This window comes from Megalobrama amblycephala, linkage group LG1 (genome assembly GCF_018812025.1).
Source record: "Megalobrama amblycephala isolate DHTTF-2021 linkage group LG1, ASM1881202v1, whole genome shotgun sequence".
NCBI classification, from domain to species: Eukaryota; Metazoa; Chordata; class Actinopteri; order Cypriniformes; family Xenocyprididae; genus Megalobrama; species Megalobrama amblycephala.
The window spans coordinates 27,646,660-27,790,838 of record NC_063044.1 but is presented as its reverse complement, the minus strand read 5'-3'; the positions used below and the strand labels follow the sequence as shown (position 1 = coordinate 27,790,838).

At 37.1% G+C, this 144,179-nt stretch overlaps 2 protein-coding genes across 3 annotated transcripts in view; both read right to left on the bottom strand.

The window, feature by feature from the left end:
- Positions 1–25,667, bottom strand: part of LOC125266467 (retinoic acid-induced protein 1) — a 64,115-nt gene extending 38,448 nt beyond the window's left edge. The window contains exon 1 of the mRNA XM_048187161.1: positions 24,506–25,667. The gene's annotated coding sequence lies outside the window, so the exon portion shown is untranslated. The remainder of the gene's footprint in view (positions 1–24,505) is intronic.
- A 12,029-nt stretch (positions 25,668–37,696) lies between these two features.
- fam20ca (FAM20C golgi associated secretory pathway kinase a) lies at positions 37,697–113,919 on the bottom strand. 2 transcript variants are annotated; one of them, XR_007184499.1, is made up of 11 exons: positions 112,786–113,919; positions 108,405–108,586; positions 103,827–103,905; positions 63,920–64,012; positions 55,168–55,283; positions 51,140–51,320; positions 50,769–50,878; positions 46,911–46,992; positions 44,959–45,018; positions 39,940–42,285; positions 37,697–39,739 (listed from the first exon to the last, which is right to left on the bottom strand). XR_007184499.1 is itself a non-coding variant. In XM_048187173.1 (10 exons), the coding sequence occupies exons 1-10, from the start codon at positions 113,337–113,339 to the stop codon at positions 42,021–42,023; spliced, it is 1,722 nt and encodes a 573-aa protein (XP_048043130.1). In that variant the 5' UTR covers positions 113,340–113,919; the 3' UTR covers positions 37,697–42,020. The 2 variants fall into 2 exon arrangements, 1 of the variants encoding a protein (XP_048043130.1); XM_048187173.1 differs by having other exon boundaries at positions 37,697–42,285.
- Positions 113,920–144,179: the final 30,260 nt, after the last annotated feature.

The window sequence follows — 144,179 nt, the reverse complement described above, 5'->3', positions numbered from 1 at the left end:
TCGGCCATCACTATATAAGTCGTTATTTTGTTTTTTTGCACACCAAAAATATTCTCATCGCTTTATAATATTAATATTGAACGACTGTACTCACATGAACTGATTTAAATATGTTTTTAGTACATTAATGGATCTTGAGAGAGGAAATGTCATTACTCCCTATGGAGGCCTCACTGAGCCATCGAATTTCAACAAAAATATCTTAATATGCTTTCTGAAGATTAACGAAGGTCTTACGGTGTGGAATGGCATGAGGGTGAGTAATAAATGACATTATTTTCATTTTTGGGTGAACTAACCCTTTAACCCTTAAATGCATGACTGTTTCGCCAATCATTCTTACATATTCGGGTCTTTATCGACCCGGATCTATATCTAACACGGAAGGATCTCTACCTGTCGCGATAATATAAAACTCCTCTGATATTAGAGTAACAATTACAGAAGAATAAAATAAAGCATATTTTGTTACCTTTTGGAGCTTGAAAGGGGTTTGAGCAGATGTTTTATGCCATCATCACTGTCCTCGTCAGAGCTCATTTCCCAGTACATTCAGCAAATAATGGGCTAGTTTTATGTTTGAGTTCACGAATATGAGCCCATTCGCGATCTCAAATGTATTCTCAAAACTATATAATTTTCAACATCTTCAAAATCAATATTTCGATTGCTAACAGCTTCACCAGATTCATCCTGTAACAGTTACAGTCATATTTGATTGCGTTCAGTACTTGTTCTGCAGTAAATTGCTGAGCCATTTCTTGTTTTTCTTATTATTTTGTTTTCTGTCTGAAAGAGTCGTCACATCAGCATTGTGTATCAGACATTGCCACCTTGTGGAATAAAGGTGAATTGCACTTATTCCGTCATCGAAAATAGATTCAATTATTGTTGTGCAGAAAAAATATATGTAGGCTACACTCATAAACACCTTGGGTCGTTTGCGACCCTATACGATTTTTACACAAAATGAACGCAAAAATAGGCATTCTTTTATAATTGTATGATTTTTTCCTTGTTATATTCTTTATAATGAATTGATTGAGGAATACCAAGAAGGTTGATGTCTAACTTTAAAAAATGAACGAGGAGAAGGGTAGTGAATGACGTCCCGGGTCACTAAAGACCCGAGGTATGCATTTAAGGGTTAACTGCTGTTTTCGAGAAAGAACTTCACTGTGAGAAAATCGGAGCCTTGAATCACGTTTAGTCTCTTGTGCGCTATATGTGCACAAGTTCGAGCACGATCAATAAGTTGCTGGCTGCAGTTCACTTAACGGCCATCGGTGTCACTAATAACAAGGTTTCTGAATTCTACATAAATCCCCTTTAAACTTGATTTTGAGCCTGTCCACATAGAGACGTGTCGTTGTTTCGTTCAGGCAGATCCGGCATTTTGGGAGCTTGAAACCGCTATTTTTTGAAACCGGGTCCCGGAGTGGATACATCTAAAAATGACACCCTTGCATTTTCATGTGTACAGCCAATCCGTATATTTTGTGAAACATTGATGTCATTACCCCACGTCACGACTAGTCAGACACCGCTACGTCACGTAACAGCAACAACAACAACAATAGCGGATTACATGCTTGTGTTCATGCTGCAGAAGCTACTATCTACTTCCATACTGTGCATACCTTTTAAAAATAACAACTTCTGAAACAACCTCTCAAAACAATGTTGTTCTGAAATCCTCCCCAAAAAACAACCACTCTTATGGTGCATAGTAAAACTTCACTAGACCAGTCGTTATATTGTGAAACTAGGCTACTCACACACACCCTACAATTACACATACTTCAGTCCCACTCTCACACACATATACTTCTCCACCTGAGGCTGCTTGAGTGTTAATCTGTGTGCAATTATCCACTAACTCTTACAGACACCCTACCTACACATACTGCCTCACACAAATGTCATCAAGATACTAGCGAAGATACTTTAACTGAAGTGACTTAAAGGTGCAATAGGTGATTCTCTACAGAAACATTTTTTGAAAGTCTCCTCATATCCTGATAGCAATCACTATGTTAAACGGTCTAAATGTATTTTTTATAAATATATATATTCTGTGGAAGGTGAAGGACCATAAAATATTCATCCAATCTTTATATTTGTTCCAAATGAAATAATACGATGTCCTACCTACCTGTCAACGTATGGTTTTACATACCCTTTTGCACCCTGTTCACGCAGACATCATACGTCTTCAGCCAGTTTTATGCCAGAGTTTATGTAGACAGACGTCAGTCACGGAGCACCACAAACAAACAGCAGCCACCTTTTACAGTTTCTCCAAAACAACGAGTTTATGCTGTGCCATACCATAACTATCGCAATTAAGAGATGGCAACTCTAACCGGAGGTGTTCACGTCCTCAGACTCAGAATTATGTGTTACCATGTCAACGGTATCAACACCAAAATGAATCTGCAGCAGTCAGGAACAAGCTCTCCAAGTTGCTTAGGTTCATTATTATTGTAATGTTTTGTGCTTTCAGACATGAGGTAGTTTAACACCATCTCTCGTGACGCTTTGCTGAGAGCAGCTGTATGTGTGTGTTTGCCTTTATGTGTTTTGGAGAAGGCATGGCTTTGTAGATGCTCTGAGAGTGGGATCTTATGATTTGAAAGCTAATTTGCTATTGCTAGCCTCTCTGAAAATGACGAAAATGTGCACATTTTACCTCTCATAGAGCAAGATATTCCACATCCGTTACTGTGTTTATGCTTACTTATATGTGCGACATCTTTGCATCCATAAAACATAAATAGAAGATTAGATACAATATATTAAATGTACATATGGCGCATATGTACAACAATTCACCATAAATACCCCAACAGATATCTGATGTGCAAAATAACTGTGTGTGTGTGTGTGTGGCGTGATCATTTCTGATTTTGTTGCAAGATAGAAGAGCAGTGATGGATCCTGTGACATTGGTCTCTCAGCGGCACAGAGACTGGATTGATCAAGGTGGGAGGATGGAGAGATTAAAACAGCGCGTGAATGAGTGGAGGTGGGGTTCAGTCTTGGCTCTGGGAATTGGTCGCATTGAAAATGGGGGGTGGACAGAACGCTAATGGCTGCGAGACGCAGCTGGCTATAGACAGTAAAGGACAGAGAGAGACCTAGAAAATGACATTATCCTTTTGTTTTGTGCTGCTTTTAGCTGCTGATTTGCTTGTGAGAGTGGAGTGTGTGGAGGCGCATGTTAATGTCAGATCGTAGAGGAAGAAAGGTTTGAACGCTACTGCTCTTAAGTGACATAATTAAAGACAAAGTCAGAGTATAACGAAGCGTGAAATCCTGAAATCCTAATGAGAGCAATGAGATTGAGCTGTCTCTCTCTCTGTCTCACACACACACACACACACACACACAGTATTTTGAAGGTTTTTTGTTAACACAATGAAGCCAACTGGTAACCCATCCTCTGCTGTATTTATACTTATATTATCTATGATGTGCTTTTATACACTAAATAATTTATCTGTGCCCATCATCATTATTTATGTATTTATTTATTTATTTTAAAATTCATGTGCCTTTAATCAAAATAACTCCCCCTCCCTCTTGCAGCTCATCTCTTCTCTGATGATGTGTTTACTGGTGTGAGGGCGGGGCAACCTGTCACTCACATGAGATCCACCAATAGCAAACCACAACCATCCAAACCATTCCACATGGACAAAATCAAGTCCCGCCCTACATTTGTTCTTGTTCAGAAAGCGGTTTCACTCGGATATATGTATCCGAGTGAATATAATTTCCGTTTCATGCTGACTTTAAGCAAAGCTGCTGAATGAAAACAACGCAATGCTGCAGTATGCTGCATTTTCCTCTGCTATGCTATAACTGATAATAATCCTGGTTCTGGTTCATAGTTATAATAGTTATTAAAACTATTAAAAATCATTTTCAGTAATTAAAATAAAGCTGAAATAAAATATAAATATTAGATGAAAAACCTAAAACAAAATTAGAAATATTGCCTCAAACTGAAATAAAAATAAAGAATTCAAAAATTCATAAAAATGAAAAAAGCACATAAAAACCTACAAAACTACACTAAAATTACAATGAAAATACAAAAATAAAAGCTAAACATTAATACATGTTTTAAATACTGTCTAATCACATCTAACATAAAAGTTTGTAAATATATATATATATATGTGGGTCATTGACGAATAAGGTTTTTAAAAGTGTAAAAAAACATAATGGAGATATGATTAATTTTGAAGTTTTATTAAGTGTTAACAATGAGATGATGTGGTTTTTATAATCAATTAACACTGCTTTTGTCATTTTTTACAATGTGGACAAAATTTGTCACCAAAAAAGTCATTCAGTTTATCCAAAATTTCGGTTTTACCGAATGACACTTTTGGTTATACCGAATGACGATATTTTCAAAAAATGCTAACAGGCTGATATCTTGCTAGTTAGCAAAAGGACAATAAAATATTTTATATTCAGTACAAGTTTTTAAAATATTAAAACAATTTCCATGTTTTATAGCAGTTGTACCGAATGACCTGATATTTCGGGACATGCGTATGAGCAAGAGAAAACATGAATTTTTCAAATAGTTAAAAGAGAGTTAACTACTTTGCTTCATGACCATGTGGTCCTGTGCAGGTGTCTGAATGATGTCACATCCTGTCACATGATTCTGACCGCATGACTTGATCCAAAATGGTCTCTTTATATTGGTTACTCCGAATGACATCAATGAAATTCTTTTTTCTAGACATTCTTCCTCATAACAAAGCAACGACTTCTACACATAATTTTAATACCATTTTGCACTATGTTGATATATGATGTTATACAATCATGCCAGAATAAAAAATATATACATTTATTACATTTTAAGATGTTTTAATCACAAATGAAATGGCCGGTTTGAAATGGCCTTTGGACGGTTAAACCGAATGACCTTTTGACACTTTAAAATCTTTAAAATACCTTTATATGTAGCAAAATATAATTAAAACCTTTTGGATTCGATAAAAGAGATCTAGTTGTACTACCTTACATACTTTGGATGTCATAGCTTTGTTTTTTAATATTATTATGGCCTTTGAACAAAAAAAATGACCCGTCATGTCATTGACCCATATATATATATATATATATATATATATATATATATATATATATATATATATATATATATATATATATGCGGTTAGATCTTACAGATTTATGAATGAACCGCTCATTTTTAAATCTTCTCGGTCTACTGACATTTATGACATCAAACATTACAATGCTCATGATAACTTTCGTTAACTCTACAATAAGTAAATCCACTTCAGCAGCTAATCACTCTTCGACAGCGAAGCCATAGAAATATACAGAGCTACTGCTGGCTGTGCGCTTGTTTCTCTGGCACATAAGGTCTATCAAAACGATGACAGAATTTACATTTTTGCGTGAACCTTACTTTTAACAGCTGCCCTGAGATCAGCTGCCGATACTATACTGATCATAAAAAAAGGTTCCATTTCCATGTTATACATAGAGAAAATGTCAGTCTTTTGTTGTTTGGAGCTGCCCTGAGATCAGCTGCTTTGTGTTGAAGCTGCAGCGGTCCTTTATTCACATCAGCCACCTCTGCTCTGAGACCAGCGCGTGCTTCTCAGCATAACACAGAATAAATTATTGTGCCGTATTGGGGTGATAGGGTTTCAGAGCCACATTTAGAACGGAGAGATAGTGACAAGTGCAAGAGGAAGAGAGGAATGAATCAGAGAGAAGGATGGTGCGGCGCATGCACATGAGAGATGCTTAGTGTTAAAATTGGCAGCTAGACGAGAGAACGAGAGCGGGAGAGAGTGAGACAGGGTCATAGAGAGAGCACAAGAGAGAAAGAGAGAGAGACAGGGAACGTGAGAGAAATTGTTATCGCAAAAATAGATAGAAATGGGGAAAATGAGATGAAGAAAGAGAAAGTGGGAGATGGAGACAAAAGGGTCAAATAGAGAGTGAGCGAGAGGCAGAGGGTGAAAGGGAAGATGTGTGGTTTTAAAATAGACAGACGTGGAGGGAAGGCAGAGGTGCTGTTTTCTGCTGTATTAGTGTGTGTTTGAGTGTGAGTGTGTGTGCCCTCTCTCTCAGCAACATCCCTTTTCATTACACACACACAATCGCACTCTCAAAGACATCTGACAGATTCACTTTCTCAAAGATTTTCTTCTTTCTCTTTAAATTGCTGGGAGGCTGCCGAGCTCACGTTGACCGCGCTGTAGCCCAGTGCACAAGCGTCAGACTGAGCTGTGTGTGAACACGGCAAATAAAATCAACACACAACATATAATGCTTTCAGTGCTTTTTGTCTCTTACGCTCACCAAGACTGTGTTTACTCAATCAAAAAATATAGGAAAAATATGGTTATACAGTAATATTGTGAAATATTATTACAGTTTAAAATAACTGTTTTCTATGTGAAAATATTTAAAAAAAAATGTAATTCATTCCTGTGATCAAAGCTGAATTTTCAGCATTATTACTATTATTATATATTATTACTATTACTGATAGGATGATTTGATGCTCAAGAAATATTTATTATTATTATCAATGTTTTAATATTTCTGTGGAAACTGTGATACATTTTGTCAGGATTTATTTGATGTAGAAATTTTGTCTTTATGTCTTTACTGTCACTTTTTTTTTTTTTTTTTTTATCAATTTAATGCATCCTTGCTGAATAAAAGCTTTTTGAAGGTTATGTATATAAGTTTGTGTAATAATAATAATATCTGTTCTTTTCTAAATGTTTAAGTACTAAAATTACTAAAAAAAAAACTTAGAAAAATTAGAAATATTGCCTCAAACTGAAATAAAAATAAAGAATTCAAAAATTCATAAAAATGACAAAAACACATAAAAACCTACAAAAATCTACACTAAAATTACAATGAAAATACAAAAATAAAAACTAAATATTAATATATGTTTTAAATACTGTTGCATCTAACATAAAAGTTTGTAAATATATATATATATATATATATATATATATATATATATATATATATATATATATATATATATATATATATATATATATATATATATATATGTGGGTCATTGATGAATAAGTGTAAAAAAACATAATGGAGATATGATTAATTTTGAAGTTTTATTAAGTGTTAACAATGAGATTATGTGGTTTTTATAATCAATTAACACTGCTTTTGTCATTTTTTACAATTTGTCCACAATTTTAGTAAAATTTCTAAAAAAACTTAAACTGAAATTAAAGTTTAATAGTACGGAAGAGGATTAGGGCCAAGCAATAATAAAAAAATAAAACATCTCGAGATTAAAGTTGTTAAATTTCGAGAAAAAAATCGTTAAATTTAGAGAAAAAAGTCGAAATAAAATGTTGAGAATAAAGTCATTAAATTACGAGAAAAAACTCGTTACATTTCAAGAAAAAAGTCTAAATAAAATGTTGAGAATAAACTCGTTAAATTACGAGAAAAAACTCGTTCAATTTCGAGAAAAAAGTCGAGATAAAATGTTGAGAAAAAAGTCGTTAAATTACGAGAACAAATTTGTTAAATTATGAGAAAAAAGTCGTTAAATTATGAGAACAAATTCGTAATTTAACGACCTTTTTCTCATAATTTAATGAGTTTATTCTCAACATTTTATCTCGACTTTTTTCTCGAAATGTAACTATTTTTTTCTCATAATTTAACGAATTTGTTCTCGTAATTTAACGTCTTTTTTCTTGGAATTTAATGACTTTATTCTCAACATTTTATCTCGACTTTTTTCTTGAAATTTAATTATTTTTTTCTCGTAATTTAACGAGTTTATTCTCAACATTTTATTTCGACTTTTTTCTCAAAATTTAACAACTTTAATCTCGAGATGGTTTTATTTTTTTATTATTGCTTGGCCCTAATCCTCTTCCGTATAATAGAGATATTAAAATAAATAACAAGAAAAAGACAAAAACACATTTAAGCAAAATGACTAAAACTAAAATTAAAAATAAAAGCTAATTCAAAATATATAGGCTAGGTATATTAAAAAATATATATTTTATCCAAAATATATTCACTAAAATCATTCAGTCATCATTTACTCACCCTCATACTTGTACTATTCTAATTACACATTATTTATTTGAACAATGATGTTACACATGCAGTTGTTGGTTGCTGGGCATTTATTTGTGGTTGCTAAGGTACTCTGAGTGGTTGCTAAGCATGCTGCTATGCAGTATGGTTCCTCTTAGAATGAAAAAGGATTTTACAGAGAGCTTTTTATTCTCAGGTGTTTTAAAGTACAAACCGATACACATATCTAAAGCACATACAGCATAGGAAACTTAGAATAATAAAGTTGTTTGTGGAACCTGAGAACTTATTTTAACAGTGTGTGTTTATATGGGTGCATATGAGTGTGAAGAACATGATGTTTGTGTTGATTATTATAGCACTGATTTGTGTGGCTTCAGTATGACTCACAGCAGCCATGGTAATGCTGTCTGCCTCTCCACACACACACATGACCGCACACACACTTACACTAATCATTTAGACCCCCCATCTGTCTGCCTCCCTCTCGCAGCATTAGAGATCTACACACACACACTTCATTTAGCCCGACACACCTCTCTCCCATCACACCTCTCTACCACACACACACACACGTACAGGCACAAACACAGGAGGGATCTATCAACAGAGCACATCCTCTTCACATAATCACACACAGACACACACTCATCCATCCGTCCGCTTTCTCTTCCTCCCCCCGCCCCTACAGCTGTCTGTAGTGTGTGTGTGTGTGTGTGTGTGAATATGAATGCGCGTCTCTGTAAATTGCCCTATGTGTGAATGCATATGCATGGCAGGATGCGCTTAAACTCTGTAGATGTATTTGTGTGTGTGTTTGTGATATATACAGTCTTTCTGAGTGTGTGTGCACTTAACATCTTGCCATATGAAAATAGGCATATGAAAACCCACACACACTATGGCATACTCTCATCTGTCCTATACAAAGGTGTGTGTGTAGAGAGAGAGAGAGACGCTGTGATTAATCACAGTCACTACCTACAACATACATGTGTGCGACTGCTCTTGCTTGTCTACGGCTATGTTTTGAACAGAATACTGCTGTATTTATTTTAAATAGTATGCATTATGCAGCACTAAACAGTTCAAACAGCAGTATGTTATTATTGTCGCATGTTGCATGCTTAATTTAATGAAAGGTGTCTCATCTTGGAAATAAAATGGGTCTTTGCATACTGCAGAAATAATAGTAGTATGTTAGTATGCAATACCAAACATAGCCACAATGTGCTCTGCTGTATACTAAACATTTCAGTGAATGTAGTAGGTCATTCTGGTATTCCATGCATACAAACTCCCTTCATGCACAATGTACATACTGCAGAAATAATACGAGTAGTATGCTAATATGTTATTCTAAACATAGCCATTGTGTGCTCTGCTGTATACTACGCATTTTGGCAAATGTAGCAGGCCATCTAGGTGTTTCTTGCATAAAGAAAATTGATAATAAACATACTGCAGAAGTATTAGTATGCTATTTTAGCTGTGCCCCCTTTTATTTTACACATTTTGACGAATGTTGTAGGTTATTTGGTATTCCATGCATACAGCCTCTCTTCATGCACAGTATACATACTGCAAAAAATAATAAGAGTAATGTTAGTATGCGATTCCGAACATATTTACAGTGTGCTCTATTGTATATTATAAAAATACTTGGCAAATACGTCATTCTATTCCATGCATACAAAATCCCTTCATGCACAAAATATATACACTGCATACTACAATAATAATAAGAGTAGTAGGCCTGTGTTAGTATGCAATTCCAAACATATTTACAATGTGCTTTGTTGTATATTATACAAATACTTGACAAATAGGTCATTCTGGTATTTCATGCATACAAAATCCCTTCATGCACAATATAGTGTACATACTGCAGAAATAGTGAGAGTAGTATGTTAGTATGGTACACTAAAAACAGCCAGTGTGCTCAGTTGTATACTGCACATTTTGGCAAATGTAGTAGGTTATTTGGGTATTCCAAACTCTGGCCATGCATAATAAGCTTACTGCTGCAAATAGTATGAGTAGTATGGTAGGAAGCTATTTTGGAGCATAACCTACTTCTCCTCACAAAAGCATAGAGACAGACTGCGTTTGTGTTGCAGGCTGTGCAGTGCTCTAGCCTGATTGCCTGTAGCAGGACGCGGGTGTTAGCAGTCTAGAGGCAAGCCGAGACGCAGAGGAAACGGCCGAGAGAAAATAAAACGCACTCTTTGCATGTCTTTGTGTGTGCGTGGATGAGTCCAGACAGGCTAACTGCACCGCGAGTGTGTCCGGAGTATGACTGACATTAATAATGGAAGTGCGGCTAGTTAGTGTCACACGGCCGAGAGCAGTCTGCGGTGTGACAGTGTGCTCTGGCCAGCTAGCGTGCCTGTGCATGCGAGTGTTTTTGTGGAGGAGGGGTGTGTTTTGTCACTCCAGCTTTTGTGGTGTCCGCTTTGACGAGCCCTCCCAGGCGATGGAAGCACTACAGCCTACGCGCACTCATAATTACACACACAGCCGCAGACGCACACATCAGACAGACAGGCAGTGGGTTGGGCATCTCTGCGTCCCTTCATCTGCAGTGTTCTCCCGTTCGGTCTCTCTTTCACTCTGTTTTGACGTAGCTTGCGCGTGCCAGCAGCGTGCCTGCGCCATTATCAGTGCCGGCGGCGCGGGGTGCCCATTGTCTTTGCCGACAGTGAAGTGCCGCTGGCGGTGGACTGTGTATCCACACACAGCAAAGTTCAGAAGTGACGTGCTCCCTCTGATTTTGTTAGCCAAGTGGATATCAGGTACAGTAGGTCTTAATGGAAAAGTTTTCTTTGAAATGACTTCCCTTGTGAAAAAGAAGTAGACCTACACTTCAGCATACTTTTTAAGAGGAGTAGCCTACTTATAAAGTGAGGTGAACGTAATGTTTTAGGACACTTAACTGCATGCTATTTCCAATGAAAGGGTTCACCCAAAAATTAAAATGTTGGCATTTCTTACTCACCCTCGTGTCGTTCCACACCTGTAAGAGCTTTGTTCAGCTTCGGAACACAAATTAAGATATTTTTGATGAAATCCGAGAGCTGTCTGACTACTCCATAGACAGCAATTTAACCACCACTTTCAAGGGCCAGAAAGGTACTAAAGACATAGTTAAAATAGTCCATGTGACTGCAGTGGTTCAACCTTAATATTATGAAGAGATGAGAATACTTTTTTTGTGCTTCCAGGTTCTACGTCGGAACACCGGCTCAGTATTGGCCAACGCTGTTCATGTGAGCAGCACGAAGCATGCAAAAAGTATTCTCATTGGTTCATAAAATTAAGGTTGAACACTGTAGTCACGTCGACAGTTTAACGACGTCTTTTGTACCTTTCTGGACCTTGAAAGTGGTGGTTAAATTGCTGTCTATGGAAGAGTCAAATATATCTTAATTTGTGTTCTGAAGATGAACAAAGGTCTTACGGGTTTGGAACGACATGAGGGTGAGTAATAAGGGGCTTTCGCACCGGAGGAACCTTTTCATAGTTCCTAGAACTATTGGCTGAAGTACCCGGATTTTGCCATGTTCGCACCGCAAGGAACTAGGAACGATTTTAGTTCTAGGAACTCCTTTTGGGGGGACTAAATTAACTCCTACTTCAGAGTAGGGTCTAAATCAGCTCTATAGGAACTATCAGTGACATAAGTGTATGCTGATTGGTCAATGCATGTCAAACACCGGCACCGGGCATTTTTAAAAAACTTTGTAAACATATTTACTTCATAAACATGGAAAACAGCAATAACAGAATTTTCCGGTTGTGTTCTTTTTTTCTGCCTAGATACTTTAAGTTTTCATTGGAGATTTCGTCTCTCAGCCCCACTTTTTCTCTTTCAGCCGCATAGATTACGCGTTTACATTCCATCTCCGTTAAAACCCAGGACACACAACAAACACAGCATCCTCCGTTCACCATTTTTTAGCGTTTATAAATGCCGTGCTTAAAGATGCTGCTGTCGGCCGCTTCAGAGTTCCTATTTCCAGTGCGTATGCAACCAGGAATATGGCCGGGGGATAAATTAGTTCTTGGGGATCTATCCCTTTAAGAAAAAATGTATTAAATTGATATTAAATCCAATTATTCTATTGTCTTTGAAATATGGTTAAATTGTACTGCTGAATGTTCTGGCAAGCATAAAACATATTTGTAATTACACATTTGTAATGATGAAGTTGCAATGTGGTACATTTAAAATATTTAATATTTTAAGTTTAATTGTACTAAATTGAATAACACTATATACAGTTCAAATAATAATCAAGTACTTTTGTGCTTTAGTATGTTAGTCAGCACATCAAAATAAGTGTACTTCTTTAAATCGTGATGAAAGATTATTAAAACATAATGATTTAAAATGTACTTTAAAGTAAAGCTTTGACTTTGTTAGGCCTATAAAGTGCACTTCTTAAAAGTGTGCTTAAAGGGTTAGTTCACCCAAAAAATGAAAATTCTGTCATTAATCACTCACCCTCATGTCGTTCTACACCCGTAAGACCTTCGTTCATCTTCGGAACACAAATTAAGATGTTGTTGAAATCCGATGGCTCAGTGAGGCCTCTATTGACAGCAATGTTACTGCACCTCTCAAGATGCATAAAGGTACTAAAAACATATTTAAAACAGTTCATGTGACTTCAGTGGTTCTACCTTAATATTATCAAGTGATAAGAATACTTTTTGTGCGCCAAAAAAACAAAATCTATCTATATAGTATCTATATAAATTTTATAATCTATATAGATTTTGGCCTAATCTATATAGGCCAATTTCAAAACACTGCTTCATGAAGCTTCTGAGCTTTATGAATCTTTTGTTTCGAATCAGTGATTCGGATCTCCTATCAAATGGCTAAACTGCTGAAATCACATGACTTTGGCGCTCCGATTCACTGATTCGATTCGTAAAGCTCTGAAGCAGTGTTTTGAAATCGTCCATCACTAGATATTGTTGAAAAGTCTTTTTTTTTTTTTTTTTTTTTTTTTTTGCCTCACAAAAAGTATTCTTGTCGCTTTATAATATTAACACTGAACCACTGAAATATGTTTCAAATATGTTTTTAGTACCTTTATGGATCTTGAGAGGTGCAGTAACATTGCTGGCAATAGAGTCCTCACTGAGCCATCGTATTTTATCAGCAATATCTTAATTTGTGTTCTGAAGATGAACGAAGGTCTTACGGGTGTAGAACGACATGAGGGTGAGTAATAAATTACATTATTTTCATTTTTGGGTGAACTAACCCTTTAAGTGTGTTTAGAAACACAGTCATGAAAGTGTACTCTTTTTTAAGTGCACTTAAGTGGCCTTTTATTTCATTAATATTATATTATCTGCAAGTAAAGCTTTTTTAAAAAAATACTTTTAAGATTTGAAGTTCACAAGTATATATTTATACGGAAGAGGATTAGGGCCAAGCAATAATAAAAAAATAAAACCATCTCGAGATTAAAGTTGTTAAATTTCAAGAAAAAAGTCGAGATAAAATGTAGAGAATAAACTCGTAATTTAACGAGTTTTTTCTCGTAATTTATCAAGTTTATTCTCAACATTTTATTTTGACTTTTTTCTTGAAATTTAACAACTTTAATCTCGAGATGTTTTTTTTTTTTTATTATTGCTTGGCCCTAATCCTCTTCCGTACATTTACAAATACAATTAAGTGCACTTCTTTTTCACAAGGAGTTCCTTGTCTTCCGATGTCTCTTAGGCTGCACCTGCTAATCATAAGCTAAATAGCTATTTAGACACTGTTTATCAAATTCACATCTTATCTGGCTCCCTCTGGCTTTATTATGAGAAAAGTTTTGAAGTAAAGTTTTTTTTTTCCTTTGGTCATGTCTTATGTTTTATAGGGCAGCAAGTGAGGCACAACTGCCAATTTTTTCTCTCTTCCTCAATTTCTGGTTTTGCTGCCTACAGTAAACCTTTTATACAGCTTTAATTGTATATTTTTTTATTGTAATGGTAGATGGATACAGTGTGGTTGCCATGAGGACAACACATAGAGCCAAACAAAATAGAGAGTAAGGTGGAAAATAGCACTACAGTTAATTTTGTCATGGATGTATCATTCCTTGACATAAACAGTACAAATAAATGCAGATATCCAATTTCTAATTATTCTTTCATTGCAAGTTTCTGCAATTTCTAATTATTCTTTCATTGCGAACCATTTGATTCATTAGTAGGCAAATACTATATTTTTGTGTTGTTTATGAGTAAAAATATCTAAACATCCTGAAATCAAGTTTAATTCATTTAAAAAGCAAGTGGGAAATATGTTATATATAATATAAAATATGTTATACAAATTTGTTTATATAATAATTTAAATAAATAAATATGTATTACTCTAAAAAGTGATTCAATTACTAAAGATCACTATAAGAAATTGCTATACTACCTTAATAAATCACTTAAAGGCTATGTAGAATTCAGAAACCCTTGTTATTAGTGACACCGGTGGCCATTAAGTGAACCGCTGCCAGTAACTTACTGCTCGTGCTCGCACTTAAGAGATTAAACATGATTCAATGCCTCAATATACTCAGTGAAATTATTTTTCACTTTATTACTCATTTCTAGAAATATAAACTACAAATATTATTCATTTTCAATATTCTTTAAAAAACAAAACAGTTCAGAGTAAGTTGAAAACAAATAGCAGTTGCACACAAGGAGTACATTTTGAAATTGTTATTTTGTGCATTTTGTTTACGTTGAGTTTTACAGTGAACTCAATTTGATTTATCATGGTAGTTATTCATACTTGTTGTTTTACTTAATTCATAAGGTATATTTCAATTATTTTACAGCTTTAAAATGTACTTTAAATTTGTTTTAAAAATGATTCACCAAAATGGAATTTAGTGCAATTTAGAAAATGATTATTGCAGTTTACAGCAAGGATAAGACAGAGACATTATAAATTTTGTGCTATTCAGGAGGCTTAACAGCATTTTTCAAATCTAAGATGGAGATGTGTGGTCATGGCCCACTTTACTGCACTGTCCCAATACACGCCGTCCCCCAAGAGATCGTCTCTGTCCTTCCCTAACCCCGACACACACACACACACACACAGAGAGAGAGAGAGAACACCAGCCAACCACAAACACATACGCAAACACAAAGACGCAAGCAACTCAACACGCACCTCCACTAGGTGAAGGGAGTTTGATGCAGCAATCCTTATAGACAGTGAGCTAATCGTGGCTGCTAGTGAAGACAAGCTATGATATCTTCTCAAATCAAACCAACGCAGTTGTCAGCTTTTGTAGTGCTATGAAAGGATTAGTTTTTGGTTCATTTTCAAAAGCAGACCCCTTTTTGAGTATAGTACCTTGTTGTGTGGTCCTTGACGCTAACATGAGGCTAAGCGCCGTCACCTCCCTCCTTCTAATGGTTATATAATTCAAACGGCTGTTTGAAGCTGCAGAACTTTTCGAATGCTTTTGTGCTGCTCTGATCATGGCAAGAAAAAAAATCATCTGCAACAGCACGGCTTAAAATCACACCCCCCCTCTCATCTGTTGCTGGCCCCTGAGAGTCATTAAAAATCCCACGCAATCCCCCTCATTGCTCTGTGGAGTCCGAAAGCATCCTTCTCAGAGATCGACCAACGCCACTGGAAGTCTCACACCAGCAGCTACCTGTAGGTGCCCTTGATAGTGTCACACACTCGTAGCCTGGGATGTGCTGATGCTAGGTGGTAAATTGGTCTGTGCAGCTGGTCTCTCCTGAGGGGATGTGGTATGGATCATATACAGTCAGAATTAGGACGCAAATAAATCACATGCAAATGCTTTCGCTCGGTCTCTGCGGGGGCTTGAACCTGCAGCTCTCTGCATGCCACCTGAAAATTAGCTTTCAGCTTTGCCATATATGCAAAGATTTCTATGCCTTTTTTTCCACTTATTACTGTCCTTGGTAAAGCAAGCATGGCTATAATTGTTGCTCATACTTAGCGTTAGGGGTTTGTTCTAAACCATTAACCCCAAATATTAAACCTCTGGCCCTAACGGCTTATTGTTTGTGCCATGGAGATGAATGAACCTCAAATCGTGTGGCTTGTTGAGGAAGGTGTGCTGTTATTTTAACTCTCTAAGACCTGCATTGGAGGAAGGACTTTAAGCAAGTATTAGAATATATCACAGAGACTTGGGAGTGGCGAATTTTAAGTAACCCTATGGCGCTTTTTCACTGCGTAGTACGACTCAGCTTGGCATGGCGCGGCTCGGCTTGCTTTACTTGCAGTTTGCTTTTCCACTGCAGTTTAGTACCGCTTCAAAGTGGGTGGGATGTAATCTAATCTGATATAACTGATCGTTATAGTTGTGCCACATCTACTGCTGTGAATCCGCTCCTTTGCTACCAACGAGTCTGCACCTCGTCTACTGACCACGATACAGCCTTTCCTTTTTGTCAAGTTGTGTGCGACGGTCGTTTATATCACATCGTTTAAAAAAGTTGTACGAACAAAATGATACTGCATTGGCTGTTACTGACTATTTAAATCTACCGGGTTTGGTGTCTTGTGTTTCAAATCCAATGACGCTGGTTGTGACGATTCTCTCTGACCAATCGGTGATCTGCAGTGTATATCACATTTTAGTATCGGTACGGCTCGCTTGGAACCTCGACCAAAGTGGTACTATTTAAGCAAGCCATACCGTGCCGTACCGTACCGAGCCGACCCCATGCAGTGGAAAAGCGTCTCTAGTATAATGGAGGCCAGCTAGAAAGTGCTGTGCAGGTAAACCTCACTTCCCTGGCCTCAAGAGATTTAGCGTTCTTGTTAGTGTGCGCAGCTCCCATACTGGATATGCTGGTTTAAATCCCACTCAAGTGCGAGCAGAACTGGAGGGGTTACATTGGCTGCGGTCTTTAGAGTCCTTGTTAGCGCACCCGTCTTCTATGCTGGAAATGCTGGTTTGAATCCCGCTCGAAGTGGTGCGAGTAGAATTGGAGGGGTTGCATTGGTGCCGTGACCCAGATAGGAGTGTGTTTTAAGGGGGTGAGTGTCCAGATAGTAAGAGGCGCACTGGCGACTGATGTTAAGGTGATGATACACGGGGCAACTTTTTGAGCAATGTTGCCGGGCAATGTTGCTGAGCAATGTTGCTTGGGCACTTTCCCACTGAGAATGAGCAACAAATATATATTTGGGGCAATTTTTTGAGATCCTCCAATCAGAATGTTAGCAGCCGATCACGTGACCGGTTCGGAGATTTCAGAAAAAATTCAAACAAGATGGCGGCCTCTCATCAGCGGCAGTGGAGCGGAGAAAAGGAGTGTGAATTTTTATCTCTTTTACGCTAGTAAGTTGTCATGAAGCTATTGAATGATTTCAGTTAAATACTAAAAAGATGGGATTTTTTAACGTCTCTAGTAGCGTAGGCTGTAGGGCGTTTGACATATGAATAGCTTTTGATGTGATCGACGCGGGCTCGAATCCGCCTTTTGCCGAACTCGCTCTTCTCCCTTTTTCTGTCACAAATCAGATCGGAAAGGCATTTATTTTTAATAAAAATGAATAAAATATTTGAAAAGTTGAAATAAAGTGCCTAACAAGTGTTTACAATAAAGTATTTATTGAGTTGGCAATAGATTTGCTCCTCTCTGATTAGTTGCTGCCAACTGTCTGTTGCCCTAATTAGTTGCCCTGTGTCTCATCAGGTTGCCCATTGACGGCAACATTGCCCAGCAACATTGCTCAAAAAGTTGCCCCGTGTATCATCACCTTTAGAGGCTGTGGTCTTTATTGAATCCCGCTCGAAGCAGTGCGGGTAGAATTGGAGGGGTTACATTGGTGCCGTGACCCGAATGGTAGTGAGTTTTAGGGGGGCGAGTCTAATGGAGGCCAGATAATAAGAGGCACACTGGCGAGTGACATTTGAGGCTGTGGTCTTTAGAGTCCTTGTTAGCGCACCCGTCTCCTATGCCGGAAACGCTGGTTTGAAACCCGCTCGAAGTGGTGCGAGTAGAATTGGAGGGGTTACATTGGTGCCATGACCCGGATAGGAGTGTGTTTTAAGGGGGTGAGAGGCGCACTGGCGACTGATGTTAGGCTGTGGTCTTTAGCGTCCTTGTTAGCGCACCAGCCTCCCATGCCGGAAATGCCGGATTGAATCTCACTCGAAGTGGTGCGAGTAGAACCGGAGGGGTTACGTTGGTGCCATGACCCGGATAGGAGTGTGTTTTAAGGGGGTGAGTGTAAGGGTGAGTGTAACGGAGGCCAGATAATAAGAGGCACACTGGTGACTGATGTTAGGCTGTGGTCTTTAGAGTCCTTGTTAGCGCACCCGTCTCCTATGCCGGAAATGCCGGATTGAATCCCGCTCGAAGCGGTGCAAGTAGAACTGGAGGGGTTACGTTGGTGGCGTGACCCGAATAGGAGGGAGTTTTAGGTGGGTGAGTGTAACGGAGGCCAGATAGTAACCTTAGAGGCTGCGGTCTTTAGCGTCCTTGTTAGAGCGCCAGCCTCCCAAACGCTGGTTTGAATCCTGCTTTGGAGCGGTGCAAGTAGAACCGCGGAGGGGTTACACTAGCATCCGCCCAGAATTCCCTAGTAACTAGATAGAACGAGTCAGTTTTGAATTTTTTTTTTTCTACTTTTCAGTTTGTATTTTGAGTGTTTAGTTTTTGTTTTAGTTTAGTTTTATCCCCCCCTCCCCCCAGATTTTTCTAGTTTCAGTTTATTTGCACATTTTTGTTAAATTATTTTAAGATTTTATTTTAAAGTTAACTAGTTCAATTTAAAATGTTTACCAGCTTTAAATTTATCATCACAGTCTAGAATTTTTGCTATTTAGTGGCATTTAATAATAATAATAATAATAATGTTTAATGCAGGCAAGCTGTAAAGATTTAAAGTTTCAAAATATACCATGTATCCAAAACTGAAACTAAATTTAATTTTATTATTTCCTTTTATTTAGTTTTGAAATATTTGTCACAAGATGTATTTTCCCCTGTTTTTTCCCCCAGTTTTTTATTTCAATAACACATTTTCATTTCATGTTTGTTAATTCATGTATGTAGTTTTATTGTTAAAACTGTTATAATTATTAAAATTGTTTTATTTATTTAATTACGGCTGCCAATGTTAACTGGTATCATTTAAAATTAAATTAACAGCATTAAATTCTCATCACAGTCTGGTGTTATTGCTATCTAGTGGCATTTTTATGTTTAATGGAAAGTTTTACAATATACATTATATTTTCTAAAAATTAAAAATTTATATAATAATAATTATAATAAATAATTTTATTTTACTTAGCTCTGAAATCATAAAAATGTATTTTAGTTTTTGTTTCAGTTTACACAGTTAAATTAGTTTTTATTTTAAAATATTAAAAAAATATTTAGTTACTGATAGTTCCTAGAACACCCTAGAAACCACCCTATCATCGTGCCGGCAGGCAAGCATCAATCACAATGTCAAAAGAGAGGGAAACGAGAACATGCACTGGACTCAAACACGCATTGCCCACATGAGTGCTGTGAACCACTAAGCCATGGAAAGCTCTGGAAAGGTAATTGCTTAATAACAAATTAAGCAAAGCTCAAAATAAATGCCTCTTTTTTTTTTCTTTTTTTTTTTAATTAAATAAAGACTCATTTCTCAGCAATCAGTTTGTCAGTGAGGTGTGGAAGAAAGCAGGAGTGTTTGTGTGCGCATGCGTGTGTGCACTAGCGTTCTGGGCCAGTGGACTGGTAAATACAGCGGCTGTGGAGTGGAAATGAAGGCTGGATCTATTTGGAGAAACGCTAGATGACCTTCCACTGAGCTGGATGACATCCAAGCGATTTCAATGCAGCATACCACCAACGCCATGCGTCAAACGCTCCCGACCGCACACAGATGTGTATGTTCAGACACACGTGGAAATGAGGGGCGTAAACGCACACACAAACATAAACAACAGGCCATCGAGTTCATTAAGCACAGCCACACACATACAGTTACACAAACATACACACACACAATTATTGGCACTCAAGCCTACCTCAGAAATGTATTTAATTTAATTGATCTTTTATTAACTTTAAGAATGATAACTATACGATAACTAGATTAGCATCCACACCAGCGGACGATATAATTCTGTTTATTATAATTGTGCGCTGCAGTTTTGTCATCTAGCACTTTAAATGCTCGAGCCTTTTAAAGCAGGATGGATTCTGATTGGCTGCCAATGTTTTTATCGTTCATCAGCTGGAAAAAATTGTTCTTCTGAAAGTGATTTCAGTAATATTGTTTCCCTGTGCCGTTATCGTTATTTTTGTTATATACAATTTTTAGCACTATATCTTTATCGTTATCATTACAGTTATCGTCTTTGGTGTGAACGGGCCAATATTTTATCATTTTTACTTTTGATTACCCTTACAAATCACGTCATATATTACATAAAATCATGTAAGTTGTGCACATTGACCAACCGATGCTGTGAGTTGAGGGCGGGACTGTCTGTTTGATTGGCCAATGGCAGATGCGGGGAGTGTTCAGGAAACCCGTTAGGAAACAGTTATTATTTTTCACACTGCCACGACTGAAGCAGAAATCACACACTTCAACTTCAAACAGATCACTATTTTTGTCTGTAAATTTCGTGAAACATGGGCTGTTTTGCAGACATAAATGTTGTGCATGAATGCATCTGAGCCTGGTGCATTCATGAAACGTTTCTGTGGTGTCGAATCATTACGGTGTCACATATCTGACCCCCTGACCGTCAAGTTTGTTGTTTATTTCTTCTCTCCATCCATTAATTTCCTGTTCTCCGCTCTTTCGGAGAAAGACTGCTGAGCCTAGTGCTGCAGAGACAGCAGCATCTGGAGATAAATAATTCCTCCATCGCTCCTCTCCTCTCTTCCTCCCTCGCGCGCTCTGCCCCGTCCTGACCTTATGGATCTGTTTTGAGCCGTGCCAGATTGTTGCTCAGGACTCTCGCACCTAGAAAACAGCGGAAGGGGGAGGGGTGCTGGCTTTCCTCTCTCCACCTCATATCCGTCTGTCTCTCTCTGTCTACTCTTTCTTTCTGCTACTATCTAATTTCTTTCCTATCACCTTCTATTCTTGAAAGAGCCGATGGTTTCCGCCTCTCTCCCTCTCTCTCTCTGGTTCTGTTTTTCATGGTTGTTTTCTGACTGACCCTCAGGTGTGTGACAGTTTCAGTGGATTGCATCAGCCTCCATGCTATAGTCACTGACAAAATACAATATAGCACCATGTAGGGCTGGGCGGTGTGATGGTACATCACAGATGGTAGAAACTATCAGCTTCTACAGATTTTTCCTGAGCGTGGTAACTGTATTTGAGTGGGCAGGACTGCGTTACGTTATTTACACATGAGAGCAAAATATGGAATACTGCACAAATACAGAGTGAGACATGTCCAAGTCAAGATGGCCAAGAACTTGTTATTAAGAGCAGTAACATGAAGCAGTGTTTAGATGTTTATGGTTGTCAGGCAACATCACAACTTGCCGCATTATTATAGAATTCAAGTGTTTTTATCTGCTATTTTAAAACAGCTTTGATGTGGCTCATCCAATCAGAATTCAGAGCCGTTATTATGTTACTTTCAGCTTTGTGTTGTGTTTATTTGTGAAGATTAACCAGACGTATTATTCATTTATGATAATCTGATCTTTTGATTTGCATCATCAAGTTTTTATTAGTTGGATTTTATTCATTTGATTATCTAAAAATAGGCACTGCAATGAAAAATAATTTTCTTAATTGTTATTTTTAATAATAATAATAATAATAATAATAATAATACTAATATATATTTCTTTTTTTTTTTTTTACTGGAAAACAAGGAAAAAATAATGATTAAGAAAATTATTTTTCATTCTATTTTTAGATAATCAAATGAATAAAATCCAGCAAATAAAATCTTTATATTTTTTACCTTATGACTTATGCTTTACCTTATGATTTATGATATATATATATATATATATATATATATATATATATATATATATATATATATATATATATATATATATATATATATATATATATATATATATATATATATTATGTGTCTATATAAAATTTTATTTAAGATTAGATTGTTATTGGAGTAAGAAAAATGTTGTAAAACTTAATTAATTAATTAAATAGTTTTACGGATTAATTAATTTCAGCTATATTTATTTATTTAAATTATTTTATTTTATTAAGCATAAATCTAACAAAAATAGTAAGGTTTGTGTTAAGAAAATGTATGTCATTTGAGTAGGAAAGATAAGATATTCTCTGAAATGTTAGAATATTTTGCTTCTCATTTAAATATATTAAATATTTAATTTAATATTATTTAGATAATAGTTAAATATTTTATTGGAAAATAAAAAAAAGGTAATTATATGTAAATATCAAAATATTTTTTATTGGCAGTTTACTGTTATATTTTGGTTTGCATTCATCACGTTCTAATTACAAAAAGAAAATAATCAAATAAGATGAAGTACATTTTATTCATGAAATGTTTAATTTACTAGATCGTCCAAAAATAGTCAGTGATATAATATGATATAGTCTTATGTAATATATATATATATATATATATATATATATATATATATATATATATATATATATATAATAGTAAATAATATTAAATATTAATATAACATTAAATAATAATATAAAATGTTACAAATATTATATTATAAATAAATTCCAGTAAAAATATGTCGCTATATTACCATGATATAAAATGACTCATACTGCGATAGAAGATTGTGATCATAGCGCCCGCCCCCAGCAAGTGTGTTTATGCGTTTGGCACATGATTTAGTCTGCTGATGTCTTGGGTTATTTTACATGCAGAGTGACGCTCTTAACCTTGGGAATACAGTTGCGACCTTTTTTTTTTTTTTCGTCTAGTATGTTATTGCAGATGTTGGTATCAGTTTTTCCTCCTCTGTATTTCACTCGCATATTCATGTCATCCTTCCATTTTTCTCGTCGCCTTCCTATTCCTCTCACCTCTCTCTCCGCTCCGTATCTGTCCATCTCACACATACCAACACACACATAGCGCTCCCTGCCTGTCAGTCACACTCCCTCTGCGCGCACACACACACACACACACACACACACACACACACACACACACACACACACGTCTCTAAATGGATTCTTGCGGAGAGGGGCCGTCCAGAGCATCAATATCAGTCAGCTGTGACACTGCAGTCTCAGTGCAGCGTTTAATAGGTTAGAGCAGTTTTACCCCTGAGTTTCCCTGATCAAGGGCATGGTGCATACAAAGTAACACACACAGAAAACACAATGAATTCACCTGAAACACATGTAAACAAACCAATACGAGTGATACAATGCTTCCCGGATTGTCTCTATCACAAAATCATCACATAAACGCAGGTTTTTGTATAAAACGCAACACGCGCTGCATATGCATAATGGGTCTTCAACATAAACACAAGAGCATGTCGAGTCTGACATAGATGCAGAAGTTTTGTGTTGTTTTTGATTTCGGCTCCAAATATAGCACACATTTCATCTGAGGATCCATGCACTTTGAGCGATACGATGCTTTCCAGAAAGTCTCAATCACAAAATCTTCCTCATAGCATCACACAAACACATTTGCACATAAAGCGCAACACACACTTCATATACATAATGCGTCTTCAATATAAACACAAGAGCATGACATAGTTTTGTGCTGTTTTTGATTTTGGCTCCAAATATCGCTCGCATTTCAGTGCACAAACACAGTTAGCACATGATTCAAGTTTAGATTGAATATTACAAATGCATTTCTATATATATATAAATACTCACATACATTCTTAAAAGTAAAGGTTCCTAATTGGAATCGATGGTTCCATGAAGAACCTTGGACATCCATGGAATAGTTTCAGTGCACAAATGGTTCTTTATAGTAGAAAAAGATTCTTTGGATTATTAAAATGTTCTTCACACTATGAAAAAGATTTTTTTGGAAACTGTGTATGAGCTCGTACTACATACCGAGTACAGTTTTGACGCGAACGCAACATGCAAACATGGCCCTCCTGTACAGCATCTGTTGCTAGTAAAAGTTGCCAGATTTGAGATCAGTGCCGTGGTTTATCTTGCAATAATTCAGAATTGGATTTGTACTGGAGTAAACTGAACTCAGACCAGACTGTGAGCGCAACGGCAAACACATGTGCAGCCTGTTATCCAACACGCCCCCCTGTCCCCATGCATGCGGCTCTGGAGACGCACAGCAGCGCTCTGTCCCCCACTCATCCGTCCATCCGCTCACACTGACATTAAGCCCCTTAAATGCAGAGAAACATGCGTCTCTACCTGCGGCGGTGCCTGTGCCTGGATCCTGGTCCTCTGGATCAGGGCTGCAGCCTCCTGCAACGCGGAAAATGGCAGATATTCCCTGTCAGTGGCAGACTCGTCTCACTCGCTCTCTCTCTAGTCTCTCTCGCTCTATTTCACTTTCCTCCTTCCCTTTGCTGCCATGTTCGGAGCGGGGCGGGGGCTGGGGGTGGGCCGTACTGGGTTGGGGGTGCTGTTTGGAGGAGAAGAGACGAGCGTAAAGGAGAGAAAGGGGGCTCAGGGGGATAAGAAAGCAATTAGAGGGCAGTCCTCTCTTACTTCCAGACGGAATGTATAATGGAATTAGCTCAGGGGGGCTCGCAGCCCGTCCGCAAGCCAGCGAATGTATGTGTGAATGCTGATTTGTGAAGGGGGGAGTCGACTGGAGACCACCTGCTCTAGCTGGGAGAGAGGACAGAGATGGAGGGGAAAGATGTCAGCTTCAAAGGCTGTCTCACGAGTTAGCGGTCTCTCATCAGGGCGTACGTGTGTGCGCGTCAAGAGAAAGAGTGTGGTGTGGATGAGCCAGGGGTTGAAAGAGTTCACTCAGATGACTTAGATCTCTTGAATATTTCAATTATTTTTTTCTAGACAGCACTGAGATTGGATAGAGGACAAATGGAAACCCCGTGAAATGTAAATGGGAGTTTTGTGGTCATTTATATGCTAGTGTAGCCGATGACTCATCCTGCACTCGTAGGCGTATGCAAATTTTTGCCCAATCAGATACTCTCTAGAGGGAGAATGTCCTCCCCTTTTTGTCACCTGCATTTGATTAGCAAAAGTAAGCAAAACATGGTTCAAGGCTGTAGCTTAAACAAAAAGATTGTTGGCTATTTAAAAAGGGATGACCTCTTCATAATCTCTGCCCCAACTTCCTGTTTAAAAAGGAAATGCATCAACACAAATAAAAAAGCTGCCATTTTCAAGCCATTTCATGTTATCTTTAGCCTGATCTCACGTTTCTCCCGCAGTTTCAAAACATTAATAATGTCTCAAACTGTTCTTAGATAAGTGTGCTTAATTGTATTACATTGTAGTGAACTTCAAACCTTACAAGGATATTTAAAAAAAAAAAAAAAAAATTCTTGACACACTTTTAAATGGGCAACATTTTAAGTACATTTAAAATCATTGTTTTAATAATTTTTTTTTTCATGCTTTATAGAAGTACTTATTTTGATGTGTTGACTAACAAAAAGCACATGTAAATTACTTGATTATAATTTTAACTGTAGTGTTACTCTATATTATATTTAAAGTTAATATATTTTAAATGTGCTATATTTGTAACTTCATATTATAAATATACTGCACTCTATGTATTTCTATATGAAATACTTTTAATAAAATTCACATGGGAAAGCAAATTATCAGAGCTATGTTATTCACATAAAAAACCCCTCTATATTCTTACTAAATGTCAACAGATCTCATTTGGGTCTATTTTTACTAATAAGGCATTTGAGGATAAACATCTGAGATAAATTTAATACTTGAAAGATACATAACTGAGATTGCCTGAGCTATTTTCCTCTGGGGAGAAACACTGAGGCTGTAGGGGGAGGCTGGAGAGATTTTTATGATGCAGAGGCTCGTGCCAGTGACTATGACTATGAAAGTGTGTGTGTGTGTGTGTGTGTGCTCACTGACAAGATAAGGAGTGGTGCGCGGGTCACAGATTGTGCCATGAATAAAAATAAGCCGAGCATACTAATACCTTTCTGCCTGTAATTGGAAGTCCACTTCTTTGTACTCTGTCTACCAAGAATCAAATCAGAATCCAGAATGCAGTCATCAATATCACTGTACAACAACCTTCATTTCTTATTCATCTCAGTCGTAAGTGCAACAATCACACTAAACAACCAGTCTGTATTAAACGACTACATTGCTGCATTTCTGATCATGCTCTGACACTGCCTGACAGTATTTCTCTCTGGAAGTTTACCGTCAGTGCCCAGCAGAGTAACCGATTGATTTGGGATTTCATTTCTCTCCAGACATGCGCCACTGTGCGACCTTGACAGTGCAAGACTAGACTGATATTTTACATGCGGATTTTTAATCTAGAATAAAAAGTGTTAAAATACTTTGAATGAGTCTACTCTTCACTCTTCACTAAAAAAATGCCTACTAAAATTTTAAAAATTCACAGTAAATATGGACAAATTAAATCCATACAGGCACTGGGATAAATACTAGGATGCAGCCTTAAATATTCTCTAGTGGAGTCAACACATATATATTTTTTTTATTATTATTATTATTAAAATATCTGATTTACAGAGGACAATCATTCCTGTTACTGATCATGTTAATTTTAAATTATCAAAGGAATAGTTCACCCAGAAATTAAAATTCGGTCATTATTCACTCACCCTCATGTTATTCAAATCCTTTATGAGTTTATTTTCTTTCGTTGAACACACACACACACACACACACACACACACACACACACACAAAAAGATATATAGCAGTTCCTCTTTTTCCAGCGGTGACTTCACTGGGGCTGTCACACTCATAAAATAAACAAATAAACAAATAAATAAATAAGTAAATTTTTAAAAAAAAAGTAAATAAATGAATGCCGTTATGACTCTATATTCTCTATATTCCTCTATGCATTATGAAACGCAGACAGACAGATAGATAGATAGATAGATAGATAGATAGATAGATAGATAGATAGACAATGCAGACAGACAGATATACAGGTGGATAGAAGGACAGACAGACAGATATATAGATAGATAAATAGATATATATAGATAGGCAGACAGACAGACAGTCAGTCATATATGGATAGATAGGAAGACAGATATATATATATATATATATATATATATATATATATATATATATATATATATATATATATATATATATATAAGACAGACAGATAGGCAGACAGACACATATAATATATATATATATATATATATATATATATATATATATAAAGACAGATAGATAGATAGCAGACAGATAGCAGACAGACAGATATAGATAGATAGATAGACAGACAGACAGACATATATGGATAGATAGGAAGACAGACATATATATAAAGACAGACAGATAGGCAGACAGACATATATATATATATATATATATATATATATATATATATCAGATAGGCAGACAGATAGATAGATTATAACCCCTACTCGCCCCGCGATATGCGGGCCTTGAACCTGGGTCTCCGGCGTGGGAGTTGGACGCTCTAACAAGGAGGCTAAAGGCTGCAACCTCTATCATCATCAGTCGCTGAAGCATCTCTTGAGATCAGAGGACTGAGGTTTACTTGCACAGCAACTACTAGCTGGCCTCCGTTACAGATAGATAGATAGATAGACAGTCATATATGGATAGATAGGCAGGTAGTCAGACATACAGACAGACATAGATAGAAAGATAGATAGGCAGACAGACAGACAGACAGACATATAGATAGATAAGCAGACAGACATATATATAGACAGACAGTCAAATATAGATAGATAGATAGACAGACAGACAGACAGTCGGACGGATGGACGGCCAGATAGATAGTAATGCAATGGTGCAGGTAGACACAGATTCATTACTGGCTTGTTTTTTTGTCACATGCTCGTCTCTGCTTGGGACACACTAATGAGGCCACCACGCAGCAATTAATGAATGTCTGTTTCTTTCTTCTTCTCCATTTACTTGTTCTTTTTAACGGTGAATGGATGCCTGGCACAGAGGAATCATGTTAATGAGCGCTGGGTGAGGAGAGAGAGGGATCTTTGGGTCAGATGCTCTCATGAGCACATGAGCCTCATGATCAATGGAGAGGAAAGGTGTGTGTGTGTGTTGGGGGAGAGGGTGTCTCACTGTTACCATAGAGACGAGAGGACAGTGGTCTTGAACATCACTATTGGGCAGGAGGGATGCTCATACAAGCTGTGGAAAAGGTTATAAACGCTGGTGTGCATGAAAATAAGATATGGGGTTCAGACGAGCCAGAAGACATGGTTGTACTGAGGTAGAGCTAAATCTGATCTATTACTAGTGCAGTAGGAAGGCTAATCTAAACAATTCAACCACAGGAATTTTGGTTTCCTTTGTACTGCAGTAACTTTAAAAGGCTCAATGTCATGCTCAGAGAGTCAAATTAATGTAATTTTTTTTTTTTTTTTCTGACATGTTTATTACAATCGTTCATGATATTGTCATTCATTCGGCAGATGTAGAAGAATATGTTTACTACACCGCCAGCTCAAGTAAACAGCTGAATTGATACAACAATAACAGAAGCGCTGCCATCTAGCGGTGACACAGTGATACAACTCTTCTGAGTCAAACTGTATTTAAAGTTGAAGAAGGTATTGATGAAACTCTGGACCCGTCCTGGAGCTGACAGGACAACAAATCAAAAAGACTGATTTGGATTAAATTTATATGAAATTAGTCTTAAATTAGTAAAACTCTTACCAGGTCGCGGTGAAACTTGATGTGAGGCTTCTGGTCTCATTTGTTATTCCTCCAGTCCTTTTCTGTGATTATGTGGGCACTTCCGATGCAAAGTTCCCACACAGTTACAGAAAATGATACGGTAATTAGACGATACCAGTCTGTTGACTTCTTGTCTTTCATTGATTTCTGTCGCCATCTAGTGGATATACACGGCAAGTGCTAAAAATCACAAAAATATTGTTTATTTTAGTGACAGTACGTTAGGGTATGGATACTGTCTTTTAAAATTATTATTACTGTTTTAATATTTAGCCAATTAAAAACTTAAGTAAAAAACAAACAAACAAAACCCCTCTGCTTCATTATTATTATTATTTTTTTTTTTAATCTCACAGTAGACTCCAGGTTCTGTAAAGATGTGAAATAAACGTTAAAGTCAACAAAATAAAAGTGTAAATGTTATGGCTCATATTCATTATCATACAGCAGGCTGTTTATATTAGCCTATACAAGTTTTCTATTTTGCAACAAATTTGAAATTGTGTCAGAAAGGATCTTTGTAGTTTCAGTCAACTCGTTCAACAGAGGTCCTCTTTTCAATTATTTACCATTACTTTTCTCCAAATCTCAAGAAAGAACATTCAGTGTGAGGTGAAAAAAATAGGTATATGGATATATAACATAATAATAATATACAGTGTTATTGAATATAATTCATTTTTCGAAGATCTGGTAATCTGTGAGAGTCATCTTGAGCCTCATCATTATCTCTCAAGGAGGTCAGATGCTCATCCTCTGAAAATCACACCTCAAATCAGACCAGACCTGCTGTCACTGAACTGACTTCTTGCAGATCATACAAAATGTTGTGAGATTTTTACTTAAATGCAAAGAAATGTCATGCAAATTGACGGAAAAATATATAAAAACCCTGATAGGATGTTTTGCATGACTTTTGATTACAGATGCCAATATAATACACAACAGCAAACACACTGTAAGTATTGGGGCTTTTGCACCGAATAGTTCTAGGAACTATCTGATAGTTCTCTGGGAACTAATTTCTCCCCCGGTTCCTGTTCCTGGTTGCATTTGCACCAGCAATAGGAACTCTGAAGTGCCCGACAGCGGTGTATTTTACAAACGCTAGGCAGAAAAACCGGTGAATAGAGGATGCCGTGATCGGTTTTGTGAGTTTCGTGATAACGGAGATGGAATGTAAACACATAATTTATGCCACTGAAAGAGCAAAAAGTGGGGCTAAGAGACAAAATCTCCTATGACAACTTTCAATATTATATATCATCGAGGTGGAGAAAAGAACACTATCCTGCAGCAGTTTTCCTTGTTTGTAAAGTAAATATGTTTACAATATGTTGGCTTTTTAAAAATGCTGGGTGCCGGTGTTTGACATGCATTTGACCAATCAACGTATACTTGCGTCACTGATAGTTCCTATAGTGCTGGTTTAGATGCTACTCTGAAGTAGGAGGTTATTTAAAAAGGAGTTCCTAGAACTAAAATCGTTCCTAGTTCCTGCGGTGCAAACACGGCAAAATCCGGGTATTTCAGCCAATAGTTCTGGGAACTGTGGAAAGGTTCCTCCGGTGCGAAAGCCCCTTATTTTTGTAGTTCTATTTTTTTATTCATGCAATTCCTCCATGGAGATTTAATTTATTCTCAAAAAGAGATCTAAGCTTTGAACCAAACCATCCAGCTCAACACTACAAACTGATTTGAAACAAAAACAAATCAAGGAAACAAAAAAAAGACAAAAGGTAAAAGACTGCATGCTTAATGTCTTTTATGAGGGAATAAACTAATCCCACGAGACATTGAGAATCAAGTTGTTGGATCATAAATGGGAAAGTCTTTGATTAAGTATAAAAGCAATGTTTTGAGTTTAATGTAAAATATGTAGGTGTACAATTATATAAGTAGTTTGTCATTGAAGCAATAACCTAAGGTACAAAAGTGAAAATATGCACTTTTGAAATTACTAATATGTACCATTTAGGGGTAAGTAAGGTACAAAGATGTACCTTTTCACTTTTGTACCTTAGGGTACTGCCCCGTGACAGTGCAGTACTTTTTTTCCTGAGAGTGTAGGAAGACGTCATTCACAATGCTTTATAGACCCTTTTCAGCGCAGCGCTCGTTGTTAGCATTCGCAAATTTTTTTTTGAAAAGTTCAAAACCAAACTTGTAAAGATGGAGGAGCCCTTGTTTCTCTGGTGCATAAGGTCTAAAGGAGTTTCCAAGTTAACTGACAATTCTGATTGGTGGATATCACTTTAGGATTATGGGTACTGTAGTTCTTCACAGAGAATTTGGCTATTAAACACTTTTTTGATCATAAAACGTTTATACATTAACATTCACTTCTTTAATTTGTCTATGTGTCAAACAGTCAAGCTAATCACACAACACAAGCTAGCAATCATTAGCAACAATAGCCTTATATTTAAAGATCTGAGCTGCAAGTTCAAACCGCAAATGGGTTTCTTTGCGTCCTCGATCAAGGCAACCTCCGGCTACTCTAAGGCAACTGAACTTTTAATTAGTGTACTGTAAAATGCATTTAAGCATTAAGTAATTGACTAATTAGTCATGATTAATTATGGTTTTGAGAATCTCAAACATGTCAGTTATTAGCCATAAATGATTTTGAATAATTAGGCACAGCTAAATTTGTTTCTTTTAGTCTGGAATTCAAGTAGTAACCTTAAATTAATAATGTAGCCAGTATTGTATATAATAACTGGCTAAATTGGGCAAACGCATGTGTTCTTAAAGTCAGCATGACAAAGTAAAAGTAGATAGTGTTTTTTCAACTATTGTGATGTATATCCAATTGAAAAGGCTTCTCGAACAAGAACAAATATAGGGTGGGGCTTGATTTTATCAATAGGGAAATGATTGGATGGTTGTGACTTGCTATTGGTGGATCTCATGATGTTAGTGACAGGTTGCCCCGTCCTCACGTCATCAGAGAAGAGGGAAAGAGGTTATTTTGATTAAAGATTATGAGGCACATGAATTAAAAGATAATATTGATGTGTGCTGATAAATAATTTATAATAAAATAATAAAATTTTCAATTTTGATTTCATAGTGACTATAATACGGAAGAGGATTAGGGCCAAATCTCGAGATTAAAGTTGTTAAATTTCAAGAAAAAACTCGTTAAATTTCGAGAAAAAGGTCGAGATAAAATGTTGAGAATAAAGATAAAATGTTATTCTCAACATTTTATCTCGACTTTTTTCTCGAAATTTAATGAGTTTTTTCTCATAATTTAACGAATTTGTTCTCGTAATTTAACGACTTTTTTCTCGTAATTTAATGACTTTATTCTCAACTTTTTACCTCGACTTTTTTTCTCGAAATTTAACGAGTTTTTTCTCGTAATTTAACGAGTTTATTCTCAACGATTTATCTCGACTTTTTTCTCGAAATTTAACGATTTTTTTCTCATAATTTAACGAATTTGTTCTCGTAATTTAACGACTTTTTTCTCATAATTTAATGACTTTATTCTCTACTTTTTACCTCGACTTTTTTTCTCGTAATTTAACGAGTTTATTCTCAACATTTTATCTCGACTTTTTTCTTGAAATTTAACGAGTTTTTCTCGTAATTTAACGAGTTTATTCTCAACATTTTATTTCGACTTTTTTCTCGAAATTAAAAATTTTTTTCTCGAAATTTAACAACTTTAATCTCGAGATGGTTTTATTTTTTTATTATTGCTTGGCCCTAATCCTCTTCCGTACTATAAATACTTATGAATTACTCATTTGGGCATTATAAATCCTAATCAAAAGTGTGACTTCTACCAAAGAAAGAAAAATATGCAGTTCTTGGATTTGAATAAATAGAACTATAATTTTTCAATTGGTTGCAATTTCACCCTCAGGGCTGATGACACATGTAAATGTAGCTCATAAGTAATATTAATCAAAAACTACACAATCAAGCCACCTGTCTGTCTGATGAATATGCATGACCTGTTTACATGATTTGTATATTAATTTGTCACTGTCACAGCATGTGCGCTCCAAATCAGACCCTTGAAAACTCATTCAAACTAAATTCACTAAACTCTTAAAAAAAAAAAAACACTCTGTGAGAAAGTTAATCTGTACTAGACAGGGAAATTCACTGCCCTGCAAAAGTAATTTAGATCTTATATTGGAAAATGCAATTATAGGGGGAGCAGGGCCGCATATTGCTAATGACCTTTATGAATGACATGTAGATAGAGACATTTCAATTTCAATCTTAAATGGCTAAGTCGAAAGCACGGAGAGATCTAATGCAAGTCTCTTTCAGTACACCCTTCTGTGTGAAATATCAGCTTTGAGAATCTGGATATTGCAGGTAGAGCTTTTTAATTTCAGTGAAAAGGTGAAAAAGGCTTTTTCCCCTTTGAAATGCAACCTGCTGTTTAGCAATAGGGGATGAAAACGACATCGACATCTCAGTTTTGTTTACATGTGAGATATTGCCTCACCGTGAGCCACAAGCTGTTGCCTGGAGACAGCAGTTGGCCCCTCCGTCATCTAATCCGTTCGGCGGGACGCAGGTTTAGAGGGGTCCATTTCAGGACATGAAACGCCTCCTTCTGTACTCCTCACATGAAAGGCTGAGGATGATTTGGCTTTGTGAAGGAACAACTAAGCCGAAACAACAGCATCTGCGGGTGCTTTGAAAATTTAAAGCACAGAAAAAGCCTATCATTTTCCATATGGCATCCTATAGCATTGTGGATAATGGTGTGCTACGGTAAAACAGCACATTTCAGGGCCTTTTTTTGGTAAAACATTGCTTGGCAGTGGACTGCCATCCAGTGGTCAAGTAATAAATTGCACGTCCTGCTGCTTCTGATACACTTATATTTAGGGTCCGAGCACCGATGGTGTGAGGTGTGAATTGCTCAGTTTATTAGAGGTTGAAATGAAAGTTTATGTATTTGAATGGGAAATTTGTCAGTCATGCATAAATGAAGCGGGTAAGATTTCTGTAATAGTACTGATAAACTGAGTGTGTTTTAAATAGACAGTAACCAGATGTATCTATTTATCATCAATCAATACAATTTCTTTTAATCTCATACATTTAGCTTGTTCCTCAGTATTCATAATTTCAATCATGACAACTCTCTGAGTGAATAGATTTCAACCAGCATTTTATTGGCATAGAGCATGGAATGTACATAGGCTTGATTTTGGTGGACGAGATTGGCTACGCTGCTGCTGCTGAGCAAATGAGGTTTGGATCGCCAAAGTCACTTGATTTGTTACGTCATAAGTGTTTCGAAATTTCAACAGTTCACGTAACTTTGGTAGTTTGACACGCGATCCGAATCGCTGATTCGAAACAAAAGATTCCTAAAAGATTCGTAAAGCTTCATGAAGCAGTGTTTTGAAATCGGCCATCACTAGATGTTGTTGAAAAGTCATTATTTTGTTTTTTTGGCACACAAAAAGTATTTTTGTCACTTTATAACATTAAGGTTGAACCACTGTAGTCACATGACCTGTTTTAAATATGTCTTTAGTAGCTTTCTGGGCAATGAAAGTGTTAATTGTCTTGATTGTCAATGCAGGCCTCACTAAGCTGTCGGATTTCATCAAAAATATCTAAATTTGTGTTCTGAAGATGAATGAAGGTCTTACGGGTGTGAAACGACATGAGGTTGAATAATTAATGATGGAATTTTCTTCTTTGGGTGAACTAACCCTTTAAATAACACAAATGAAGATTTCAGATATAAAAACCTTCAAGTCCGTCTGACATTTTTCCTTTAAATGTACTTTTCTCAGGGTCCTGTCAGGCTCCTATGTTTAGGTTCAGTAATTTCACTTTAATTGCAATGAAAAGGTTATTAGTCAGTTATTGAAGTGCCTTATTTTCAAAAATGTCACTTTATGTCAATTCATTGGTATTTAAGAAATTTAAATGTCTTTTGCTGCAAAACCAGCTAAGTCCATGTGTGCTTTATTATTATAATTATTTTTTTGCAAAAACCTCTAGAGCTGATGTCCTTTCTGTCAGAGTTACAGCAGCACAGGAAACACTGTTGTGTTTACATGCTACTCACGAAATAGTGTCGCTGCCAATGTAACGATTTTCTTTAGCCTTACCCGGGCAGAATTATGTTTATATCCTGCTTATCTCTTTAAACAGGATGAATACTTGCAGCTTGACTATTGAAAGCCGGCTCATATGCACACCTGTCATTCATCTTGAAATCATATGATTCTTCTGATTGGTTCTGTGGACTTCGAGGCTTTTGCTGACAAAAGGAAATGCGTTTAGAGGTTTCTGACAACTAACCGGTTTTTCTGAATGGCCTGAGGCTTGGATTTAGCAGATTTGAAGCGAAAGTATTTGATGAACGTTACTATGTGATGAGAGCATTCGCTCAATATCATTATTTCACTTTTGACGGAGGTGGCGTTTAGCGGCTTTTGCATCGTAAGACTTCAAATATACTTTATGTATTTAATCTCACTTTATTAACCAATGTCTTTGCTGCTGACCTTTGGTGATCCAGTGTTGAACTTTCTTCTCCTGCGTCCTATTCTTCTGTAATCCAGTACCTCAGAGATGACGTGTTCTTGTAGGCCAACCCGGAAGTTAGCGGCGCACGGGTTCCCTCGATCGAAAGCCTATTAATTTTTCCCATAGACTTTTGGAAAATCGCAAAAAATAAGCTCTGTGTTTAACAAAGGGTTATGACACTTACACGTTTTGTCTATCAAGATAATCTTTACAAGTTAACACAACATTTATACATTTTGAAGCCTAAATAAAGTCGTCAGATATAAAAAGCTCACAGTAGGCTATAAACGGACTACAGCACACCATGGTCGCGGATCAACGTCACCACCAGACGTGAATATGCATTTCCTTTGGCCTTCACTTTTGGTGTGAAAGGGCCTTTACAATTGCCAAAAACAGAACTTTTCTTTAATGAAAGTATTTGTCAAAAATATAATTTTTTTTTTAAATTAAAAAAACAAACAAACAAGCAAGTCTATCCCATGTGAGAAAAAGTAATGCAAAAGTAATGTAACATTACTCTCATTCATTTACACAACAAAGACTGAAAACACAAACTTTTGAAAATGGGTTGAGGAGAGTGCAGGTTTTTGAAAAGGATACCATTATCGTCTCCATTTAAACTACAAAAAAACTTGAATTTGTGAAAACACAGACATGTGTATGTTTCTTGACATCGCCAACTACTGGCCTGGCATGAATAATAATACAGTGTTTTTAGTCGCTTTCACAGATCCGTGAACAGGGTTCATAGTTCCAAACCTATATGAATTTCTTTCTTCTGTTGAACACAAAAGAAGATATTATGAAGAATGTCGGTATCCATACAGTTACTGATCTGCTTTATGTAGTGTACTGGAGATATTTCAGTTTTTTTTTTGTTTTTTTTTTGACATTTTTAAAAAGTCAATTTTTTCTCTTTATGAAATGGTGACAGACACCAACTGATGTAATTGACCCTTTGCAAAGACCCGCCCCCCTTAGTTACTGTTGCTTTGTCTGACAAGCCATGGCGCTGTTACACCACACAGAGTGAAAAATACATCGCGGAGCAAAGAGGACACTGACAACACGTCGACAGACAAGACAAACCAGGTTACTTATGATATTAAACAAAGTCCCAGCTTTCAAACTGTGTAATTTTTTTAAAGAAATTCGAACAATAAAAAGAGTTTTGTGGCTCTTTAATGTGTCGTGACAGATCGCTGTAGCTCCTCAGCTCAAGCGGCTCGTGAACCGATCATCTCTTTCTACTAGTTCATTTATAGCATCAAATAAACATGAATGAACATCAGAAGGAATGTTGTTTCAACGGAAAGACGTCAGTATGCACCATTTTTCAAGTTCAAGTCCACCGAGGTTAATCTACTAACTCCTGACTGCTTTGTCGGACAAAATGGCAGATTCACCGTTCTGATTGGTTAGATCGCTTGTCAATCAAACTCCCGGCGAAGGGTCATTTGCAGACTTGAACTTCATCTCTGGTGCCGTCAGGAAGGTTTTTACTTTAAGGTCACATTGACATTCCTGAGTGTCCTGTTTCTGCCTCAGCATGTGAATGATTATAACGTAATAGAAGTGAAAATAGCAGGATATGGGTGTGAGAGATAGAGGGTTTACGGATTAGAGGGGTATTATGTATCGGCTCTAAATGTATGTCTGTGTATGACCTGGCAGAGTGTCAGAGTAAGAAAGCAGCCGCACATCTGAAGAAGCATAGAGCTGATACATCTGCCTGCTTTCAGGGCTCTTTTTACAGATAGTCCAGCAGTTGTGAGTTATTCAAATGCAGCCACGATATTTTCTTCATTTTATGTATTATATGTATTTTATGAAATCGTACAGGCTCATACAAGTTAAGCTCTAGTACCAAAGACAGCAAATTCCACTCTCGATTAATCCCTTAGTTTGTAAAATCACATTTACCATAATGCATTTACAATGGAAGTCTATGGAGCAATTAAAATGTTCTAATTTGGTGAACTCGAATTCGTATCACAATAAGATGAGATAAGTGTGACCAATAGAAGATTGATAAGTCACAGCATGCCCAGTGTGACCGTGGCTTAACTTGTATTGAACCCGGAACATTCATTTAAGTTTTCGATCTTTCACAATTAGTATTTGCTTTGCGTTTTACACATAAAAGAGTTCAACAACATAGCTTCATTTATTGCACACTTTTATCATTTTGCAAACAGATCTTCACAGTAACAATGCTTAAGAGATGAAAAGAAAACTGAAGCATTTTTGCTCCAAAAACAGCCTTTTGGATCAACGTACCATATTTACAGATATTTACAGAAACACTGAGAGTATTGGGAACGTTTTTGATTCTGTTTGGCTAACACAAATGTTGACCATCCTATAATTCGTCACTTCTCACTGAAAAAAAAAAAAAAAACTGTTTTGAGACCAGGCCATGGGCTACTAAAAGGTCAGTTTGTGAATAATCCCAAAACATTCAAGTTTCTTGAGCATTGCACAGGCACTGGGGTTAAACACAAAACACATGTGGCCCTTCTTAAAAGATTCAGCCATAATGTCACTTTACACAGAGCTGTCAGACTATCAAATCATCTTTACAATGCCTGCGAGGAACAGGGACTTCATTTAAAGCGCAAAAATAATCTCAAATGCAAAATATGACCTAAAACCCCACAAGATTTCCTCAAAAATGTACTCTCTCTTAATAAATAGCAATGTGAGCTTTTAACATACAACACACATGACTGACTACTTCAGAAAGGTTTCATTTAGAGACCAACTAAAATTTCTTTACAATGTTTTGGCAGGAATATGAGTGAATGAATGAGACTGGAAGTGGCACTTACCACTGCTAGAAAGATTAAAGGCACTCTATTGCCTTTTTGGCTGTAGTTTACACAATACAAAATAAGTGAGCACTGAAAACACGTTTTATACAGAGCAACGCAATTGTGAAAAGTCAGTATATGTGACTAATGCTGAAAAATAAAATGATCTATCACCATTACACCAACCACTTTCCAGCAGCAAGTAATTTGCTATTCAGGGGCCAGATTCACGACACATTCTTAAGAATAAGATTTAAAAATAAAAGTTAAAAAACTTCTTAAAGGGGCAATATGTAAGAATTATCATGTTTTAACCACTTTTTTTACTGCCAACGTGTGAACAGCTTATAACGAAACGTTAAAAAACAAGACCCTCCCAGACTTTTTAGGTTGTCTAAGCCTGTAGACTGATTTTTATGTGAAGGAAAATCCAAAGGATGTTACGGTTACTCGCGCTCCTGAGAACCTCTCCTCCGTTCAATGACATGTGAAATGAATGCTTATACAATGTTAAAGATAATGCCGAAAGAGCAATTCTGTACTGTACTGTAATGTCAATGTGTCTTGCAAAGAAAAGGGATTAATCTGTATAGTCTATAGTCTTAAATATAGGCTACTTTATAATCAAACTATCATAACAATGTAATTTTAACCTGTCGACACGATGCCGGTGAACTGCAGAGCTGGTGCAAACATATCCACATCGCCATTTCTCACCGCTGTCATTTTTGTTGTGTGTTTACATTGTTATTGAGAGGAAAGTAGCAGTATTCACATATTCATCTAAACGTCGCTCTCAGCAGCATATATGGTGTCAGGATGTATGTTAACAGTATATCGCTGCAAAGGTATTTCCAACTACTTTTTACTTCTAATCGAAGAACGAAAAATAACTTCGCCTTGAGTATATCGTGGCCTTGAATCATGTTCAGTCTCTTGTGCATTATGTGTGCACGAACAATAAGTTCAATAAGTAATGCTGCAGTTCACGTAATGGCCACCGGTGTCGCTAATAACAAGGGTTTCTGAATTCTACATATAGCCCATTTAATAATGTTTTTTGTTTTTCTTAAGATTGTTCTAAAGAGAAAACTTGCAATCTTTGGGCATGTTGATGGACTCCGTTTACTCCATCTATGTTTTGATCATCGTTCTGAATCTTTCACAAAAATGTAATTTTCTCAGCTTTTTGTTCACAATGTGCTGTCTGACACGCTTTTTAGTAAATGCTGAAAGGGAAAGAGTTAAGAAATTCCTTCTTTCTTAAAAACATTTTTGAGAATCCGGCCCCAGAACATATATGAATTCCCTTCAACTTGCCGAAAAGTCGAAAATTCCAATGTCTTACTTGGAAAAGTGCAATAGAGCAGTGTTTCCCAACCTGTTCCTGGGGCACACTAACAGTACACATTTTCCAAATCTTTCTAATCAAACACACCTGATTCAACTCATCAGTTCGTTAGTAGAAACTCCAAGACCAGAAATATATGGTTCAGATAAGCGAGACATTCAAAATGTGTACTGTTGGTGTTCCTCCAGGAACAGGGTTGGGAAACACCGCAATAGAGCACCACTTCCAACTTCAACTTAAGAAGATTTTGTGCACATAGATATGGGTGTATAATCACACAAGCATGGTGGCACACAGGGAGATGTACACAGTTACAGCTAAACATTCAATATAAGTTATTAAAATGCATTAATGAGTTCCGAGGAAACAGGTGTGTAAAACACTATGAGTGATCATCTCTGTCTACAATCGCAGAACAGCAAATGCTTGCACTGCGTACCATCATGTAACCTCCCCAGTTTGATCTCTAGGACAAATCTTCATAGATCATGCAACACCTGCAAAACTAAGGGGAGAATTAGAGATAAAAGATGTCAAGTATGAATATCCCATGTTTGACTGTGAATGGAACGCAGCATAATACATATGTGGAGCAGGATTTAGGACCAGAAAAAACTAAATGTCTTGTCACTAGTCGTGTTCTCAACCGGTTGGGATAAAAAAAAAACAACAAAAAACATATTATGGACCTGACACTTTATGTTTTCTAGGGCCTGTTTACACCCGGTATTAAGATGTTTTTGTCAATCTGAAGTGGATGACACTAAATACAGGTGTAAACGGGGTCTGAAACCTTGTCCACTTTCGACCACTTCCAGATGTACTCGAAAACGCATTCGACCAGATTGCTTTCGTAGTGTAGATGCTCATGCGGTTGAATGTGTTCGAACAGCCACAAAAGACCATCTACTTTCCACCTACAGACCCAACGCATAAACAATATGGGATGCGTGCTCGCCAGACGGGATTTAAACTTTGTTGAAGACCCGGTCGGTTGGATTAAAGACAAAAAAAGTACCAAGCACAACGTTCTTCACCATTCCTAATTTCTAACACCCACTCACAGAGTTCGCTGTGGTCTATCAGAGCAGAAACAATAGCTGCTGCTCTCCGTATCACTTTCCGTTATCTCCTTTTACGTTCATATTTAAATTGTGCGATCTTATTTCACAATATTAGATTGAAAGATCAAAAAAAGCCCATACATAGACCCTCCTCTCAAAAGAGACAAATTAAAACACCAGGTGTAAATGGGAATGTCTTTCTCATCTACTTGTGATCCGATCCACCAAGACGCATCTTAATACCAGGTGTAAAGAGGGCCCTAGTTAGGACAAAGTGTCAGTTCCCAACATGTTCAATTGGTTTGTTTCATTCCCTCAAGCCTGTGCCCTACTCTATAATCAACCGCTGAAATCACTCAGCCAGATGAGACACGAGATAGGTTCAGCGTGAAGTACGACTAACAACATTATGAACTTCCACTAGCATAGCATCAGCTTGTCCTTAAGGTTCTGATTAAAAGAAAGCAGGTGTATTCAGCATGGGACCTGAGATGGAAAACACTGACTGCGGGCACAGGACACCTGAACAACCAATCAGCGTCATTCTCTCATTCTCCATGAAGATGTTTAAACACGTGGTTCACCGCTGAATAACCTTAAATGAAGTGTGCACTTCACCTCTGAATTTCCCTAAATGAAACAACAAATGTGCCGAATGACTGAAGGCTTGATGGCACGATGTGAGATTTAAAACGATGGCTTAGTTCAGATGGCAGGAAATGATGCTGAATTGTGAATGTACAGAGAAGGATGTGTTTAAGTGTCCTTGCACAGTAGTACTGCACTGCAGCACTGTCATTAAAGCTCGTTTACGTGCCCTTATGTCAAAGACCTAAATGAGCAAAGTAAATAACAGTTGTGTACTTGAATATATAGATCTCTGTTCCAACTTTGGTCCCTTTCTGTAAAGTCTTCTGTACACTCGGCAATATGCAAATGTATTAAATTATAGAAGCAGACTTGTCAAACAAATCAGGATGCAACAGAAAAGTTTGTTCTTCAGCTGCGAGCACAGCTCAAACAAAAGCCTCGGCCATCCAGAAACCATATAACTTTTTCATCCCAGCGTTCCTCTGATAACTAGTCTCTGTACATCCATATCACGCATCTACACAGGATAGGTTGGCTCCTCAGAGGCATTGGTGGCTAGTCATGGAATTCACTGAATTCAGAGTGTGACTCGAGCACAAGCCTTGGTGGGGCTCATGGTGGGCGACTGACTGACAGGGACCGAGGTTCAGGCCTCACTACCTCCCTCCGTGCGCCTGGTGGTGGTGCGAGGAGGGCTGTCCATCTAGGTCGTTCTCCACCACTGATGGGAAGCCTTCTTTCTCCACGCAGTCGGCCAGCACCTTGAGCACCAGGCGCAATCGGCGGTCCATGGCCTCCAGGTGGGGCTGGATGAGGATGGGCGCCAGCTGGTCCTGCAGTAGCGATTCCTCCATCAGAGAACTCAGCTGGAACTCCTCTTTAGCCAACAGCTGTAGCCGCAGGTACGTCGACCTCTTCACTCTGTGAGAGAGAGAGAACGCTAATAGTTACAACTATGGTGAGGTTGCAGCATTCTAATTTGTTTAGTATGTAGAGCTTTAGGCCCCGTTTACACTAGTGCGTTTTTGTTTTAAAACGGCATTTTAAAATTAAAATGATCCTCATCTACAATGACGTTTCCACAGCGTTTCAGAAACGATCTTCTACACAGCCAAAAACGGGTGTCACATGACCGTTCATGCACACTGGGCATGCAAGTACAAGTGTAAACATATAGCTGCAGTATTAAAAAAATGCAGAGTTTAACTGCACAATGGCTGCAGAGTGAAAGTGGACAGCCACGCCATCGTTTTCAAAAGTCTTTGTTTTGGTCCTTGTTTTGAAATGCAACCCCGGCGTTTTCAAACTAAAACGGGGTCTGCAGTGTTTTCGAAAGTCTCCATTTTCGAGGTTCGAAAATGCTGGTGTAGTGTAAACGACAGGTGTAACCGTAGAAAAACTGTGTTTTAAAACGAAAACACACTAGTGTAAATTGGGACATTCTAATGCGGAATGTCATGGAATTTGGCAAATTTTTGATGAATAAATCAAAATTAGGAATCTATACTTAAAGGATTAGTCCACTTTCAAATAAAATTTTTTCCTGATAATTTACTCACCCCCATGTCATCCAAGATGTTCATGTCTTTCTTTCTTCAGTCGAAAAGAAATTAAGGTTTTTGATGAAAACATTCCAGGATTATTCTCCTTATAGTGGACTTCAATGGGCACCAAATGGTTAAAGGTCAAAATTACAGTTTTCGTTTCTCTAGATAAGACCCTTATTCCTCGTCTGGTATCGTTTAAAGCCCTTTGAAGCTGCACTGACACTGTAATTTTGACCTTCAACCATTTGGAGGTCACTGAAGTCCACTATAAGGAGAATAATCCTGGAATGTTTTCATCAAAAACCTTGAGTAAATTATCAGGAAAAATGTATTTGAAAGTGGACTAATCTTTTAAAGGGGTAATTCACAGCTGGTATATGGGCTTTCAATAAAACTTGGCTGCTTATGCGGTAGAAAGGCGGGAAAAATTTAAATCAGTGCTACCTGACTAGAGAAAACAAAGAAAAAGGGCTGTTGTCTTCCCAATTGCCAAATAGGTAGGAAAACTTCAGCACCCATAATGCACTGGGTATGTTGTCATCAAAATCCAATCTATAGTTTTCACAAAAAGTCCGCAGGGTGAAGCACTTTACATCATCCGTTGGACGTTTGCTGACAAATAAATGGGAATTTCTCGGTCCACATAACACAGAGAGCGATGAAACGTTCATTTACATATACTACTGACATTGTAACAACACAAAGTGGGTTGAAAATCGGCAAACTTACCCAATCGAACTGCGATATGGGCTAGTATCTGTGAATATTAACTCCTTTCCCACTACTGACGGAAATTTCCGTCATTTATGAGACAACACTTCCCTGCTTTCCATGTTTTCACTGTTATCCACTTGTTAAGTTGTGACGTAAGGAACGCCATTTCTGGGTCCAAGCCTCGACTTGTTTCACTTGAGAATGCCATCGCGACGGCCGTTAATGAGCACTATTTATTCATATTAAGTGTTTATACAAATAAAAATACTTACAGTCTACACAACAGTCTCCGAGCTCACAGCGGGACAGACATTAACATTTTAACAATTTATAAAAGATGAATCACTGTCTGGCCATCTAAAATTTTGGTATGGAGATAAAGGTTATGATTATAATTGTTTTGGTAGTATTACATCACATTGTGTGTGTATATTATATGATTATATGATCTACTCCATCTATGTTTTGATTGCCATTCTGAATCTGAACCAGATGTAGTCTTTGACAAAAACATGATTCTGAACCAAATTCTGGTGGGGAAAGAGTTAAAGCACAAAAAAACTGCTATTTAAATATGAAGTCCGTATGTTCTGCGTGTCTCTGTGTGAATGAATGGTGCAGTTTCATGTTCTACAAATAACGAAGCACACGCAACTCTCGTGGTTTTCAGTATATGCGGACATGAACACATAAACTTCATCTCCAGAGCTGCTCTGAGAGACACTTCACTATCATTCCAACATTACATTTCATCAGATACACACAGAAACTCAAGTGTCTTCAGTACAACCCGCCAAATTAAAAGTTTGGTTTCACTTGAAGGAATTACGATATAAATATATTACTATGGTACAGTAGAATGTACTTCTAAAACTACTACTAATAAGAACACTTTTTTAAAAGGTCAAAGACGTCCATCAAGCGCATGTTTGCATAGAAAAAAACAATGGAAACGTAGCAGTCTAATGCAAAAACTTGTTCTGTTTAAATGGCCTCTTAGAATAATACATTTAGCTACATGCTAACCATGACAGAATTTTAGCAACAAAGGGGTCTGTACCTTGACCAGCATACAGAGTAGAAATATGCAAATTTGTGTGAAAGTGTTTTTTGCAACCATTCATATAGATTGTTCTAGCAAGAAAACATCAGCCACAGGAAATAAATGTAAATGTGCAATAAAGGCTATGGCTGCAATAACAGAGCACAGCAGACAGCAGGATGTGTTTGTGTCAGTGCTATACTGAATTACTGCACTGCAGTCACTCTCTCAGTTGGGAGGCTATTTCCTCAATTCAAGAATTGTCTCAAAGAGGAGAAAAAACAATCTTACCTGCAGCACTGAGTCAAAGGGACCAGGATGGACATTTCATCATGTGAATGCTTTCCAAATCTGAGGGTTTGGAAAGAAACAGAAGTCAAAAGTATGAAATTTTATATTTTTAAATAGTGAAGAAGTGCTCTTAATTGTATTGAATGTGCACTTGTAGTGTACTTAAAATCCTAAAAGTATATATTTTTAGAAACTGCACTTGCAGATAATATTAGTGAAATAAAAGGCCACTTAAGTGTACTTAAAGAGAGTACACTTTCATGACTAAGTACACTTTTAAAAAGTGCATTTTTTATGTCAAATTAAAGGTGCTGTATGTATTTTTTGACTGTACTAAAATATAAAAATACCATAATATGTTTGCAGATATTTAGGAAATTCACATACTTGTTTCTCTGAAAAACAATGCTACAGTCATTTATTCTACTTTGAAATCTGTGTTCCGTGTCGGAAAGTCAGTTTTTGGTCTGTTTGATCCCGCCCACTGCCAATTTATCCAATAGTGTTTTGACACCCGGGGTTGCCAGTTGGCGGCAAACACAGCGTATTGCAGACACGGAAGCCAGCAAATGAACTGGGTCAGAGATCACAGATTCTACATGACCTCAAGCCTCAACATCCATCTAAAAAGCTCTATGAGGCATATTAAAATGTGGATAAATCAACTCATCAACTCGCTTTTCATTGTAAATTATGCTTGTTTCTGTTGCGTGTCCTCAATCTGGCAACACGTGTGAGCGTCAAGTCTAAGGAGGTGGTGGTGAGGGAAACGACTCTCTCCAATATATTTTGAATTTGGACTGCAGTTCTCATTTCATCCACTAGCTGTCAATATTACACACTGCACCTTTAAAAGTTTTACTTTGAATTTTAATAAACTTTTGCCATGCTTTTAGCAGTAACTTTAATCATATTTTTAAAGATGTACTTAAGTTCTACTTAAGTGGGTTACAAAAAGTTAAACTATTGGAATTAACATGCAATTAAGTGTATGAAAACATTAAATTTATCTTCAAGTATCTTTTCTTCTAACATATATATATATATATATATATATATATATATATTGTAAAAGTGTACTTCTTTTTCATAACGGTAAAGATGCTCAATAGCCAATTTTCAACATACTAGTACTAGCAAGTCCAGTATGATATTCAAAGGATTCAGGGAAATCAGACACATGATATGCATTGTGTAAAACTTATTTCAACTTTTAGCAATCATAAAAGCTTAAATTAGAAGAACAACACTTTCAGGCCAAAGTAAATGCAGTTCAAAACATGAAATCACCTTCTGTTGATATACATTCATCTTTCGCTATTACTTTATATTGCTGTGCCAAATTGAATGCATTGCATATGCGGTTCAGTGGGGCTGAAATGTGTTTTTCAGAGGCTATAACTTACATTTAGTGTTATATCCTTATTTCTGTACTGCAAAACTGCATATGTAACACAACTAATGACAGAGCAGTAACTTCAACAAAAATACCAGCAAATAAAGAGTAGTAAAACCCCATCAGAAATTCAATTCAGTATTTGTATTTCACACAAATGGAAGAAAATAAGTGCAAATTTAAGCCAGGCCTTAAATTACTCTGGAATTGAGAGACCTACAGCACTACACAGTGGCCTACTTCAGCAACAAATGTAGAGAATAAAAAATCTGCCTCTTCGGTCAAGCAGAATGTCAGTTTAATCAAAATCCTTTATCTGTGCGAGCACCTGTGTGACTTCTACCCACTGCGAGCCCTTCAACTGCACACATATTTCACCCTGAGACACGACGACATATAAATCTGACCTTCCGCTCCGCATCTACATATTCACACCTCTTAAGACAGAAGCACTCTGTTTCCATGGTTTCGGTGTAAAAAGGAAGTGCCCGTGGAGCTTTGAGGAGCAGGCTGTGAAGGACGGACAGGATGTTACACATTAATAAAGACAGCTTACCCTCTGCCGTTGTCCAAATGAATAATGAAAGTCTCATTTCCAAACTTCTCAAAAGTCTCGTAATGGTGACGATCCATGTTGCCTGTTCAATTTAAAAATGGAGATAGGGAGAGTGAAAAGGGTGTGGGATATATAACTTAAAGCAATGTTCATTACTGATAAAAATTAAAGGTCCTGTTCTTCGTGATCCCATGTTTCAAACTTTAGTTAGTGTGTAATGTTGTTGTTAGAGTATAAATAAAATCTGTAAAATGTTAAAGCTCAAAGTTCAATGCCAAGCGAGATATTTTATTTAACAGAAGTCGCCTACATCGAACGGCCAGTTTGGACTACATCCCTCTACTTCCTTCTTTAATGACGTCACTAAAACAGTTTTTTGACTAACCTCCGCCCACAGGAATACACAAGAGTTGCGTTTGTAGAGTGTGTTTGTCGCCATGTCGTCGAAACGCTGTTATTTTCATCCCGCAGTCCAATCACCGGGTCTGATTCCGGCTCAAATTGATAGGGTAAAATTAAAGACATGTTTACAGTAACACTGAGCGCGTGCATCTCCACGTTATGGTAAGAGGCGTGACCTTTCCGGGCAAGGTGGGCTAAACTGCTGTCGAATCACAACACAGGAACCGTTGGCACAATCAGAACTCGTTACGTATTTCTGAAGGAGGGACTTCATAGAACAAGGAAGTCATCAGCCCATTTTTATGACAGTGGAAACAGCGGTATACAGATAAGTAAATTATGTGAAAAATACTGTGTTTTTTTACACGCGAAACATGAACATGTTATATTGCACACTATAAACACAATCAAAGCTTCAAAAAACCACGAAAAACGGGACCTTTAAATTCTAATTAAATTAACCCTATAAAGCCTACTGTATCATATTACACACGCAAATGTCTAATGCTTCTAAATTATCAACCTGTTGCACACGATCTACTACATTCCTTCAGTCGTCTGATTGATAGTTCATACTGTATGATACAGTATTTTGTATCACTGTATATACAGTATACAAGTATTTTGGCTGTGAAATCTTAACATAAGAATCACTTTGATATTGTTAGTAACACTTCACGATGAACACTTACTGGGCTTTTTTTTAGGTTTACTTGATTATATATTAGAAAAATAATAAAATGTTATTATCAAATATGATCCATCAGGCTTTTGAGGAACGTTATCTGTTCATCTGTCAATCATCATTGTATTGTGTTGCATTATATGCTTTAAAACCATAGAGCTTTGATAATATAACTAAGCATTTAAATATCATTCTGCTAAGACATATTATTGGGAAATATAGAGTGACAACTGATATTTATATGCATTTTATGGAAGTATCTGCTGTACTGTTATAAAGACCTCATTGATTTACATTACAAGCTATCAGAATTTCATCTTATTTTTTGTCATAAATATCAGCAACTGCACCAAAATGCATATATTTGCTCAGTTTGGGCCTCTGAATAAAATTGAGGTGTTTTTTTATCTTCGAGTTTGAGCTCCGTGTTCTCACTATATCATAATATATGAGCCATAAACCCTGATGTGTCAAAAAACACACACATATGAAAACGTTCTTCAGTTGATCATTTTAGTTGTGTTAATGACTAATGAATTAACACTTGAATCAATATCTATATTTATCCACACAACCAGGCCTGGAGGAGTTTGTTTCCAGTGTATTCACACAATGTCTCCATGGAAAAGCAGCATGTGTTGGCGCCAATAACCTAGTGGTTATAGCGCCGACATATGGTGCAAATGCGTTCACGGCGGCCCAAGTTCGATTCCTGTCTCAAGGTCCTTTGCTGATTCTGCCCCCTTCTCTCTGCCCAATGCTTTCCTGTCTGCTCTCTACTGTCCTCTCCAAATAAAGGCAGTGTATAAGTGTATAAAAAAGCACAGCATGGACTTATGATGAACAGGGTAAATCCCACCAGAACAGCCTCGCTCAAGGGCCATTGCAGATGACGGGATCAAAATACTCTCAAACTCAGACGACACACCCAGAGACCACCCACAGTCTGATCACTACTCAAGCCTTTACATCCCACACTTCTGACTTTATATCTTGCAATTGTGACTATTTCTCTGAATTGAGAAGTTATACTTTATATACATGTAACTTTGTATCTCCCAGTTTTAACTTTATCCCCCAGTTTCACTTAAGCTTAAGTCTAGTCCCAGACTAAAATGCATGTTTGAGCTGTTTAACTGAAAGCAACTTGCACTGACATATCTTAAAATCGTGTCATTGTTTTGTCTCAAGATTCACATTTTTTTGTTCCTAAGGCACGTTAATAAAAGCTACTTAAATGTCCTAATTGAACTAAAGCCTAATCCTGGCTTAATCTAAGCCCTGTCTGTGAAACCAGGCCTATATCTTTCAATGTGACTTTAGGTTTTACTTTATTTTAAGGGGTCCTTGTTACATTGTAATTATACATTTAAGTACAGAGTAATATTAAAGGTGGGGTAAGTAGATTTTCAAAAACGCTGTTGGAAATTGTTGATATTTGAAATCAACCTAAACAAACCCACCCCTTTCTTCATTGCTCCGCCTCCAAAACTCACCCTCTAATCCTAACCACGCTTCTCCGAGTCGCTCTCGAACCCCGGCACGTTCGCTGCTGGCAGGCGAGGCGAGTGCACTAACAATGACGATAAACACTGCTAAACATCGTTGTTGGTCGCCAACAGCACAGTAGCTCCAGACAATCAATGACACTCAAACCCAGTGTTACTCGCGCGTGACGCGGGTCCTAAAGCGCTTGCCCAGTCAACCTTCATTCCAGTGATATTTTTTTTGAGCTCTTTCATATTGTCTCATCTCTCTTTCTGCAGTCTTTCTTCAAATCTCCCTCTTGCTCATTCTGTCTCCTCGACCGTCATACACCCCTTAATGCTGATTGGTTAGACGTTTGTTATTGGTGTCGGCCCGACCAACTTCCAAACAGCGTTTTTGAAAAACAACATACCCCACCTTTAATTAACCACATGTGCTTACTATACGGTTAGTGTTATTATTAGAGTCATGTTTAGGGTTATTTGCATGTTATTTTTCATAATTTACTATAGTAAGTACATGTAACAACAACTTTACCTGACTTCATACCTCATATTTGAGATGTTATTTTTGAGACATTATATTTTATATAGTTGTGACTTTACATCTTACGATGTGACTTTTTGTACAGTTTTATCACATGTAACTTTTTTTTATCTTGCAATGTGACCACATCTCACAGTGTGACTTTTTTAATTTCACAGTGACTGTATATCACCCAAATGTCTTTTATTTTATTTTTCAGTGTGACTTTATCTCACAATGTGACTTTATACAAACATTTATCTCACTATGTAACTTTTTTTCATTTTGCAGTGTGACTTTATATCTGCCAAATGTATTATTTTATCTTGAGACATGAGTTTATAAAGCTTGCAATGTGACTGTACACTTCCCAAATGTGATTTTTTTTTTTTTTTTTTTTGTAATCTCACAACTTCTTGACTTTTTTATCATACAGGTTGACTTTGTTTCTTGTAGTTGTGACTTCACAATGTGTCTATTTCTTACTTTTAAACTTTATATCACAACTCCCTATTTATTTTTCACACTAAAGCAGAAATAGGCTTTTGTATAGTTAATTGACCATTTTAAGCAATTTGATTGGCTGACTATTACACAAATTTCAGAAGACACAATTCATAGGTTATCATCAATAATAGGTTCATGTTGTCACAAAAGGTGTTCAGTGAACTCTGTCTTTTCCCTGGGCAATAATGGGAGTCAATTCAATTTGATCCAAGTATAGGCTCATGAATACTACAACAATTTCAAACACTTACCCATTAGAAAGTCAAAGATAGTCATGTCCATGATGTCCAGAAGTCGTGTGCCTCGGTCATATGGAGGAGTCTGTTTGACTTCATCACAATAATCCGGATCCACTTCCCACCTTATAACAGAGAAAACGACTAAGAAACTCACTTCACCTTTGAATTTGAGCTGCATTTTGCCCCTTCTCATATAAAACCCTACTAGAGTACAACTGCCATCTCAAACAGGATGGTCCATTGTTTTAAGGCACAGATAGGATTTCTCTGAGAGTAAGTGAGAACAGCAGTAGTCTTTTTTGCTGATAAAGCCAGACTGTAGTTTAATGAAGATATGGGGTGGTGCGTGGAGACCTGAGATAAAGCAGAGAAAAAGAGCTTACTCAGCTTTCTTGCGTTTGTGGTAGGAACGGCGCCAGGGGTTCCTCCAGGTCTTGCGCTTAGCTAGTGCCAAGTCAGGAAGAAATGCAGCCAGGGAGCCCTCGATCTGGTCAGGCTTCCCACACAGGGCATGTTCTGTAGAGCAGTAGTAGGAGCACTCGCCGTAGAAGCAGATGTTGTTGGCTGCAAAGGTGAGGAAGAAAGGGTCTTAGGAAAGAGAAAAACTGTTCTTGGGGTCTCAAAACGGACTGCTAGTGAGACAAAGATAAAGAGGAGGAAAGGGAAAGTCCCTCTGGAGTAACATGGGGTTAAGTGTCTTCGAGTACACAATGGTAATAGCTTATTGACCACACATTACGGGGTTTGAACCTACAACCTTTCGGACTCCCCAGATATTTAACTCAAGTTTTATATAACGTGGAGCAGCTGTTTCTCACTGATGCATCAATTTGTAATGAATAAATAATTTATATTTTGGAGTGCATCCATCAAGTTTTGAAAAAAGAAAGAAAATAATCTAGTTATTCATGTTTTAAATTATGAATTACTGTATATATGATATATTAAACATTTTTTTATTGAATTTGTAGGAAAATACAGATGGTACAGAACAGTACATGTACACTTGGTAACATTTTATTTTTTAGTGTTACACATGTTACATGTAGGTACTACACTATAAATGATGCATACCCTAAACCAAACCCTAGTCTATAGTAAGTACATGTAGTTAATTATTATTACTCAGTACTTAAATATATAATTACATTGTAACAAGGCCACATTAAAATATATTGTAACAATACCCATGTGAATTGGGTAGCACTTTATTTTAGTGTTCTTGTAACACGTTACATGTACTTACAATAGTAATAGCAGTAAAGTATTCATAATTGCAAGCAACTAACCCTAAACCAAACTCTAATCGTAACTCTAACTCTATAGTAAATACATGTAGTTAATTATTATTACTCAGTACTTAATCGTATAATTACACTGTAACAAGGACACTTTAAAAATAAAGTAACACTTTATGGTTACACTTTATTTTAAGGTGTCTTTGTTACACTGTAATTATACATTTAAGTACAGCGTACTAAGTAACTACATGTACTTACCGTTGGGTTAGGATTTAGGGTTTGGTTTAGTTGCATGTAATTGTGCATAATTTATAGTTATTACTATAGTAACTACATGTCACATATGTAACAATGACACTGTAAAATAAAGTGTTACCCACTTTATTTTAAGGTGTCCTTGTTACAGTGTAATTAAGTACAAGTGTGTAAGTACTGAGTAATATTAATTAACGACATGTACTTACTATTTGGTTAGGAATAGTATTTGGTTTATGGTTAGTTGCATAGGTAACACTTTATTTTACAGTGCTGTAGTTACATGTTACTACGTGACATAACAGTAAATTATGCATAATTATAAGTAACTAACCCTAAACCAAACCCTAACCCTAAATGAAACTCTATAGTAAGTACATGAAGTTAATTAATAGTACTCGGGACTTATTTGAGTAATGACAATGTAACTACGGCACTGTAAATTAAAGTGTAACCGTTGTATATAATTATGCATAATTTACTGTTATTACTACAGTAAGTATATGTAACATGTGTAACAAGAACACTAAAATAAAGTGTTACCAAAGTGCACTTTGTAATAGTATCAAATTAAAAGTATGTACATTTCAAATTAATATGGTTTAACACTCTTTTGTCATGTTTTACTCATATTTTGATGTCTTGACTAAGATATTAAAGCACATGTTAAGAACTTGATTATAATGTTAACTGTAGTGTTATTTGATAGTACATTTAAAGCTGATAAATTTTAAATGTTCTAAATTGCAACTTCATAATTACAAATGTGTAATTGCAAATATATTTACATACATGGCACACAAGATTCAATAGAAATTACATTTAAGTATATTTAGTTTACCATAAATTCTTACATTCAGCAATACTCTTTAACCACTTTTCAACGACAAAAGAAGTAATTATGAAATTACACATACAGATGTACTTGAGTCCTATTTAAGTGTCAAAAATAGTACTCTTAAGTTCAGCTAACTGCATATAATATGAATTTAAAATGTAATGCATTTTCATTTCAGTAAGTAATAAGTTACGAGAGGCTGTGCTGTATCGTGAATAAGTCACGGCTGAAGGGCGTTGTTAGGCACGATGCGAAGCAGAGCACTAGCCTCGAGTACCTTATTGCTTTTATAAAACTGTTACCACACAATACAAATATTAAAGCCAAAAAATATGTATCAATGCAACTTTCATGAAGTAAATTTTAACTAAAGCCTTCCTTCCGCCTGAAAAAAATAGTTCCTGACGGTGAACAGCAACAATTATTATGCCACTAGATGGCAGCAAAGACTGTCTTTATGAGTGTGTCAGTCAGTAGAGAAGACTTTTACATTGAAAAGACTGAATTGTTGTGAACACGGAACAAGACGTAACTGACAAATGCTTTGACTAGCGCTGTCAGTCACGGAAAACCCCTTAAGTGTTAAAAGGACAAGATATTGCAGCGTACATTTAAACAGATTTTTTATTATGAACATAGGACTGACCCGAAGGAAAATGCAAATGCTCGATCTCTTTCTCACAATACTTTTCTACATAATACAGTAAGTTTCATTGAACAATATCAATTGAGAACACACAGTTTACGTTGCTAAGAGTGGTTGCTAAGGGTGTTGTGTAGTGATACACAGAACTGTTGGGTGAAGCGGTCTTAGCTGAGATTTATGTCAGTTAAGTGTCCCAAAACATTACATTCAGTTTGTACGATGTTCTTTTAAATGATAATATTTCTGTAATAAGTACTTGTTTGCTAAAGTGTACTTCTTACAGGGTAGTATTATAAATGCTGTTTGGAGTAACCACATTTTGTTATAAAACCAATATACACACACACAACACAAAACAGTTGAATTGCTCAGATTTACATTTCCTTATCTTGACTTGTTTGAGACACATCCTACTGTGTATTCTTGCTTCACTCCATGTTTCTTCATCAGTCTTATACATAAACAACAGAAAGCAGCCGCCCCCAGTAATAGCCACATAAATGCATCTACCGTGGTAGGAAAAACATGGTTGACAGTTGACACATACATTTATATACCATCGTACCGCCCAGCCCTACCCCCATCATCATGATGGTAAACACATTTGAAAGCAACTACAGCAATCTTTTGTGCAGCAACCTTGTTTATAGTGTTAATAAAGTTTGTAGAACATGTTTTTGAAATAGGTGACTTTTCCAGATGTGCCTTTATGTGACGAAGGATGTCAGTGATCTAAAATGCTCGGATTCACCAAGGGCTCATTAAACGCTGCTGTTTAGCCAATGATGAATCATTGTGTATAACGCCTTTTTTCAAATGTTTCCTGACACTGCTCCCCGGGGGAAGAGGAGCCCTTTCACTCCTTCCCACAAAAACACATTTGTCATGAAAAGTGGAGGCAGAATGCTAATGATAGCCCTGCAGAGAAAGAATATGGCCAATCTGTGTGCCTCATCTGAACACTTACAACATCTAAATGTCGGTAATTTAGTTGCCAAACTTGCTGCACGTGTGTTATTGCATGCTTGTTACTCCCCAATTAAAGGCTGTAATTAGCCTAGCATCTTGGCTGGGTGTCGCTAATATTGGCCGCAGTTGTTTGTGATGGTTCTCTATGGATTTTTAAGCTGTTGAAAAAGAAATGTGGAGTTAAAAATGTGTATAGCAAGATGCTAACGTTGACTGTGCAACAAATTTAGCTAAGTGCTAACACTTTTACACAACATAGACACCTGTAAGTTTGTCATAAAACTAGCTAACTTCATGCTGTGGATTGTTTTGTGGATTTGGCAGCGAATTGCATACTTTTAGCACGTAGTGATGCAGTTTCTGTCTTGTGCTGAACTCTATATGCGTGAGAAGCCAACAATCAGGAGGGGGAAGCGTGGCCTGATGGGATAGAAGAAAAGGCCATGCGGAAACCACTCATACCTGGGGAAACGAAGAATGTCCGCCAGAGCTTTTTGTCACGGGTCACGTCTCGGATCTCCCGTGTCATGTTCACCAGCCTGCCGGCCACCGGGGGAACTCTCCGGAAATCCAGGATTCTGTGTGCCACAAACAAACAACAGTGTCAATTATTCATTTGCAATGCATTATCAGATGTAACACCTGTGGTGTTTCTTCATCCAGACGTTGCACAGTTCACAGGCTACATTATGAGAACAGTGACACCAGACATTCAATCTTCTGCCGCATTCAATAACGAGGAAGCAAAAGATAAAGAGTGCAGAAAATCCATAGAATAAAGCAATTTCTAAAGTGGCTGGGTAATGATTTTTTTCTTCAAGGTGCTACTGCTAAGCAACTGAGTCCACTCTTTACTCACTGGCTTTATGACACCTCTGTGATCGTTCTTTATTAGCTCTTTAAAGACTTTTATTGGCGTTTTAGCATCTGGCCACACACCACAGGATATAAATGCCCTCTACTTTCTCACTCATTTAGATTTTCTTGTTGGCTAAAGTCAGAATTGGCTCCTTTTCAATTATTTCAGAGTTTGAATTTTTAATTAAATTGGCCACACACCCCACAAGAAGATGAAGTGGAATTATAGGAAGAGGAATTCACAGAATTCAATTTAAAGAAATTCAACAGAGGAATTCTATTAGCCTAAGACAAGATTTGCAGTTAAACACATTAACAGATTATTACACAAAACAGATTATTATTGATTATTATAGATTATATAGATTATTAATTTGTATAATTAAATGTTTTTTTTTGTATCCCTTAACATTTAGAATATTTTTTCTTCTACTGATCAACTGAATTTCTCTAAAACAAAGTCAATTTTGCCTAAAAACAAGTGACAAAAACCTGATTCTAAAGATATTTAAAGTTACTTTTTAAAGTAAAATGTATTAAATGTAAGTAGAAATTACATGAAATTTACATGAAAGTTAATTTATTACATGTAAATGAAATTATATAGATAAATATATAATATTTATTATCCACACTATGGTCAACATACATATGCAGTCAAACCAAAAATTATTCAGACATTTTTTATATTTTTGATATATTTTTACTAGTGTGTGCAGGACACTATAGTTCATTTATGTAAGTGAGGATAGCAAAATAAAGTAAACTGTGACATATTATACCCAAATATTCTTCATACAGCGAACTACCAGTAAAACTGATACAAATTTGGAACCAAAAATTATACAGACACTTTGACCTGACCATGTTTCGTAAAAGTGTTATCTGACATAATTAAGATTAATTATTTTTTTCTGACACAGTTTAACTCTGAGATCTATTTTATTACCATTTTTTTAAAACTATAGTGAATAAACTGTATTAATGAATGAAATGTTCAAGGTGTCTGAATAAATTTTGGTAAATTAACAGTAATATCGAATGTTTCTGGTAGGGCTGTCAAATGATTAATCGTGATTAATCGTATGCAAAATAAAAGTGTGAGTTTGCCTAATATATGTGTGAGTACTGTGTGTAATTACTTTATATATATATATATATATATATATATATATATAAACACATTCATATATATATATATTTGAGAAATATTTACAAGTATATGTATTTATTTATATTTTTATACAATTTAATAATTTTAAAAATAATTTAAAAATATTTTGTACAAAACATATTTCTCTTAAATATATACATTAATTTGTGTGTATTTACATATACATATTAATTACACACAGTACTCACACATATATCATGCAAACTCAAACTTTTATTTTTTATTTTATTTTTTATTTTTTTGCAATTAATCGCGATTAATCGTTTGACAGCCCTATAGTTTCTGGAAATATACTCCATATGTTGTGTGTATTAAAACATGTTTATAAGTATATTCATAGTCAAAATTAAACATAATATTAATAACTACACTCAGAACAGTTAGAATAGTTTCTTTCAGTTTCATTTCATTCAGTTTAACTTTCTCAATTTCAAACTTGAATCACAATTTAATGGTTACGTTCTGATCAGTTCTGTTTTATTATCACATTGTTCTGGTTTTCCTGTTTGCCTGCCTATGTTCCCCATTAGTTTCCATAGTTTCTAATTACGCACCTGTTTATTTTCAGTTCATTACCACTCTTTGTGTTTTTAAGTCCTTAGTTTCCTCCGTTCTGTGTTCCGTATTGTCTTAGTATTATGTGGTTGTTATTCTTTCTCCTGCGTGTTTCTTTGTGAAGATTATTATTAAAAGCCACACAGCGTGACCCACAATTTGAATTTGCATCCTTTTTGCCATTTCATTTCAAATAGAGGAATTGAATTGTAACTTAAAAGTCTTTCTGGTTTCAATTCTAACAGATGCACAACCCTGGAGAGTTTGTTCAGCTCAGTCTTTGTCTGTGTGTGCAGTGGGCCGTCTCGGAGAAAAGCTCACATCGTGTGGTGTGAGCGCTTTCAACATTCAACCTCCAAAGACACATGGGCTCCCGGCCCCTGAGAGACAGAAACCCAAGCCTTTGAGATGAAACCACTCAGGGGTCGCAAGTTGCAAAGTCACTCTGGACGCAGGCGACAAAGAGTCCAGTGTGGAAACACCGCATTCTAGGAACAGACATTTGTGGAAATATGCTATAACAGTGAGGAACTGACCGGTGAAAGTGGTTTATGTTCTGTAAACATACTGTAGTAGCACAACATTTCTTGTAAAATTCAATTGTTTCCACATGCTCTCACGCTAATGGAATATCAATATAATATTTCAACAGCAAACATCCTCTCAGCGTTATCACTCAGCCGACAATAAATTGGCATATCATACTGTGTTTTTTTTCTCTCCTAAATAAAATACATCATGGACATGACAGCAACAGCGTTCTGGAGGAAATCAAGTGAGTCTCACAAACTCAATTAGCTCTCTGACTTCACAAAGCCTTTCTCTGTGGGACTTCTTGTTAAAGTCAGCGGGGAGTTTCTTCTGGCTTCTGACTGCACTCACATGCACCTTGTTACTCTCGGAGTAACCGTAAGGTGTATCGACTCTATCGCACTAAGTGCTTTTCAGGCCGTTGTCCAAAAGTCTTGAGTGACATGCGCAGAGTGGCGGGAATATAATAAGAGTTGGTTTGGCTTTCTGACATCACAACGGTGTGAGCGCTCTCGTGCATAAATGTGAGATGTGGAGATGTGTTTGTGTGTGTGTGGTTATGGTTTCTTTTTCCCTGCCCACATCCATTCCAGAGCAGTATCAGAGCCCTACAGGTGTTTTCAGTGAAATAACTGGGAGAAAGCCAAACTGAAGGTCTCTGTGAGGGGAATTTCCTCTTAAAGGTTACTGGTTGAATGGGGTTTGAATGAGCCGTCAAGCAGGCTACCAGACTGTAAGACTACCAGAGTTGTTGAATTTACAACATAACATCCAAGTAATTCTTTCAAATAAGTAATGGACTTTTCTTAATAACTTTGCTATTTATTTAATTTATTTACTGAAAAACAGTGCTTCACTGGAATTCAGATGTGCTCATTATTTATATAGCAAAATAACAATGTAGGTGCTGCTTCTGGAATTTATCAGCCTATGTGTTGCTTTTTCTGTTGATTGTGCATTATGAGGCATAATGAGGAGTTATTAGTCTTCAATAATGAATAATTAAAGACATTTTTAGATTATTTTAGGCAAAACGGCTGAAAAATCATAAATACAACCACTAATAATATGATTTAACTGCGTATAACTTTTGACCAATAGATGGTGTTGTTACCAAATTAATGTTGTGTGGCCAGTGTGAGGTGACAACGACATGTACAAAGTTTGGTGTCAATATGCAAAAGGGTTGCAGAGTTACAACCTCAGAATCAGCTTGGCATTATGACAACAATTTTGTTGAGGCATTATTCGTGAACAGTCAGGTCAATCAAAAAGCTTTTAATATCTTTTTGTAGGCATGGTCTCTTGATAATTTGAGCTGATTTTGGTGAAAACTGGGCGAACGGTCTAGGAGGAGTTAAAAAAAAAGTAGGTTTTCAAAGAAATTCAAAATGGCGAATAGCAATTTCGGCCGAACAAGACGTAATTGGTAACATTGTTCTCTGTATTTAGTTTTATAAAAAAAAAAAAAAAAAAAAAAAAAAATCAAAATCAAAATCAAAAGCTATCAGCATTTTTGGAGATTCCATTATAATGTTTGACCACAAGGTGCCGCTGTCTCGAATCTTTTTGAGTACCTTCAGGGCATGGTGCTAATGACACATATTACGTTTCATAACTATATGTTAATGTGTCCGTAAAATACAGCATTTTATGACAAAATTCAAAATGGCCAATATCCAAAATGGCTGACATGGAAAAAATGGTTATCATTTGACTCAGTATGCCACACTGAATCAAAAGAGATGATTTTTGGACAAACAGTTCAGAAGTTATAAGCAAAAATTACCATTGTCATATCTCCAGACCAGTAGGTGGCGCTGTCCCAAAAAGCTGCAAGTAGCCTCGGTTCATGCTTGTGATGACATGTACCCAGACCCACAGTGCGTTCCAAACTGGATATATCGCCCTCCGAAGGGCACTTCGGAGTGAAAATAATCATGGCTGCCATATTGAAGGGTCGTTCCAAACCGAAGTGCTCAAAACTGACCACTTCAAAGGGCCCTTCGGAATTAAGGATTTCGAAGGGAACAACTGATGGACACTTCGGGCCCCCATGATCCTTTGCACAGGGAAGTTTGACGTCACAGAATGGGTACAGGAGGCTCAGAGTTCGATTAACTATAAAGGTATGTATAATATTTATACATATTTTAAATATATAATATTTTTCTGTACTACTGTAGCCTAATATTTATATGAGTTAGATTTGGTACATTATTATGGTCAAAACTTTCTACTTCAACAAAAATACTTTACAGCTCCCTTTATCAGTCCATTCAAATGTTTAAATAAATAAATACAATATAGCCTACAAGCGATAAACCTAAAATAAATAAATAAATAAACTAACGTTAAATAAAGGGCGCAGCTTGCACAATCTACTCCTCTTTGATTGTCTTGTTAAGATGACGCAGAAGTGCGTTCCAAAAGAAGAGTTTTTTTGATCCCTTCACCCTTCATCCCTTCGAAGCTCTCACTCCGGAGGGTAAACCCTTTGAAGGGATTAGGGCATAGGGATGAGCCCTTCCGAATGGAACGCCAATCTCAATACGCTAAAGCGTTGCAAAGATATAGCCTTGCATCCATTTTTAAGTGCTCTTCGTTGAATTTATCAGCGCATTATTCGAGAACGGTTGGGTTTATCAAAAAGCTTTTAATAACTTGTTGCCAGCAAAATGGTGGAAAAATTTTTATGATGGAAAATGACGTCATAGGGTGCAACTGAATCATAAAAAAAAAACTAAATAATTTTGTTTCTAGCCCTTATCAGTTCAAAAGTTATTAGCATAAACTAACGGATAAAGATAACTAACAGTGCTTGGCCCCTAATAATTAAAACTATTGAGACAATTTTATGTTATAATGTAACATTCAGGTGCAAGATACATTATTGATTGCTGTGTAAATACCCCTATGCCACAATAATAATAATAATAATAATAATAACATAAAAGGTCTACAGCAAAAATTTGCAGTTACACAAAATGTCTGTGAGCCAAACAGGAAGCTTCAGCTTCGGAGGCAAAAGAGTCAGTGACACAAAACTAACATGAAGTTTCACAAAAATATCTATGTAACATAATTAGTTTATTAAGTTATATATTTTTAAACCCATAACCATAAGTATGAGCAAAAAGTAAAAGTAAAAGTGATGCTTGTCTTAGCAAAGTAAAATAAATATATTTCTAAGAATAATGGGTGAAAAATGGGAAATAATAAGTTCAGACAATACTGATGACATTGTCAAATTCATTGAAAATCTGATATTGTCTCTTCCAACCATATCATTAATGTCATACACCTAAAAACAAAATAACAGACCTGTCATATCTAAACGCCTCCAAACATTTCTGTCAGACGAAGATAAAGGCAGAGTAAACACAAAGTAAACACAGTGGGAAGCTAAGCATAAATTCTTGGCAATGCTTAAGGTCACATGATCTCATTGTTATTCAGATGGTACCAGTTTGTCTCTGAAACAGTCAAATATACAAAATAAGGAATACAACCAACAAAAACACTGGATCAGCTATTTATGTGGACCTGCTTTATATTAAGTGTCTTTAACTACTATGTGACATGAAGAATTAATCATTTGATACAATGCACTTATTGTGTACATACGTGTTTTTACAAACCTGATTCAAAAAAGTTGGGACACTGTACAAATTGTGAATAAAAAAGGAATGCAATAATTTACAAATCTCATAAACTTATATTTTATTCACAATAGAATATAGATAACATATCAAATGTTAAGAGTGAGACATTTTGAAATGTCATGCCAAATATTGGCTCATTTTGGATTTCATGAGAGCTACACATTCCAAAAAAAGTTGGCAATAAGAGGCCAGAAAAGTTAAATGCACATATAAGGAACAACTGGAGGACCAATTTGCAACTTATTAGGTCAATTGGCAACATGATTGGGTATAAAAAGAGCCTCTCAGAGTGGCAGTGTCTCTCAGAAGTCAAGATGGACAGAGGATCACCAATTCCCCCAATGCTGCGGCAAAAAATAGTGGAGCAATATCAGAAAGGAGTTTCTCAGAGAAAAATTGCAAAGAGTTTAAAGATATCATCTTCTACAGTGCATAATATCATCCAAAGATTCAGAGAATCTGGAACAATCTCTGTGCGTAAGGGTCAAGGCCGGAAAACCATACTGGATGCCCGTGATCTTCGGGCCCTTAGACAGCACTGCATCACATACAGGAATGCTACTGTAATGGAAATCACAACATGGGCTCAGGAATACTTCCAGAAAACATTGTCGGTGAACACAATCCACCGTGCCATTCGCCGTTGCTGGATAAAACTCTATAGGTCAAAAAAGAAGCCATATCTAAACATGATACAGAAGCGCAGGCGTTTTCTCTGGGCCAAGGCTCATTTAAAATGGACTGTGGCAAAGTGGAAAACTGTTCTGTGGTCAGACGAATCAAAATTTGAAGTTCTTTTTGGAAAACTGGGACGCCATGTCATCCAGACTAAAGAGGACAAGGACAACCCAAGTTGTTATCAGCGCTCAGTTCAGAAGCCTGAATCTCTGATGGTATGGGGTTGCAAGAGTGCGTGTGGCATGGGCAGCTTACACATCTGGAAAGGCACCATCAATGCTGAAAGGTATATCCAAGTTCTAGAACAACATATGCTCCCATCCAGACGTCGTCTCTTTCAGGGAAGACCTTGCATTTTCCAACATGACAATGCCAGACCACATACTGCAACAATTACAACATCATGGCTGCGTAGAAGAAGGATCCGGGTACTGAAATGGCCAGCCTGCAGTCCAGATCTTTCACCCATAGAAAACATTTGGCGCATCATAAAGAGGAAGATGCGACAAAGAAGACCAAAGACAGTTGGGCAACTAGAAGCCTGTATTAGACAAGAATGGGACAACATTCCTATTCCTAAACTTGAGCAACTTGTCTCCTCAGTCCCCAGACATTTGCAGACTGTTATAAAAAGAAGAGGGGATGCCACACAATGGTAAACATGGCCTTGTCCCAACTTTTTTGAGATGTGTTGATGCCATGAAATTTAAAATCAACTTATTTTTCCCTTAAAATGATACATTTTCTCAGTTTAAAAATTTGATATGTCATCTATGTTGCGCATGCGTAAGAACAACCCCCCTCCTTCATAGCTCATTTCGAGGGAATGCCTCCCAAAACTCGTGCACGAGTATTGGAACACGAGTGTTTACCACCGGCATTTGCTGTATCGTGTTAGTGGATTCATTATGTCGGACTCACCGCAGGTAACTCATAATCTGCAGTTGTTACTCCTGTCTCCTGACAAAAACATTGCATGTGGCGCCTGTGGAATGTGGAAAGTTACTGGAGAGTGCAGCCGCACTCGTCTCTCACAAGGAACGTCATGGCAGTGATTGACAAGCCAGAGGGCCAATCGTTTACGTGATGATCGCGTAAACAATTGGCTGATGTTTTTAAGGCCCTACTATGTGCACAGATGATGTATATTATTATTATTATTATTCCTTTCAGTGCACCTAATAAATAGTCTTTTATCAGTTAGTAAAGACAGTTTCAAGTAATATTGCAAAAATGTATAAAACAAAACATCCTCTGTAGCACCTTTAAAATTATTCAACTATTCTCTCCATCAGTGTCCAACTCTGGTTTGAACAATGTAAGGCTGAACACCGTTACTGACAATCGTCATTTTGGCTGCGTGAGATTCTCCAGCTTTGTTGTTGTTGAGCAACTAAAGCGTGAGCTGTTAAAGCTCCGCCCTCTTCTGGAAAGGGGGCCGGGAGCAGCAGCTCATTTGCATTTAAAGGGACACACACAAAAATGGTGTGATTTTGGTCATACCTAAATAGGGGCAAATTTGACAAGCTATAATCAATTATCTGTGGGGTATTTTGAGCTGAAACTTCACAGATACATTCTGTGGACACCAGAGACTTATATCTTGTGAAAAGGGGCTTAATAGATCCCCTTTAATTAGAAAATGCTAAAACACACTTTGGCCAAAAAGACCTCATCCGAAACTCTCCCACTGGCCATTGTAAGAGGCCTGCAAATAACTCTCTCTTTCTCTCTGCAGGTGTTTTAGTCTTACCTGTCCAGATGAAATGCAGCGATCTCTGCGTTGTGTCGCTCAAAGTCAGAGAAGTAGAAGAAGTCTGGGGGTGTCTCCTGTTCTCTCGTTTGTCTAGAGGAAAAGAGTACACAAACAAGTTAGTGCTTGTTAGGCAATGAGCTGAATCAGAGGTACAGAGGAATAGTTAGCACATGAACTACAGCAGATTTGTTTTCCACCTAACAGCTTCAGAATGCAAAACTTACTTACTGTGTGCAGCTTATACCGTATACTTCATTCTAAAAAGTATGGCTACGTACAAAATCGCACACTCTCTTGACTTATTTCGAATAAGTAATGACTTAACGTTCCACTAAAAAGTATGTTCTGGTATGAGTGTGTGCAATCCAGAAGTACATGTTGCCATGTTGTCACTGTCAGGTGATTTTCGCTTCACTGTCATTCACAAATCCTCATGGGATAGTTTCACACTTAGTTCACACTTACAAATAAGTCAGGTAAATTAATTGGTAAACGTATTTGGCGTGCTGTCCGGGGAGAGGGCTCCGAGCTCGGTAATTGGCCCGAACACAGAGTACCCCCCCCCCATTTGTCTTGTTCCTCCCGAACTATGTTAATAAAACATAATTAAGTGTCCATCGTATGCATACTTCAGAATCTTGCCGGAAGTAGTAGGTCATCCGGGGACTTTTTGCCTACTGTTTTATGAGTACTTTGAATTCAGACATACTGATTTTGTCATATGCTATTTTTCGCCTACTACATAGTATGGATCTTTCGATTTCAGATGCAGACAGTGTGAAATGCTATGCAACATTACACATTTACAAGAGTAGTATGCTACAGTACATTGTCATGATATAACTTCACTGCTGCAAGTTTAAGAAGAAATTTTGAATTTGTAATCAAATTTTGTTTTAAACAGTTCATTTCAAATCAAATCGTGAGAATGAAATATGTACAGTAGTGGCCAAAAGTGATTATATTTGTTTGCATGACCCTACAAATTAATATAAAACATATTTTGTATTTTTTAAATATTTTAAATATTAGGAAAAACTAAACACTAAACTTGGTTAAGGTATTTTCTGACAAAATTATTTGGCAAACTACAGCTACAGGTTTTTATTTTACGGTGCAAACAAATGCATAGAAAAAAATGCTCACAGGACAAAGCTTTCATAGACTACAACATAATCAGTTGCTGATGGTGTTCTCTTGTTTTTGCATGTGTTCATAATTTCTTTGTATGACAGCCATGTTGGCATGTTTCATTGCGCAAATAAAACAATTGACTCCAATCACAACAACGTAATATGATTACATATTCTTGTCAACATCACTTTTGGCCACCACTGTATGTATAAAATATGTTAAAATCATAGCTGGCATTGCTTCTATGTTATTAGGCATTCTATGTTATTAGGCTATGTTTAGGATAACATACTCCCATTCTATGCTTGCTCTTTCTGCATTATGCAGTAGGCTATATATATCCGTATATATTCTGTATTCATGAAACAGCTGGGTGACCTACTATTTACCATAATGTTCAGTATAAAACAGAAAATACTGCAGATATAGTGCAGCTTCTTCTTAATTATTTGGTCAGAATATCTAAACTTTTATACATTTATACACAAAACTGGATTCAATTTAGAGTTGTTATTCTATTAACATTTAATCACACTGCATTACATGTTACAAATGTAAATGCAATTATTTGACTTGTCATTCAAAAGCAATTTGCCTGCAGTGAAAGGAAAGAGCAGCTTCCAGCAGTCTGTAGTGTTATGCTAGTTTCAGTTAGCTGTGACATTAGCAAACAGACAACATGGACGTCTGCCGAGTGGCCCGCATGGCTGGATCAGCAACTAAAGTGATGTGTGTGTGTACAGAAAAGATTTTGGCAGGAAACAAACTGCAGGTGCATGTTCTCTCCACGTACCTATGCGTTCAGACAGACAGATTACAAGACTCAGACAGACAGGCGCAGGAATAAAAGCCATAGACTCCAGACAGACATGGACTAAACCACAGATCTTAACTGTAAACCACCTACAATGATATCGTTCTCAACAGCTCATGGTGACTCTTACATGGCGCTTCCCTGAAACGACTGTAAGATCTTTCCTGGAAGTATTACGGAGTGATCTTAGAAAACGGTAAATCAGTGCCAGCTATGCTAGGCTAATCTTAGCCCACAACACTTCAGTTTTTAGTGGACATAGAGGGAAAACTGTATTGCCTACAGGTTGTTCATAACTGAATAGAGTTTAATCTAAGTATCAACTTTGACTCAGCCAGGATATTTCTCCTCTGGAGAAATTCAAATAGATACAAATTAATCATTCATAGTGGTATAAAATGAATGTGGATCAGGAACTCAGATCATGTGGTCTTATAAAATCTTGATGAGAAATCTTTGAACTTTGGTCTCTTGGCAAATCCGAACACAGTTTGAGCCACCTCTTTTGAAACCCCAAAGGGGAATAATGTGAGATTACTAGGGTCTTTTACTCAGGAGAATAATCCATCTATTTATAATCTCATATCTGTCTAGGAAAACTAGTTAGTGATTTTTCTTTCCTGCTCTTTACAAAAACTCCAGCCACCAGACCTCAATATCATACATTATTATATTAACTTTTTAGTCCCCAAATTCCAATTTTCATCCAGCCATTAACTCTAAGTGCTGCTTATATCTTCTTCCCTCACCACTGTCAAAACACTAATGGAAACTACATTCTTTGACTTCATATATTTTCATTTGAGGGACAAAGCAAGCTTTTCGCTCTGAAATCCTCCTGCACCATTATGATCCACTCAATTTCCCGGATCAAAAGGGAACTAATGGATTTTTATGTGCCAGATGAGGCCTAAAGTGTACTGCTGATTCCAGCGATCCTCTCTGGAGAGGGAATGGGGGGTAAAGCTTTTGGTCCAGAATGCAATGAGTCACACAGGAAGTGACTGAAGTGTCACATACTACCACCTAAACTACAGAGTGGGATTTTATTCAGCCAGTGTGTGTCCATAGGTCTGTTATAGGCAATGTCATTACTTGCTCACCCTGATGTTGTTTCAAACCTGTATGACTTTCTTTGGAACACAAAAGAAGATATTTTGAAAAAATGTCTCAATGTTTTCCCCCAAATTAAGTGAGCTTAATTTTATTGAATGTGCACTTGTCGAGTAATTCAAATCTTAAAAAACAAACTTGCAGATTATATAATATAAATGCAATAAAAGGCCACTTAAGTACACTTTCATGACGGTTTCACAGAGAGGGCTTAGGCTAAGCCAGGATTAGGCCTTATTTCATTTAGGGCATTTAAGTAGCTTTTATAAACGTGCCTTAGAAAAAAAACATTACTGGTGTGGATCTTGAGACAAAACAATGGCTCTGACATATTTTAAGATATGTCAGTGCAAGTTGCTTTCAATTAAAACAGCTCAAAAATGCATTTTAGTCTGGGACTAGCTTAAGCCTTGTCTGTGAAACCAGGGGTATGTTTCTTAACACACTTTACTAGACTTTTAAAAAGTTTACTTTGTAATAATGTCAAATTAAAAGTTTTACTATAAAGTAGCTTTTAAATCATTATGCTTTCTGCTTTTTCTTTCATGGTTTAAAGAAGTGCACTTATTTTTATGTGTTGACTAACATACTAAAGAACATGCAAAATATTTGATTATAACTGTAATTTGTTATTACTTTTAAAGTTAATATATTGTAAATGTATTAACTGCAATTCATCATTACAAATGTGCAATTAAATAGTTTCAATAGAAATTACATTAAAGCATATTTTAGGTGACCATAAATGCTTGTCAGTACATTCAGCAGTAACTTTAAATTTCAAAGACAATAGAAGTAATTCTGAAATTACATATAAAGATGTATTTAAGTCCTGCTTAAGTGGGTCAAAAAACCTAACAGCATTTTTAATATAAATTTAAAATATATTTTCATTTAATTGCAATTAACATACAATTAAGTGTCAATTTAGTTTGCACTTAAGTATACATTTTTAAAGTATTTTACTTCCATAATAAGTACTCTTTAAAGTATGCGCAGAACTTCTTTTTAACAAGGGTCAATGGGGTCCAAAGATGTCCAGGACCCTACTTGACTTTCAGTTGAAGCTGTACCTTCTTTTGTATACCACAGAAGAAAGAAAGTGATGATTTATTACCCTATTTTTTTGTGTTTTAACCATCTTCATTAGCAACATAGTCAAGAGAAGACAGGAAATGATTCAAAGACTGAAAAAAGGGGAATAAAACAGGCCAGATCTGCAACACCACCGCACATGTCAGAACAAGTGTGTTAGGCACGACTCTGAAAGATGAATAGAAATGACTTTGAGATGTGTATTAATGATTATCTGTATATTTATGAATATCGTGCAAATGCAGTAGAGGATAATATGATGGAAAGTGACTCAATTTCATACCTAACATGCAAAATAGTTGAAAAAAAAGAGATGCTTTTTGTTTCTCATTGTCTTCCCATCCCCCATAAACAAAACACAAATGACATTTTTTCAGATGCTCTTGACATAGTATGTCTCCAGCACCTTGTGCTGTGGTTAAAAGTGCTCAGAGCACTTTTCTGGATGCGCTGTTGTCTCTTACTGGGCTGTGATTGGCAGGACAGTTGCCACGGTCACTCTGACCCTGCATGCAGCCTCCAATCTGGGAAGAAGTCCTGGCAGCTTGACATGTGACAGCTCATGGCTCTAGGGGCTGGTGGGTGTATCGCTCAGCAGTCGAGCCATATTAATGTGCTTTTTCTGCTGAAGAACGGGCAGATCAATTATGTTGATATAAATCTCATTGCCAATAAAAGCAGGAGACAGCCTGCGTATTTGTTGTTTGCCAAGAGGCAGCAATATGTGTGTCACTCAAAAGAGATACACGAGTCCCCCGTCCGCACAGGTAAACAGAAAGAGGTCACCTCACAGTTAAACGGCAGCCTGCTGAGAACCCCTCAAGGACAATCTGTGACAATCCTGACATAAAACATATCACCACATAGCAGAGCAGTCTAATTGATATTGCCGCAGAGAATTTTTGTTTTAACTCCTGTCACTTAGATGTGCAGAAAAACTGATGTTAAATACTTTACAAACAACAAATAAATGGCAAACGAATGAACAAACAAATGCAAACACAACAGGCTTTGTTTTCTGGCAGATGGCTTTGATGAGCAGCCAACACATGGTAGTGGAGATGACAAATCATGACAGAAGCCACCTGAAACTGTCACATTTCCATAACATGACGCATCCATCATCTGAACAGCAATCACATTAAGAGCTTCAGACCGAGCCAGAAAACACAAACATGTATGTGCCTGGTTCCACTATACTTGTAGAGGAGCATGTTTAAAAGGCAGTTACTAATATATATATATATACACCGACTTTCTGTGTTTTCACATCTTCTGAAAGAGTACAGCATCTTCGGATTCAAAAACAAGTGAAGATGAAGTTCTGCGTAAAGCAGAAGAAGTGGATAGAAGTTGCTTATGCACAATTAAGCTAATGTGATCAAACATTCAACAGCATATAAATCAAAACTGCCTAATGTTATTTGAGAAAAAATGTCGGAAGACGTACAGGACTGAGATGCTTTGGGGGACTCAATCTACTCCATCTATGTTTTGATCATCATTCTGAATCCGACTTGGAGAAAGTCTTTGACAAAAACATGATTTTCTTAGCTTTTTGTTTGAAGGAAAAATAAAAAATGAAAGAAGCTAGAATAAAACATTTTTTTTTTAAAAGCAGAAGCTCTGTTCTTTCTTTTGATCTTGAATGTTTACATATTCAAACAACAAAATATTCTGGGGGCCATGAAAGTTTTGTGAATATGATAAAAAAAAAAAATGCTGGTGCTGGCTGGAAACTTTTTCAGAAAACACTGGCGGGGAAAGAGTTAAAGGTACAGTTCACCTCTAAATGAAAATTCTGAGGTCACATTTAAGGTTGTTCTGCAAATTTTCGTCTGCGAAATTGAGTAATTTCAATAGGAATCCATGTGATTGTGAACTTTGTGTGAAGACGAAAGCTTTCCCCATGCAGATTTCGTAAGTTGGTCGCTTCATTGACCAACAGAAAGCTGCTTGGTTTGAAAGTGTGAGTTGTGCGTCATGCATCGCTACTCTACTGACAATAGACAATCGACATTGTTTTGGCTGGGAATGTTTCTGCAAATGTGGCCGCACATTAGCTCACCCTCATTTTGCTTCATCTAATTTACTTTTAGGGTGTAATTTTTGGTCACTCTCTATTTTTTTTGTATAAGGGAAGTGCAGACTGAGCATTCTTCAAAATATCTTATTTTGTGTTCCACAGAAGAAAGGGGTGGTCTATGATCGCAAGTTCCGCCATAACCAATAGAGTTCAATGGGACTTACGACCATAGTTGTCTAATGATGCTTTCGGTAAACGCACCCCCAGGTTTTCAACAACAAGAGGGGTGAGTAAATGATTGTGATTGGCCTCTGATTGGTCAGATGGCCTAGTTAATCAATTAATCCTCTTTAGAAGTCCTTTTAGTTTTGATGTCTTGTTGTGGGGGATAAGTCAGATAAACAAAAACCATGTAAACAGAATATGCTGAACTGGCTGTAAACTAAAATACTAATAAAATCTCTGGTGTGGAAACAAGCCCTCTAAGAAAACAATAAGGAATATGGAATGGAAGTCATAAACAATATTGACTTTTAACTAAATTATATATTTTTTTTTGCAGTGTCACTAAGGTGACTGTGACAGCCAAACCATAATTTAAGAAAATAAATGTATGAATCATCTTTTTCCAACTGAGGTTTTGGACAGTAATGTATGCGAGATCTGAATAACACAACATCAGCAAAGAGAGATGCTAACTTATTCAACATTCAGTGTGAAATGTCCCCTCTTCTCCTACTCCTCAAAATATGTTTTTAAAGCAAAACCATTTTTTTTTTTTTAAATTGCTTTTGCCACTTTTCAGGAGAAATATTTTGGCATTAGATGTCTAAGAGTCTATGCAATTTATTTATTTACTTTAATAATCCTTAGTCTGTACCCAAAAACCCTGTAAACTGTTTGTACATATCTCATTTAATGAATGAGATATGTACAAACAGGCATAAAAGAAATTATTCTTTTATGCCAAAAATCATTAGAATATGAAGTAAAGATCATATTCCATGAAGATATTTCGTAAATCTCATACTGTAAATATATCAAAAATGTATTTTTGTAACTGGATATGCATTGATAAGTCCTTCATTTGGATTTCAACTTCGATTTTCTCAATATTTAGATTTTTTTGCACGCTCAGATTTTCAAATATTGTATCTCGGCCAAATATTGTTCTATCCTAACAAACCATACATCAATGGAAAGTTTATTTATTTGATATGATATAAATCTCAATTTCAAAAAATTGACAGAGTAGACCAATCACAACAGACTGGGCCATCTGACCAATCAAAGCAGAGTAGACCAATCACAACAGACTCAGTCGTCTGACCAATCAGAGCAGAGTAGACATTATAAAAAGGCATTTTTCTTTACATTTTACAATTTTAATTCCAAAATGTGATGTACTTCTGAGTGAAACAGGATATTCAACAAGTAAAAATGTACAACAGGACTCGATTTCATCCATTGGAAATGATTGGATTGGAAATAGTCTCTATGATAGGCGGTTGGAGAGGAGAGACTGAAAAAGAAGAGATGGTGGCTCATCTGAAAAGTTAAGCTATTATATTTTGATGAAATATTGCAAAGGCAATCATTCCTTCTATAGAATAACATAGACTGATGAATAATCATGAATAGGCCATGAATTTGTATTAAAAAAGGATCAGGTATAAGCAGATTGATGACTGTATCTGGACCAAAGATAATTAATCTAGACATCACAAAATGATGTAATTCATAAAACAACCTGTCAATCATTGTCAATGCATAACAGTGTTTTATAGAAACCTCACTAGGAAGTTCGAGGGGTTATGAGTAAATAATGATGGCATTTCAGCACAGAGTAGTGACAGCTGTCAGTCAGCTAAATCTCACAACAGGTGGTTTTATCCCACCACAGATATCCCAAACCAAACATTGAGAGTGCCAGAGCTTCAACCCACCAATGTTTTTCCCTCTTTCTCGTTTTTGCTCTTCTGCAGTGTCCTCACAACGGTTCCCACAGGTATTAAGAAGTCAGTGCCACCTGCTCAAACTCAGTGACCCGTGGTGCTGTCAGTGCTGGAGGGGCCGAGGGCAACACCTCAACACTGTAACCAACACCTGAAACCTTTAAGCAGGTCATGAATTCTCCCTCAGCTCTCAAACACACAGAACTGAGCTCCTGAGCTCAGCCCACCTGCGCAGAACCTCCTTCAATCATGTCCTTACTCATGCAGGCAGATTCAGCGGAGGGATCTATCATTCGGACGTAATCCCGGATATCGTTACCACTCCAATGACAGGACTGATTGTTAGAGACTGTGTATTCTGTGCTGGAGGGAACAGGTTAGCAATTCATGTTTGACCTGAGCTCACCATCTTTCACGTCAGGAGAGAAAGAGAGAAACAGCAGAAAACAAACATAAGGGAAACCTAGAGAAAGTAAAGGTATAGATCAAGTATAAAAAAAGAGCAAACAGTAAAACAAAAGAGTTAGAATGACCAGTAGCAGCCTTTGCTATGTTTCACCCATTTCATTTGAAATGGGCCTTGCAACAGAAGGGGCCTCCGTCTGTGCTTTAAATTTTTGGGGCTTGGGGGAAAAATGTCACTGAAATTAATATAAACGCTCCCAAAATTCAAGATATATAGGGCAAAAAATGTCCCTGTGTGAGTTCTTGTTTTTAATATTAATTATAGCCTATATTTATTCGATTATAATTCAAGATATAGAGTGATGTTTTCCCGAACATCAGCACTATTTCTAACAAGAAATTACTTTTGTAGCAATTAAATATCTGCTAAGCTATCACCAAAGCTTGCTGTTTTTTGTTGTAGATCATTAAACCATTAAGCTGTCTCAGAAGTCTCTCTGAAATCAATTTCGTATGTACCTTTGTGTGCAAACGCTACCTGCAAAGTCATTTTCTGATAAGTCAGCGAGGTAACAAGTCACTGCCTAAGCTTTCGGATGCAGTCACTTGCTTTGTCCCTGAATGAATTAGCCATTTTGAATGGATTGTTTGACTGAACGATTGAATGACTCTTTAGTTTAGACAACGATTTGCCGCCACCTACAGGCAGCTTTAGTTTCATTTCATTTTTTTCCCCCATCGGTTGGGCCTCCAACTGTTTCCTCCGAATTGCAAAGGCTGTCTCTGAGAATGACAGAGAATTAGAGATTGGCTGGAGGGTCATTCATACTGACAGATCCTACGATTCAGAAACCAAAAGAAAAGAAAACCTCAGTAGATTAACAGATTTATTTGTGCAAAAGGCCAGAAAAATTAAGGCCAGAATGTTTTGTGTCTTCATAAGGCTTACACAGGGCTTACATAAGCCAGCGTAAAGCATATTATAAAGTTTTATCAGCTTATGAGAAATCTTTCATTTCTAGTGTATGACAGTTTTTTCTGTTTTGTTTTCATCTTGTGTGCCCATTGCTGATACATAAAATGCTAGTTATTTTTCAGTGAATTATGGATAACTAATGTTTTCATTTATTGATAAATAAGATATTTGGAACCATCTAAACCTAGTTGCATATGTTGTACACAATGATAAAGTTTTTGTTCTAGTCAGAAAGGAAAGCTACATGAAAAATGAAAAAAAGTTTGGAATGATGCCTGACATATGTTTGGATAACTGGATTGGGTATGTTTGGAAATCAGTGAAACTTGACATATTTTCTTAAGCAGTGTAATTAATGCAGCAATGATTTTTAGAGTCTAATTTACCTCTGAGATGCAATTAAGTTTCATAAGCATGTGCAAGCCTCCGACCTTAAAGTGTAATTAATAAATAGTGAAGAGGTTAGTACAGAGTAGATCCTGCAATAGCTGATGTCAGAGATGCAACAAAAAGAGCAGATGTTTCAGTTTTGTCGCAAACACTTTGCTTCACGACTTGAACATGTACGTTAAGACACATATGATAATTAGAAGCAGTGCAAATTACTGCAGTAATTATATTTCAGGGTTAAGAGAATTAAGGGTCATTGTGATTTTTAATTTGAATTGCCCTAAGGCGCCCTAGGAAGATTACAGTACATTGATTTAATTTCTCTCTCTCTTGCCATGCTAAACCTATTTCTCACAGAATATAATTGACATTTTCCCCAGGCTGCAGCTTCCTAATGGGTGGAGATTCAAGCTTCTGTCAGTGTTTACTACATGTCGCAGTTCCCACCCAGCATGCCTTGAGGTGTTTCCTTCTGTCACCTTCAACAAGTCTGTCGACATTGACTTAAGACGTTCGTGTTCTCTCTAAGGCTGTGTTCACACTTAGCAGGTTTGGTTCAATTAAAAAGAAATCTGGTACGATTGCTCTGTTAGTGCGGTTTATTTGAATAAGTGTGAACGCTGCCATCTGAACGCTGATGCGCACCAAACAATCAGACTAAGATCCTTGGTGTCCGCTTCAAACTCTGGTATGATTCGCAACATGGACCAAAGACATCGAAACGAACCAAAACCAGGAGATGATGTCACAAGATGCGAGCCTAAAAAGACAGGATGCTCAAGCACACCTGGTTTTTCTAATACCTGTTTCCTGTTTTGACTCCTTTACACATTTTATAAGCTCCTCATAAGTCATATGTAAGCACATACAGCGAACACATTTAGGCATGACTTTAGGTTTGGTATCTTTAGGTTCAGTGTTAAAAATGCCAATGTGAATGCTAAGTGTACCAGGACTAAATGTTTTTTTCTTTTCTTTTTTGGTCTGGACCAAATAAACCAAGTGAACTGAAGTACAAGTGTGAACACACCCTAAGTGAACCAGGACTAAATGTATCATTATCTTTGGTCCAGACAAAAAGAACCAAGAGAACCAAACTACATGTGTAAACACACTGTGTGTCCAAAGCCAAAAACCAAAGCGTTTTTTCCAGTGGCTACTAGCGTACTTTTCCAAATGTTTTCAATGGGAGCACCGCGTTTTTTTAAACACCAGGAGCGTAACGAGGCACTGAGCGTCTTGTTCAACAAGCAGAGAACAGAACAAAATGGATGAGAAATGAATATAGCTGGTTTCCAAACATACATAGCAAGTACTCTACATTGTGTCAAAATTTTTAGTTTGAAACAAATTATCTGCGAAATCAGTTGCAAGTAACAGTGCCGCGAATATTCCGTATCATAGCAACAAAGCAACTCAACTGAAAAGCGCTCTCAGGTGATAGGCATTTTCAGCAGAGCGCCTAGAGCTTTCAGCTGGCTAAAAACGCTTTGGTGAACATGCGGCCTAAGTGAACTAGGACTAAATGTATCATTTTCTTTGGTCCTGACAAAAAGAACCAAGAGAAACAAACTACAAATGTGAACACACCCTAAGTCTGCCTTTGCTTTAGGAACCAGACCAGCAGGCTGGTATCAGTGTAAACAAACCAATCCAACTAGTGGCTGTCCTGCTGTAAATTGGAGCGGCCCCAGACGTCCCAGCATCCTCTCTGACCCCCTGAGAGGAGTGTGAAGCCTGGACATATGTTAGTATGCTCTTGTTCTGCTAGTCTGCCACTGTGAGAGCACATATGGATGACATGCTTCTCAAGGTCTCTTTAATTAACAAGAGAAAGAATGAATACTAGCTGAGAATCTGAGAGGGGAAAAACAAAATGAATGAGGCGACAGAGCCAGACTGCTGCTCAGCATTGGAGACCCCTGAGGCTCAATGCGCTAATTGCAATTCACAGACAGGTTCAGAAATACCTCGAAGAACAGACTGGCCATTGTCTATTCCACACAGAACATTCTTCTTCTTTTTTTTCAGGCATTTTAGTCAGCGTTTCTTGCACCAAATTTAGGTTTTCATTATCATTTTCCATACTTTTTGACACTACTAAACAGTATGTGTAGCAACTGTGTCTATAAAAGTTCTATATGCAAATTACCTGTTATGATTGGCTAATCTCCACAAACCAGTCAAGTCAAATTTATTTGTATAACACTTTTCACAGTACACATTGTTTTAAAGGTGCCGTAGAACGTCTTTTTAAAAGATGTAATATAAGTCTAAGGTGTCCCCTGAATGTGTCTGTGAAGTTTCAGCTCAAAATACCCCATAGATTTTTTTTTTATTCATTTTTTTTAACTGCCTATTTTGGGGCATCATTAACTATGCACCGATAGGTTGCGGCCTCTTTAATTCTCGTGCTCCACGCCCCCGGAGCTCGCGCTTGCCTTAAACAAAGTTCACACAGCTAATTTAACCCTCAAAATGGATCTTTACAAAGTGTTCGTCATGCAGCATGTCTAATCGCTTAAGTATGGTATTTATTTGGATGTTTACATTTGATTCTGAATGAGTTTGATAGTGCTCCGTGGCTAAAGCTAACATTACACACTGTTGGAGAGATTTATAAAGAATGAAGTTGTGTTTATGAATTATACAGACTGCAAGTGTTTAATAATGAAAATAGCAATGGCTCTTGTTTCCGTGAATACAGTAAGAAACGATGGTAACTTTAACCACATTTAACAGTCCATTAGCAACATGCTAACGAAACATTTAGAAAGACAATTTACAAATATCACTAAAAATAACATGATATCATGGATCATGTCAGTTATTATTGCTCTATCTGTCATTTTTCACTATTGTTCTTGCTTGCTTACCTAGTCTGATGATTCAGCTGTGCACATCCAGACGTCCTGCCCTTGTCTAATGTTTGAACATGAGCTGGTATATGCAAATATGGGGGCATGGTGTTTGAGACTCACTGTATGTCATTTCCATGTACTGAACTCTTGTTATTTAACTATGCCAAGATAAATTCAATTTTTAATTCTAGGGCACCTTTAAAACAGCTTTACAGAAAATCATGACGTTAATGTTTATAAAATAATATTAATATTGCCATGCCTTATAGTCGCATTTAGCAGATTTGTGCTGGCCAATAATATGGTTTACATTTTGTGACGATACAAGCAATTGATATTTGCTATATAGTATATATTGCCATTCACAAGTATACTGTATGTATGTGGATAAAGTTGGGCATACTTATATGAGATAATAGTGCATTTTTTGACGCTATAAGAATCAAGTAGGGCTGCACGATTTATCGCACGATACGAAAAATAACATGAACAAACTCAATTATCGCTTAAACGCGACTGAAAACGATACTGTTATTGACTGTGTAAACAACAAAAATGTGTATTTTTGAAAATGGTGAAGTTATGCGTATTACATGTTCAGTCTATAAGCGTGTAGTGTTTCTTTACAAAGTGACATCGACAACTACTTGCCTGGCATGAATAAAACAGCATTTTTAGTTGTTTTAACAGATCTGTGTGAACAGGGATCGTTTTGACAATATTGCCGTCTGTACGTCAAAAAGGCAAAGGAAATTTTTTTCCATTTTTAAGTACATCGATGTCTGAAAAATCACTGTCTGTTGTTAAAAATTTGCAGTTTAACTACCAGTGTAGCTCATCAGTGCAAGTCAAGTTGCTGAATACTGAATGTTAAAAGACACGCCTGAAGTTAATAGTGCCTTGTTACCATTAAATGCAGTGCACGACCAATTTCTTCCCCCTGCGTGCACAATGGAAGGGAGTGGGTAGGGAATCCTGTAAGACGGAAAAGCCACAAGACATTTGAAAAACTTTGTAAGAGAAATAATTAAACTAGTTCCATCCTGTGAGACTTAATGAATGGTTGCTTCAACTTTTTCAACAACGTCAAACTCAAGAACGTTGCTTCACTCTGTTCACAAGGTTTGCTGAAGAATATCAAACCCTATGAAAGCTTCTTTGTAGCTGAGAGGTTTCCTATTCGCTACCACAGGCCCTCTTCGATCTCTGAGGAAATATTGTGCACCATATCTTCAGCAGAGACCTTTCCATAATTCATAATCCTCATCTTGAAATGGATTTCTTGGAAGGCAGCGGTGACAAATTCTTTTTTTTTCCCATTTTGCTGGCAGCACACAGAGCGACGAGAGGAAGCCAAGGTGGCCTTGAATGAGCTACTGACTGTTTCGACAAGTGAATGGAAATAAGGGTACAAACACATTTCACTTCATTGCAACCAATCAGTGAGGGATCAAATTAAAGTTGATTAAATTCTATGTTTAGTGACATTTGATGAATGCTGAGATTATTGCGAGCCCTTAGCTTTGCTGTTGGACACAGTGTGGCGGCCACAAACACTGGCAACACACACTTGAGGAGCATTATTGGTCTATGGAGCTGATATAGTCCTGTTCCAGTTTCCTCTAGTGAGATGTCAAATTGAGAATTGCTGCGGCATTAAGTTGAACTTTGTCAAGTTTGTGAACCAGATCAACTGGTTCATTTAACATAAGAACAATTTATTTATTGACTCCAGAGAACCGGTTGTAGTGGTTAACGTCTCACTGGAGAACAAAATAATCATTAATCTGACTGATGAGGTGGTGAGCGTTATCGGCTGATAATAGCTTTATATAGTTTGATCAGTGGTCTCTATAAAGTCCGATCAGAAGAGATCAAATGACGCAAAAAAATTTCTACGCGCAGCTAAAATTGCTTCAGGTCTGGCAGTTCTACCAGTTTTCTGAAAAGGACAATACATTTGCAACGTCTTTTGCGGAGAGCAGAGACATTGCTATGACAGCAACTCTACAGCAATGATAGCAAGAATCTAGTGCTGCGATATTTTAGTGGATTTCTTTTCTTCACATTTACTTACATTCCTCCCTAAAAGCCCAAACTTAATCAGCTAGATCAGCGAATGTCGTAAAATACAGTCTACTGTTGCTAGACTGCAGGATGTGCTTGATGATAAAATGAGTTATTAAAACTGCATTAAGCCACGAAAGTGATACTGTTCCTCAAGCAGATTTCCGTGCTCGCGCTCTGAGATGGAGTGGAACACGGACGAGCAAAGTGAGCTTTGGAACTTTGGTTCGCGCCTAAATGGTTAAAAACGCACAGAGATATGTCTAAACGCCCGGCTTGGTGAGTATTCGCTTAAACACCACTGGTTATGTCTTAAGTGAACATAAACAGTTGTGAAATAAGTTGCTTGTGTAATATTGGATCTGTGCATTTGGTCTTAAAGTGACAGCAGCCTAATATTCCTGCTGCCGTCTGTGTCATTAAATAAGGAATAATTGATGACGGGCCATTGAATTCTTAGAAAATAATGCACACCCGAGGTGGTTATGCGGCCACGGTGGTTATGCGGTATTGTTTACTATATTTATTTGCTTGATTTGTGTCATTGTGGGTTTTGTTTCTTTTGCATTTGTAGGCTGTAAGGACCTTTTGAGATAACTGAAAACATTTGGTGATATGGAACTGTAATGCGGTCAAGACCTGCTAGAACTACTTTAGCCGTGCGTTTCCCTGAAAATAATTGCACACCTTAGAACGTTGGTCAACCAATCAGATTCGAGCATTCAACAGCATAACTATAATGTAAATCAAACAACAAAACCAAAGAGAAAATCACTCACTGCTCTTTAGTAGATTTAGTAGGATTAATCTATATTTAATATATACAGTGAAGTGTTTTTTTTTTAATTTTCATTTGTTTCACAGGAATACTATATTTGCTAAGCTCTAAGCTGTTCCTAATCACCTTTAAGAGAGGGAATGGAATATGTCTCACATATTCCAATATGTTTTTTTTAATACTTAAAATACTTTGTTGTTAAGAATAGTATTATTTATTTTGGTGATCTGTGTCGGTGATCGTATCACACGTCCTGATATTGCTGAGTTAGATGCGTTCCTGGGTCAACATATTTTGTTGATCCCGGGACAACATTCTAGTCTGAAAATTTAGTTTTATCCCTATTCCTACCCCTAAACCTAACACTACCCATAAGTTATCCCAAAAATCAGAGGGAAATGATAGATGAATAACACTGATGTAGAAGCACAAATTCATGATTTTAAGCCTAAACTTGACATAATCTGTAAACTTGTCCTCAAATCTGATTGGTTGATTTGAATGTTGTCCCAGGATCAACAAAAATTTTGACCCAGGAACATGTTGAACTTAGCAATATCAGGTTATGCGATCAGTCTGCACTACATTTTCACTACAAGCAACACTGAAGTCTCCCAGATCTTTACATTAAAATAAAATTCAGCTGTTACATTACTCTGACTTATTTATTTCTTAGATAACTTTTCTGCTGTAAAACTGTTATCGCTCTACACTCCAACAACAAAGCCTCTCAACTGAGCACCATTGCAAGTAAATAACAAACGCCACAGGATAGCTAATGGATGTGTATTGTCAGCCTAACAGGGAATGGTGGTCCATTGAAGATACACACAAGCGCGCCATTATAGCAGGACCAGATAATGAAAGCACAATCATGGTTTAAGAGCGCCACGGGCTGGTCATTTTTCCTCATTCCTAAGCTCTTTGTACACAGAGCCCAGATTTACCGGAATAATGGGCAGCCGAGATCCAGATCCCAAGAGCCGCAGTCAAAGGCCTCAATCCTTCACGGCTTCAGAGAGCGCACAGAAGGATGGATGAGGTGTTAGAGGAGGAGCGGGCAGGCGGGGGGACGCTTGGTGTTTTAGCTTCCTGGGATAACAGCCAGCTTTGGTATTAAAATTTAAGTGTGTGTCCCTGCCCAACAAAAGAAAGAGAGGCCTTGAGCAGTGATCAGAAGCATTAATGATGACTAGCCCAACCACTTCCAGCTTCTTAACTCTGATAGCCATCTTAAGCACTTTTCCTGTGTCTTTCCCAGCACACAAAATCAATTGGTGTTTATCAAGCTCCTCTCCCTGCACTGTCTTGTATATCGAGTTGCGGTCTTTTAGCATGCAGTGTGCACCGGTCCAGGGATTGATGGCAAACCGAGTTGCTGCGCCTGGTGAAATCGCTGGATCTGCAAGAGGCTCATCTGAGAGCATGACAGCCGCTGAGAATGAGTATAAAAAGCACCATGTTTTTCCACCTGAGGGCTGACTTCACATTCTAATCTCACAAGCATTTCTGGTTAAATGAGAAAACACTATAGTCAAAACGGAGCCACACTTCCATCACGCTTCCAATTTAACGGTGTCTTTGTTGCCAGGAGTGCACAATTCTCAGGGGCTGACAGAAAATCTCAAAAAAGACATGTCTCAAACTGTCTCGCTGCCGTAGATATTGGGCTACTGTTCTTACTGCAAAGTACACAGATGCTGTAGATGGAAAAGTGACAGAATGGACATAGTTGGAAAAAGAGAGGAACAGAGAATGACCATAACAATTTCCTTTCTAATAAATTTCACTGGTCTTATTGTGCAAAATTCATCAGTGCATGCTGTTCTTAAGAAAAAAGGTTCTCATAATCTTTCATAAAAATGTAATAACTTGCTCTGCCTCCGAAACAACGTTGTGCTGATGTAACCAAGGTCGTGCTGGAAAAAATAATACATAAGGGATAATTTACAGTCAGTAATAAATATTATTTCCTGCTGAATATCCCTCAGAAATACACAACTTTGAGGAAGTTTAATGCATCACACATGTCGTTTCATGTTGTCTAGTACTTCTGTAATATAGGAAGGTTTTAAAGCAAAAAAAAAAAAAAAAACATTCAAAAGATGCAAAAAGCTGGGCATTATGCTACGTTTACGCCACCTAGTATTTTCCGCAATCTTGAGATGATAACGTGATGTTATATTCGGAGCTGTTCACGTCCTTGGACTGGGAATTATGCGTTTCCATGGCATCACTATCAACGTCTATGAATCTACAGCGGCCATGTGGTACAGAAAACTCCCAGCTTACAATCTGTAATTACGAGCTCTACGATGACGTGAACGCTTTTCAGGAGCTAGAATCTCGTAACTACATGAATTACGAGGCCGCGTGAACGCACCTTTACACTACCAACTTAACTTGGTATGACCAGCTGGTAGATGGTTGGTCAATCTAATGACCAGCTTAGAACAGCTGATGAAAATCTTAGGGCAGTTAATAATAACTGTTTTGGTCTAACTAATAACCATTTTATTCCAGCTAATGACCAGATTGGACCAATTAATAACCATTTTATGTCATTGAATGACCAGTTTAGACAAATAAGTACAATTTTAGACCAGCTAATGACCAGCTTGATCCAACTAATAACCATTTTATTCCAGCTAATGACCAGCTTAGACCAGTTAATAACCATTTTAGCTATAGTATCTTAAGCTGAATTTTGCTTCAGTTGCTTGTTGAGATGCGAAGATAAATAGGCCAGTATTAATTGGAAATAATTTGAATCACTTTGGGCTTTTGAGTTACCAGGTGAGTTCTGGCTTTATCAATTCCTGTCTAAAGTTATCCTCTCAGACAAACTCCTCTGTTTGACTCTTAACATCTGACTAATGAATCTCAGCAAAGTTGTTCTCTTCCTACATGCACAGTGCTGAAGGCTTTCAGAAAGGCTTTATTTTTTGAACCAAGTTTTTAGGAGTTGAAAGACTTTGAAAACAGTTTATAGATGTGCAAATCTGGCAGCTGCTGAGGTCCGATCAACAAATATAGCGAGAACGAGAAAGACAAATGGCGACACAAAAAGAGAAGTGAAAAAAGATATGAAGATATTCTGTCAACTCTCCATCTGTGTCTACTTAAACAAACTGGATGTGCCACAGAAACGACCACAATAACAGTGTGGCTTTTCACAGCTTTCAATTTTGGGCTCTTTCCACAGAGTTCAACAACAACCTAAGAATACACCGCGCCCCCCCCCCCCTGCGGCAACTGTCACCCTCTTAATTAAAACAGTCTGATGCTCATTAAAACGTCATTTACCGGTGGCACATGATTCATAATAGAATCGCTGCTGATTTAGAATCTTTTATTTAGCTGTCAAGTGAATGGTTATGAAGGTGTTTTTTATGCAGATGATTTGTTTTGTGTAACATTTTGTCTTCCACCAGAATCCAAGAAGGGTGTGCTCAATTTCAGACCCTCAAAGAGCTTGTCAATCAGGTCCTCTAGGAAACAATACTATTTATTTATTTTCTTTCATTATTACTATTACTTTTTTATATTTTATTTTGGTCACACTTTAGTTTAGAGTCCAATTCTCAGTATCTACTAACTAATAACTATGACTTTTGCCTCAATAAACTCCTAATTACTGCTTAAACCATTATTTTAGGTATTGGGTTTGAGATAATATAAGATATTTGAGATATTTACGTAAATTGACATATACATAATTATTTATTTAAGGTGTTTCCTAAAATTGTATAATACATCTTCATTTAGATAATTAATATAAAAAACTTCATCGTTCAATATTACTTTAAGCACTTCCAATCAAATTTTAAACTTTGATTTCTATTGTTGTATGTTTCTTTTCCAGTAAATTGTTTAATATGAGGTATAGTGAGCCCTATATAGCTACTGTTTATAATTACTTGGAAAACATTCGATTTGAACCTCTTGAAGAGGCCTGTTCTTTTTTTATTTTTATTTAATTCCTCTGGTACAATGTTAGTGAACCCATCATCATCTCTGTACGGTTTCTAAAACTGTATCTAATTCATAAATAGAACAAACGCATAAACAACATTTAGTGGATTGCGGTTTTGCTGGAATGCGGGCGGATAGTGGTGACTTTCCAGGATCAAGATAAAAGACTAGGCTTGTTTTTCTCTTGTTTACTGCTAGAAATGAACATAGAGGTTACTTCAGGCCTGTGCAGGTATACTATTCTTCTACATTAAAATCTCTGAAAGGTCTTTTCAGTCTTGGCTCCAAACTCAAGTAACACACTTAGGCTTCTCAATGTGTTTGCCTGATTATGGCAAAACTTTCTCCTTTAGTTCCAAGAAAAAGCATAGTGTGCTTGAAGAACCTGTCAGCAATTGTGTGAAATTACTGAAACACTTCTCAAATAAAGCCATTTAGGCAAGATTGCTGAGGGCCTTTAGCACCATTATAACACATCATTGTGTTCCAGCTCTAACTGTGAACTGAGTTAGAAAGAAAAAACTTCTCTGTCCATGGCAGTTCAGCTATACCTTGAAGCATAACAGTTCATGACAAAGACAATGACTTAATGTGCAGGAAAACTGCGGCTTTAGGGCTGTGTGGTATATTGAACATTTACACTATATTCGCTTTGATTGTTCTGATAATATAAAATATATAGTATTTCTATATTACGTTGGTGAATATTGTTGGATAACATGTCACATGTACTTACTGTAGTAATAACTATAAATTACGCATTTTTACATGCAACTGACCCTAAAACAAACCCCATCCCTATAGTTGCAGTAAGCAATTTCTGAGAAAAAAGGTTAAAGTGGACCAGACCAAGCACCAAAACACACTTGTAGCCAATCAGCAGTAAGGGGCGTGTTGCATAGCATCTTCATGAATTTGGGGGCGGAGCTATCAAGATAGGGGTGTATGTGATCTGTTTAGGCAGTGTTTAGGGTGTGTTTGTTTTGGTGATTTCAAATATCAAATAATCGCTTACTATTATTACTCAGTTCTTAAATAATTACACTGTAATAAGGACACATTAAAATAAAATGTAACCTATTGTTGTTTTAATTTATTAAAAAAAAAAAGTGGAACTGAGCATGCCTTAGATGATTTTTTTTTAACTCGTATTATTATTCTGTTTTTGTTCTAAAATAATATGGGTCTAATTAGAATCAACGGCTGTTTGGTTGAATGGTCCATCTAATTAAAAAAAAGTCTACTTTTAGAAAAAAAAAGACATAAATATTGTAATATATACTAAATATCAGCAAAAGACTGAAACATATTGAGAAATATTTTTTTTTTTCTTTTTTTTTTAAGCTTAATCAACCAGAACTAATTGCTGCTCTGCAGAATAGGGTTAAAATGCCAAGCTATAGGATTACATTTCTTCAGCTTTGACCAAGTGATACATGACCTGATGATCAGAGATCTGACTATATTCTGGCTAGAATGAGCAAACAGAAAGGGTTTGTGTAGAGATAATGATTGCTACACTGCTTCATGCTTGAGAAAAAGGCATAATTAAGATGTAATTGTAGTTGGAGCATATTCCACTAACTTTGAGAAGCCTTGTCCTCATTTTTCCTCTTCTTCTTCATTAAGACATTCGCTCTTAGTCCCATGCATAACTGCGGGATTGTATTCCTTCATTTATTAAAGCTGTACTTTGTCATTTTACTTGGAGGTACAACAGCGGTTAGAGATATTCAAATGCTTTTTCTTCTTTTAAATGGTGATTAGAAGTGAAATCTACCGCCATGGCACTGATTTAATGATCACAAAGTGTGAGAATGAATCCTGTTTTTTCTAATGTGCTCTGAAATTTTCCTTGGTTAATTTAAATGTATTCGTCCATAACATTTAGCATAATTGAAGAAGCCACACATCTAAACGAATGTACCATTAGCATGAGCGGAAACACATTTTTTAGCACCAATAAATTACACAACCAAGGTGGCATAATCAGAGACATTAAATGTACAATTAGGGGACAATTACTGTTGGAAATTTTAATAAAGCATGTATGGTACGATGTGAAGTGCCTCAACCTGAGTTGGTCTTAAAGATGTGTCTTCTGTGATATATTACTGGCAACGCATTGCTGTTCTTTCTCTCCAACCTTTTCCTTTAGAGTCTCGATCCTAAGGCTGAATGTGCAGGTTATCGCACATTTTCTGCACATCCCAGATTACTAGGGCCTGACGTGCTGTCAGGGAAGCTGTATCTGTTCTTTCCATTAACACGAGAGGATTAATGAACTTGTCTGGAGATAATCTCAAACTCAAAGCCGGGAGATCACCGGTTTGTCAGCTCGCGTGGGCCATTATTATACGCTCCATTCTTTTCTCATTCAGTTTCTTGATCTGGTAATAATGCACGCTCTTAAAAATAAAGGATCTGCATTGGCATTGATAGTTCCACGAAGAAACTTTAACATCCACGGAACCTTTCCATTCCACAAAATGTTCTTAAAAATGGAAAAAGGTTCTTAAAATGTTCTTCAAACTAAGACAAAAAAGCTACTTTTAAGAACTGTTCACTGGAAGGTTCTTTTGGGAACCAAAAATGGTTCTTCTATGGCATCACTGCAAAAACACAGTTTTGGAATCTTTATTTTTAAGAGTGTAGAGTCAGATTTCAGAGCAAGAAAAAAAGGGGGAAAAAACACTACAGTTGTATGGACTTATGCTTATGATGCATTTTCTAATCTCCATTTGAAAAAAAAAGAAAGAAAAATACATTCAGATTTGGAACAACATGAAGAGTAAGTATGATAAGTTTTTTGGTGAACTGTTGCTATCGTCTTTATCAACATCTGCGATATGCAGATGCCGCCAAACAAAGAATGCATTGTCGGGTATGTACTTACAGTGGAAGTATGCGGGTCAATGCAAAACACTTCCTCGTAGACCTCCAACATAAGTGTATTTCTGTCAACGTGTTTTTTGTTTGCACAGACTGAGGAATGAATCAAAACAGTTTTCCGTGTTAATCAACAGCATGCCGCAGATGATTTAGCTAAACTTTTATTATACCCGGAGCATTCCGTTAAGCCACCAGAAGCACTTTGTGTAAGGAGCTGCGGTGCAAATATACACTATATGGAACAGAATATCTGGACATCTTAAAAATAAAGATAGACATTCATAGTTTCAAATGATGTGGAGGTGAGGTGATAGAGGTGATATGGGTTGTGTTGCTCATACGGAGATAAAAACACAAGACAAGTTGACAAAAAGCTTAGCCAGGACATGTCCTGTTTTAATGGCACAGAAAGAAAAAGTAAGATGGAATGGAATTTCATTTGAGATTTTCTTTGGTAGCACAAGACGATTAGAACTGCAAGTTTGACTGACGTCTGCTGTGATGAGAGAGGACGGACAGATCAATCTTAATGCAGCTATAATACACAATGGACCATCTGCTTTCTCAGACATCATTTATGATGGGCAGATCACAGATGGATCAGGGAGGATGCTATAATGATATGATAAATATGCTTGAAATTTTTCAAATACCTGTTCTGGAAACATTTTTAAAACACATTTTGTTGACTGGGGATGAGATTAAAAAGTCCCTTAAATCTGCAATGCTGCTTCTGTGCTTCAGTAGTTACTCTCACCTCATTGTCTGCAGGGGGGAGATTGCTGAGCTTTTTATTGTTCAAGTTCACTGATTAATTCTGACACACATTTCCCTTTGTCACATACAATTCAGCAGAACTGAGGCAGGGAGCAGTGAAGATATGAGACAGAAAAAGAGCTAAAGACAAAGAAAGAGAGAGAGGGTGGGGGAAAGAGACAGGTAGAATGGGAGGAAGAAAGAGAGGTAGTGTGAGAGAGACTGTAAACCCTAATGCTCAAAATAATTAATTGGTTTGAGTAGAGTAAACTTAAACAGATTAGTTCAATCAAATGAACTTTTATGAGTATTTAGAACTTTCTTTTTCTTTTGAGTTCACAAAACTGACACATTTTAAGTAATCTGACTTGTATCAAGTTTTATAAACTTGCTTCTTTTAATTTAGACGAACTTAAATTTAACAAACTGGGCTAGGATTTCTTTTTCCACAGCATGCTCTGCCATGACACTCAAAAGGAGAGGAAAAGCTAAAATTAAGTGTTAAATGATGTTGTTTTTGTGCAAGATTAATGTTAAGTGTTAGATTCATTCAGCAATTGCTATGCTATGCTAATGCTATCAAAGCAAGTTAGTATTTACTGAATTAGCTAGTTAAAGCTAGCCAAGTTTCTGCTACTAAAAATATTTGAGATTACATGATGATTTTAAGTTAAGTATAAATTAAATTGTTAAGAGCAATTCAAATGTAAGAATACAAAATAATAATCTGCCAGTTCTGCTTATTTGAACTTTAAATTTCTTAACTGAAACGTTTTGAGGTAACTGATTGCTTCAATTTTTTTGAGTTTTGCCAAGTTATTTGGGTTTACAGTGTAGAGAAGAAGAGAGGTAGTGAGAGACAGACAGGCAGAGAGGGAAAGAGAGGGACAGGAAGCGAGGTAGTGATAGACGACATATAGAGGGGAAACGAGGCACAGAGGGAGGAAGAGAGAGACAGGTAGAATTGAATTGACTGGGAGGAGAGAAAGAGACAGGAAGAGAGCCAGGTGAGTGGAGAGAGAGATTGCTAAAGTGGAAGGATGAGAGACGGATAGAAAGAGAGACAGGTAGAGAGGGAGACAAGTCAAAAAGGCGGGAGAGATATAAAGGTGTGGGGACATGGAGGAAGTAAGTGAGGGAACGAGACAGGTAGAGATGCTGGAATTAAGGCAAGTAGAGAGGGAAGACAAAAGACAGGTCAAAAGGATAGGAGAGAGAGACAATTGGACAGGGACAGAGTGAGACATACAGGAGGTAAAAGAGGAACTGAGACATACATAGTCAGTGAGCGTATGCTTATAAGAGAGAGAAAAAGAGAGAGGGCTGTTATCTGAGCGTGTTTTGACTGCCTGCCATCTTACAGATGGAATCACAAAGAGGGGAATGAGAGATGAGGGGTTGGGCCGAGGGTCACGTTCGCTGAGCAGCCCAAACTGAAACTAAAACACAATGCTGAGATTGTGAAGCAGGAACCGCTCAACTTTACAGCAGATGTGGTTCCCAGTGTTACATGCAGTGTGTGAAGCATGACTCACGGGGGAGGGGTGGAGGAATCTAACCAAAATAAAACGCAACATGTGACCAACACGATTCAAACATCCAAACCAGCTGTATCCAAGTTAATGACATCTCATCTAAGGACGGTTGTTTCACAAAAATGCAGAAGACACTCTTCTCGTGAGAGTTTCCCAATATAACTACAAAGTAATACCGTCACACAATAGCCAAGAGGAGGAATTCAGAAAATAATCCGCCACCCCCTTCCCTTCATGTTTTTGCTCCAAGTGAGAAGATGAACCTTCATCAATCCCAGCTGATTCCCCAGAAGTCTTTGAAAAAGTTTGTATTGCACCACAAAAGTCAGAACTAACAAATTGATTCCTGATGTGCCCAGAAAAGCCACAGTGAGCGACTAGTTCCCCGGGCAGTAAGGCAAAAGCTCTCTACCGGGACAATCGTCTGTGAAATCTGACTCTGTGCTGTTTGATAGCACGGCTCCTGTTGGTTGGCTCCCTGGTGCATAACAACATACTATCAGGGAGATAAATTGTACTGTTCTTGTTGCTGAGGAAGATGAGGTGGAACTGAAAGAACAAGGGCTTGTGCTCACAGAATTCAAAGCTAGCATCATATTTCCCCTTTTGTCATTGCTAAGCTGAGTCACCAAGCTGAGGGCCACAACAGTGACTGCTCACGGCCTTGGTTCCGGAAGTATTTTTCCCATTCATTTTCACAGGGATTTGTTAAAAAGAACTAATGATTGACTTAAAAGCATAAAACATAAACCAAGAAGACAAAGGTACAGTACAATGTATGTACTTAATGTATTTTATGAGACAATGAGCCACTCATAAAGTACTGCAAATTACGTAATCAAATCAGCATATACCACAAGTATACCACAATGTGCTGTAAATCAAAATACCAAAGTGACTATGTAACGGAGGCTAGAGTTGTGCAAGTAAACCTCGCTCCACTGCCCTAGCAACTAACGCTAGAAGCTGTGGGCTTTTTTGCTGTCCTTATTATTGCACATGCCTCCCACACTGGTTGATGCTGGTATGAATCCCACTTGTCACTGTGCAAGTAGGACCATTTTAATTGGTGCCGTGACCTGAATGGGAGTGAACTTTACTGTATGCCTGGTTTATACTCACAGCGTCCGCACAAGCACGAGTATATGCACGTTGAGTGCATTAGACCCATTTCTCGTGGCGGTGTGCACAGCATTTTTTGTAGCTTCCAAAGTTGCACGACTTTGAGGCGACACTGGCCAAGCACCCAGTTTGCACTTGTCCAAATAAAATTTGTTTATAAAATGGGCCTGTGCAGGTAAACCTCACTCCCCTGGTCTAAAGAGGTGTGCTAGTGACTGACGCTAGAGGCTGTGTCCTTTAGTCACCATGCCAGGTGATGCTGGTTCGAATCTCACTCCTTACGATGTGAGAAGGACCAGTTTCATTGGTGCCGTGACCCGGATGATAGTGAGGTTTAGGGGGGTGAGTGTAATAAAGGCCAGATAGTAAGAACTGTGCAGGTAAATCTCACTCCCCTGGTGTCAAGAGGCTTGCTAGTGACTGATGCTAGAGGCTGTGTCCTTTAGTTACTATGCTGGTTGATTCTGGTTCAAATCCCACTCGTTACGATGTGAGAAGGACCGGTTTCATTGGTGCCATGACCCGGATGGCAGTGAGCTTTAGGGGGTGAGTGTAATGGATGCCAGATAGCAAGAGCTGTGCAGGCAAACCTCACTCCCCTGGTCTCAAGAGGCTTGCTAGTGACTGATGCTAGAGGCTGTGTCCTTTAGTCACCATACTGGTTGATTCTGGTTCAAATCCCACTCATTACGATGTGAGAAGGACCAGTTTCATTGGTGCCGTGACCCGGATGGTAGTGACCTTTAGGGAGTGAGTGTAATGTAGGCCAGATAGTAAGAGCTGTGCAGGTAAACCTCACTCCCCTGGTCTAAAGAGGTGTGCTAGTGACTGACGCTAGAGGCTGTGTCCTTTAGTCACCATGCCAGGTGATGCTGGTTCGAATCTCACTCCTTACGATGTGAGAAGGACCAGTTTCATTGGTGCCGTGACCCGGATGATAGTGAGGTTTAGGGGGGTGAGTGTAATAAAGGCCAGATAGTAAGAACTGTGCAGGTAAATCTCACTCCCCTGGTCTCAAGAGGCTTGCTAGTGACTGATGCTAGAGGCTGTGTCCTTTAGTCACCATGCTGGTTGATTCTGGTTCAAATCCCACTCATTACGATGTGAGAAGGACCGGTTTCATTGGTGCCATGACCCGGATGGTAGTGAGCTTTAGGGGGTGAGTGTAATGGAGGCCAGATAGCAAGAGCTGTGCAGACAAACCTCATTCCCCTGGTCTCAAGAGGTATGCTAGTGACTGATGCTAGAGGCTGTGTCCATTAGTCACCATGCCGGTTGATGCTGGTTCGAATCCCACTCGTTACAATGTGAGAAGGACCAGTTTCATTGGTGCCGTGACCCGGATGGTAGTGACCTTTAGAGGGTGAGTGTAATAAAGGTCAGATAGTAAGAGCTGTTCAAGTTAACCTCACTCCACTCCTAACAAGCGACTGATGCTGCATCCTTTAGCTTTCCATGCTGGTTTATTCTGGTTCAACTCCTGCTCAGAGCAGTGCAAGTAGGACTAGTTACGACTACAGTTATTGAAACAACTGTAAATTTGTGGTAAGCAAAGGGTCATGGTGGGGCTGGTTATTATGACCCCATTAGCCCCTACTGGTAGATATACACTAGAAGCAAAAGCATTTTTTTTATTGACAGCCATCCAAAATTGTTTTAGTTTTATGATTACATAAAAATGGAAAACAACATATACTGTATATTGTAGATATTTTATTAATTAGTAGGGTTTTTTTTCAGTGCCTGTCGTTTTCAAGGCATAGTTTTTTTCTAGTTATTATAAACCAAAGCATAGTGACCTTAATTATTGTATATTTAGTAACTACAGTTTCCATGGTATTTTTTTTTTTTTTTTTTTTTTTTGCAAAGGAAATACTTCAAATCCAATTGGACTATTAGACTTAAGATCTCAACACTTGGAATTCACCACACACATGCACACACTCCAAGTCCCCATTCAGATGAGCTGAGAAACAGACTTCCCTCTGTGCACAGACCCTGGATCAGTGCAGAAAGCCGTGCAGCTGTGCGAGACAGCTGTCAGGAATAAGGCAGACAATGCGCTTTGACATGTTGATTCACTGCTCGCTGGCTACGAGCAGCCTGCATCGCTTCAGAAATGCATGCATTAATGGAGGTTTCCTTCAACCGCCTCAGGAGCTCCAACATAAATGATTTCTGCTTGGAGGACTTGGAAATCATACAGACATGAATGGATGGCTTGGGTTTAACCACTGACTTTGGTGGGTTGTTCTTGTGTCAAGCAGGGAAACCAAAATAAACTGTCAAACCTGAAACAAGCAGAATCTAACAATAAAATTTCTCTTCCTTTACAGATATGGTAGTGGTGTGAAAAATAACAAAACAGCACAGGTTCTCAAAGGAGGCCTATAATTAAAAGGTCCATCTATAGATAAAAATGCCAATGCTAACCAGCAAAACTTTGACCCCTTGGTTCTTAATTTAAACGTTTTGCACTTTTCTCATTAGGGTTTACCAGCATTTTTATGTTTTCTAGATCTGGTTGCATCATCAACAATCTCCTTCAGTCAGATTTGACATCCTGTAATCCCTAAACATTGTCTCTTTCAGCAGGTCCCAGGTCAGCCACTTTTAAAAATCCAACCCTTCTCAACACACTACGCATAAATGCATCACTTCAGCTTAACTTCCTGCTACGGCTGAGGGCTCAGACAGCATGCTCTAAACATTACCCCAGTTGTCATATTTCATGGAGTTTGACATGTGAACTGCCGTAACAGGATTTGAACCTAAAATATTCTAAGCCTCTTCTACTATATCAGAATATTTCAATATGAGATCCAATACAGTGCGGCAAATGTACTGTTTTTATATATTTATTTTAAATACGCTTATCCATTGACCATAAAACATGTTTTATCATGCATCTTTTTTATTCCTGCCCACATATTCAATCAGCAAACTCTCTCCCCCCCTTTTTTATATGATAAAGCGCATCTGAAGCTGGGAATAAACTTGGATTTTCCGACTGGATTTTTTCATCTGCATTCCAAAACAACACTGATAAACCCTGCTTACTTTGAAAGTCCTCAGCGCAGGTTTTGACATGCATTGTGCTTTAGCGAGATGATTTCCCATGTCATAAATCGACCTGACATGCATTAATAAGGTAAAGATGGCCTCATACGTACCATGAAGACAACTGGTGTGCACATAACCTACAACAGAACTTACTAAAAGCTGGTACCACAGAGATACCACACAGTGCCAGTGGCAATCAGAGGGAGAAAGATAGTATGGGGATGATGGTATCTCCCTGGGTGAGATCCATGCAATATTCTACATTACATGAACATATTCTACATTACAGCGTTGAATGCATGCCAGCTGTAGCTGAAAAGACTTGCTGTTGCTGCTGTGAGAGTTCATATCAAAGCACTGCAGCAATTTCAAAACCAATACGAGGGGGAAAAAATCATTAACATCAAAGGAGTGGAAAACTCAAACTTGGCTCTTAGCTTAAAGATCCACAAGCTATTTTGCTGCGTGAGAGTTTTTGTTCCTGTTGAGACACATCTAGCCTGGCACACACTTTAAAGAGCTGCTTACAGACCAAACTTGTGAGTAAACGAGAACTGTTTGAGGGTTCATAACATGGTTCATCCAAGTAGGACATTTTCCTCAAGCAACACTCTGGATGGCCCAGGAATATTCCTATTAACCAATCATTGGCCCAGGAATATAGAGGTTAGGATAAGATCCTGGAGTCAAGGAGTGAATTATGGATGGGTCTGATAATCAAAGCTGGAATCCCAATATAGGAAGTCAAAACAAAAAGGTTTTGCAAATATGCATTTATGCACTTGGCAAATGCTGTTATCTAAAGCATCTTACATTCGCATTCAAGGCATATGTTTTATCAATTTACATTCCCTCTACATTCCCTCGGAACCAAATGAGCAAAAATAAATATTACAACACTGCAGAAATGATGAAAATGATGGTGTTTATGATTTCCCCGCTTATTTCTACTATGGATTTTGTGGCCTATGCACCTTGTTTTTGGACTACGATTAAATTGTGGTGAGTCTCTGGTTGTTGTTTTTTTTCACCCTGGGAACTGAACTTATGACTTTGGCATTGCTAAAATCACACTCTATAATTTGAGGTAAGGGAATGTATAAATACAAACATAATTCAAAATGTATAATTACAACAAGCAAGTTGCTAATGTTATCAGTCGTGTTTGGCTGATTTCTACTTTCTGTTAGGATCTGTATCAGACATAAGTCAACAAAACATAACTTTATCAGATATTTATCATATAACCCGAACCGGAAATGTTGGGACGTTTTTTAAATTTGAATAAAATGAAAACTAAAAGACTTTCAAATCACATGAGCCAATCTTTGTTCACAATAGCACATAGATAACATAACAAATGTTTAAATGGAGAAATTTTACACTTGTATACACTAAATGAGCTCATTTCAAATTTGATGCCTGCTACAGGTCTCAAAAAAGTTGACACGGGGGCAACAAATGGCTAAAAAAGCAAGACATTTTGAAAAGATTCAGCTGGGAGAACATCAAGCAACTAATTAAGTTAATTGATATCAGGTGTGTAACATGATTAGCTATAAAAGGGATGTCTTAGAGAGGCAGCGTCTCTCAGAAGTAAAGATGGGCAGAGCTGTGAAAGAGTACATAAAAAAAGATTATGGAATACTTTAAAAACAATGTTCCTCAACATCAAATTGCAAAGGCTTTGCAAATCTCATCATCTACAGTACATAACATCATCAAAAAATTAAACTAGAAACTAGAGAAATCTCTATGCATAAGGGACAAGGCCAAAGACTTTTATTGGATGCCCGTGGTCTTTGGGCCCTCAGACGACACTGCATCACTCATCGGCATGATTTTGTCAATGACATTACTAAATGGGCCCAGGAATACTTCCAGAAACTGCTGTCAACAAACACAATCCGCCGTGCCATCTGCAGATGCCAACTAAACCTCTATCATACAAAAAGGAAGCCATATGTGAACATGGTCCAAGGGTGCTGAATTGGCCTGCCTGCAGTCCAGATATTTCACCTATAGAGAAAAATACGTCAAAGACGACCACAAACTCTTCAGCAGCTGGAAACCTATATCAGGCAAGAACGGGACCAAATGTCAACACCAAAACTCCAGAAACTCGATGCCCAGACATCTTCAAACGGTTTTGAAAAGAAGAGGAGATGCTACACCATGGTAAACATGCCCATGCCGTCCCAACTATTTTGAGACCTGTAGCAGGCATCAAATTTGAAATGAGCTCATTTTGTGCATAAAATTGTAAAATTTTCTCAGTTTAAACATTTATGTTATCTATGTTCTATTGTGAATAAAATATTGAGTCATGTGATTTGAAAGTCTTAACTTTCATTTTATTCAAATTTAAAAAACGTCCCAACATTTGTAGCTATATAGCAAATGTTTGTTTGGCTAATTTTGGTGCAACATAACAATTTGGTTGTGTGAGACAAATTGACAAACATATCACAGCCTGAAAATTACTGACTGATAGTAAACCTCTCTTACAGTCACTGAATAATCTGCATGCTGCCTGGAGGAATAACCGATCATTTTAAGTTAAAGTGTTGTTAGGGTTAGCATTAAGGCTAACTTTGATAAGATTATTGTTACCAAACAACACAAGACATGGGTAATCCTGTTGTGCTCACATACAAACAATCTCAACATGTAAATCACAGTCTCTTATTTTAACTCGACAGATCACTAGAAAAAATCTTGGTTGTCAAGTTTGTAAATCTACCCTAAACAACACCTTGTCTCATATGAAAAGAAGTGCACTTAACCTCTACTTTACTTACATAATATTAAGGAAATAAAAGACAACTTAAAGAGTGTGCACAATGGCCCGGTTTCACAGAGAGGGCTTAGATTGTAAATAGCATGCAATTAAGTGTCAAAAAACATTACATTCAGTTCGCACTTAAGTACATTTTTTAAAGTATATTCTTTCCGTAATGAGCACTCTTTTTAAAATTATGCTAACGTGTAGGCTACTTCTTTTACACAAGGGCTTTTTCTGTCTCTCTGTCTTTCTCTAATTTGATCTCATTCCTCACTCCTTGGTGATCATCAGCGTTCAGTGCTGTGGTGTGGCATAATTAAACCGTTCAGTGAGCAGGGCTTCCTGCACAGTACAGCTACTCCTTCCTCATTCTGATGGGATGAGTGCTTTTCCGTGGCACATGTCCCCCTGGTCTGGTCTCTGACTGAACATGGAGAAGGTAGAGTGAAAGATTGCACAATGATTTATTGCTGCATTTGCACCTAGATCCCAGTCAGATAACTCAAGTTCAATAAACTCCAAACACATACACACGCCAGCCCGTGTGGCTTTCTAAGACTGCGAGAACCGGAGCAGTTACCCCTCCATGCGCCTGCAGATAGATTAGCATCCAGCTCAAAGCAGCAGCACATCAAAAGAAGCTTTGATGCTTCTTTACGGCTGCACAGAGGGGCAGGTGAGGGAAAGGGTGGCCTCATGCCGTCAACAAGGATTCTGGGAAATACTCCCAGCTTTTAGAGATGGAGAAATCTATAGCCTTCTCGTAGTGGGAGATGGATATAGAGCCTGGGAAAGAGCTTTATTTGGGATGAAAAAGTGCATACTTGCTGTGGTGAGGGTGGCCATTTGCTCTGGATGTTCAGTGGTTTGAGTCGGACCATATGGCAGGCTATTCGTGTCAATGATATGATGTATAGATGATTCTTCAAGATTAGCACATGGTGTTTGGTCCTTTAGCAATGATTATTCACAGCACAAACTGAGAAATGCATTGCATAATCTAACTGTTTTACCACCTCCAAAGTGTAATTGCTCAAAATTGTGAAACACAGCTAAAGAGAACTCTGTTTGTTTGTTAATCAGTCTTTCAGTGTTTGTCTCTGTCTAGCCGGATATTATGTTTAATTATTGCTTTTATTACATACATTGCCAACCCACTAAAATATTGTTTCCTTTCATGATCTTTCTTGAGAACTAGATGAAAGCTGGGATTTGAACAGAAAGCATGTGATACACAATGTTCCTTTATTGTGTCGCTGGCACAAGAGTTATAATAGCAGATGTGTATCATGCAGGTCGGTGTATCATGCAAATTAAAACCCAGATTTCCTCTGAAATTATAAAGAGAGGGTAATCACTTTCTCAGGCTTAGTTATGAACTTAAAGGATTAGTTCACTTTCAAATGAAAATTACCCCAAGCTTTACTCACCCTCAAGGTGTATATGACTTTCTTCTTTCTGATGAACACAATCAGAGTTATATTAAAGGGTTAGTTCACCCAAAAATGAAGATTCTGTCATTAATTACATTCCACACCTGTAAGGCCTTCGTTCATCTTCAGAACACAAATTAAGATATTTTTCATAAAATTTGATGGCTCAGTGAGGCCTGCATTGCCAGCAAGACAATTAACACTTTCAATGTCCAGAAAGCTACTAAAGATATATTTAAAGCAGTTCATGTGACTACAGTGGTTCAACCTTAATGTTATGAAATGACGAGAATACTTTTTGTGCACCAAAAAAACAAAATAGCGACTTTATTCAACAGTATCTAGCGGGCGATTTCAAAACACTGCTTCATGAAGCTTCGAAGGTTTAGGAATATTTTGTTTCAAATCAGTGGTTCGGAGCGTGTTTCAAACTGCCTAAGTCAGGCCCACCAGTGGTGAACCATTGAAATTTTGAAACAACTTGTGACGTAACGAAGCCTCATTTACTGAAATCACATGACTTTGGCAGTTTGATACGAGCTCCGATCCACTGATTCGAAACAAAAAGATTCGTAAAGCTTCATGAAGCAGTGTTTTGAAATCGTCCATCACTAGATATTGTTGAATAAAGACGTTATTTTGTTTTTTTGCTGCACAAAAAGTATTCTCATCACTTCATAACATTAAGGTTGAGCCACTGTAGTCACATGAACTGTTTTGAATAGCTTTCTGGGCATTGAAAGTGTTAATTGTCTTGCTGGCAATAGAGGCCTCACTGAACCATCGGATTTTATTAAAAATTTGCGTTCCGAAAATGAACGAAGGTCTTACAGGTGTAGACCGACTTGAGGGTGAGTAATTAATGACAGAAATTTCATTTTTGGGTGAACTAATCCTTTAATAAATATCCTGACGCATCCAAGCTTTATAATGGCAGCGAGTGATACCAATGAGTATGAAGCTGAAGAAACTGCATCCATCCACATCCATCCATCATAAATGTATTCCACATGACTCTGGGGGGTTAAAGGTGATAGAGAGAATTTTTTCGTCGACTGAGAATCCAAAGACTGTTACTGAGTTTTTGAAATGAGCGCATGCTTAAGAATAGCCCCCCTCCTTCACAGCTCATTTCAAAGGAACGCCTCCCAAAACTCGTGCACGAGTATTGGAACATCGGCATTCCATCGGCATTCGCTGTGTCGTGTTTTTTGGATTCATTATGTCGGACTCACCGCAGGTAACTCATAATCTGCAGTTGTTACTCCTGTCTCCTGACAAAAACATTGCATGCGGCGCCTGTGGAGTGTGGAAAGTTACTGGAGCGTGCAGCCGCGCGCGTCTCTCACAAGGAACGTCACGGCAGTGATTGACAAGCCAGAGGGCCAATCGTTTACGCGATGATCGCGTAAGCGATTGGCTGATGTTTTTAAGGCCCTACCTCGTGCACAGATGATGTATATTAATATTATTCAGTGCACCTAATAAATAGTCTTTTATCAGTTAGTAAAGACAGTTTCAAGTAATATTGCAAAAATGTATAAAACAAAACATCCTCTTTAGCACCTTTAATAAAGGCCCTCTGAAGCAAAACAATGCATTTGTTTGTAAAAAAAAAATAAAAAAATAAAAAAATACATATTTAACAAGTTATGAAGCAAAATATCTAGCTTCCGTTGAATAGGGAAGTTGTAGGACATAGTGTAAGCTTTTTGAACTGCGAGAGGCGTTGCGCTTTCTTCCTAAGTTGAATACTGAAGGCAGTCTGGCGGATGCTAGATATTTTACTTCATAACTTACTTTATAACTTGCTTCAGAAGGCCTTTATTAACCCCCTGGAGTTGTGTGGAATATGTTTATGATGGATGGATGTGGATGGAGGCACTTTCTTCAGCTCACACTTGTTAGTATCGCTCACTGCTGTTATAAAGCTTGGATGCATCAGGATATTTATTAATATATCTTTGATTGTGTTCATCAGAAAGAAGAAAGTCAAATACACCTAGATTGGCTTAAGGATGAGTAAAGCTTGGGGTGATTTTCATTTGAAAGTGAACTAATCCTTTAATGTGAGAGGAAAAGGTAAGATACAGCATATGAGTTACGGAATGCGACGTGTCCGGTTAAATTATTAAATTAAAGTTCAAGTTTACCATCAAGTTTACCCATATACTGGTCCACAAATGAGACTAGCACCAAATTAGGGATGTTCAATACAGCATTTTCAAAATCGAGTCAGTGGGTGGCCTAAACAATTAGTCAGCTAATTTGGGTAACACTTTATTTCGAAGGTCCACTTTAGACATTTTACTAACTATAAGCAACTTTGCAACTACATGTCAACTACATTAGTAGACTGTCTGCTTGATATCTGCTAACACTTTATTTTGATGCTCCCCAACAGATATTCTACTGACTAACTTTGCAACTACATGTCAACTTATTCTACTAACCTAAATCTTAGCACCTAACCCTAATCTAACATTCTACTACACAATCTACTAATACACTAATGAGAGTTAGTTGACATGTAGTTGCAAAGTTATAGTTAGTAAAATGTCTACAGTTGACCATTGAGATAAAGTGTAACCCTAATTTGATACAGCTACAGTAATGTGAAAATATTTAGGCACTTGTGAAAAAATTGATAAAGTGAGGATGTTTTCAAAAATTGGATTGTATTAAAAAAATCACTTGACTTAAATTAATATTTGGTATGACCACCCTTTGTGTTTAAAACAGCTTTTGTCCAAGGTACACTTGCAGACATTTTTAAGGTAGATTTGCAGCTATATTTCTCCAAGTGTCTTAGTGATATTGCCACAGTTCTTCTGGATTTAGTCTGTTTCAGTTTTTTCCATCTCTTCATGTAATCTCAGATGGACGTGAGATCAGATATCTCTATGTGACTCATACCATCTGTTGTCAGACTCCTTGTCAGTGTTGTTGTTCGATTGACATCACAGTTCGGTTTGTATGAATGATGTGAACGCAGTTTTCTGAACTCGAGTGCGCACCCGTGAACCCTACCCGAATCCCTATGGTACACTAAAGCAAAAGACAATGATAAGCATCTTTGAGGCCCGATTTCACAGACAGGGCTTAGATTAAGCCAGGATTAGGCCTTAGTTAAATTAAGTCATTTAAGTAGCTTTTGAAAGATCTTTTTTGAAAAATCTTGAGACAAAACAATGACACTGACATATTTTAAGATATATATATATTTTTTTTTTCAGTTAAAACAACTGAAACATGCATTTTAGTCTGGGACTACGCTTAAATCTTGTCTGTGAATCCAGAGGAAAAACTTCTCACCCGCCTAAGACTTTTGTACAGTATCGTGTAGTACATCTAAGCAGTAATTCATCTTGTCCTAAGCCAGTCATTTTTTTTCAGCAGGGATTACTAATCCAAACATGCATAATCCACCTTGTCTGGAGTGTGAATTGTGCATCTCCTGATGCTGCTGTTGCGTAATATCCATGTGTGTGTTTTTAGCGACCAACTGCTTCTGTCTGGACCCACCAAGAAAGACTGAGAAATCACAGATGGCAAATGACAAAGCATAATCAAAGAAAACAGCAACAACAAAAAAGGTTTTCCTCTGGGTGGAAGCAATCAAGCATCAACTAGCAATTATTTGATCACAAATGAGTCAGGTAGCCCTGGCAGCCCTTCAACAGAGGGAATATGGCAGACACACTCTGTCGATCCGCCCTGTTTTATGTGCGGCTGTTACAGCTTCTGCTGGCAAATATCCCTGAGACCGTGTGATAGTGTCTTGCAGTTTTTAATTAATGCGTAAGCCTGGCGATGTTAATTAAAACTAGACTGATCATTACCCACCAGGAAAGATCTTACGGACGCTCATCCTGCCGGCCAACAAACGCTGAACACAACTGAGGAGCTACAAGTAATCGTCAAGCTCAGATGCAATCTTTAGTGGGTTAAAAATTAAAAAAAAAGTTTTTCAATTGGGATTTATAGGTAAATAGCTGCATACTGAATTTATCTTTGCTTTGTTCAATATCATAATAAGGGCATTCATACTATTGAAAAGCACTTAAAGGGACAGTTCACCCAATAATTCTGTCATCAATTACTCACTCTCACATCATTCCAAACAAAAAACACAAATTATAAGATATTTTTATGCTCAACACTACTTGCTTGATTTACTTGCATTGGTTCTTGTGGAAGTTCTTAAATTGGTTCTCATGCTTGAGCTTCGGTTTACCAAATTTGAATGTTCTATGTATTTTCGCTGATCAATGTTTATATGCGAAATAAAGCCAAAATTAAATCTGTTCAAAAACTAGGAAAACTGCTTGATTCATACGGATTATTTTTTCGATATATGAACATTGCAGAGTTTTGGTTAAATAGACTTTCAATGGAGAGACAGAAATCTCTGATTTCACTTAAAAATATCTTTATTTGTGTTCCAAAGATGAACAAAAGTCTTAAGGCCCGTTCACACCAAGAACGATAACTATAACGATAACTATTAGTGTCCACACAATATTGTTCTGTTTATTATATGCACGTGCTACCACTTTAAATGCTCGAGCTCTTTAAAGCAGGACGAAATCTGATTGGCTGTAAATGTTTTTATCTTTCATAAGCTGGAAAAAAAAATTTTTTGAAAGTGATTCCAACAATATCGTTTCTCTGTGCCATCATTATTAGTTGTGGTATGGACTCTCCTATTCTTTATTTAAAACGATATTTAGAAATTTTATGGGTTTGGAACGACATGAGGGTGAGAGTAAATAATGACAGAATTTTCATTTTTAGGTGAACGATCTCTTTAATGCCTAAACAAAGTCAAAACATTGACACCCGGTTTCAAAGACAAGTCTTAAATCTAGTCCCAGACTAAAATGCATGTTTGAGCTGTTTTAAAGGATTAGTTCACTTTCAAATAAAATTTTCCTTATAATTTACTGACCCCCGTGTCATCCAAGATGTCCTTCTTTCTTCAGTCGAAAAGAAATTAAGGTTTTTGATGAAAACATTCCAGGATTATTCTCCTTATAGTGGACTTCAATGGGCACCAAACAGCTGAAGGTCAAAATTACAGTTTCAGTGCAGCTTCAAAGGGCTTTAAACGATACCAGACGAGGAATAAGGGTCTTATCTAGAGAAACGATCGGTCATTTTCTAAAAAAATGTAAATGTATATGCTTTATTTAAACAAATGATCGCCTTCCAAGTGGTTCTACCAAAACTGCACTTTCGTATTCTTCAAAAAGCTTACGCTGTATATCCTACGCCTTCCCTATTCTACTCACGGAAAAAACGGAACTGGCGCTGAGTTCATTCCGTAAGTAGAATAGGGAAGCTTTTTGAAGAATACGAAAGTGCGGTTTGGCGGAAACTAATTTTGACCTTTAACCGTTTGTTGCCCATTGAAGTCCACTATAAGGAGAATAATCCTGGAATGTTTTCATCAAAAACCTTCATTTCTTTTCGACTGAAGAAAGAAAGACATGAACATCTTGGATGACATGGGGGTGAGTAAATTATCAGGAAAATTTTATTTGAAAGTGAACTAATCCTTTAACTGAAAGCAACTTGCACTGATATGTGACTGCCATTGTTTGTGTTTTTGTCTAAGGTATGTTTATAAAAGCTACTTAAATGTCCTAATTGATCTAAGGCCTAATCCTGGCTTAATCTTAGCCCTGTCTGTGAAACTAGGCCTGAGTCCTGGTACTCATGTGGTGATGTGAGTTTGATTCGAGCGTGCCTCATTTCTTGACCCTATTCTATTTTTAACATACTTTTCATATTTCACACATGTAGAAAGACTGCAACTACATACACTATTATGGCCCCGGTATACTTCAAACGAAGTTCTTTTTCATTCTTCGTTTAGGGGTAAAACGAAGTTCGAAATGCATGACCAGCGATATACTGTAAACAAACATCTGACGCCGCCCACACTGCTGAGAGCGACTGTTAGATGAATATGTAAATATGTGCCGTGCACTTTCTTCTCAGTAACAAAATAAACAACAAAAATGAGAAAACAGCAAGCATTTATTATAGAAAGCATCAGAAAAGCGTCTGATCATAACAACATTGGTATGTTAGCATGAGCTCTGCAAATTAGCACTCGTCACGTCTACATATAGCACTTTATTCAACTAATTGCTTAAAAGCAAGCAGCTTTACAGTATCAAACATGAAAAACGGTGTTAGTGCCTCATTTTTTTACAAGCACAACTTCATTTTGTATTATAAAGCGGCTATCCAGTGTGTTCATGTTTTCACCCGCGGAGATCTTACCTCTACGAACTCAAACACACGAAATTAGTCAGAGACTCGTTCCACACGAGTGAAGGCGGAGCCTCGGCGCACACCTCCTATTACGTTATCATCACTGACCAATGGTAGTACGAAGGTGTTTTGCAGCTGGAGCAAACTTTTCCTGAAAGTTTCGAACTTCCAAAAAGAACACAAAACGAACTTCGTTTTGGCCTGATTTTGTTCGAAATGATGTCACATCAGTTCGTTCTTCGATTTCGTTTGAATTATACCGGGGCCTTTAATCCCTTTAATCAACATGCAACAGCAGAAAAACAGGTTTGTGTTGAAACACAAAAGGCTTAGTCCACGCCTCATAAATACACTTGGGATGAAAGTATGCAGGGGACGTTCTGAAAAACTGGTTCTCTATTGGAAATGCATTCATGAAAAATGAAAGACTGCAGTATCACTTACTTCATAGGTTTGAACAGAGCTTGTCCGTAGTTCTGGAATGACATGATGAGCTTCAGCTGAGTGCCGCCTGACTTCATAGCTGTGAAAAGAACATAATTACTGTAACACCAGCCGACCAGCTTTCTAAAAACAAGACAATATGTACACACACCCACACACTAACACAACCTTCTCTTCCAGCATTCATGCTAAATAGCTTTCGCTCTAACTCACACATGAATGTATTAGCTGTGATGTTTTGGAGTCAGTTTTGTAAGCAGCAGTGCATTTTGTAAGACTGTCAGCAAATCTCATGAACACAAGCAGATTCACAAGACTAAGAAACCATCTGCTGTTTATGAGAGTCAAAGAGTATGAAACATTTGAGATATGAGATATTTGCAAAGTCCCTTTAAGATAAGTCATTTCACTCGGCGGCCATCTTTGAAACGCCTCTCGGGCATGCAAGTGCAGCTCCTATCTCTTTGAATGGGGAAACATCAAATTCCCCAAAACTGTTCACAAGGTTTAAGGTCTTTGTACACAGAGTCCGAAATGCGCAAATTTCCGCACGTTAAAAATAAATACGACCTCACGTTGTGTCAATCACGTTTACAAACTGTCTCCGAAACTTTCGTCCATCATAAAAAAATTCAGATCAGGTTTGATTTTCTGCGTTTTTCCAGAATGCCATCTAGAATACAAAGAGATAGAATATAAAGACAGATTGTGCCAGTATAACTAGCAAAGCATCAAACTGAGCCACTGACATCCTGAAGTAAACTTTGAAATGCTTGGGATAATCACACAGCTCCTTGATGAGGTGGAACTCTCCTTCCTCTCTCTCTCTACGCAATCTCGGGATTGGATGGACCCAATATTTCCTCTATTTAAGAAAAGAGGACAACTAAATCATTCTCACTGCTTGAAGTCTCCATTTTGTATTGTTTTGCGAATTTTTTCGTAACGGATTCATTAATACGCATCGGACTCAGTGTGCAAGGTCTCTGTGCGAGACAAATTTTTAGGATCACGAATACGAAAAAAAAAACGCATATGAAATTTTCGGAATCAGTGTGCAAAAGCCTTTACGATTAAATTTCATATTTGAAATCACCAACAACTATCTGACTGTTTCTATAGGAAATGGAGCTTCTAACAGCAGCTCCAGTGATACGATGACTTTATGATTGGCCATTTTATTTAGAGGGCGGGACTTATTCCGCCATATTGCGCATTGCACTTTCTCCCAATCATAGTAATACGGTTGAACCGTCTTTTCTGTATAAATTTGATATTTCTGATATGATAAATAAATAATCAAGGCCAGTGATGTGATGCAATGATGTGATACTCATTTAATTAAAACTATTAACTAAAAACTTTAGTTTTTCCAGCTAGTTTTCATTTCTCATTTTAATTTAGTTGAACTTGATGTTTAATATAACTAAAACTGAAATAATATATTAAATTATTATATTATAATATATTAAATTAACTAAAATTAACATAAAAAGGGAAAACATACAATTATATATTTATATAAAATATAAATAAAAATTATAATAGCATCTAAAATAACACTGATTCATACATGCATTATAGTACAATGATGAAGATGTTTTCAAAATTCCTGAATTAAAGTTCATTAGGACATAAATTGGATGGAAATAAGTTAAAAAAAAAAAATGTGTTAAATGTGTATGTGGCATAAATGTTTTTCAAAATCAAATGTAACCTAGTCTAAGAATTTTAGACTGCATTTTAAACTTTTTGAAGATTAAATGAAGTCCCCTCCCAAGCGGTTTGCGTGTACACAGGCCTTTGGCAGCTTAACTTAGTCACAACAAATCATATTTACTACAAAGCGAATAATCCCCCAAAATTACACCATACTGTCTAGAGTGAAGTCATGTTTCTCGTGGCTTTCCCAGCTGGGGCTGTGTCATTGCATGTCTCTCATTTTCTTTTTTTTTAAGTGCCAGATCCAGACAGTCTAGTTCTGGAAGTCTTAAAACTATAAGCAAAGTCAGGAAACTGACCTTACATCAGCAGAAAACATGTTTTTGTCAGGCTGATTAATGAGATTGGACAGCAAAGATGGCTGATATGGCTTTACGTCGAGTAATCCAAAAATTCTGTATCATATTTCCCCAGAGGGCACCTGTGCAATTCTGCAGCATTAAAGTCTTATTGAACTCATTAGTGGAACAGAGCCATAATTCCGTAGCTCTTAGTGTTATTATCTAGTGTATCTAGGTCTACACATACACAAATAAGTATTGTTTAACTGTGCATCTTTTGATTTGCTTCAATCCCTGGAGAACTGCTCTATTTATTTGATTAAATGTGTCCTAAATGTTGCCAGCAACCCTATTTTAGTATAATTTTTTAAAAGCGCTGCAATCACAGCAGAGTATTTCACCAAGTGCTGAATTTATAACTTTAATTGATCCTAATATGACTAAAACTACCTAAAGCAAGGTGCTATTTGTTCCAGAAGCTGTATTGAACCACACTGTAAAAAGTGAACAAAGAATTCTTATTAGGAGGTGATTGTTTTTTTTTATTATTATATTTATTTTTTTATGATAAATACCTATGTGTGAACCCAAATATTCTCTGTGACACTAAAACACATTGCTATGTTTGAGGCGGTACTATCTGTATGTCTGACCAATGGCGGAGAGGGGGAGTGTTCAGGAAACCTGCTTGAAAACAGTCATTATTGTCAAAATTGTATTTGCCGTTGTGAAAATGTGTGCATAATTGTATTGAATGTGCACTTGTAGTGTACTTCAAATCTTAAAAGCATTTCAAAAAACGGTAATTGCAGATAATATCATGAAATAAAAGGCCACTTAAGTGCACTTGAAGAGAGCACACTTTCATGACTATGTTTCTTATCACACTTGAGTCCACCTAAAAGTGCAAATAATATAAAATTAAAATACATTTTTAAATCGCAACATTAAACATTACAGTCAGTTGAAGTATACTATTTTAAAGCATATTATTATCGTAATAAACACTCTTTTTGAAAGTATGCTAAAGTGGTGACACTAGTAGCACAGAAATTACACACGTCATCATCTATGAGCTATTTTTAATTCATATAGTATAGTTTCTTAAGTCAGAGGCTATTTTTATAAGAGCATCACAATACAGATGTATCAGACTGATGTGCTCAGGGCAGGAAAAAAGTACATAAAGATCTTCAGGTGGACTTTCAGACTAATGGAAGAAGAGTGGTTGTCAATCACACGCTCTCTTGGGAATAAAAGGAAGTGTGCATGCCGCTTCTGCCATCATTCTGCCTACAGAAATAGGTCCTGATGTTTACTAGCCATCTCAAGTGCCTGAGTGCATGCACACACAAACATGTCTATGTGGATCATTCTGTATACCTCACAAGCTTCTAAATAAAATATGTACAAATGGCACTTTACACGAATAGGAGACAAAATAGGGTCTGAAAATAGTATTTTTTCCCCCTTTTTCAGTAAATGAAGAGTGAAAGGACGTGTTTAACCTTCAAAAATGTCAACCACAGGAGGTCAAACTAAATATTATATGAGCAGTTTTAATTTATTTTAGAGATTTGCGACCTTGTTACCAAAACTATAGTCTTGCGTAACCAAACCCTCAGACTGACAGCTTTCATTGGCCAAGGACTGGCCAAAGGCTGTCTGACTGATATGTAAAGCAACCAATCACAAGTTGTTTTGTTCACCATCATGTTTAGGGGCGTTAAAATGTAAAGTTGATACAATAACATACATACCGGTTTACAACCAATAATTAATTCATTCAAAAATTTGCATTTAGTTGATCCTGATAAGCGCTCATTGTCACACTTGTAAACACGACAGCTTTCTTCTTCCATGAGGGGGTTTGGCTTCACGATGGCTTTGTTTCCAGGTGGACCGTTAAAGAACGCAACGCATATATCTTATATTTTATATCTTAAACAAAACATATAGTTTTTTAAACTATACCCATTTGGTAACAGGCTTACAGATTAAGCCAAAATACAGTAACTAATTAGGGGGCTAACTTGTTTGGGAGAAAATGTTTTTTTTTTGTAGTTCACTAATAGATTAAATTAATTTGTTTAACCTTTACAGTTATTCTTACAATAGCTTTGGTAACAGTGGAGAATGGTTGAGCTTCATTGACAGTGCAATTTCTGACAAAAAAATAATACCAACTTTTAACGTGTGTTTAAAATGAGCTATTTTTCATGCATATTAATCTTATGTTTGATAAGTTTATGTAACATATCGAAAAGTTTTCACTACCAAGTGTATTCTATTTGTGGAAAGTGCACAATTTTCTCAAATTATTATGATTTTCACATTCCTCATCCATTCAAACATGCGTATTGCACATCCATTCAATAAAGCCCCTTTAGCCTACAAAATTCATTGTAATTTAACCAAAATGACTACTTGCACACCATTGACCTAGTTGGCTCATGTCAACCACTTGGCAATAATTGCTTTTGGGATGACAGCACAGGAACTAGAGCCATCCAACTTCAGCTGGGCTGTTCCATTAAACAGGAGCAGCTCATGTACCTGAAGTTTCCGAACCTACCTACGCTGGTGATCCTCTGGGAGACCAGGTCCTTCAGGAGGGCCGCTATGACTGGGGTGTGTCTGGAGTACAGCTCATATCGGTTAATCCCGATGTGGAAGCGGAGCCAGTTGGGGTATGACTCAGCACTGGCCTCCCCTGCCGGACTGTACTCCTCCTCCTCCACGTTTCCCTCGTTATGCCTGTCGGTAAAGGACGGTGGAGGACATTACTCACTACTAGCACACATACTGCCTGAAAACAGGAAACCACATTATGGGTGAACTGAGTTTCCTTAATATACTGTACTTAGTCTTATAACATTAAGATGAACCCAAAATGAGATAAAAGCCATGCAACTTTGTGAGTGTAAATGTGTAAAATATAGTTTTTATACAGTCAGACAAACTAGCAGGACTTATTGCTATAACCAGGTGGAATCTGAGCTTAGTAATAACATAAAATATACTCCTTGTGAAAAAGAAGTACACTTTAGCATACTTTTAAAAAGTGTACTTATCACGTTAAAAAATATATACTTAAGTGCGAATGTGTTCGGACACTTATTTGCATGTTATTTACAATTAAATGAAAATGTATTATAGTTTAAATTTATATAAATGCAAACTGAACTTAAAGGATTAGTTCACTTTCAAATAAAATTTTCCTGATAATTTACTCACCCCCATATCATCCAAGATGTTCATGTACTTCTTTCTTCAGTCAAAAATAAATTAAGGTTTTTGAGGAAAACATTCCAGGATTATTCTCCTTATAGTGGCCTTCAATGTCCTCCAGATGGTTGAAGGTCAAAATTACAGTTTCAGTGCAGCTTCAAAGGGCTTTAAACAATCCCAGACGAGAAATAAGGGTCTTATTGAGCGAAACAATCGGTCATTTTCGAAAAAAAAATGTAAATGTATATGCTTTATATAAACAAATGATCGCCTTCCAAATAGTTCCGCCAAAACCACACTTTCGTATTCTTCAAAAAGCTTACGCTGTATGTCCTGCGCGTTCCCTATTCTACTTACGGAAAAAACGGAACTGGCGCTGAGTTCAGAACTGACCTTCAACCGTTTGGTGCCCATTGAAGTCCACTATAAGGAGAATAATCCTGGAATGTTTTCATCAAAAACCTTAATTTCTTTTCGACTGAAGAAAGAAAGACATGAACATCTTGGATGACATGGGGGTGAGTAAATTATCAGGAAAATTTTATTTAAAAGTGAACTAATCCTTTAAGAGTGTTTTTTGACCCACTTAAATAGGACGTAAATACATCTTGTATATGTAATTACATTAATTACTTATATTTTCTTTGAAATATGGTTAAAGTTAAGTGTGTTAAGACACATACCCCTGGTTTTACAGACGAGGCTTAAGCTAGTCCAAGACTGAAATGCATGTTTGAGCCGTTTTAACTTAAAGCAACTTTCAATTATATATCTTAAAATATGTTAGTGTTATTGTTTTGTCTCAAGATGCACACTAGTAATGTTTTTTCTAAGACACAATTATAAAAGCTACTTAAATTCCGTAATTAAACTAAGGCCTAATCCTGTCTTAATCTAAGCCCTGTCTGTGAAACCAGGGTATAGTCATTAACATGTACTCACTTTAAGCGCACTTATTGTAAGTGGCCTTTTATTTAATTGATATTATATTATCTGCAAGTACAGTATTTTTAAATATACCTTTAGGATTTGAAGTACACTACAAGTGCACATTCAGTACATTCATCATGCTTTTTTTTTCACAAGGGACCTAATAAAAACATGCAAGGGGTAGGCAGGACTTTATGATTGTTTGAGGGGCTGTTTACACGACACCACTTTCAACTAAAAACAAAACACTTTTTATAAACGTTCATTTACACGACAACGCATTTGTTTGTAAACTTTTGAAAACGGGTTTCAAAGTGCATGTTTTTGAATAAACTACAAAAGCACAAATATGTGAATACAATGAAGTCATGTGCATATGTATTAAGTGTTAAGTCTATAGGAGCGTAGTGTTTCTTTACAAAGTGACATCGCCAACTAGTGGCCTGGCATGAATAATACAGCTTTTTTAGTCATTTTCACAGATCTGTATTTTGACAGCGTTGTCGTCTGTATGCAAAAAACGCAATGAAAAGACTTTTCTGTTTTTAGTACATCATTGTTACCCTAAATCTACAGGATTTTTCTGTGTAGATTCTGTGTGCTTCAAAAATCAGCTTTATTTGACCTGAATTTGCTCTACTTTTATCTGAAGAGAGAGTGTAATTTATTTAAATTGTTTTAAGCTTTATTTATTTAAATTATACTAACATGCTAGCCTCAATGAATCCCATTACTGAATTCCAAAAACCGTTTAGTATACCGTTTGATGACTGTGAAAGCTATTTTATTTAAATGAAGGTTAGCATGTTTGAATGTGTTGGCTGGACTGATGCCACACTGTGATGACAGTGGAATGACTGAATACATCAGCTGTACTTCATTTCCCTGAGGCCCCTAACCTCACAATAACACACAAGCAAAAAAAGACACGAGTTCAGCCTATATATCTATAAATATTGCGTTCCAACAAAACATGAAAAGCAATATTAAACTGTAATGTGACAGCATCTGGATGACAGACTGTCACATGCATTTTTAGTGATTAACAAAACACTGTTAAAAAAGCCTTTTAACTCAACTGTTCCTGTTTAGTTAATCTGGATCTGGATCAGTCAGGCATGGTTAAAAGGCATGTTTAGTTAATTCAGGCATGGTTAAAGGCAGAGAGAATCAGCTCTCCCTGAGATATATCCCTGAGGACGCCAGAGCTTGCCGGGTGAAGAACAAAAAGAGAGGACACAGGAGCAAACAAAGGGCATGACACCAACAAAAAACCCTTCAGCTTAATGCATCTGACAGCTCTGAAGAAAACAACACATCACACCAGAGGAACAGAGATGGGTGCTAGCAGCAAAGCTTTAACACTCACAATGAGTCAGTATGAACTGGAAATTATAAAAGCCAGAGTATCACATCTTTCCACAACATATGTGCTCTTATTTTTAGCTCTACATTTAAAAATAGACGTACATCCCTCTTTTAATTATTACTTTCATTCTCGATTTTCATTGAGAATCTGACTTTATGACCTCTGGGTGTGACGTGAGAAACATTTCTTAGCTCTAGCCATTCTTGCCATTCTAGTTTTCCCAGTTGCTTTTGGATTTTCAACACTCTTTCAGAGTTTCTGTATAGGCGCATACCGTAGGTTCTTGACTACAAAAAAGCTATACAATGGGAACGACATGTTTGTTAAATATGATTCGAGAAATATGACCTAAAGTGAAACAGAAATACTCCACAAGATACCTGCATTTAAAACACATTACAAACGATTTAACTTACTTTTCAGCTAAATTTAAACAGGAAAACTGTGAAACACAAAACAATTCACGAAACAGCAAAAATGATCCCTTTATATTATCTTAATGTGTCATTTGTTAACTAGATGCTTAAAACCAACATACAAAACCACTGCGAGAGAAAACGCATTTTGTTTAATTGGATTTTTTTGACTATAAATCTTAAAGTTGTGACAACTTTCCTGCGAGACAACTAGAACCGCAGTCTCCATTAACATTGTAATTATGCATAATAACTGGGACATAGAAAATTGTTTCAAATGCATAAAAGCCATTTAAACTTGCACTTTCTATTCATCTTTTCCTGATGCTTTGGGTTTAAATATAAGAAATCGCTGTCAATGCTTTTCTTTATATTATCTCTTAAGAAGCAAGACTGGAGCAAGCTTTCACATTTCAGTATTTTTCAGGACAGATTTATTACGTCAAGTCAATTTTGTATACCATAGAAACATCTTGTTGTATCAACAAACTAAACCTATTGAACCATTTAGCAAGACATGGCACTTCATATAAGTGTCTTTCACTTCATATAAGTGTCTTTATAGGCTATGTACTAACATTTAGATTAGCCAATGCACTTATTGTGTACACATGTACTTATAATACCTACATGTAATTACAGCTGTAATTAATTTCTGAAATTACACTGTTGACTCTTTCAATACCCCTTAACCCACCCTTAAACCATAAAACCTGTCCCTAACCTTACCCGTATCCCACCTTCAGCAATACATGAACAATACATGTATTGAACCATACTTTTTTTTTTACTTAAAGACACCAAATATACAGCTCGACCTGTTCCTTTTTGAAATATGAAATCTCCAATGTAATATAAGTCATTTTCAGCAACATTCTTTTCCAGAATATAGACAACCTCCGTGTGTGACAACTAGCCCCGTTCTCTTTTAAATGTGACCATAAGACTTCAAAGCTCGTTTTTAAGCATATAACAAAATAACAATACGCCAGGTTTAAAGCAGCACTTGCCATTCTTGTTGTCCGGCAGCTTTGGGGTAGAATCTTATATCAGTGTTGAGGTTGAATAAGGTGTCATCTTCAGAGAGATGAGGCAGGTCAGTCTTATAGAGCGGATTCTCATAGAGCGCCTTCAGTCTGGAGGAACCCTGGACAGCTCTCTGCTTCTGTCCGCTCACGGTGTCTCTCATCAAACCCCTCTTCTCTGAGCCCAACTGCAGCTGTCTCACTCTCTTTTCAGACTCGGCTCTCTCTGTCACTTTCTCCCGTGAGTGCGAAGTGAGATTGGAGTTGGGTTCATTGCTGAAATCCTGCAGTAATCTCAAAGAGTGTTTATTAGGCCAGCCCGGTTCGGCGGCGGCGGCTCTGCCGCGCTGTTTGGCCCAGGACCGAGACTCCTCGCCCGGGGTGTGAGCGCAGGAGCAGCCGCCTCCTCCTCCAGCGCTGGAGCTCGAGCCCGCCGCGCGCTTCTCCAGCTTGGGTAACAGGTCTATCATGATGTGCATGGTGCAGGCGACCAGAAACACCATTAAAATCAACACGCGAAATTTACGGAAAAGGATCATTTTTATACCTTGCAACAATATAATACAGCCTATAATAAAGGATATTTAAGGGCGCATGTGGTGTCCGACTGTAATCCTCCTTATGATGGGAGATCCATGTTCAAAAATCAGGTGCAAAAATCCTGGTGTTTCCAGGTGTATCAAGACATATTTCTCTTCGGCATAGTTGCGCGGATGATTTTGGTTTAGATCAGATGTCCTGCCGCATCCTTACACCTTCAGTTCATCATGATAAAGCGCATCTGTAAAATGTCCCGGTAAATAATGACAAAGCACGAGAAAACCGCCGTTTGACTTCTCAAGAACCGCACGGATGTCGGATCAGCAGTCCCATGTGTGGATTTCTGCAGTATGTGAAGAGGGAGATAAAGTGCATTAGTTCTTCATGAAGAGCAGTCAGTGACAGGTGTAGATGTATCAGTGCCCTGTGTGTTAAATATTGGGATCCTGCCTCTCCTCGTCACAGCATTCAGATTGGCTGAGAGTCCAGAGACTCAAGGAAGAGCGACTCAAAAGATATTCAGCTTGGAATGTTGGTGCAGTTCCTTTCTGTGAAGACAGAGGGCGCTCGTGCGCATTAGATTTAACGTTACTGGTGAATGGTGGTGGTAAAACTATAGTAAAAACATTACATAATGCTTAATTTATCAGTAGATACAATGTGAATATTAAGGGAAATATATTAATCAAATGTTCTTAAATTTTTTGATTATTTAAGAAATCAGTCTAAATGAAAATCATGTCTTCATATGACCTGGAAAAAGTATCTCAATTAACATGAATTTACCCTCATTGAAGAAAGAAATTCGTACAGTTTTGGAAGGACACAAGGGTGAGTAAATGATGGCAAAATATTTATTTGGGGGTAACTATCCCTTTAAGATAGTGTTTGTTAATGTTATTCATGAAAAGTTTCAGTGTATGGTGTTGTGATCTGCTGGGGTCATCATTACCTCAGCATTTAAATATGTAAAGCCAACTTCTGTATATGCAATAAACACTGAGACTTAAGATTCAAATTAGTTTAAAGTACTTTCTAGACAATTTGAATACATTTTCCCAAACTGATGACATATTTTGAAAGATTAGCCTCATAAGAGGAGGATGTAATACTGTTGCCAGTTTGATATCAAAATGCATGAGGATAAAAACATTTTCATCAGAACAATGGCAGGATTTTATCATCAGACTAACAGTACACTACAAGAATTATGAATTTGATATGGCAGTTTGCCATGGTTTGTGTCTGGGGCAAGCATTTATCTTCTTTGCTTTGTCTTAATAAGGATTATTACTGACTCAAAACTAGCAGATAAGAAATTATGTCTCAAAATTAATTAAAGTTCACTATAGAGCCCTGGGGGTGACATGAGAGGTTGTAATATTTTAAATAACTATGATTTAAATGTTAAAAATCTATGCAATTATGCCAGAAAAAAAAAAAAAAAAAATTAGATTGTTGATGAACATCACCGTTTTAGGTTTAGGAATTGATTGCAAACATTTTAATTAAAAAGAAAAGGTATTTTAATCGACCTTGTCGAACTTTACAGTATCTATGTCTGCATAGAACTCAGTGTTATATGACAAAAAGTCCTGCTATATGTGTTGCCTTGCAAAAACTGGAACCCCTCTGTCTTCCTTTATCTCTGCTGCAGGATCTAAAGCAGCTGCTGCTAAAATTATCCCTAATATTTCCTAGATCTGCAGTTGAAGTTTTTGCAGGAATAACAGCAGAAATAGTTTTGCAGAAAAAAAAAAAAAAACATGTGTGGGTGTTTCTTCAGCTTCAGGGTTCATTTTTATTGAAACTAACAGATAAACAAAGTTTTTTTCTTTTTATTATGAAGGTCACATTAAAACTCTTGGAAATTGCTTAGTGTAGGAGAGCTATGAATATGGTTTCAGAAAAATTCCTTAAATATGATGTGTTGTGTCCACACAGCATACCAACTCTAAACTGTACACTGTAAAAAAATAAATAAATTCTGTTAAATTTACGGTAAAAAAAAACGGCAGCTGTGGTTGCCAGAAATTTACCGTAAAAAAATACGGTAGCATATTTAAGATTTAACTTAAATTTACAGTAACATACCGCAGTTCATTAACTGATATAATGTTAATTTACCAACCAATTGAAGAACTAATATCTGTACCTTTTTAATACACTGACAACCACCAAACACAGTGGCGATGAGAGTCACATGATGAATCAGAGTTCATCACAAGCAGCTTTTCCAAAAGCTGAGAAGGACAATACTAAAATATAGAAGGTGCACACAATGTCATTCACACAAACACTAAACATCATGGTAGCACACATGACATTACAAAAAATGCAATAAACATTAATTTAACAACATTAGATGCACATAACTAAATAGGGAAAAAAAACTAAAAACAGTAAATTCAACGAAAATACATCAAATGTGAAGTGTTATGCAGGGAATTCTGGGAATGACAATTTACATTTTTTTTTTTACTGTAAATTATACAATAACTTGTTCTTTTTCACTTCCAAAAACTGTACATTTAACGGTATTTTACTGTAAAGTTACATTAAATGTACAGTTAGATCTATTATTATTCACCATAGTATGGAAATTTTCTGTAAAACAATACACCTTCTGTGCCAGAGAAACAAGTGCGTCACCATCTTTATAATATTGTCTTTGAACTTCCGTTTTTGCGGTAGTGCTGTATATTTCTATGGCATCACTGTCAAAGAATAATTAGCTGGTGAAGTGGATTTACTTGTTGTAGAGTTCATGAAAGTTATCATGAGCATTGTAATGTTTAAAGCAGATGTCTTAACAAATGTCAATAGACCGGGAAGATTTTAAAACGAGCAGTTAATTCATAAATATGTAAGATCCCTGTGGAAATACAAACTGGAAGACAAAAGACAACGAGTGCAGCGCTGAAAAGGGGTGGGGCTACATAAGGTCTTTGATTGACAGGCGATCTAACCAATCATAACTCCGAATCTGCTATTTTGTCTGATAAAGCAGTCAGGGGAGTTAGCAGATTAATGTAGGTGGATCTGAACTTGAAAAATGGTGTGTATTGACGTCTTTCCACAGTTGAAACAACATTCCTTCTTTTGTTCATTCATGTTTATTTGATGCTATAAATGAACTAGTAGGAAGAGATGATCGGTTCATGAGCCGCTTGATCTATCTGTCATGACACATCAAAGAGCCACAAAACAATATTTATTGTTTAAATTTCTTTAAAGGGGGGGTATCGCACACAGTTTCTGCCAATCTCATGTTAAACTTAAATACCTATAGAGTAGTATAGCATCCTTCATATCATATTTATAAAAGATAGATATGCTGTAGTCTTTCCGAAAACAGAGGGTGAAGTGAATTCCCGTACAAGGAATTCTGACCCTGTTGACCTCACACAGGCCCATACTCAAAAACAAGACCCTGAAGTTCGTGAGGATTTGGAAGAGTATTTTTGGCACAGAAATATATAATAATATCATTATACCCCGCTTTAAAAATGACAAAATTTGAAATTTGAGACTTTGTTTCATATCAAAAGTAACCTGTCTTGTATGTCGACGCGTTGTCAGTGTCCTCATTGCTCCGATGTATTTTTCACTGCATGAGAACATGATGTGTGGCGTGAGAGCGGCATGGCTTGTCGGACAAAGCAACAGTAAAGGGGGCGGGTCTTTGCGAACAGTCAATTAACAGTTTTTCACCTTAGCATTTTTACAGTCTTTTACCATTAAAAACACAATCATTTGTAATGTCCTATTCGATTCTGCATGAAAGAATATTAAAAGACTCACAGATTACATAAAAATGATTACATAAAGATTACAGATTACATAAAAATCTCACGCCAGTGTTGTCTGAGTTAAATTTATAGAGGGCATATTTATGAATACAGCACGAGAGTAAAATGAATCAGGGTTATATGTAGACCAGGATCCCCTTTGTTCGACTGCTAAATGACTTTAATGAATGTTTCCATATTTTGCACTGTCCTCCTTAATGTAAGCCAATTTCAGCTCCCTTTCAATATATAACAAAAGATCTGGAGCAGTAAAGATGTTATCCTTTCTGCTTCTATCATTTGCTCTTATGCTCATCTGACATGATCTGGGAAATCTGAGAGCTAGTAAGAGCACGCCTTTGTGTTTATTATGAATCGCAAAATAGAGTGCTTCATTAATAGCTGACCAAAGTCAATGTAACAAAAGGACAGCATCTTTTGTCCCTCTCATCTTTTGACATCATTAACCTGCATATTAAACATGTTAATCATGTAGTTCAGCTTTACGGTCCATGTTGTTGTGAGGTTCTCAACTGGTGAGCCACAACCCAAAATTGGGTCCGTTCTGTTCAGGCAGAAGGGGAAAAATGATTAATGCAAATAATAAAATGCAAATAATCATATAATTATACATTATTAGTGTAGAAAATATATATTTTTTAAATGTGATGCTTCCCATATATCTTGATGTTGACATCAAAGGCCATATGTCCAAAAAAAACATTTCAATGTTTCATTTAAAGGACATTTCTGTATTTTTTTAAATAATGACAAACAATTTTAGTACCGTCGCCATTTATTTTACGAAGTAAAATCAGTTTCCTGAAGTCAAACAATGAGACCTGCTGCTTAACAGCACAAAGGTTCTTTGTGATTGAGCCAGACAAAAAAAAAAAAAAATGATGAAATGAATTCCTGTGTCTCGCAACACTTTGAAGGCAAACAAAGTGTCAGCATTTCACAACTCTGCCCCAAATTGATTAACATTCCTTTTTGTCAAGATTATTCATGGCAGCGCTAGATGGATTTTTCATTGCAGTCCAGAATACAGTGTTGAGGGGGGTGTGCCGGCCTAAATAAAGCATTGTAATCATCCTAGCTGTTGCAACAAGATTTCATTACCTCTCAAACAGGTCTGTGAAAATCGCAAACACACGCATTTCCTTGAAGCCTCCGACAAGGAACATGAACGTTTTTGTAAAGCCAGAATGTTGATGAGCCAGTTGGATGAGCTTGTTGGCAGAATCTACTATTTCAATTTGATAGCAGCTCACAGATATCTTTTATATTCTGGGTTTGTATAGCAGAATCTGGCCCGTGAGCTGCCCAAAAGAGCAACGTTAATTCATCCGTCACTACGTTCGAGACATAAAACAGTATTAAAAGAGGTACAGATCCACATCCCAGTTTTATGGGAGCAATAGTGATTTCTACAACTTAACATACTGCAAGGAAAATAAAACAGGTTTTCTGAAGAGATAACTAAAAGGTGAATGGTGCTTGCCTAAGCAAACAAGTCACCGCCACTATGCTAGAGTGTTGTTAGAATTCTGTAATGTAGTTTCTTAGCTTGTCAGAGTGGTTTCTAACATTAATGTTATGCAAGGATTGGCAGAATGTTCTGGGAGGTCCATAGGGCAGTGCTACAAGGTTGCTAAGATAATCTGAGTGGCTTTACCCTTTAAATGGTTGCTAGGGCAAAGATATGTGGTTACTAGGGTATTTTGGATAGTTGCATACTGACAAGAGTCAAAAATGTCCACTTACAAGTGTCTATGACAGGGATTCTCAGCTCTGGTCCTTGAAATCCACTTTCCTGCAGAGTTTAGCCCCAACCCTGATCAAACTCACCTGCATGTCACTTTCTAGGCTGCATTTAACTCACCACCGCCATTTTGAAGTGTGTTCAACTTCGTCAAGTGGATGAGGGATGTTTATTTAGACAGCCCCTCGACCTCTCGATTTTGACAGAGGTAGTGAGTCTACTCAATATGTACACTTCAGATCCATAAACCACAATGCAAAAAGACTATAACGTCACAACAGCAACTTTCAGTGCTTGCACTTAATCAAGGGCTTAGGACATCCATTTAAAAGAGGAGTGTCCAAACTTGGTCCTGGAGGGCCACTGTCTTGCAGAGTTTAGTTCTAACTTGCCTCAACACACCTGCCTGGAAGTTTCTTGTATGCCTAATTAGACCTTGATTAGCTAGTTCAGGTGTGTTTAATTGAGGTTGGAGCTAATGCCGTGTTCCAGGTAACCCATAACCTGTGTTTTTCCAACCTTCTACACGTGAAAGTGCACTGGAACGGCACTCAAACCCGTGACTTCCCACCCGTGAACTCGTTCTAGATCGATGTACTCCCAGTTCCGCACTCTGACGTCACATAGGCTGCGAAACAACAATGGCAGCCCCTACAGATGCGGTGTTTATGCAAGTCCACAGTAAAATAACATAAAATAAGAGGTATAACAGCTTCTCTTGCCTTATGCGCCATTTTTCCTCCTCCGTTTCCATCAAATAAGCAAGGAGTAAGCACCTTTGGTGATAGAAATAATTGTAAATGAGCATAAGCCCCGTATGGTCCGCCATGTTGGTTTGTTTACACTTAGGCAGTTTGGCGTGACTTGCCTGGAACGCTACAAAGTCATGAGTTGTGGTTTGAAGTTGTGACTTACGGGCTCAAAAACCTGCCTGGAATGCAGCATAAACTCTGCAGGACAGTGGCCCTCCAGGAGCAGGATTGGACACCCTAATTTAAACACATTTCAAGGCTTCCACCAATAACGGGCACTAGTGCAACATAAGCAATGATGTATATCCAAGTGAACAAGATGGAGGGAAGTTAGCAAGAACTGTGTAAAAAACAGGCAGCTTAAAGGGTTAGTTCACCCAAAAATTAAAATTCTGTCATTAATTACTCACTCTCTTGATGTTCCACACCTTCATTCTTCTTCGGAACACAAATTAAGATTTTTTTTATGAAATCCAAGAGCTTTCTGACTCCTCCATAGACAGCAATTTAATCACCACTGTCAAAGTCCAGAAAGGTACTAAAGACATTCTTAAAACAGTCAATGTGACTGGAGCAAGTTGTCACACTTGAATATTTCTCAGGACAGGTTTTTACTGAAAGTAATTTTTGTATAGAAACATCTTGTTTCATCAACAAACTAAACCTGTTGAGCCATTCAGGCATGCCACTTCATATATGTGTCTTTATAGGCTATTATGTACTGTGCACATACATGTACTTAAATACCTACATGTAATTACAGCTGTAATTAATTTCTGAAATTACACTGTTAACTCTTTCCATACCCCTTAACCCACCCTTAGAGTAGTGTGGAATGGGGGTAAACTAAGCGTGATGTGTTGATGTCACAATCATGTTGCATTGTGGTCTATAGATCTGCCCGATGTGTACATGTTGAGTAGACCCGCTCCCTCTGTCAAAATCGAGGGGTCGAGGGTCTGTCCAAATAAACTTCCCTCATCCACTTGAAGTTCAATGCACTTTAAAATGGCAGTGGGGATTTCCAGAGGGGAAGTGCTTAGAGAAGTTTTTGTGTGTATGTCTAAAAGTGGAGTTAAACACAGCCCTAGTAATCCCGAAGACCTTGATTAGCTTGATCAGTTTGATCAGGGTTGGAGCTAAACTCTGCAGGAAAGTGGACCTCAAGTGCCAGAGTTGAGATCGCCTGGTCTATGATATTTTCATTTTTAGATATGTCCGAGTCCCCTCTTTAGTGAAAAGGTGTGGTCATTTACCATTGATCAACGAATTCAATAATTCCAATAGGAATCCATGCAATCTAGAGATTTGTGTGAGGGTAAAAATGTTGCCCATGCAGATTTCCTTTGTGTTCAAGTTGGTCATATGAATTCACCACACTGAGCAGCAGAAAGCTAGTTGGTTTGAAAATGACTTCTGTGTGAGCTGGGTGTCATGCATTACGACACTTTCAACAACACACTGACCTTTTTTCGCAGAAATTTCGCAAATGTGACCGCACCTTACGTCTATGAGAAGTTTTGGCTGTTTAGACTGCCAGGTATGAAATGTAATTAATAGAACACTTGATCTTAAAAGGCCCTATGATTCATTCATGTCTGAGTGCACCATAGTGTAATAATGAGGATAGGGGGTTGTTTAACCCTTAAATGCATGACTGTTTCGCCAATCATTCTTATATATTCGGGTCTTTATCGACCAGGATCTATATCTAACACGGAAGGATCTCTACCTGTCGTGATAATATAAAACTCCTCTGATATTAGGGAAACAATTACAGAAGAATAAAATAAAGCATATTTTGTTACCTTTTGGAGCTTGAAAGGGCTCAGTTTGGGCAGATGTTCTCGTCAGAGCTCATTTCCCAGTAAATTCAGCAAATAATAGGCTAGTTTTATGTTTGAGGTTACGAATATGAGCCCATTCGCGATCTCAAACGTATTCTCAAAACTATATAATTTTCAACATCTTCAAAATCAATATTTCAATCGCTAACAGCTTCACCAGATCCATTCAGTAACAGTTACAGTCATATTTGATGGCGTTCAGTACTTGCTCTGTAGTAAATCGCTGAGCCATTTTATGTTTTTCTTATTATTACACTTTCTGTCTGAATGAGTCGTCATTTCAGCATTGTGTTTCAGACATTGGCACCTTGTGGAATAAAAGTGAATTGCACTTATTCTGTCATCTAAGATTCAATTATTGTTGTGAAGAAAAAATACAGGTACACTGATACACACCTCGGGTCGTTAGCGACCCTATACAATTTTTACAAAAAATGAATACAAAAATAGGCATTCTTTTATAATTTTATGATTTTTTTCTTGTTATATTCTTTATAATGAATTGATTGAGGAATATTAAGAAGGTTGATGTCTAACTTTAAAAAATGAACGAGGAGGAGGGTAGTGAATGATGTCCCGGGTCACTAAAGACCCGAGGTATGCATTTAAGGGTTAACTCCGTAATCCTAAGTGTGCAAAAGTAATACTGATATTTTCCATAGAGCTGGAATACACAACACTACACTGACTTGTGCCCCAATTTACAGTTTGGATGAGTCTACACTACTTGCCAAAAGTCAGAACCAGTCTGAAGTTTTGAGTTGAATGATTTTGCAGAAAATAGTATATATATTAGTGTATAATGGGCACAGACTCTTATATTTTTTAGCCCTAGACCATGATTCCATCCAGTCAGAGGCATCAAACATGTTTGATATTTTAAATATGAGTTTATTTATAATCAACTCCTAGCCTCGAGGTGCATGTTTGTTGTGTTTAGAAGGACTTGAAAGTCTGGTAGTGTGTGATCCTCAGTCATGTAGTGTTTGATGATGCCCAGTTTTTCTCAGTAACCACTTAAAAAGTCAGTGTGTTTAGTGTTTTAAAATCCGAGACTAATTCTTACTTTTGGTGCCTACATACTTAATATGATTCAACACTATAAAGACTTCATAAGTCATTGAGTAGTGTATGTTTGCATACATCTGAATGGAAAGATGGAAATGGTTTACACCAGGGGTGTCCAAACTCTGTCCTGGAGGGCCACTGTCCTGCAGAGTTTAGCTCCAGCTTGCCTCAACACACCTGCCTGGAAGTTTTTAGTAATCCTGAAGACATTGATTAGACAGTTCAGATGTGTTTAATTAGGGTTGGAGCAAAACCCTGCAGGACAGTTATAGATAAAATGACAAAATGATGGTAAAAAAAAAACATATTCAGAATACATAATTCCCCTTTTTGTTATGCATTGTGTCTTAAACACTATCTTTTATGCATGCTAGTAAGCATTTTATATAGAGAGAGGTCAATGAGGTGAAATTTAGCATTTTTTTCCATTCGCCTCCTCAGCTATGCTTTTCCCAGGATGATGTCAGAGTGTCATATTTATAAGTTGTTGTCGCTAAAAGCTGATGACCTTTGGTCTTCCAGGATGAGTGTGAGCTCAGACGCAGTGTGTTCGAGCTAGAGGAGAGCTGGCTCACTCTTGGCATCGATCTGAGGTAGACTCTTTGCCAAGTCAGGGAGGTATTTCAAGAATGGATTGTTCCTCCTCCAAGGGAAGAAAATTGGAATGTGGGAATAAAACTTTGAAGAGGGCTGGTATCAGTGGATCAATGTGTATTTGTGATTCTACAACATCTAGGTCCAGCTGGATCTCCTTCAGATGAAGTCTCGGTATCTCTATTGGTTTTATAGTCAGGCAGTAATGGGACGTCCCTCGCAGGGTTTCGCTGCATCAATTTGACTGACATCCACACTGTTTAGATGCATGTCCCTGAGTAAAATGAGGTTTATTGCAGCATTGTGAGGTGGATAATTGAATTTCTCTCATGTTTTTGTGGCCTTTTCTTTTCGTCACACAGAGCGTAATGTTCCTTTTTCTGAGACATTGACGTGACCGTCTGCAGTGTTCCCAGCGGTGTTTGAAGTCTGCTATGTGAGCTGTCTGACAACTTGATTGAGTCCAAGGTACAAAATGTAGCTAATCTTCAGATATTGTTAAAAAAGAAGAAGAAGAAAAAAAAAAAAAAAAAGAATACAGCGCTCCAGATAGAAGTAACAATTAAATGAATTAATGTCAGGTGTGCATGACAAGTGAGCCTGAGAAAAGTTTTAGTCAGTAATGATCACAAAGCCTCTGCTTTCTGTCAGGTTGCAAAATTTAGACTCATAAACACCAAATGCATTTGAGAAAGTAATTTTTTTTTAAAGTACATTTTTAATATGTGTTTTAAAGTGACAGTCTCACAGACCTTCACTGATGATTTTTTCCCTGTTAGGCCTGTAAAGTTTTTTAAGGAAACTGGAAAGAAAAAATAAAATAAAAATGGGTCATGTAATATTTTACACAAGAGACTGGCTATTTGATGCATGTTTGTTGGAGATAAAACAAACAAACAAAAAACCCCCAGCTAATTTAGGGGCCGTTTACAAGGCACTATTTTAAACTAAAAACGTAAAAAAATAAATAAATAATAATAATAATAATAAATATAGCTGCAAGCAGCAATTCGGGGCCAAGCCCCAGAAGGGGCAGTAGCGCAATACGGAGCAGGTAGAGCAAAAACAGCAGAAATTGAATGTTCATGCAGAACAGCTGGTTCAGAAGGACAGGTGGAAATGAAATGAAAATCAATAGAAGTTCAGATGAGAATGAACACAGAATGAACTAAAAATACTTGTATCTAATTCAAGAGGAATAAATATTAGTACAATGCTTATTTGGATAAAAAAGGAATCAAAATGACTCATTACACACAATTGAATAATGACCACCCAACACGGGATTCGAACCCACGACCTCCAGGTTCAGCGTCCATTGCACATCTCATTGCACCACTGTGAAGGTGAATATTGGCACAAATGCCGAAGTTCATTAGTTCATGTGAAAATGAACTTAAAATGAAGAATTTTAATAAAACTGCACTGAATGTTATATTTAATAACTTTACTTTAGATCATTCTGCAGCTCATCATGCTGTAGCGCAATACAGAGCAGGAAGAGGAAAAACAGCAGAAAATGAACAAACATGAAACAGCTGGTTCAGAATTATGGGCGAGAATGATCTCAGAATGTACAGAAGCTTAGATGAAAATGAACACAGCATGAAACAAAAAGCATTTATTTCTAATCCAAGAGGCAATAAAGGAATCAAAACACACTTTTTCATAAAACCCCTCCACACGGGATTCGAACCCGCTATCTTTGGGTACTGGGCTCTTCAGGTACCTGGCTTTACACATTGAGCTACTTCATGACACATGTTCAACCTGCCGTGGAAGAAACCTTTTAGTGTAAGAAAGAATTTACAAAAAAAAGCATATTAGCATGCTAAGCTAACTTAATGCTAATGAAGCTCATGGCTAACTTGATAGCTGAAGAGCCATATTAAAAAGAATGACAACTGGTTAGCATGCTAAGCAATTAGCATGCTAAGCTAACTAGCATAAGACAACAAACACAAGCAAGGTCACAATCAGAGATGAATATCTCGGGAACAGTAGCGAATATCAAAATTCCATTCAGTCATTTCTATGCGGCTCGGTCCAAAGATCATCTGAGCTGATTTTGGACAAAATTGGACAAAAATTGTAGGAGGAGTAGCGAAAAAACTGTTTTACATTTATTTCAATATGGCGGACAGGTACATTTAAGGAAAATGACAAATGACACATCATCGGAATCGGCATAAGCCAGGGAATAAAATGACATAAAGCATACACATTTTGGAAAGTGTTTTCAAAAGTTATAAGCATTTTTGGAAAAAAACATTATATCTGTGGAACAGTAGGTGGCGCTGTTCTGAAACTTCTCAGGTACCTTCAGGACATTCTCAAGGTCATACGTACCAATTTTTGTGAAGATATGTCAAATTGTTTAAAAGATATTGCAATTTATGAAAAAATTCAAAATGGCGGACACGTGATTCATCCAATATTGAAAGAATCAGTATCGTCGGATTCGGCATGATCCAAGGAATCCATAGACACCAATATCTTGATTTTCTGACAAACTGTTCAAAAGTTATTGGCCAAAATAGCCATTTTTCATATCTCATGACCTGTAGGTGGCGCTGTTCCCAAGTTTGGCATGGACCCTCAGATCATGGTCCTGATGAAGCGTACCAATTTTTGTTTCGATTGCTCAAAGTTTGGCCGAGATACAGCCTCTATACTAATTTCGGGTCGACCTCGTTACCTTCGTGACATTATAACTTTTGAACAAAGATGAATTAAAAAAATCTGTTCAGTTATTTCTATGCGGCTCAGTCCAAAGATCATCTGATCAAAATTCGTACAAAATTGGACAGAATTTGAAGGAGGAGTAGCGAAAAAACGGAATACTGTACTTTTCAAAATGGCCGCTACTGTTATGGGCGGAGACTTAATGTAAGATGTTGAGTAGCATCAGCATAATGAGATGAATCAGATGTACTAAATTACATTTTTCTAGAGCAAAAGGTTCAAAAGTTATAACCTTTAGAATAGTGAAATTTTGAACTGGTGGTGGCGCTATAGAGTTGGTTCTAGAGACTCCAAATTTGGTCCATTCACTATTCATGAGCATCTCTACAATTGTGCCAAATTTCATCATTTTCTCATGTTCCGTTGATAGGGCTGCCATAGACTCCCATTCGGGAGGAAGAATAATAATAATAAAAGGGAAAACGTACAATTACAATAGGGGCTACAGCCCCTTTGGGGCTTGGCCCCTAATAATAAAAGGGAAAACGTACAATTACAATAGGGGCTACAGCCCCTTTGGGGCTTGGCCCCTAATGAAAATCAATAGAAGTTCAGAGAATGAACACGGAATGAACTAAAATACTTGTATCTCATTGAAGAGGAATAAAGATTAGCACAATCCTTATTTGGATAAAAAAGGTATCAAAATGACTCATTACACACAATTGTATAAAGGAACCCCACACGAGATTTGAATCCACGACCTCTGGGTCCAAAGTCCATTTCTCATCTCATTGCACCACTGTGCAAGTGAATGTTTCCACACCTGCCGAAGTTTATTAGTTCATGTGAAAATGAACTCAAAATGAAGAATTCTTATAAAGCTGCACTTTAGATCATTCTGCAGCTCATCATGCTGTAGTGCAATACAGAGCAGGAAGAGGAAAAACAGCAGAAAATGAACAAACATGAAACAGCTGGTTCAGAATTACGGGCAAGAATGAACTCAGAATGTACATAAGCTTAGATGAAAATGAACACAGCATGAAACAAAAAGCATTTATTTCTAATCCAAGAGGCAGTAAAGGAATCAAAACACACTATTTTATAAAACCGCTCCACCTGGGATTCGAACCCACTAACTTCGGATACAGGGCTCTTCAGATAACTGGCTTTACACATTGAGCTACTTGAGGATGCACATTCAACAGACTGTGGAAGAAACCTTTTAGTCTAACAAAGAATTCACAAAAAAAGCATTACTTAGCATGCTAACCATATTAGCATGCTAAGCTAACTTAATGCTAATGAAGCTAATGGTTAACTTGATAACTGAAGAGCCACATTAAAGAGAATGACAACTGGTTAGCATGCTAAGCAATTAGCATGCTAAGCTAACTAGCATAAGACAACAAACACAAGCAAGGTCACATTCAGAGATGAATATCTTGGGAATGGTAGCGAATATCAAAAATCCATTCAGTCATTTCTGTGCGGCTCGGTCCAAAGATCACCTGAGCTGATTTTGGACAAAATTGGACAAAAATTGTAGGAGGAGTAGCGAAAAAACTGTTTTCCATTTATTTCAATATGGCGGACAGGTACATTTAAGGAAAATGACAAATGACACATCGTCGGAATCGGCATAAGCCAGGGAATAAAATGACATAAAGCATACACATTTTGGAAAGTGTTTTCAAAAGTTATAAGTGGTTTTGCAATAATCATTACATCTGTGGAACAGTAGGTGGCGCTGTGTTGAAACTTCTCAGGTACCTTCAGGACCTTCTAAAGGTCATACATACCAATTTGTGTGAAGATATGTCAAATTGTTTAAAAGTTATTGCAATTTATGACAAAATTCAAAATGGCGGACACGTGGTTCATCCGATGTTGACGAATTCGATATCCTCGGATTCGGCATGGCACAGGGAATCCATAGACACCAAGATCTTGATTTTCTAATAAAGTGTTCAAAAGTTATTGGCCAAAATAGCCATTTTTCAGATCTCATGACCTGTAGGTGGCGCTGTTCCCAAATTTGGCATGGAACCTCAGATCATGGTCTTGATCAAGTGTACCAATTTTAGTTTTGATTGCTCAAAGTTTGGCCGAGATACAGCCTCTATAGCAATTTTGGGTCAACCTCGTTAACTTCGTGACATCATAACTTTTGAACAAAGATGAATAAAAAAAATCTGTTCAGTCATTTCTGTGCGGCTCAGACCAAAGATCACCTGATCAAAGTTTGGACAAAATTGGACAAATTTTGAAGGAGGAGTAGCGAAAAAACGGAATACTGTACTTTTCAAAATGGCCACTACTGTACTGGGTGGAGACTTAATGTAAGATATTGAATGTGATCAGTATGAAGAGAGGAATCAGTTGTATTGACATTCATTTTTCTGGAACAAAGGGTTCAAAAGTTATAACCTTTACAAAAGTGAATATTTGAACTGGTGGTGGTGCTATAGACTTAGTCCTAGATACTCCAAAGTTGGTCAAATTACTTTTAATTACTATCACTACAAGCATGCCAAATTTGATAATTTTCCTTCTTATGGTTCATTGATTACCATACAGGGGGAAGAAGAATAACTACGAATTTGGACATAAAGGAATTGCATGTGATAGCTTCAGATTAGACCAGTTTTAGGCAGAATGCCTAGAACAGACACAAGTTCTGCATCTTTTCCTGCCACAGTACCTCATGCGGTCTGGGCATGTGTCACACTGAGTTTCGAACCCACGATGCAGAGCATTCGGGATCCGTGGCGTAACACATTGAGCTAATCAGCCATGCAAGTTCATCAGTATGCTAAGCAGAGGTTTCAGTGTGAGAAAGAGTTCACAAAAAAAAAAGCTTCATAGCATGTTAACCATATTAGTATGCAAAGTTATTTAATGCCAACTAAGTTTTGGTTAACCTGTTGACTGAAGACCACATTAGAAAGAATAGCAATAGTTTAGCATGCTAAGCAATTACTGTGCTAAGCTAACTAGTATAAGACAACAAACACAAGCAAGGTCACATTCAGAGATGAATATCTTGGGAATGGTAGCGAATATCAAAAATCCGTTCAGTCATTTCTGTGCGGCTCGGTCCAAAGATCATCTGAGCTGATTTTGGACAAAATTGACCAAAATTTGTGGGAGGAGTAGCGAAAAAACTGTTTTTGATTTAATTCAATATGGCAGACAGGTACATTTAAGGAAAATGACAAATGACACATCGTCGGAATCGGCATAAGCCAGGGAATAAAATGACATAAAGCATACACATTTTGGAAAGTGTTTTCAAAAGTTATAAGTGGTTTTGCAATAATCATTACATCTGTGGAACAGTAGGTGGCGCTGTGTTGAAACTTCTCAGGTACCTTCAGGACCTTCTAAAGGTCATACGTACCAATTTGTGTGAAGATATGTCAAATTGTTTAAAAGTTATTGCAATTTATGACAAAATTCAAAATGGCGGACACGTGGTTCATCCGATGTTGACGAATTCGATATCCTCGGATTCGGCATGGCACAGGGAATCCATAGACACCAAGATCTTGATTTTCTAATAAAGTGTTCAAAAGTTATTGGCCAAAATAGCCATTTTTCAGATCTCATGACCTGTAGGTGGCGCTGTTCCCAAATTTGGCATGGAACCTCAGATCATGGTCTTGATCAAGTGTACCAATTTTAGTTTCGATTGCTCAAAGTTTGGCCGAGATACAGCCTCTATAGCAATTTTGGGTCAACCTCGTTAACTTCGTGACATCATAACTTTTGAACAAAGATGAATAAAAAAAATCTGTTCAGTCATTTCTGTGCGGCTCAGACCAAAGATCACCTGATCAAAGTTTGGACAAAATTGGACAAATTTTGAAGGAGGAGAAGCGAAAAAAACAAATACTGTACTTTTCAAAATGGCCGCTACTGTAATGGGTGGAGACTTAATGTAAGAAGTTGAATAGCATCAGCATGAAGAGACGAATCAGATGAACTAAATTTAATTTTTCTATGACAAACAGTTCAAATGTTAAAACCGTTAGAATGTTGAAATTTTGAACTGGTGGTGGCGCTATAGAGTTGGTTCTAGAGATTCCAAATTTGGTCCAATCACTATTCATGAGCATCTCTACAACTGTGCCAAATTTCATCATTTTCTCATGTTCCGTTGATAGGGCTGCCATAGACTCCCATTCGGGAGGAAGAATAAATATAGCTGCAAGCAGCAATTCGGGGCCAAGCCCCAGAAGGGGCAGTAGCGCAATACGGAGCAGGTAGAGCAAAAACATCAGAAATTGAATGTACATGCAAAACAGCTGGTTCAGAAGGACAGGTGGAAATGAAATGAAAATCAATAGAAGTTCAGATGAGAATGAACACAGAATGAACTAAAAACACTTGTATCTAATTCAAGAGGAATAAAGATTAGTACAATGCTTATTTGGATAAAAAAGGAATCAAAATGACTCATTACACACAATTGCATAATGACCACCCAACACGGGATTCGAACCCACAACCTCCAGGTCCAGTGTCCATTGCGCATGTCATTGCACCACTGTGCAGGTGACTGTTGACACAACTGCCGAAGTTCACTAGTTTATGTGAAAATGGACTCAAAAAGAAGAATTTTTATGAAACTGCACTGAATGTTATATTTAATAACTTTACTTTAGATCATTCTGCAGCTCATCATGCTGTAGCGCAATACAGAGCAGGAAGAAGAAAAACAGCAGAAAATGAACAAACATGAAACACCTGGTTCAGAATTATGGGCGAGAATGAACTCAGAAAGTACAGAAGCTTAGATGAAAATGAACACAGCATGAAACAAAAAGCATTTATTTCTAATCTAGAGGCAATAAAGGAATCAAAACACACAATTTCATAAAACCACTCCACCCGAGATTCGAACCCACTATCTTTAGGTACAGGGCTCGTCAGGTACCTGGCTTTACACATTGAGCTACATTATGACACATGTTCAACATGTTGTGGAAGAGAACTTTTAGTGTAACAAAGAATTTACAAAAAAAGCATTTCTTAGCATGCTAACCATATTAGCATGCCAAGCTAACTTAATGCTAATGAAGCTCATGGTTAACTTGATAGCTGAAGAGCCACATTAAAAAGAATGACAACTGGTTAGCATGCTAAGCAATTAGCATGCTAAGCTAACTAGCATAAGATAACAATCACAAGGAAGGTCACATTCAGAGACAAATATCTCGGGAACGGTAGCGAATATCAAAAATCCGTTCAGTCATTTCTATGCGGCTCGGTCCAAAGATCTTCTGAGCTGATTGTGGACAAAATAGGACAAAATTTGTGGGAGGAGTAGCGAAAAAACTGTTTTTCATTTATTTCAATATGGCAGACAGGTACATTTAAGGAAAATGACAAATGACACATCGTTGGAATTGGCATTAGCCAGGGAATAAAATGACATAAAGTATACACGTTTTGGAAAGTGTTTTCAAAAGTTATAAGCATTTTTGCAAAAAACATTATATCTGTGGAACAGTAGGTGGCGCTGTGTTGAAACTTCTCAGGTACCTTCGGGACCTACTAAAGGTCATACATACTAATTTTTGTGAAGATATGTCAAATAGTTTAAAAGATATTGAAATTTATGACAAAATTCAAAATGGCGGACATGCTTTTCATCCGATGTTGACAAATTCAATATCCCCGGATTCGGCATGGCCCAAGGAATCCATAGACACCAAGATCTTGATTTTCTAATAAAGTGTTCAAAAGTTATTGGCCAAAATATCCATTTTACAGATCTCATGACCTGTAGGTGGCGCTGTTCCCAAATTCGGCAAGGAACCTCAGATCATGGTCTTGATCAAGTGTACGAATTTTTGTTTTGATCGCTCAAAGTTTGGCTGAGATACAGCCTCTATAGCAATTTTGGGTAAACCTCATTAACTTCGTGACATCATAACTTTTGAACAAAGATGAATAAAAAAAAATCTGCTCAGTCATTTCTGTGCGGCTCAGACCAAAGATCACCTGATCAAAGTCTGGACAAAATTGGACAAATTTTGAAGGAGGAGTAGCGAAAAAACGGACTACTGTACTTTTCAAAATGGCCGCTACTGTAATGGGTGGAGACTTAATGTAAGAATTTGAATAGAATCAGCATGAAGAGACAAATCAGATGTACTAAATTGTATTTTTCTAGAGCAAATGGTTCAAAAGTTATAACCTTTAGAATGTTGAATTTTTGAACTGGTGGTGGCGCTATAGAGTTGGTTCTAGAGACTCCAAATTTGGTCCAATCACTATTCATGAGCATCTCTACAACTGTGCCAAATTTCATCATTTTCTCATGTTCCGTTGATAGGGCTGCCATAGACTCCCATTCGGGAGGAAGAATAATAATAATAAAAGGGAAAACGTACAATTACAATAGGGGCTACAGCCCCTTCGGGGCTTGGCCCCTAATAATAATAAAAAACGTTTTGGCCGTTCATTTACACAGCAACAGTATTTTGTGGGGCCTGAAAACGCAAACTTTTGAAAATGGGTTTCAAAGTGCAATTTTTTCAAAATTATACTGTTATCATCTCCATGTAAACAACAAAAACGCGTATTACATGTTCAGTAGTGTTTCTTTACACAGTGATGTCGCCAACTACTGGCCTGGCATGAATAATACAGTGTTTTTAGTCATTTTCACTGATCTGTGGGAACAGGGATAGTTTTGACAACTTTTTCATCTATACACGAAAATGCAAAGGGAAAACTTTTCAGTTTTTAGTACTTTGTTGTTGTGTAAACATACCCTAAATTTTGTCATAAGAAAAATTTAATATATGTAAAAATATATATATATTTTTAAATAAACTACATATAATACATTTATTATTTTATTTTGCTGGTAAACTTTCTCAATACTTCTGCCATTGACATCCCAGGTGAAAAAAAAGTACTTAAAGTGCTCTATTTTCACGCACTAATTTTGTACTTAATATCATCTAAGTGTACTCTACTGTGCTATTTTGAGACACCATGAAATATGAATTTAAATGTACTTTTAATATACTATCTCTGTATTTAAAAAATGTATTTAGATAGTACATTTGAGCCCTTAGTTTACTACAAATGGTAACTAAATATATTTTTTTAAATACAGAGATAGTATATTTAAAGCACATTTTAGTTCATATTTCATGGTGTCTCAAAATAGCACAGTTGAGGACACTTAGATGTTCTTAAGATGATCTTAAGAAGTGCTAAATTTTTAGTATATTAAGTGCAAAATTAGTGCGTGAAAATAGAGCACTTTAAGTACATTACTGAAATGTACTTTTTTTTTCACCTGGGGGTCTGGGAAAGTTTTAATTTTGGAAACTGGTGGCACTGACAAATCAGACAGAAAAGAGGACTTTTCACGAGTGAAGATATTACTGTGCCAAGTCAAAGTGCTCCCGAGCAATTGCTATGGTATTCCGCCATACAATATAGTTATCCATTTTACACGTTTAGAAAAGCGCAACGTTTTGTTTTGTGTCACCGTCCTAGGTCGAGTTACACTACTCGAGTAACTGTATTTAAATAGGGAAAACGTGGAGGTGTTTGGTAGCTTCTCTGCTTGGCCCCTATTGAATGAACTGGGCTAAGCTAAGTGCTAACAAAGTTTCGCCGCAAGACAGAGCGATTTAGTGCACGCACTGAGACGAGAGAGGTATGTATCAACTCGTCTTAGTTAAGGGAACAACATAGTTTAATATGAAAAAACGGTGGAGTATCCCTTTAACTCAAAAAACCACAAATCACTTACTTCTATAAAGCTTCCGCAAGATCACATTACATTCCAGTCAGAATCTAGCTGCTCATTTTCAGTTGTCTCACAAGAACAAAGAGTGAAACAAAAAAAGGAAGGAATGAACCGATTCATGACTGGCATGATCTCAAGGGCTCCACTTTCACTTTGGACTGACAAATGTCTCTTTGAGCTGGCATTTATTTGTCTCTCTGTAAACGATGATCTCAACTTGAGTTTCAGCCTGAGGCAGATGAATTCTTTACATTATTGATAACTGCAGTGGCTGACCTTTTACAAGCACGCAGACCCCATCCGCAGAGCATTTACTTATTTATAACCAGCGAAATACATTCACTGTTGGCTGAAAAAAAAATCTATTCAGCATAATTGTGATGAAAATATTTTTGTATAATTGGCCATATGGTTTAAACTTCAATAAAAAATCCTTGTTGAAGAGTCTTCACGTAGACTTGATTATGAATTTCCATGTAAATAGCTTATATGTGATAACACAATCCATCAGTGGGTGACCTTGACTTTTAAACACATGCTTATAGTGAACGAACAGCAATGAAGTGCATCCGCACACTTAAACGTGCAGCCACAGGGTGTAATTTCTCTCCTATAGAGCTGGCGTGACTCATGTCTTGCCAATCTAACATCACTTCATCCAAGCATCCATCATCAAAGATGAGTCCAGCTTTCATCCACCATTCATCTTTCCTGCACTCGTCACAATAATGGAGCCTACTGAAAAGTACAACACTCATGCCCTTGATGAGAACCCATACTGAACATATGACAACACTGTCATTTGATTAGTCTTCATCAGTCACCTGTCATATTTATATTTTGTCATAATATTATTTATAAATATATGTTATTTCTTATTTTATTGCACTGAATGCATTATTTTTCAATGCACTGAAAAAGAATGATGTAATTTAATGGTAAAAGACTGTAAAATACTGTTATAAAAACCAGTTATTGGTTAACATTACTTTCCCTTATGGTTGAAAAAACTTTAATAGATCTATCAGGACATTTTATGTAATTTTACAGTAAAATGCTGTTAAATGTACAGTTTTAAGACATCATCTTATAATTTACAGTGAAAAAGTGTAAAATGACATTCCCAGAATTCCCTGTGTGACACTTTTTTTTTCTTCACAGAATTATTCTGAAAACCACAGCTGCCAAATTTTGTATGTAAAAATAACAGGTTCATTATCATATAACACTGACTTTTGCACCCGTTGTCTACACTGTTGTGTCGCTACACCTCTATTGCTGACATATCTATAATACTTAAGTGTTCTCACGGGTCAATCAGTTGGATTAACACCAATACCACTCAAAAATGACTTATTTAAGCACTTTTAGTTTAACTCTCCTCAAGAGTCTCAGGTCTATACAGCTTACAGTCTCCAGCGACCACCCGAAGAAAGCAAATTCCAACACTATCAGATGTCCCGTGTCACGCATGTCCAGATCAGACACTGATATCAAGAGGAGTAGTGGGGTTGGTGAATTGTTGTTACGGGGGTTGGCGTAGAGTTCAACCTATAGATGAGCATCTTTGTTTTGTAAATTATAAATAAGAAAAAAAGAAAAGAAAAAAACTGTCAAAAAGAAAATACAAAAAAAAGACAAAATGAATAACAACATGTGGCTGTTGAAGACTATGGGTCCCATCTAACACCTGGTGCAATGCGACGTCAGGCGCGATGCAAGTGTTTATTGCTAGTTTCAGCCTGACACAGTTATCATTTTCACGTTCTGCACCACGTTGTTTAAATGGGTCATTCTACAGAAACGTCCACTTTTGGTATGACAAAATGTCTTAAAATGTATTTCTTTTTTTAACATTTAAACTTAGAACACATTATTATATTACACTTGGACTTTATGAATACACATAAATGACAGCTTAATGATTTTTTATTTTTTTTGTACATTTATTTAAAGACTGCATGTCCCCTCTTTTTGTCACTGGTGTTACCTTACTTCTCTGGCATTTTTAAACATTTTTATGAAATATTATTTCTCATTTTTTTCAGCACATGCAGTCAGAGTTACAGAATAATAATGATAATGCAAGAAATAAGGAGATTATGTGTTATATATTTTAATCAGGTTAGTTAAAAGTGTGATTGAATGATGTTAATTCAATTGCGCAACCATGTATTTGCTATAACAATAAAAATATTTGAAAAACCTATATAAACAAGTAATGATACAATCCTTTACATCTTAATTCTTGAGTGTAGCAGAATTCAATGAATGTAAAATTATTATCATGTCACATATGACATTTTATTTAATGTGACAGACAAAAAACAGTAACACCAGTGACACAATGAATCACCAGTGACGTATACATAGGACCAAAGATCCTTAATTTTTCAACTATAATTAAGTAGTTTGGACTAAATTTTACATTTGGTGTACAATAAAAGACTATCATTGACACTTAGTGAAAGCAGTCAGAAAAAGATTATAAACAACATTTTAAAACTGTCTGTAAAGTCGCTGCACTGAATTTAGCCAAATCCCCTTAATTTAGCCATATCTGACCAAAGGAGGATTAACAATGAGAAAGAAAAGTTAGAATCATGTAATCTTAGTGCTTTTTTATGCAAAATAACTAAATGAATAGCTTTAAATAAAGTTTATCTATAAACGGTAACACCAGTGACGGTACCACCAGTGATATTTTCATAAAAAGGTAACACCAGTGACAGTAACACCAGTGACATTTTTCATGAAAAATGCATTTTACAAAATGGCTGCTGCAAGGAATCAATCCACATGTTGTAAATTATGATATATTCACTAAATCAAGTAATTTAATCCATTTGTATTCTAGTTTTTTAAAATTCCCTAGCGATAAAGTAGGTCACACCAGTGACTTCAACTAAAAGCTTCATATGAAAATATGATTTTATAATTAAAATTTCTGATAACTGAAAAGAGACAGTGGACTTTTCATTGGCCTTTCTTCATTGATCTTCAGGAAATAGGAAGAAGGAAGTCAAGTGATGCCATCAGTGTGATTTTTTTCTTTCAAAATAAGAGATTTTTGTTAAAGGTAACACCAGTGACACAACACCAGGGGACAACTACATTCATTAAAAATTTTATAATATTTATTTAGCATTTGTTTTTTTTATGTCATTTACATTATACATTTGATAGTTATGCATACATTATTGTATTTGAAATGGTAGAAAAACCTGTTTGTGAGCTCAAAATAAAGCACGTTCCCTCTGTACATGACTGTGGGGACGAGCACTTCTGTGGCGCTTGGAATTTTTATAATTAATTAAAAAACAAATATTGCCACATTGATGGCTCAACAAGGTTTCATTGTTCAAATAACATATTGTTTCATATTAAAATATAAAAAAATTGTAATCCTAAAGTGTTTTTTAAGTGTAATATTTCTGTAAAGTCTAGGGACAGAAAAGTGGACGTTTCTGTAGAATGACCCAAATAGCAAATGCACTCACGCCCATCTGTTCAATCTGGTCTCATAGGAGAGACGTGGGCACGTTTTCACGAGACACAAAATTACGTACCGACGAGTACGTCTCGCTGCAGGTTCCGACAGAAACGAACGCTAGAAGCCGGTAAAACGTCGATAAGCGCTTTTGCTCGTTTTCACGCACGGTTTCGATGACGGCCGGGGTCGGATTATGGATTCGTAAAGACTCGTTTTGGCGTCTCCTCGCGCAATATCATGTTACGACTTCAAAACGCATCTGACCAGAGTGCCCGATTTGTAAACGAACGTACATTGGACTTTCCGGCTCTATGCGTTTCGCTTTTTTGGCCGTAACTAAGCTTGCTCGGCCGATACGGAGTTGGACTTACGGCGAGGAGTCGACTCCCCCTGCCTGGGTACGAATCCCGTGAAAGGTGACTGACGGCAAAAAAAAAAAAAAAAGAGCTCAAAGAGAGATCTAAACGAGCTCAAAAACGGTACACGATCGTGGACGCTTCTTACGTCATGTTTGCTTTTGTTAACACTATCGGGTTGGTTTAGGCGTAGTGTCGGTGGGAATTTATTTTAAAACGCAACGGAGCGCAAACGTCAAATCGAGAACCGCGGCGATTTGTCTAAAAAGCAACATCATAAAAACGTACCCCATTCACCCTATTATCTGCTCCGGCAAAAAAAAGAAAAAAAAAGAACATGCTTTTAGCGCCGCTCAGTGGACATTTCAGAGCGAAACTGCAGCGATATGTACTCATTGGTACGTATTTCGCGACTCGCGAAAACGTGCCCACGGGTACGTTTTCGTCATCAGGTTGCATCTGTTCGCCCATGGGCGTGCTGGTCAGAAAACGAGGTGCGTTCAGGTGCATTGTTGGCGTGTTGCTGTTTCGAGGCAACTGAAAACGACTGCCTATAGTCACATATTACTAATGTGCCCTTTAAATAACAACAAAAAAAAGCATTGCACCATTGACTTTAGACCAGGTTTCAGTTGGTCAATGGCGCAATACTTTTTTATTTTTTTATTTAAAGGGCACATTAGTAATATGCGCCTATAGGCGGGTGCACAACACACATACATTCTGCTTGTTACACACACAGGGATGCGCAGCAGCACACAAACATGCCATATATTAAAAATAAAAGGATTACAACGCTTTAATCTCGCACACGAGCAGAGATGTTTCCTCTCTGGAGAAGCGTTCAGTCTTTCTGCTTGCAAATTCCGCCATGTAAATAGCAATCATGTGCAAGCACACCTGGCTTTTTAAAAGGAATGGGAAATGAGACTTTGATTGGTTTATTGTATGTTATGCTAAAACACACCCATTACTTATTAAGAGGTACAACCCTTTTGGACCATGTGCCTGGCGTGCTGACCCTTTTTTTGTTGTTAAACTAGCAAAAGTGGATTCGGACTATATCTGTTAAGCAGATATTAAGCAGACAGTCTATTAATACATAATGAGAGTTAGTTGACATGCAGTTGCAAAGTTACTTATTGACACGGATGGTGTTGGCTTTCGTTTCATGTTTATAGTTTCATGTCTTCTTAATCATTGTCATGTTTCATGTTTCCTGATTTGCCATGTGCTCCTATGTCATGTGATTTCCTTGTCCTCATGAGATCATGTCATGTGTTTCCCAAGTCTCAGGCTGTCATTAGGCTTGTTCGACATCGGCTGCGGCTGGATGTAACCGATCGGCGAGAGTAGCACAGCCTCTCGTACCTTATTGCTTACTTAAAATATATTCAAAGAAAAAATAATATTACTGTATTTACTGTATTTTGAAAATTCAGCTTTGCATCACGGGAATAAATTACATTTTAAATTATACTCCAATATAAAACAGTCATTTTAAATTGTAATAATATTACTGTATTTTTGATCAAATAAATGCAGTCTTGGTGAGCAGAAGAGACTTCTTTCAACCACAAACTTTTAAACAACAGTGCATGTCTGCTCCAGCTTCTCTGGACAAACGGTTTGGAAAAGCAATTGTTAAAAATGTTACTAAAGAAATAACTTTTACCACATGCATATTTATAGAAGATGAATAAGATGTTATATGATATGTTAAGTGTTCAGGCCCACACACACACAGTTTGTCACTGCTGAATGCATGTGGATGAGAAGATCTGGACAATGAAAAACCTTTTAAATTGAGAAAGAATGGCAGACTAGAGAATAAAAAACAGATTTTGACTTTGATCACTTCAAATCAAAAGGGTGGCCAAGTGCCATATCACTTCACTGTATAAAGTGCATAGTGTTCAAGAAATAAATATATGCAGTAGTGTTTTCTATTATCTCCCAACCTAAATAATACAGTGTATAGTTGCTCAGATGCATAGAGCTGCTCAAGGTCATATTACTGCTGGTCTTAAACTGACAGTCTTGTTCAAGTGTGCTGATTCAGTCATGAAATGAGGCGATGTGTCCTCCCAATGTACTTTAGCTAAAGCCTGGGATAAAGAAAAGCATAGAAATCCCCTCGGTTGAGGTTAAATCCTGTCATTTTAACCTTTCTCAGATTTCTCTTCGGAGGATTACACTATATTGTGCAGGCAGGTGGCTGTAGAGAATGTAATACTACCCAATGTTGTACAATAAACAACATTATTGCATGGCTCTCTGAAATGCTTCATTCTGGTCGTGACATTGCAAGGTCAGTTATTCCCTTGATAATTACTGTCAGCAATAGTAATTACTACCATCTTGTGCCTCAGTTATTGACTGTAGTTACTGTAAAATGAAACCTTCAGTATTAATAGTAGGCCTATGGTAATAATGTTGAAGTGTTCGTTTTGTTGCTAGAATGATTGTTTTGTACACTGTAATGGTTTATAAGATAATAAACAGGTAAGATATTAAAATAGTTTCTTCTCAAATCAGTATTTCATGTCTTCATTATTACTTATACTGAAAAGCTGTTTAATATGTGATATAACTTTACATTTTCCCTTAAATGTCTTGTTTTAACTTGTTTTTTTCTTCTAGGCTACTAGGAACTCTTTTTATTCACGGAAGCTTTGCGTTTAATGAGATAATATTTCAATATTTCAACTTAAATCAATATTGTGTGTCTAATTATTTGCTAATGTGGCAAGTAGCTATATAATAAGCAGGATAATGTACATTCCAGCTGGGTGTTAGTGCAGAATAGACAAGGCTTGATCACCCTGTCAGGGTTTATTTTGTGAAAAGAACTGGCTGGATGTACATTATCTTTACTTAACTAGATTTTTGCATTTTCAGATGACAAAATGATGTTAAACTGTGCAAATAACTTATAGGGAGGTTTCCAGCTAACAAAAATATGCTCTAACAACGTTTTGCTAATGTTCCTAATAAGTTGTAAAACACTATTTCTGAATGTTCTCTGAACGTTCAAAACGTCCATTTAAAAAAAAAAAGTTTTAAAAATGTTTTTTTTTCTTGGTTATGAGAACATTAAAGAAACATTCCATTTTAGAATTTTACAAACATAATGGGAATGTTCTCTGAACATTCTGAAAGAATTAGCAACATTTAAGGCCCTGTTTACACTAGTGCGTATTCGTTTTAAAATGCATACGTTACAGTTACACCTGTCATTTACACTACGCCGGTGTTTTCAAACCTCGAAAACGGAGACTTTCGAAAACGCTGCTTTCAAACATGTTTTAGTTTGAAAATGCTGGGGTTGCGTTTCAGTATAAACGGACCAAAACGGAGACTTTTGAAAACGATGGCGTGGCTGCTCACGTTCACTCTGCGTATCCATGTAAACAATGACATGGAGACTGAACTGCAATCGTTGCTGGCTTTGTTGTTATTTTTAGCAGCCACTGTGCAGTTAAACTCTGCATTTTTTAATACTGCAACTACCTACATTCATGTGCAAGAGGCAACTGTTTACACTTGTACACGCATACCCAGTGTGCATGAACAGTCATGTAACATGCGTTTTCGACCGTGTAGTGTAGACGGAGATCGTTTCTGAAACGCTGTGGAAATGCCAGTGTAGACGAGGACCGCTTTCTTTTTAAAACAATGTTTTAAAATAAAAAAACACTAGTGTAAATGGGGCCTAAAAAACGTTAGGCGAACACCCAACTAAACGTTTCAGGGAAAACGTTCTGTGAATAATGTGTAATGTTTTTGTGATAACTTTTTGAGAACATTATTAAAGACCAGATAATTTTGAACAAATGTTTTATTAACATATCTGGAAGTATTTTTTTTGGTAACACTTTACTTGAAGGGGTGTGTCTAAGACTTTGTCATGACAACTTGACATTATTTAGCTTTATGGGTTAACATTACATTAAAGGTCCCGTTCTTCGTGATCCCATGTTTCAAACTTTAGTTAGTGTGTAATGCTGTTGTTAGAGTATAAATAAAATCTGTAAAATTTTAAAGCTCAAAGTTCAATGCCAAGCGAGATATTTTATTTAACAGAAGTCGCCTACATCGAACGGCCAGTTTGGACTACATCCCTCTACTTCCTTCTTTAATGACGTCACTAAAACAGTTTTTTGACTAACCTCCGCCCACAGGAATACACAAAAAAAGGGGCCGTGGTCTTGTTGCGCTCCCACGGAGAAGAGCAAGAGTTGCGTTTGTAGAGTGTGTTTGTCGTCATGTCGTCGAAACGCTGTTATTTTCATCCCGCAGTCCAATCACCTTTGTTTGGCCTTCCCAGGGATGCTGTATTTAGAGATCAATGGTTACAATTTATGTTTAACTCGGTTCCCGAAAATTATAATCCACTGAGCGCATGCATCTCCACGTTATGGTAAGAGGCGTGACCTTTCCGGGCAAGGTTCGCTAAGCTGCTGTCGAATCACAACACAGGAACCGCTGGCACAATCAGAACTCGTTACGTATTTCTGAAGGAGGGACTTCATCGAACAAGGAAGTCATCAGCCCGTTTTTATGACAGTGGAAACAGTGGTATACAGATAAGTAAATTATGTGAAAAATACTGTGTTTTTTTACACGCGAAACATGAACACATGTTATATTGCACACTATAAACACAATCAAAGCTTCAAAAAACCACAAAAAACGGGACCTTTAAACTGTCATGTGGTTGGTTTTGACATGAGGCCATTATAATAGTGTCATGAATATTTTTCTTGACCTCAACTACAGTGGTACAAATTGAATTTGTCATTAAAATGTCATTAAGTGTTAATACTCTGACAAATAATTTTATAACAGCGTCATGAAGAGTTTTCATTTAATAATGTTTTTTTTTTTAAGTTTCCTCCAACAGAAGCTCAGATAATAGACAATTTCAAATTTCTTAAAAAAAGATGACACTGTTATGAAATAATGGTAACACTTTATTTTAGGGTCTTTTATCTAGTTGCTTATTACTATTAGCATGCATATTACTAGAATATTGTCTGTTTATTAGTACTTATAAAAAACATATATTAATGCTTTATTTTGCATGACCTTATTCTACATTCTTAATCCTACCCAATACCTAAACCTAACAATTAACTATAATAAGCAGTAAATTAGAAGTTTATTGAGGGAAAAGTCATAGTTAATAATTTATATGTGTTCCCTATACTAAAGTGTAACCAAAATAATGTAATGTAATGTTAACCCACAAAGCTAAGAAGTTTCTTAAGTTTGATAATTAATCTGCTATGTCATGTTTATGACAGGTTATGTTGTCTTGGTAATGTCAAGTTGTCATGACAAAGACACTGACAGGTTATGATGTGTTGGTTTATGTCAAGTTGTCATAACACTGACATCTCAAACAATGTCATTTTTGCATTGAGCGAATGACACTTAATGACAGTTGTCATAAACATGCATAAACCTCCTTTATATTCATGACATGTGTTATGTCATGATTATGAAGGGATTATGTCAGTCTTATGCACACCCCTTCAAGTAAAGTATTACCTTTTTTTTTTTTAACAACTTTTTAGGTGACTTTGCCTCACTGAAGTTTTGAAAACATTCACTGTTAGCTGGGTTTCTGTTTTAATGCTAAAACAGCCCTTCCAGTTCCTGACCAATCCTTTATGACCTCCTCATAGTTCAGACAGATGGTACAGTACAGTTTCTGATCTTTTAAGCACCTACCACCACCCACTGGACAGTAACCAATGTACATTCAAGGGTCATGAACTGACATGTTTGACTGAAGGACGGATTGACCCAAACATGTCAGTTTGAACTTTAATCAGTCAACATTTGCTCTGATTTAAAGTATCATGATCATGCAGAAAGGGATCCAGATAGCGAGGATCACTTGATGTGGCATTTCTGTGGGCACATGCTGTAATGCACCATTTACCACCAACTTCCTGTCAGACAAATGTAACAAGTGCCTGTTGCGAAACCGGCTGGGCTCAGCCACAGCTCTCGTGGGCTGCTTCCTGTTTTTTTGTTTTTTTCCCCTCTTTCTCTTGTGTTTATATATGGGTCAGTGTGGGACGGACTCACCTCCAGACTCACATTCGACATCATTGCCCAGACGGAGGATGACTGGAGCGGAAGGGAAGGAGTGATGGTCTGCTGAAAACAGGAGCGGCCTCTGTGTCTCATGTGTTGCCATTCACTGGCATGTTGTGCTTGGCCTGTACTCTTCCTCCTGCCTGAATGCCCCATAATTAGACAGGAGCGGATACTTTCTCAGTAGGAAGAGGTTAGAATGATGGTTTCTTTATGGTTTGTGTGGAATTAGAGGGCTGAGCAGTCACAGGAAGTCACAGGAAGTACCCATATTTGCTAATAGGCAAGGGAAGTGACAGAATTACACTACCATTCAGAAGTTTGAAATAATCAATATTTTTAATGTTTTTGAAAGAAGTCTCTTAAGCCCAAAGTATACTTAACTGTATGCTCTATTAGCACAGTATGCAAAGAACACAGAATGAATCTTTGTGTAAATCGTTCATAAAGCCATATTCTGACGTAAATTTGCAGATTCATGAAAATGTTTGTATTTTCAAAATGTTAGCTGGTATGAAAGAAATTTACAAATGCTCCCTACCATGTGTAAATGGTGCGTAAAACATTCAAATGTTCTTTGTATCTATGTAC

What these genes read in the sequence shown, in the direction of transcription:
- fam20ca (XM_048187173.1), bottom strand. Translation starts at nt 113,339, where the DNA reads ATGATCCTTTTCCGTAAATTTCGCGTGTTGATTTTAATGGTGTTTCTG. An exon ending in CCAGAGGATCACCAGCGTAG is followed by an intron (nt 103,906 to 108,404) that starts GTAGGTTCGGAA and finishes TTCTTTTCACAG; the next exon opens with CTATGAAGTCAGGCGGCACT. An exon ending in CATTTGGACAACGGCAGAGG is followed by an intron (nt 45,019 to 46,910) that starts GTAAGCTGTCTT and finishes CCAAACCCTCAG; the next exon opens with ATTTGGAAAGCATTCACATG.